Consider the following 144179-nt stretch of genomic DNA (forward strand, 5'->3'; position numbering starts at 1 on the left):
TGTGTAGAACCAACCGTTGCTGCAAACGATGTGCTGCCCTGAGATGTGAGGATCCCAGTGGTCCCTCTGGGTCAACAGCAGCTACCATGGCTGAGCCCAAACTCTGATACATTATCTATCTACAATCTTTATTTTTAACAATTTATATCAATGCTACCCATAAGGCACAGAGAAGCAGAAATGTTTATGTGGCCTCCTGCCAAAAACAATCACTTGCACTTATTTCTAGTACTCCAGAAGACAGTAATAGAAGTTTTTCAATTTAGAAAAACATTTACAGCAAAGAAAAAAATCTCTGTAAACTTCCTGCTTAACCAATCTAGTGAATTGTGATGAGCCATATAAATTCATTTAGCCACCTTATGAAAGACTTAATCCAAAGTCACTTCTAACTTCTAGAAGAGCTAATGTATTATAATCACAGTTGTGAAAGACTCAAAGGCCAGAAATGTCAAGGTGTGGTCTATATCCTAAGTCCAGAAAAAAAAAACAAAAAGCAACATGTACAGGCCAAATGATTGCCAATTTCTTCTGCCTACGTCATCTTTCTTCACTATAGCCTGAAATTACATTTCATGTTTGACAATTCTCAGCAAGGAGACAAAACAAGCTTATGAGTAAAATAATAGAAAGCAGAGCCACAGAGAGGATGACAGGCAGGAGTCATCTCCCAAGTCCAAGTTCCACTTCTATATTATTAGACAGGGCCTCAGTGTTTTTGAACTGCAAGGAATTAATATTGATTGTAGCATGAGTAAAACCTATCTTCTACTCATCATGAAAAGTCACAGTCGTTTTGTTTAAAGACTCCAGAATTATTATAGGCAGAAACAAGAAGGTTACACACCTATTTGGTGAAACGAGGAATCAGGAATGAGCATTCCCAAGAGAATACAATTACAAAAGTAAAATCACCTAGAGTTTTTGGGCTGCTTAAAAAACCCAGAAAGAAGTGCCAAATGAGAAAATAATCAAATTCAGTGGAAAAACTCACTTGAAGGTATCATGGTCAGCTGCGTTTCCACCCCTTTGTTGCACTTCAAATCCTGTGTATTCCACAAAGACTTGCTCCTTTCTAAAGGCTATGGTTCACGTTCAACAGAATAGCAGCAACCACCATGAGCCTGAGGGCTGGCTAGTCTTTAGTGTTCTGCCTTATTCAAAGAAATGATCATTTCCCTCATTCCTAAAGATCTCCCAGGTCCATTACAAAAAAAGGAGCAGCAGCCAGGCCCAGTGGCTCACACCTGTAATCCCAGCACTTTGAGAGGCCAAGGGGGGAGGATCACCTGAGGTCGAGAGTTCAAGACCAGCCTGGCCAACATGATGAAACTAAAAATACAAAAATCAGCCGGGTGTGGTGGTGTGTGCCTGTAATCCCAGCTACTTTGGAGCTGGGTAACTGGCAGAGGTTGAACGATTTGCAGGTCTCAGAAGACAGGAAAATGTGGGAAAGTTTGAAATTCCAAGAGACTTGTTGAATGGCTTTGACCAAAATGCTGATAATGATATGGACAATGAAATCCATGCTGAGGCAGTCTCTGATGGAGATGAGGAACTTGCTGGGAACTGGAGCAAAGGTGACTCTTGTCACCTTTGATAAGATGGTTGTTGAGGAGAGGTCTTGGCAAGCGGTGATGTGTGAATGTAGTGAGGGGCCTGAAAACGGAACTCAGAGAGGACACTGGGTTTTAGAGGCTGAAACTACAGAAAGTCCGCTGCGTTCAAGGCCTGCTTCCACCAAAATCTAGCAGTGTGGCCTCAAGCAAACCATTTCACTTCTCTTGGCCTCAGTTTCTACATCTGCAAAATGGGATTTATAATCCTACCCCAGCCCACAGAATTCAGAGTTATATGAGAAGGCTAGAAGAGCTCACCTACCAAGGGACTCTTTTAATGGCAAGGTGGGGAAACTGAGGCACCGAGAGGGCTAGGGCTCTGCTAGCTGTCACCCAGAGTCTGATGGACCTGCGATGAGAAACCAGAACTCCTGCCCCTAGTTCCCCCGGCTTTCCTCAGGCTGGGGAGTGAGTGCGGTGAATAGAAAGGGCAAGCCCTCCTGCTGTTTCTCTCTGGACAGGGGCGGGATGCTGGGTGAAGGGTGAAAGGAAGAGGCTGGAGAAGGGAGAAAAGCTCCAGCTCACACTAAGTCTGAAATTTTTTAAAATGCGGACTCCGTGGCCCCTCCCTTACCCGCCCCATTCCTCTCTGAAGTCCTGGTTGTGAAGGGCCAAGTCCCAAAGTCTGCTGCTCCGCCTCTCTGTGTGCAGAGCCATGGGGCCTTCACAGGCTGCAGTGGGTCCCGAGCCCCCAGGGCTGTGCCCGCTGGTCCTGACCAAGATCGCGGCTGCCGAGGTCTGTCCAGCGCCAAGGGCACAGGGCCAGGGCAGGCAGGGCAGGGCTACCCGAAGCGCATAGAGGCTGCTGGTGTCAACGGGACGTCTTCTGGGGCGCCTGGCATCCCTAGGAGTGGAAGCCGCTGATGAAGTCAAAGCTGCCTCCTCCTTCAGGAAGACTTTGCTCCCACAGCTGGCGAACAGGAAGTGGAGCAGCGCCAGGAGGATCTGCGGGCGCTGCTGAGGGCTTCTTTGCAGGGACAGTGCAGCAGGCAGCGAGGGACAAGACTGCACGGCAGCCCCCCATGGCCAGGGGAAGTTCAGAACCGGAGTCGCCCGCTGCCCGGCGATTCTCCATCCCTGGATCGGTACAGGGGCATTTGGACGCTGTGGGGAAGTCGCGGTCTGGGGATATTGGGTCCAGCCTTCGGGTAGAAGCAGGTGATAAACGCAGTCAGGCCAGCCCGGAGTGTCAGCCACACTGCGGTGCCCACAATGCCCAGGGTGAGCGCCACGAGGCGCAGGAAATTGGCTAGGGTGGGAGCTCACTGGTAGGCGGCCCTGGAAGTCAAAGATCTGCTGCTCCAGCGCTGCCACCAGTTGCAGGCAGCAGAAGGCGAGGAGCGTGTGGCACCCGCGTACTCGCCCATCGCGGACCTCTTTATCCAACCTTCAATAATTATTCTTTTTATTATATTCAATGATTATCTACTTTTCATAGAGAGCAGCTGTCAGTCCAATAACACACTTAACAAATGATATACCTAGTCCTCAAGGTTAACAAACACATGAAGACCAGCCCAACCCTGAAAATCAGTTTGCAAACCTTCGCTATGTCTGATGCCATTCCTAAAAATTTTTAGGGACAAGTTTTGTTTGTGGTAAACAACATAAGGTGGGGTGTGTGCTGAGCCCAAAGCTGACCGATTGCTCACAATTACTCATAACTACCCATTGACTTGATTTTATCAAACTTCAGACAGTCTTGTCTCCTCTCCTCAGGCCCCTGGACCTTCGCTCACCACCTAAGACTGAACAAGCACTAAAGGACAGACCAGCCCGCTAACAGCTCACTCCAAAAATGAGCGGGACTCCCAGAGAAACTATTTTTATTGGAGCATCCTGGTTTTGCCACCTGCTCACCCCACTGCCTGTCCTTCTCTCCAAGGAGGCTTCTGCCAGCCCTGCTTGTCCTTCCCTAGAAAAGGAAAGCCTTTTCCTGTTTGATCCTGAGACACCTGTAGATTGAGTTTGGAATATTCTCCCTATTGCAATAGTATTTTTGAATAAGTTTTATTTTTCCCTACCTCTGGTTGATTTTTAATTAATACCAGTAAGCTTGGATGAAAGCCTGCACACCTTAGGGGTGTGTGTGTGTGTGTGTGTGTGTGTGTGTGTGTGTGTGTGTGTGTATGTATGTACTTTAGCATTACCATGAATGTAATAACAGTAAAATCAAACAAACACAGATGGATAAGCAATATGTTGGACTAGTATGAAAACGGCATTGGCAGCAGTGATATGATTTTTTTTCAAAATGGTACGCTTTTTGAAGTATAATCTTATTTTAACTTAAAATCTTACTATCAGAAAATGCAGTGTACATTAAAATGTTCTGAACTGCTTTTATTCATATATTAAATGGTTGTACTCAAATATCTACAAATTTGTTTTTCACTTATGTAATTGTCTTATAGAATGTTCAAAAGTCATGCAGAATGTGAGACAATTTTCTATTGAATACGATTGCTTTATCATTGCAAGACATCAAACATCCCTGTTTCCCGCCAAATAAATGTACAATAGCAATAAATGTAAAGATGTGTTTTGTAAAAAAGATATATTTTTGAGTTACAAAACAAGGATTTTAAAACTTGAATTGTTACAGTGAATATGTCTTAATACAGGCCAGAGTCATTTAGGTAAAAAATTACCTCGCATCTATTCTTTGCAGTATCACTTAAAGGTGTTTATTTAGCGGCAAAGATTTTTTTTTGTGCCTAGAGGCAGATATTTTGCCCCATGGCTATTTACGGTATGAAACTGTATTTAAATGAGTGTACATATATAAAAGCTGCCATTCTGGCTGTAAACTATTGCAGGTTATCAAGATTAAAAAGCAAACAAATAAAAATATTTCTGTTTTTCTATGAAATGTCTTTACTCGAGTCCAAATGTAGAGATATAAAATGCTTGAAATTCATAAAACCAAGTGTTTCACATATTTCAGTTGTGATGGCCTTTGTCCTACTTTTGTTAATGAAGCAGGCAGACTGCATTTTTCCCTCTCATACACCTTCAGATGATGGACAGAAAAATTTGGTAAAACTTCTAGGGCATTATCTGATGAAACACATTAAACACTAAAGGAGAAATACAACTTCATTGTTTATAAAAGACGTATAAGAAGGAAACCTACATACATATATCTATCAGTTTTGTATTTTCAAGAAATATTTGCCTTAAAATGAACTTCATTAGAATATGTTTTCTCCCACAGAGCCAAGGAAAGTAAGTTAGACACAGGATCTGGAAGTCTACCTGTGTGATGTAATTACATTGAAAACATTCCACAAATAACGCAGAAATGTATCATTGTGATCCAAAAATATTCTCTAAATTTGCTCAAAGCAATGTGGCCACATCTATTATCTTTTACTATGACTAGTCATCATTCCATGCATTTGAACATTACCTCACCCATTTGCAGCCTCCTATCTCTGCAATTAATTATGGCTAACATTCTCAGCAGTCCAAACATCTTGCAAGTGACAGCTTGAAAAAGCCTACCAGAATGATGTTCACTCTGTCACCTGACTAGCTTGTCTTCCATCTAGACATTGCAGTATGTAGAAGAGTGCTTTTAGTATTATAAATTTGATCCAACACGTGTTCAATTAGATGAAATCTTAAATATTGCACTACATGTGAATTGGGAAAATGTTAATTTGCTTCTGTAGTTTTAAGTGTATTCTCAGAGGCAGATGAAGACATATTACATCACTGAGTTCAAGAAATAAAGTAAATAGAAGAAAAAAGGTGTTATTTTAATTTGGTTATATTTATATTTGAAGTTTTCTTTTCCAGATTTAGGAGAACCTACTAAATACACTGAAAAAAATGTGGTAGCCCTGGCTTAAATATCATACCTTATTTTTTGTTTATTAATTCCAGGGTAGAGTAGAAAAATATGCTCTCTTATATAATATAAAAATGATATGGGGAAAAGAAGTAAAAAATTAACTTAGAGACACCATTAATTAATTTCTTTTATAAATGAAACACTAGATAGTTTCTATTTGTTTTGACAAATAGAGAATATATTTAGAATCAATGCTTTATTTCTTGGAAAGTGGAGTAAAAAATTAAATGTAGTATTCAGATTGTATTATAACTATGCACTACAGATCACATACATTTGTCTTTTCTTTGTATTAGACATTATTTAATGGTAAGCATCCTTTCAAGGGCTATTTTATATAAGTAGTAAGGTATCTGGAATTTCTGAAATAATAAAAGTGACCTAAATCACTGTGTTTGGTAAATTCACAATATCCAAATAGCAGGAGGGGAGTGCTAGAGGTAGGGAGGGGAATGCTCATGTTCTCATTATTCCCAAACAGATTCTTAAAGTCTTCTCACTGGACACATGGATGCACCTCTGTAATACCCAATGTCTTAGCCACAACTGTCTGCACTTTTTAACGAGATACATTTCAACATTATTCCTTGTCACCTCAATATCAGATACTTTCTCATGTAATCTTTTACTTCTGAGGAGTTGAATTATTGATCCATAAACTGAATCCATAGCTATGTATCTGTGAATGTTTTTAAATTATGTGAAAATTTTGTATATGCATTTTTCAGGGGAAAGTATCAGATCACCCACCTGGTGATTGTAACAAAAACAATCACTCCTGTTGATATTTAAGTCTTAATTAATTCAGAAAAATTTGCACACACCTTAAGGTCAGATAGCATTTTGTACCCTACATAAAAAAACTCCTTTTTTTTTTTTTTGAGATGGAGTCTCACTCTGTTGCCCAGGTTGGAGTGCACTGGCATGATCTCTGCTCACTGCAAACTCCGCCTCCCATAACATTAATGATCACTGATCACAGATCACTGTAATGAATATAATAATAAGGAAATATTTTAAAAATTGTGATTACCAAAGTGTGAAACCAAGACACAAAGTGAGCACAGGCTGTTTGTTAAATGGCACCAATAGACTTGCTTCACCAGGGTTGTCACAAACATCTCATTTGTAAATAAAAGAAAAAATGTTCCTATCTGTGAAGCACAATAAAGAGAAGTGCAATAAAATATGTTTGTATTAATTTGGTTAACTTTATTCCAACTTAATGTAAATTAGTTTTAAAACAGTTTATAAAATTCTAAAATGAACCTGGCAAATTTAGAGCAATAATAAAATGATTTAAATTAGAAAAGTCTTTTTTAAAAAGGATAAATAACAGATGTCACATTGGAATTATTAAAGTTGTTTCAAGTTCAGCTCTGAGGTTCTTAGAAACTAAAGTAAAAAAGTATGACCAGTTTCTGAAGTCAAGATAAAATCATACAATCTTTAACTTAGAAAATTATCTTCTGTGTTGTGTCCTAAGCATAAACAAATGTAAGGACTTGCCCTGACACTCTGTAAGTAGTTCCACTCCAATACGCCCTGCAGAAATGTTTCCTGGCAAGAACAGCAAGTCAGAAGCCTTTTCAGCATGGCAACGAGGGAGAGAGACTATGCTATTAAAAAAAAAAAAAAAAGATGAGCAGGAACAATAGCATCTTAGACAAGTGAGAAGTTTCAAAAGAGACATGTATAAGGAGAGCAGTTGCAATTATAAGGAGCAAAATATGGAATGATGAAAAAAGATACTTTAAAGAAAGTTTTCCTCAGTACTTTGCAATGCACTTGCCACCTTCTGAAGAAAGCTGGCTCCTCCTGGAACCTTACGGTATTTGGACCCATGCTTTGGAATGGGGTGACCATCTGCATCAAGCTAACTTAAATTCAAATTTGTGTGCATAGGATAAGAATAATTGGGTTAAATAAAATTCACTTTTAATCTAAAATGTCATTCATTAGTTTGACCAACTTTCCTTACCACTGGCCACTTGGTCCTTGTCTTGTTTGACAGGGTTGTCAAACAAGGTTTGTTGTTTCCTTCTTTGAAGGAAAGAGTCAGTGTTTCTTCCATTCCAATGCATCCACTTGAGGAATTTTTAATAAAGTGGGCAATGAATGGGCAGCAGAAGAATTTACAGGCCTGCTAATCAAATGCTAAGTAATAAACCCTGGAAATTCTAAACTCGTTTGCATGAAGACCTTGCTTATTTTGTAACTATTATGTATTATCAAACGTATACTTAATTCTTTGAATGTGTTAGTATGTGTTCAAAGTACACCTTAATTTTATATATACATATATTTAAATTACATAAAATAAATAAGCCACTAAGAATTTTTAAACATTTTCTTATATTTCCTTTCAGTATTTTTATGTGCATGCATCTGTACTTGGTAATATTGCTGAATGCATGTTTTATTGACAAAGCCTCTCCCCTTGCCCAAACTCTAGTCAGGATCCTCTAAGCCTCCTCTCAGCCTCAGCCTTCAGTGTTCATCCTAGTCTGGCCCACATCTCTCAGGTTTAGGAAGAAACTTGCAAAGAATCCCCCACTCTCAGTACTGATCACCTTTGATATCTGATCAAATTTGTTATCTCCCACCACCCTCCAGATGATTTCTGATCAGTCTGGCCTGCCTTCAGTAAGAATCCTGTTCGATCTGTTTAACCCAAATCCCCTTTGCCCCTGATGTTTCCTCTTAGTATCCCCAGTTGAGCCAATTTTTAACCATTAAAAAAATCTTGGAAAAATTAAGTTCAGATAGGTTCCAGAGTGCTTATGTTCATTTCTTGGCTTTCTGAAGACCTGGCATATCCTCTTTAAATTGCCTCAATACAAGAAAATACAAAATGGAAAGAAGTAGACATTAGAAATTGGAAAAATGGAGAAATACAGGAATGAACATAAGTTTCTTTTTCAAGTAATTAGGTAAATTGTAAGGTGTTTATATTTAACTTTTTCTCATTAGCTTTAGCCCCTTGAACCTTTGAGAACATGTTATTACTATATTTATCGAATGTCATATTTTTTATTTTAACATAGAATGGTATTTTCACTCAAATCTCTTGAAACATATATTTATAGTCAATAGTTAAATTTTATTTAATATCAATTGTTTCTTTTTATTATTACTTTCTTAAAAAATAATATTGGCCCGGCGCAGTGGTTCACACCTGTAATCCCAGCACTTTGGGAGGCTAAGGTGGGCAGATCACTTGAGGTCGGGAGTTGGAGACCAGCCTGAGCAACTTGGAGACAACCTTTCTCTACTAAAAATACAAAAAGTAGCCGGGCGTGGTGGTGCATGCCTGTAATCCCAGCTACTCAGGAGGCTTGAGGCAGGAGAATTGCTTGAACCTGGGAGGTAGAGGTTGCAGTGAGCCGAGATCGCACCACCGCACTCTAGCCTGGGTGACAGTGCGAGACTCCATCTCGAAAAAAAAGAAAGAAAGAAAATGCCAGACATTTATTGAAGGGCTGGAATGGTATAGTGAAGTGTTCTGAGTCAGTTGGGCTCTGACTGATAAAGAGCTTGGCATGTTTGAAGGACAGCAAGGAAGCCAGAATAGCTGGAGCATAGCAGCAGGGAGACAAGTGCCACAAGATGAGTTGGGGAAAGGTTTGTCTTTTAAGTGCTCTGAGAAGCAATTGAAGATTTGAAATAGAATAGTGACTTGCTTCATCACATTTGTACTTTTGAAAAGTTCCTCTGGCTGCTGTGGGGAAAGGCTTGAGTAGATGCAGGGTGGGAGAAGCATAACCAGCAGTAGACTCTTGTGGCAGGTTAGGTGAGAGATCGTGGTGGCCACGACTGGGCTGCTAGTGGTGGAAGTGACAAGAAGTAGAAGGATCGGAGACAAAACTTGAAGATAGAAAGTCTTGAATTTGCTGATGATTTGCATTGACGAAGTGTTGGGGGAGAGGACTGAAGGAGCAGAGGAGAGTGACAAGGGACTGGATGTCATTTATAAGGATGGGGAAGACTGGGATGAAACCGGTTAAGGGAGAAATTTCAAACATGGCAAAATTAAGAGGGGTTTTATGTGAGAAAATGGAAATGCTAAGAAGGAAGTTGAAAATCCTGCTAATTTGGAGATCTTTGATTAAAACTAGAAATAAGAATGTGGGAAGCTTCAACTTCCAAGATGCCCTCATTGTAGATAACACCATTTAGGATCTAGGCTCAAGCCCTGGGAAACTCCAGGGCTTTGGAAGTCAAATAGAGGAAGAACACGTACAGGAGATGAAGAAAGATTAGCGAGGAAGTCAGTGAAATATTCACAGGTGGGCTGCTGCCAAATCCAGCAGAACAGTATGCCAGATGTTAGGAGCATGAGTAAAATGAGAAAAGAGAAATGGCTTTTGACAACACTTCCCTACTAATAGTAGGGAAGAAGACATAGGTACAGATTCAAGTTGATTTCAAATTATGAAAGTGAGGTAATTGACCTGCAGTGGTTGCTGCTCAGTGAAATCAGCATAGTGATTACCTGAGCTAGGTTAGAGATTTGATGGGTAAGAAAGAACACCTGAGGGTAATCCTGGAGGGGGAAAAAAATAAAGTGTTTGCTGGAGAGAATGAGTTGGATTGCTGGACTTCAATGTGTGTGGGTTGAGTTTGTGACTTAAAAATGAAACCAGTCTATTGCTTGTGTGGCTTTTCCAAAATACTGTTATTCCGCTACCTATCTCTTACCCCAAGGGTAGTCACATTCTTATTTCTGGTTATTTTAATTCCTGGTATTTGTATGTGATTAATGAGATAGTACTTGTTAATTTGATGATATTCTAGAAACCTGGTAAGTACTATGTACCTTGTCTTAAGTTTTGGTTACTTGATTGGTAAAATTATGCATGCACCGTTGAATTACCTAATTCAAAATATATTCATTTATTGTTTGACATTTGTCTTGTTTTTCTTTAAAATGTTATCTTTGTGGAGTAAACATTTTTCTTTATGCTGTTTAGCATCTTCAGATTAGTTCAGGGTATTGCTGAATGTGGTTGTTTGGAAGTAAAATGCTTTAGTTTTAGTTATATAGATTTTAATAAGATAATACTTTCTATATAATTTATCAGGTACTTTAGGCATTTTAATTTGCAAATTTAGGACAATTTGCTTTAACGTTTCTTCACTTTTGTCCATTGGATGTAATTTCCATAAAGTATTCATTTCTCTAAGTAAAAACCGAAACCAAACCGACAACTAATGGTCACTGAAGAAAGAGTGATTAAATGCTAAGGTTATAATGGTATTTGCATTTGAATGTTACCAGCTCTCTACAGTGTAAAGTTTATGCATTTATCGATTGCTTATGTTTCTCACTGCATTCTTTGGCCTACTGGTTTTGGTTGTTTATAGCTATAGAATATAGAATTCCTTATGGTTATCCATTTCTCCTTTTAAGTAGAGTGATAGTTGTTAGAAGAAAAATAACCCCCCAATACTTTCTTCTAGTGTTAATTCTTAAAGTGTGATTGACTTTTATTTACTTTTTGGTGCAGTAATTGCAGTTCATGAGTCAATATTGATATCATATAAACCTTAATTTTTAAAGTTTCATTGTAGTGATGTCTCTGTAGCAGCAAACTTTTAAGTTATTTAAGTTATACTTAAATGTTTAAATCACTGTTAGTGATTAGCTTATTTTGCCTTCCTTGAAGCAATTTGTCCTAAATTTCCATACGTTTGCATTTGTTTTTGCTGTTCTAAAATTCCTTAGTTGCTGGCTTTGACCTTTTATGTTGCTGAGTTTTACACATCTATTTTCTCAACTGCCATATCCTAGGAGGCTTGGAGTACCCATAATACAGTGAGCCCACCTTCCTGGTCCCCAGACATTTCAGAAGGTCGGGAAATTTTTAAACCCAGGCAGCTTCCTGGCAGTGCCATTTGGAGCATCAAAGTGGTAAATAAAATTGCATTTACATTCATAAATCATTTCTGTCTGATTTGTTTTGCCCTACTGGGTGTTAAGAATTAAATCTTTCTTTTCTAGATTGAGCTTCCAGAAACACTATTTAAATCTAAAAATTGTAATGTAAAGAAATAATATGCTTGCATTTAAAAATCAAGTATACATTTGTAATACCTCTTTTTATGGTTAATTCCTTTTGTTGTGATTACTACTGGTTTTATGAGGGAGAAGTCCTTGACATGTAGACCAAAAGGTAATTAAGGACCTTTTCATTCATGATATCATAAAACTTTGTTGCTTAGAAAAAAGCAGAAGAAAAAACTCCATTAATTTATTATGTTCTCATGGAGAAGAAATACCAAAATTGTGGCAGATTTCATTGTCTGTTTAATACCTTAAAATGACAAGGCTTTTTCCCCCATGACATTGGTTGATGGTTCTGCCAGTCCTTGAAGTGAGTTAAGTAGTGTGATGCATTTTGAAGAGAAAAAAATTAATTTGAAAAAGTATTAACTCAAAAGTTAAAATACTTCATTGACTGGAGATGACAGTTTTTCTTCATATTCTATATTTAATATTCTGGAATATGGCTGTTTAATTCAGACTAATCAAGGATTTTAAGGAATTCTAGATTATACTTTATTTTCTTTCATGACTGGAAGAACTATTTTTTTTTAACCTCCCTACCTCACCCTGATATCATCCAAGATATTGAGGTATAAATATACCTCATTTGATAGTTTGATAATATAGACCACCAATTTTTACTTACTTTTTTTCTGGGTCAGCATTTCATGTTTGAGAAAATAAATTGAGAGACTACTGTAGTCTTGATTTTTAATCGCTGACTTAATTTTTCAAAAATCTTTTATACCAATTTAATAACAAAACAAACTCGGCCTGGCACAGTGGCTCACGCCTGTAATCCCAGCACTTTGAGAGGCTGAGGGGGCAGATCACTGGAGGTCAGGAGTTCGAGGCCAACCTGGCCAACGTGGTGAAACCCCGTCTCTACTAAAAATACAAAGAGATTTAGCTGTGCGTGGTGGCATGTGCCTGTAATCTCAGCTGCTAGGGAGGATGAGGCAGGAGAATAGCTTGAACCCAGGAGACGGAGGTTGCAGTGAGCCAAGATCACACCATTGCACTCCAGCCTGGGCAAAGAAGCGAGACTCCATCTCAAAAACAAACAAACAAACAAAAAACCCAAAAAACTAACCTGACCCCATCCATCTGTTGTGTAAAGAAGCTGATGCACTTCTCAAAAGGGATCTCAAGGAGAGCAGGGTAAGAGAAGACAGGAGTGGCAGTTTGAAGCTGGGAGCTGGCTGTATTTATTACATCCAAAGGGAAAAAAGCCATTCCTCCCATTCCTTTTGTCCATGTGTTTCTATTTTATGCTTACAGTATCACCATCAATTTTTGACTTGGAAACCATTCTGCTAAATAGGGAATAAGTTCATTTCAAACTATGATAGGGACATCAGTTGAAGATATGACATATTATTTAACTTATGGTGAGGGAAACACCTAAGTATTTTCCTGAGCATCTGGATAATTGTAAATATACATAATTCATCTACTTAGGTAGGTGCCAGGTTTTTTCAAGGAGTAATTAATTAGTACAAACAAGGGTGAGGGGGCAGGGAACACCATACTCTGGTACTTAATGTCTGAAATTATCAGGGAATTTAACACATTTTCCAATAGGTTTATTTCTTGTGTAAGAAGTCAGATAAATTATTTCCATTTCAAGTATTTATTATTCAGATTATTTAAAGCAAAGCTTTCACAAAGCCTTTTGTCAGCTTTCCTGTAATCCTCAAATAATTTTTCCTGGCTGGACGCTTTGGCTTACTCCTGTAATCCTGGCACTTTGGGAGGCAGAAGCAGGAGGATCACTTAAGCCCAAGGGTTCTAGGCTGCAGTGAGCTGTGATCACACCACTGCACTCCAACCTGAGTGACGAAGAAAGTTCTTGTCTCAAAAATAAAAGTAATAACAATAATAATAAATTTTCCTCTAAATACAATGGTGAATGAGGTAGAAATGTTGAGTTCATAAGAGAGCTGTTGAATAGTGAAGGAAACTGACTTAATTTTAATGACAGGAAGAATACTGTTACACACTAGCAAAAATGAACTTTCATGCTGATGTAGCAGTACAGAATATGCTTCCAACCCAGGGACGCTGGAGCCAGACTTGCTAGCTACGCGACCTTGGACAAGTTACTTAACCCTTTTATTCCTCAGCACACTCATCTCAAATGAGGATAATAAAACCTACTATATGGGATTGTTGAGAGTAAAAAATACTTAGATTAGTACATAGTAAGTACTCAACAGATGTTAGCTATTACTGTAATCACCGCGAGACCAGTTAATGAGAGAGTTCTTCCTTATCCTTACTCTATATTGAATACAACTTGTTGCACTTCGAAATATCTGGATAAGGCTATAGTTGTTGTCGTCACCGAGAATGTAGGAGTGGGAAAGAGAAAAATCATGCAAAGGCTTGCTGATAGCGTTCACAGTGACAGCCCGAAAGTATGATTCTAAGGTTGTAAGCATTTTATATTTAGATTTTTAAGTTGTGGAGTATACTTTTAAAGATAAAAATAATAAGCCAGGTCTCTTAATACTTATCTAAAGAAGTGTTTGTATAACATTTAATAAAATGTTTTATCTCAGTGGCATTTGGATTTAAAAATTATTTTGGGCTGTCACAGAATGTTGACTTTTCCTAATCTATTACATAGGGCCGTGGGTCTGGATTTCCAGGAAAGCGGAGACCTCGAGGTGCAGGACTGTCGGGGCGAGGTGGCCGAGGCAGGTCAATGCTGAAAAGTGGAATCGGAGCTGTTGTATTGCCTGGGGTGAGGCTTGCTTCATGTATATTTTCTCTAATCTAAATGTCAGTTAATGATGAAAATCTCATAGCAAGTTATTTTGAACTTAAGAGTCATATAAATAGGTCAAAATGTTTATTTTACTGTCCTACTTTGCTTTTTTTTTTTGAGCCTCTGGTTACGTTTTCTTGTATATTTACTTTCTCATCCTTTCTCTTTTCTTACCTTCCTCTTTGACTCCTTATCTTTCTATGCCAACCCTCTCTAAAAAGTCAGTATGTAATATAGTTGCTCTTTAATTTAAAAATTTTAAGATTGATATTTGCTTACTATCATGTTATGAGGCTTTATTTATATGTGTATTACAAATATATTTGCTAACTACTAGCAAATATTTTATGTAATAACTTTGCTATTTATTAAAATCCTGTTTTTAAAATTCTGAAATGTCATGTTAAGTATAGGAGACAGGTGAAATTGTTCAAGTTTACTACTAAACCATGAATAAGGAAGCTTAGATTCTCGTCCTTTTTTCAAAAAGAAAAATTTTCAAACCAGGCTTATTGAGGTATAGTTGATATAAGCTATATTTGACATGTACAATTCCATAAGCTTTGATATATACATATACACCCTTGAAAACGACACCACAATCATGATAGTGAATATATTCATCTCCCAACGTTTCTTCATGTCCCTCTGTAATTTTCTGCATTCCCCCTGCCATCCGTCCTTGTCCCCAAGATTAGTTTGCATTTTCTAGAGTTGTATATAGGTGGAATCATACAGAACTGTATGCTTTTTGGGCTGATTTATTTCAGCACAATTATTTGGAGATTCATCTATGCTGTTGTACTTGTTAACAGTGTACTCCCCTTTCTTGCTGAGTATTAATAAAACTGTGGATGCACCACAGTTGTAGACCTGTGCACTTTTTTTCTTCTTCTTTTTTTTTTTTTTTTTCGGAGACAGGTTCTCTTTCTAATTCCTGGCTGGAGTGCAGTGGTGCGATCATAGCTAACTCCAGCTTTGACCTCCCACCTCTGTCTCCCAAGTAGCTGGGACCATAGCTGTGTGCCAACACACCCAACTACTTTTTAAAAATTTTTAATAGAGACAGCATCTCACTATGTTGTCCAGGCTGGTCTCGAACTTCTGAGCTCAAGCAATTTTCCCACCTTGGCTTCCCAAAATGCTGGGATTACAGGCGTGAGTCACCATGCACCAGCCTGTAGTCTTACATTCTTGTAATGTCTTCATCTGGTTTTGGTATCAGCATAACTCCAGCTTCATAGAATGAATCAGAAAGTATATTCTCATCTTCAGTTTTCTGGAAAAGTTGTGTAGTAGTGGAAATGTATCTTCTTATATTATACATGAATTTATTAGTGAAAGCATCTTGGCCTGAAATTTTCTTTGTGGGGGGTTTTTGTTGTGTTTTCTTTTTTTTTTTTTTCTTTCTTTTGAGATGGAGTTTCGCTCTTGTTGCCTAGGCTGGAGTGCAATGGCACAATCTCAGCTCATGCAACCACTGCCTCCCAGGTTCAAGTGATTCCCCTGCCTCAGCCCCCTGGTTCACCATGTTGGCCAGGCTGGTCTCGAACTCCTGACCTCAGGTGATCCACCTGCCTTGACCTCCCAAAGTGTTGGGATTACAGGCGTGAGCCACCATGCCCAGGCTGGAGTGCAGTGGCGTGATCTCTGCTCACTACAGACTCCACCTCCCAGGTTCAAGCAATTCTCCTGCCTCAGCCTTCTGAGTAGCTGGGATTACTGGCATGCACCAACATGCCTAGCTAATTTTTGTGTTTTGGGTAGAGATGGGGTTTCACCATGTTGGCCAGGCTGGTCTCGAACTCCTGACCTCAGGTGATCCATCTCCCAAAGTGCTGGGATTACTGGATGAGCCACCGGTGCCCAGCCTGTGGGACAGTTTTTAACAACAAATTGTATTTCTTTAATAGGTACCTATTTAGGTTATCTGTCTCTCCTTGCATAAATTTGCACCTTTCAAGAAATTTGTTGATTTTGTCCATCTTGACAAATTAAAGGAATGGAGTTGATCATAATGTTTCTTATTATTTTAATACCTGTAGAATCTGTAGTGATTTCACCTCCCTCATTCTTGATACTAATAATTTGTATCTTGTCTTATTTTTTTCCTGATCAGTCTGGCTAGAGATTTATCAATCTTATTGATCTTCTTGAGTCAGCCTTTGTTTTCATGGACTTTTCTCTGTTTTCTTTCCTCTTTCTGTTTTATTGATTTATATTCTCATCTTTATTTTTTCCTATCTTCTCACTTTGAGTTTAATTTGATCTTCTTTTTTTGTTTACTCTTACGTGTCCCTGCTTGGAAGGGACATTTGTGGAGTTTAGGTCAGAGCTTTCTATTCTCCTTGGCTTATATCTGTGGTCTAGGAAAATGAAATTTCTATCACCTTCTGGATAAATCACACTATTATCTATGCAGGCAACAATAGCACATATTTTCTCAAAGATTACCTTTTCCCTCAAGTTAGGTTTTATTTTTCTAGCAGTCTAAAGGTCATGAAATAAATTATAAAATAAAAACAGTGGGTCTTCAAGCTAGATGATACTGTTTTCTTTCTTGCGTGGACAATTATTTTAAAATATTTTGGTTTTTCTGCACTTATTATTTAAATATGACTCCCCACCCCCACTTGAATCTAGGGACATTGCAGTTTTCTACTGCAGACTTTGTTTCTGGTTTATACTGGGAATATATTGTTTATCATTTTCAGTGAAAGCATCCACTGGTTAAATTTCCTTTTAAAAATAATAATGGATCTTTACAATTTCTTTGAGCTGCTCAGTGTGTATAATGTGTTGAATTTTCTGTTAGTAGTTGGGAGGTAGAAATAGATACTTTATCTCTATTTTAGCCATTTCCCTAATTATATATCTCAATAGTCTTGTCAATGCATCATTAGTCCTATGACTGAATTAATGATTACTTTTAGTAGTCACTTAATTTCTTACTGATGATGATGATTCTACTTCTGTGAATCATCTTGGATGATTCTCTAAAATCTTAGAAAGCTAATTTTGTTAATACTATGCATATAACACATCAATACATTTTCTCTATTAAAAAAATTAAAGCGCTATAGGTAGATCAGAATTTACCATTACTAACTCCTCAGTCCTCCTTATTTCCCTGTTACCAGTTTGGTATATTTATATATTAGGTTGATCCATATGAAATTGCCAATATTATTTCTGAACTGATGAAAAGCAGCAATTTCTTATGATTCAACCTGTTATATGTGCCCATAGACTACATGTAATGACTTTGCAGGTTTTTATATTATAGTGCTATACCTCAAATACTGTTCTGCAATTTATTTTTTCACTCAACAACGTCTTTTGTAATTTCTTTCATGGCAGTCTATACAAGTTTCTACCTCCCTACTTTTAAAATGTTGCATAATTTTCTAATGTTTGGATTTGTCATGGCTTTACTTACTCCCTAATGATGAATATTGGCATTATTAACACTTGTAGTCATTAGGGTTCATATGACTATAAATTGCTCTTATAAAGCATTAGTACTATCCATTAAAACTGCTTTTAGGCTGGACACGGTGGCTCATGCCTGTAATCCCAGCACTTTGGGAGGCTGAGGTGGGTGGATCATGAGGTCTTGAGATCAAGACCATCCTGGCTAACATGGTGAAACCCCATCTCTACTAAAAATACAAAAAATTAGCCGGGCATGGTGGCAGGCACCTGTAGTCCCAGCTACTCGGGAGGCTGAGGCAGGAGAATGCCATGAACCTGGGAGACAGAGCTTGCAGTGAGCTGAGATTGTGCCACTGCACTCCAGCCTGGGTGACATAGCAAGACTCCATCTCAAAAACAAACAAACAAAAAAACAAAAAAAAAACTGCTTTTAAATGTATTTGTATTGAAAAATACTGAGATGTAGTCCTTCTATTTAGTTAACCAACCAACCTTCCTTCCTTCCTCTTTTTTTTTTTTTTTTTTTGGAGACACGGTCTCACTCTGTCACCCAGGCTGGAGTGCAGTGGCATAATCTTGGCTCACTGTAACTTCTGCCTCCTGGGTTCAAGTGATTCTCCTGCCTCAGCCTCCTGAGTAGCTGAGACTACAGGCATGTGCCACCACGCTCGGCTGTTTTTTGTATTTTTGGTAGAGACAGTATTTCACCATGTTGCCCAGGCTGGTCTCCAACTCCTGAGCTCAAGCAATCCACCCACTTCAGCCTCCCACAGTGCTAAGATTATAGGCATGAGCCACCACACCCAGCTGGTTAATCTTCTTTCAGTTGTTCCTCAAGAAAAGTAATTCAATTGTTTTATGTTTTGACCTTGAACATAACCTGTTGTGTTTCAACTCTGTCTTTCCAGGCTTAGGTTATAAGCTTTTTAAAGAAACAGGATTGTATTTTATGATTTTGGCAGTGCCCTCCTTGTCTTCTTTCTACAACTTCTAGTTCAGAGCTTTATTTTGTTTCATAATCACTCTAGAAATTATTAACAAACCAGTGGGTACTTAGTTGATTTAGTCAAATAGAACTAAGTCCAGACTGAACAATATTGGTTGATAATCATTTGGCTGATACTGAAATTTGGATGTTATTAAAAATAATATTCTAAAGCGGTGCTAATAGAAATATAATGAGAACCACATATGCAATTTAAAACTTCCTAGTAGCCACATTGAAAAGTTACAGTGAGCTGGGTGCAGTGGATCATTTGAGGTCAGGAGTTAAGAGACCAGCCTGACCAATATGGTGAAACCCCGTCTCTACTAAAAATACAGAAATTAGCTGGGCATGGTGGTGGACAACTGTAATCCCAGCTACTTGGGAGGCTGAGGCAGGGAGAACAGCTTGAACCAGGAGGCAGAGGTTGCAATGAGCCGAGATCGCGCCATTACACTCCAGCCTGGGCAACAAGAGTGAAACTCATCTCGAAACAAAATAAAGGTTATAGTGAACAGGCGAAATTAATTTTAATGCCTTCCATTTTGACCGATATATCTAAAATATTACCATTTCAACATGTAATATGTAATTATGTGCTGTATTTTATGTTTGCAGGACATCTCAGTTCAGACTAACTACATTGCAGATCCCAAGTGTGTGTCATTAAAATAGTGATAGATTTGTGTGTGTACATACTTATAATATTATCATTTATAGTTTCTTGATTAGAATTCTGCATAATCAAGTCTTACTAAGACAGGTTTATTATATTTTCTCATTACTTCTTGGTCTAAAGGAATACTACCTCTAAAGAGAGAATGAGTTGAATAATAAAATGTCATGACTCCATTTTACTGTAGTATCTTAGCATTAATATTTGGAATTGTTATTCTAGGCCTTAGCAAAAATATATGTTTTGATTATGAATTTTCTGAAGCTTTCCAGTTAAGTGTAAAACAAGTGAAAAATATAACTTTGTATTTTGTGTATTTTGCTTTTTATAGGTGTCTACTGCAGATATTTCATCAAATAAGGATGATGAAGAAAACTCTATGCACACTACGGTTGTGTTGTTTTCCAGCAGTGACAAATTCACTTTGAATCAGGTTTGAACTTGACAATTTACTGTCTTCCTCATTGAATTCCTCCTTGTATATTTCTGCTTTATCTCATATACACAGAAGTGATCCAATATTTAGCTATAGAGCTGTATTAGTTAAGAAGGTATTTTTAAAGTAAAATTTGTAGGTTTTTAGCTTAGTCTCCATTTAAAATATGTTCTGTTTTCTTAACTTCAGGATATGTGTGTAGTTTGTGGCAGTTTTGGCCAAGGAGCAGAAGGAAGATTACTTGCCTGTTCTCAGTGTGGTCAGTGTTATCATCCATACTGTGTCAGTATTAAGGTAAACATCCTTAAATTGAGTTAACAAATATGTATTAATTTTTATTTGGTTTTAGTAGTAACATGAGCTCCCAGTTCTCACAATTAAGTATTATGATTATTAAACATATGTGACAGTATTTAAGTACTTTAAATACTGCTTTTAAGGGTTTGCTATCTGAAGAAATTTGCTTCTCTATAAATCTTATATTGTACTAATATCCTGCTTTTGCCTTGAAAAAGTAAAACATAAAAATATATGCATTTAATTTAAAAGACAATCTATACTATTCACAAAGGTTTTAGGTTTAGCTGATTCATTTTGTCTGTTGATTTATAAAGCTGAGAACTGGAGTATTTAGTAAAAAATTATTAGCCCATTCTGTTCTTTCCCACATTCTCTCTCCTCTGTGCTCACTCATACACAAAATGACATTTTCTCCTTATAGCCAAAAGAAACAAAACAAGTGTCATATTTAATGCAATTGGTAATAATTGAGAGTCAGCACTGCTCACTTTCAAGCATTTCAGGATAGAGGCTTTCTGGGGAATCTTTTAAGTGGTATCGTGTGCTTGGTTTCAAATATGGACAGGTCTCAATACTTCACTAGTTTTATCTAAGGTTCTTGGTTTTTTCTTTTTAAGAACTCAGTCTTAATAAAACTTACATATTTGAATAAAGTGTCATGGCCACTGGAAGCAAGCATGGAGGTATAGCTGTACAGCAGAGGTCTTAAACTGTATACTCCACAAGGAAATCTTTTCTAGTATTGCCATACCTTGTAATATAAATACTAACCTCAGTTTCAATAATAGGTTGTGAATCATGAGTGATTTTTATACCATTCTCCCTGCCCTTCAGACATCACTGTGTTATATCATTGACGGTAAAATGTCAGTATAGTAAGCCAATCAACATTATCTCCTTCAGAATTCTTTGTTGATAACTACAGTAGTATTTATTTTATAGGGTAATACAGGTTTTTGTGAATTTAGGAATCAAAATGAAAGATTGTAATTAATACTATCCAAAATAGAAGACTAGTACGGTTAATTTATGTAGTTTTTTAAAATTAGTTGCTCATGGTATGTGACTGAAAAACACAGAGTATATAAAGCCAATTAAAAATGAAGTTATATATGCATAAAACATGTTTATTTTCTTCTTTGTGCTTTATATTCTGTATAAAAGTAGCTGCTATCATTAGATTTTGTTTTTTAGAATACTTAATGTTTTGGACCTAAGGAAATTGAATAAGATCCCTTTCAAGATAGTAATATATTTCTTTTAACCCATCCAACAATTACCGAATTCCCATTTTACAGATGAGTACGACTTACATAAGTTAAGTTTGGACAATTAGTGCACTATCAGACACCTAGTTATTCCTGTTTTTAAAAATTATGTGTGGTTCCTTTTACACAACACTGTTTTGGACAGTATAGAATACTGCAGTCTCATTGAGAAATACAGCAGTATCTAGAAATATACTAGGGATATGTGAATTGGCTCAGCTTGCATTTTTATTGCAGGAGGCAATTGTTTGTGGATAAGCTTGATACCTTTGAAGTTTCTTTTTAAGCTTGCTGGGGCAAGTCTAGAAAGCCTTCACTCTAAGGTGGATATTTTCAAACTTTATGGTTTTAGAACCTTAACACTCTTTAAAATTACTGGGGATGCCATAGTTTTTGTTCATGAGGATTTTAACTATGGACTATTCAGCATTTTAGAAATTAAAACTAGGAACATTTTGTAACACAAGACTACAGAAGCACAACCTGTACAATGTCAGTGTAATATTATGATACAACATGTAGCTTCTATAAACACCACTGTATAATTGTGAATAAAGTGAAAAAAGGCAAATTAAATCTTAGTATTATTTAAACTTGTTTTAAGTTTACAGACCCACTGGGGTTCCCTAGTCCACATTTTGGTAGCTGCAGTCCTAGCATTAGTTTAACCCTATACTTAAGACTTGGCCTTTCTGGGATCACTACTGAATTCTATCCCCTGTTCACCAGTGTCTTTGTACTCTGACTGGTTGTGCTTCACTTGTCTTTGAGCCTTTTGCAAGCTCTGGTAATTGTGCAGCTTACAAATTCCCAGTAGGTGTACTTTCCCCTGGTTGTGGGTCTTTGGGCTTCTAGAAGTACGGCTTGGTGTTCCACCAAAGACTTCAGGGGATCCTTTGTAGATTTCTGGAGCTCTTAGTCCTTATTGCTTCTTCATTTTGAGTACTGTGTCCTGCAAATTCCACTGCCTCACCTTCCCTAACCTCAGCGAGGCCATTGATTGTACTCTGCTGAGGTTCTCCCTCCCTGGGCAGCGTTCTGGAAAATGTTTCTAGGCAGAATATCATAGGACTCCCTGAGTGTTTCCTTCCTCTCAGAGACCACTGTCTCCTTTACTATGTGTTGTCCAATATCTGAAAACAGTTGTTTCATACACTTTGTCCAATTTTCTACTATCTTATGGGAGAACAGGCTGGTCCCATCTACTCCATTATCGTTGAAGCATGTATCCGTATTAGATTATAAAACATATCTGTAACAACTTTGGGCATGGTACCATGGATGGAATCCTGGATGACATCTTATTTGAAAAAACTTTTAAAACTAAGGCTAAACTGGTTCAACAGAAGAAAAAAATGATAGTACAACCCCAGTACCTAAGTTAAAAGGAAATTTCAAAGAGGGAGAAATTGTTGAAGTGTTGAAGTACTAGAAGTCAAGAAACACAAACACTAATGTTTCCATTAGATTTGAGAATAAGAAGGTCTTGACAAGCCTGGCTTAAGCAGTTATGAGTGGATGTGGGTGTAGAGACCAGACTGTAGTGTTTTGAAGAGTGAATATAAGCGGAGAAACTTGAGAGTTTGGTTGTAAAAGGGACCACAGGTATCTGTGAAGAAAACTTAATAGGAATGAAGATAAATATTTTAAAAATTCTGCCACTAAACACCTCAGATCTGTCTGCCACTTTGTCTTCAGGTCATTGTTTAAGCCAGGGTCGGGCAGACTGGCCCATAGACTAAATCTGGCCCATTTCCTGTGTTTGCAAATAAACTTTTATTGAAATATGGCCATGTTCTTTTGTTTACATATATTTGTAGCGGTTTTTGCATTACACTGGCAGAGTTTTTATAAAGTTGCAACAGATCATATGGCCCTCAAAACTTTGTGTTTACTCTCTGGCCCTTTATTGGAAATGTTTGCTGGCTACTGCTCTAAGCCACCCTGATCTTACCCCAGGCCATTTCCTTCATTTGGGCAAATAACATACTAACTTGGTAATCTAAGACAAATTCTTAAAAATCAATAAGCTAATCAAAATAATAAATATACATGTTTAAAAATCAAATGACATTAAAAGCCTTGTAACGGGTCGGGTGTGGTGCCTCACACCTGTCATCCCAGCACTTTGGGAGGCCGAGGTGGGTGGATCACTTGAGGGCAGGAGTTCAAGCCAGCCTGGCCAACACAGTAAAACCCCATCTCTACTAAAAATACAAAAATTAGCCGAGTGTGGTGGCTCATTCCTCTAGTCCTAGCTACTCAGGAGGCTGAGCCGGGAGAATTATTTGAACATGGGAGCCGGAGGTTGCAGTGAGCTGAGATCACACCACTGCACTCCAGCCCAGGCAACAGAGCAAGACTCCATCTCAAAAAAAAAAAAAAAAAGGCCTTGTAATGAACAACCAACTCTTGTCTTACTCTACCTCCACATCTGAGGCAATCACTTTTAATCTTTTCAGGTCTTTTTTCTTGTGGTTAATGTTACAGCTCTAAATAATCAACTGGTTTACTGCTTTATCAATGCTAGATTTTGTTGACTTTCTGCTATGAATAAATAAATTCTGATTTAGCTCTTAAAATACACCCCCTTCCTTCTCCCAATATAGTTGTATTACTATGTTTAGTTCAATTAATAAGGTGTTGGTTATGACTCAGTAAATGTTCACTGCAGATCTAAACAGTATACTATGAGTTTCTTTTGTCTTTCATGGAGTTTTTAATAACAAGAAAGTAATAGTGACTCTCCATTCGTTCTTTGTTTTTGCCTACTATAGAACTATCATATAAGATTATTTTTTAAAGCACTGTTTTTTTCTGGGAGAAGTCCTACCCTCCTTCTAGACATTCCCTTCTCCTGCTCTGATATGTGCCAGTGGCTTCTGGGTGTGTTGTTCTCATCCTTAAACTTCCCTGGCCTGATGTTCTTTGTTGGATCTGTTGATTTATAGATCCCAAGTCTTCCTTTTCTTTGTAATACATCCTCATTCTGTTCCGCATATCTCTAAGTAACTTTATTAGAAGGAGAATGAAGGAGCTGAATTTTGAGTCTTCCTGTGTCTACAACGTATTCTCTCTTCACACATAGTTGCTTGTGTAGCTAGGTTGAGAATTGTACTTTGAAAAGTATTTTCCTGTAGAATTGGAAACTTATACTCTTCTAGCATCTGGAGTTGGGAAGTTTTGTGCCATTCTGATGGGTGTTCCTTTGAATTTAACTCTTTTATTTTCTTCTCTGGTAGCTTTTAGGCTTTCATGTACCTCATGATCTGAATTTTTATTCCGTACCCTCATTACTTGCTGTTTCATTATAATGTGGGCACTTGATTGGTTCTGTCTGACGATCCTAGTCTTTTGAGATGTTAAAGAAGTTCCGCAATCTTAATATTACATGGTGTGGTTTCCTTCAGGAGTTTGTTAGGGATTTGGAGATTCCCAAATATTCTGCTAACTTATACCCTTGAGAGAGGGGAGAATAAACAGAGGAATGAATGTGAACTTCAGAATTCCTAGCTTCATAGTCTAAATAGAAATCCTCTAAGATCATAAAATGTCCCTAAGAACTCACGCTTTACATTAATTTTTTTGGTATTTTTTCTATTGATTCTAAGCATGGAAATGTAGATGGAGATTTTGTTGATGTATTTTCAAATTATGTATCAATAACAGTGAAGCTTACTTGATTTCTTTAAAATCTGGTCACTATATCTATAAATATAGTGGACATTAAATGTACAGCATAAGGTAATTATGTGGACTTTAAAAAGGCATTAAAATATGTGCCATTTTCTATTATTCTGCTCAGTAGGCTCCTAAAAGCGTGTATGAACATGCCCAACCCAGTATTGGGCCTCCGTAGGTGCTCAATAAATGTTAGTTGATTGCCCCTTTCTGCTTCTAGGTACATAAGCACCATATTAATTTATATAGTATATTTGATTATGTTAGGTTAATGCATAAATCACATGGATTGGTTGTTTCTTTCACAGATCACTAAAGTGGTTCTTAGCAAAGGTTGGAGGTGTCTTGAGTGCACTGTGTGTGAGGCCTGTGGGAAGGCAACTGACCCAGGAAGACTCCTGCTGTGTGAAGATTGTGACATAAGTTATCATACCTAGTGCCTAGACCCTCCATTGCAGACAGTTCCCAAACGAGGCTGGAAGTGCAAATGGTTCTCTAGGGTTTGTTTGCCTTGTCAGTCTTTCAAGTTCAGAGCTTTCTCATACCACTTTAGTTTTTAAAAATTAGCCATACCTATTTAATTGAATAATACACATATTCTATGATAGATACCACTAATCAGAAAAATTTTCACATACACATTAAATCATTTGCCCCATTATGTTCGTATGTAGCTTCCTGAATTACAGTAACTGAATAACTAAGAAAATAAAATTGAGACTTTTCGGGGGGATTTGGATTTCAGGTGTGTTTGGTGCAGACACTGTGGAGCAACATCTGCAGCTCTAAGATGTGAATGGAAGAACAATTACACACAGTGCGCTCCTTGTGCAAGCTTATCTTCCTGTCCAGTCTGCTATTGAAACTATAGAGAAGAAGATCTTATTCTGCAATGTAGACAACGTGATAGGTATTGTGCTATTTTTTCATCTTTTTAAAGCTTTTCTCTTTGAAATGTAGCAAAAAAAACTGGAAAATAGCTTTTCCTTAATCACAAGTTTTAGGTATGGAACTTTTTGCCTTGTAGATTTTTAGTCACCTAGAAACTTACAGAATTGATTTCCTGTTTTGAATTCTCAACTCCAGACTAAAGTTTTGTTTTGTTTTGTTTTTAAATTTAGAGACAGAGTCTTGCTCTGTCGCCAGGCTGGAGTGCAGGGGCGCTATCTTGGCTCACTGCAAACTCCACCTCCGCCTCCTGGGTTCAAGCGATTCTCCTGCCCCAGCCTCCGGAGTAGCTGGGACTACAGGTGCATGCCACCACGCCCAGCTAATTTTTGTATTTTTAGTAGAGACGGTTTCACCATGTTGGCCAGGATGGTCTCCATCTTTTGACCTTGTGATCCGCCCACCTCAGCCTCCCAAAGTTTTATGATTATAGGCATGAGCCACTGTGTCCACCCAAGACTAAAGATTTTTAATTTAGGCCTTTTTGAGGGTTTAGGAATCCCTTGAAATTCGATGGAGAATTATTGCCTTCATCTATGCCGTTTCTTATGAAGGGTTTCTGAATCTTTTAATAGATTATAAAAAATATCTAACACTTTCTGTTCTCCTTAAACCACTTTCTCTTAAAGCTCTAGATACTAGATATCTAGGTATTAGATAGCACCTTCTGCCCTCCCTACATAATTATGTGGAATTTCAAAATCAAGAATGTTTCTTTGCTTTCATTGGTATATTGTTGTACTCTTCAGAAGTTAAGCAGTGAACATATATTGATAGTATTATTTTATCAGTAGTACAGTATTCTTGGGACTCTGGCTACTAATTATCTGTTCCATTGCAAGACAACTTTTTACTTTATTTCCCAATTACCATTCAACATCGCTTTCCATGAGATATGTCTACTTCAAGTTAGATGCATTGCCTGGAGCCCATATATGCTAGCACTGCCATTTGCAGTTTTCTGAATACCTTTGTGTTTGCCCTAACTAGCTTCCTTGCTGTCTTTGAAATATTTAATATATGATTATAAAATAATTAGCTTCCTTATGTAATGTGCTTTGCTTCCTCTCTAATAGTTGTTCTCATTCCTTTTTATTTCCTCCTTAGCTCTATGAAAGTTTTTCTGTTAATAGGGATAGTTAGGAGAAAAGGGCAAGGTAGGAGGAGCATGTGAGGCTTAGGGCTTTTAAGTTTGAAGACTCAGTGTTACAGGTTTAAAAGGTAGCAGTTCTCAGTATATTCCATTTTTTTAAAAAAATGTACAAATATGGTCTTTTTAGATGGATGCATGCAGTTCGTCAGAACTTAAATACTGAGGAAGAAGTGGAAAATGTAGCAGACATTGGTTTTGATTGTAACATGTGCAGACCCTATATGCCTGCGTCTAATGGTAAGAGAATAATTTAAACTGTGAGTCTGCACTCTTGTACCACTCATTTGCACCTTACTGTCCATAACCAATGAATTAGCTTAGCTCTACTCTATTTTATCTTTGTGAAACTTACTTTGACAAGTATTTTATGAAAAATATTATTGTTGGTTATACATGACTTATCACAACTTGTTATAAAACAATTTACATGAAACAATAAAAAGCACATACTTTAGATGTAAACTATAATTTTGCTTCCAAGGAACATGATCTTGTAGTTATTGACAATATGTCAAAATCCAATGTGTTGATTCTTTCTTAGCCAGGTTTTCCTCCATGACTTGAGTATTTCCTTCATCACTTCTTGTTTTGTTGTTGCTTTAAAAAGTGCTTTTAACTTTAGTGTTCAAACATTTATTTTAATAAAATGAGTATAGAAACAGAAAATTTAATCATATATAAGTATGTAAATACACTTTACCTTTTCTGAAAAGAATTACCTGGATTTTTTTTTTCATTTCAGTGCCTTCCTCAGACTGCTGTGGATCTTCACTTGTAGCACAAATTGTCACAAAAGTAAAAGAGCTAGGTAAAATTTGAACTGCTTTACTTAATTTAATTAATTTACTTTGCTTAATTTTTACATAATTGGCTTACCACTTGTAAAATCTGCTTCAATCATATGGGTGTTCTATCCAAATTCCATAATGTTGGTAATCATTTCCACAATGATATATAAAATGTCATCCAGCTTTACTGGGGCAGTATTCCTATAAATTTCAGCAAGTTGGCAACAAAAATAACAGCTCTTAGAATAACCATTAATGCCATACTTACTTTGGTTTCATTGATATATTACTGTGCTTAATTATCAGTTAGCAGAAAATACGGCCTAGTTAGCAAGCAGATTTCTTTTAGAATTAATTCAATCTGTTAATTTTTAAAATAATTAATAAGCCTAGTATGGTGATTAATATGACATTCTTATTAAACAGTCATTCTTTTGAATACTTGTATTTAATAGTACCTGATACAAAAACATTTGGATAGTACAGGAATTGTTCTAAGGAACAACAGTTTTGTACATTTAAAATTAAATCTGCAGGATTTGTACTTATTTATTACTTCTCCCTATTAGTAATTATGTTGATACTCTGATTTTTCCAGATGAGCTTCTGGAGTATTCTCTCTTTTCTTGTGTAAATAGATCCCTGCCTTTTGATCTTTTCCAGGAAAAAGCTCATAGTGGATTAGCTGAGCATTGCATTTCTTTGCAGTGCTTCTAACTCTTTTTGTTGGGACATGAAAATAGAAATGCCAGGAAGACTTTTTTGAGACGGAGTCTCGCCCTGTCACCCAGGCTGGAGTGCAGTGGCACGATCTCGGCTCACTGCAACCTCCGCCTCCCGGGTTCAAGCGATTCTCCTGCCTCAGCCTCCCGCATAGCTGGGATTACAGGTGCCCGCCACCACGCCCGGCTAATTTTTTGTATTTTTAGAAGAGACAGGGTTTCACTGTGTTAGCCAGGATGGTCTCGATCTCCTGACCTCGTGATCTGCCTGCCGCCTCGGCCTCCCAGAGTGCTGGGATTACAGGCATGAGCCCCCGCACCCGGCCCAGGAAGACCATTTTTTAAAAACATGTAACATTTCTGCCTATAATCCAAGGAAGTTTGACCTATTTTTCCTAGTTTTTATTGGGTTTCATGAAGTTAATTATTCATGCATTTCATAGATACGTAATTGCTTTCTGGAACTACAGTCACATTCCCTTGACATGGGTATCAGTAATCAGTAATCAGTCAAATTTAAAATGAAAGTTTAGATTTGTATTCTTGGGATTTTGTAATTTTAGACCCACCCAAGACTTATACCCAGGATGGTGTGTGTTTGACTGAATCAGGGATGACTCAGTTACAGAGCCTCACAGTTGCAGTTCCAAGAAGAAAACTGTCAAAACCAAAACTGAAATTAAAGATTATAAATCAGAATAGCGTGGCCATCCTTCAGACCCCTCCAGACATCCAATCAGAACATTCAAGGGATGGTGATATGGATGATAGTCGAGGTAATACTAATTTATTTTTCATGAAATATGTGTGCAAGAATTACAGCATATAAAGTAACTTTTGAAATATGTGTATGATTTACCAAAGGGTAAATCACACTGTCTTAGATAACCCGGATGTGACCCTTGCCATCTCCAAATGAGTGATCTTCTTAGACCTTGCCTTTTCAGGTTCTCTTCCTTTCACACGTTTTAGAACAGACCTACCTTACAGAAATCTCAAGGAGCACCATATCTTTGAAGATCACAGGTGGGGAAATACAGAGGGCTTGACTTTAGTTTGCTAGATAACGACACAAACCTTCTCAGATACTGTGAGCTTGGATAATACCATGTTTAAGTGAAGGTAGTTGATGCATACATTCTAGAAATGGAAAAGCTGTCATTTAATATTACTTCAGGTATAACTTAATATTCACCAGTGTGCATCATAAAGTATTGGTTTATAAACATTTTCTTAATCAAAGTAAATATAAGGTTTTTATAGCTGAATTCTTTTTTTTTTTTTTGGTTGGGAGACAGGGTCTTGCTCTGTTGCCCAGGTTAGAGTGCAGTGGCATGATCTTGGCTTACTACAACCTCTGCCTACTGGGTTCATGCGACCCTCCTACCTCAGCCTCCTGAGTAGCTGGGAGCATGGATGCGGGCCACCACGCCTGGCTAATTTTTGTATTTTTTTGTAGAGATGGGGTTTTGCCATTTTGCCAAGACTGGTCTTGAACTCCTGGGCTCAAGCCATCTGCTCTGCTCAGCCTGCTGAATTCTTGAGATAGCAAAATATTTTAATAGTAACCTAAAATCCAATATGAATTAAAGAGGATTACTGTAGGTTTCCTCATTTTTGGGGTGGTTATTTATTTTCAACTGATTCAGAATTGAAGCGATAATTATTTCTGTTCCATTACATTTTATTTCATAGTTTTTTTTTTTTTTTTTTTTTTTTAAGGGGCAGTGTCTTGTTACATTGCCCAGGCTGGTTTCCAACTCCTGGGCTCAAGTGATCCTCCTGCCTCAGCCTCTCAAGTAGCAGGTACTATAGGCATGTGCCACTGCAGCCGGCTTTGAGACAATAGAATTTATTGAATACCTACTGTATGTCAGATGTTGGAAATCATATCAGTGTACAAAACAGGTAGAATTCTCTGCATAGAGTTTATATTTTAATGTTAGGTAACTCAACTCTTAAAAAAAATCAGTTAATTGTAATGTGTTTGGCAAGTCCCATGGTAAAAATTAAGTTTGATAAAGAGGAATTGCCTGGCCAGGCACAGTGGCTTATGCCTGTAATCTCAGCACTTTGGGAGGCCAAGGTAGGTAGATCACTTGAGGTCAGGAGTTCGAGACCAGACTGGCCAACATGGTGAAACCCGTTCTCTGCTAAAAATACAAAAATTAGCCAGACTCAGTGGCATGCACCTGTAATCACAGCTACTTGGGAGGCCAAGGCAGGAGAATTGCTTGAACCTGGGAGGCGGAGGTTACAGTGAGCCGAGATTGCACCACTGCACTCCAGCATGGGTAACAGAGCAAGACTCCGTCTCCAAAAAAAAAAAAAAAAAAAAAAAAAAAAGGAATTGGAAGTACAGACAGGTGTTTAGGGTCCATATGAACAGAAAGCAGTATTTGAGCACAGATTTTAAAGAGGTGAGTGAGTGAGCCACTTGATTACCTGAGAGAAGAGCATCCCAGACAGTGAGGAAGCCAGTGTAAAGGCTCTGGGTGAGAGTGTGCTGAGCATGTTTGAAGAGTGTTGTGGAGACCAACAGAGTGAGCAGAGGGGACAGTCAGAAGGTGAGAAGATTAGAGATGTAAGGACAAGAAGGACGGCTCAGTATATCTCACACAACCATAAGGTGATGTGTCAGTAGTTTGTGCTTAATAGCAATGGAATAGGAGGCCATTGAATGTTCCTGAAAAGAAGAACACCATGATCTTATTTATATTTTAAGAGGAACACTCTCCTATGATATAAGTAGATGATTAGGTGCAAGAGTTATGACAGGTAGATCAGTGAGAAACAATGGTCCAGGTGAGAGGTAATTGTGGCTTTGAAAAGGTATGTCTTTTGTGGCCGGGCTCGGTGGCTCATGCCTGTAATCCCAGCACTTTGGGAGGCCAAGGTGGGTGGATCACCTGAGGTCAGGAGATCAAGACCATCCTGGCCAACATGGTGAAACCTTGTCTTTACTAAAAATACAAAAATTAGCTGGGCGTGGTGGCAGGCACCTGTAATCCCAGCTATTTGGGAGGCAGAGGCAAAGGATTGCTTGAACCCAGGAGGCAGAGGTTGCAGTGAGCCAAGATCGAGCCACTGCACTCCAGCCTGGTGACAGAGTGAGACTCCATCTCAAAAAATAAATAAATACATGAAAAGATATGTCTTTTGTATGTTCTTGATAATTTTTGTTTTTTAGTGTGTTTTGGGTCTATGTTGCTGGGAGAAATACTTTCTGATGCTTGTATGTAACTGATTTTCAGATACAGTTGAACAGGTAATTTGATTTGGGGGCTTGGAGTTTGCAAAGAAGTAGTCCATATACTTGGAGGAATTGATCAGATCAGCATTAACAAGAATTTCCATTTCTGAGGATGTTAAAAAATGTCTGAAAAAGGTTTCCATAGTCTCTTAAATTTGGGAAGTGCTCCATTTCACAAAATATGAAAGGTTTCTTGATAATAGTACACATTGTTTCCCAAATTATGTGATTATAATACCTTTTTAAAACAACACAGAAGACCTTGGAAGGTTTTCCTTGTGACTTACCACTTGTAAACACTGAGAAATGGTGATATGTTTCAATTTCATATTTTCTCATTGACTCGTATCAGGGTAAAAGAAAATCAGTTGAAAAATTGCCCTTGCTTTTTTAAAATTTACGTGATAAAATAGCCCATCTGAGTTTACTGAATTTGTCCTTATTTTTATTGAATATGAAAAAAGATTGTTAGTGTGTTGGATGTTAAATGCTACGACAATTTTAGAATTTAAGGAATTGAATATACAGTATTTTCATGACTAGTCCCTCATGTTCATTTACATGCCAGGATCTCACATCCTTTGCAGAAGGAAAGGTACATTCCTAGGGATAAAATAAATGCATGTTACTTGGACAACATTTTTGCTTTCTGTTTGCTAAATAAAAATCCTTTTTAAAAATTTAGTATTGCCACACTTTGCCATATTAAAAATGTTTTAGATTACTATATTATCCTGAAACTACATGTACACACACACCCCTAAAATAAGTTTTATGGTATTTCATATGCCTGTATGGGAGAAAAAATACGAAAAGAATACAATCATCATAAGTTCTTATTATTACGTTATGCTGAGATTTCTAATAACGCTGCCCTTTTCTGGGTATTTTTTATTAACCTAAAATTTGTGATGTTTTAGACTGTTTCACTAACATGTTTTGATAACATCTCAGTACCCTTGGGAAAGCATTATAAAGTAGTGGGCAACGATGAAACCTACTCTGGATATTTTTAGGCAAATTTTTTAACTTCTCTGATGCTAGTGTTCTCATTTATAAAATAGGTTAACCAGGATGAGCCCATAGGATAGTTGTGCTGATGAGGTGCAAGGATGCATGCCAGGCACCCAGCACTGGCTCTTCCCAGACATGGAGTGCTCAGTAACCATGAGCTATTAGAATACAAGTGCCCAACCAGTGCTTGAGCAATTGTGTTCTCTGTCCAACAGAACTCAACAGAATCCCACGTTTGTCTTTATATGTGAATTCAGTTCATTTTGAGTTAGTAAGAAATTATGCCTGTGTTGGGGTAATTGAACTTTCAGGAGGAGGGAATTGTCTGCCACAATTATTCTCTGAACTTAATGTTTCCATGTCTTTTTCTTCATTTTGGAAGTTGTGGAAAAATTATAATGAAAGAGTATACTCTTCATTTTCCTCTGTATTATAAACGTTTTCCTCTGTATTATAGCGTATCTGACAGTTTCCTTTATTAAAAAGTATGATATATTAGGGAGAGACTTGATGAATTTAAAATTAAAGTTTGAAAAGTGTTACTGACTATAAGTGATCTTCGGCTGTGCAGTTTTCAACTTGAGGTTGTCAGAATGTAATATTACACATTATATTACACACATCTACAGAATCCAAATTGTGATGTTCCTGGAGTATTGGAACAATACCTATGACTTTTTGTTTCTATTGATTTTTAACTCTTCTAATAACCACTTCTTTAAGAAAAGTCATACATCATCACTTTGGTGTATCAGAAACAAATTCCTTATGCAATAAAAGCATACTTCTTTCTCATTCACCTACTGGGATCTAGAAACCCTGTTAATGCAAGAAAAAAATCCCAAACCTCAATAAAATAACACTCTGTTTGTCTCAAGAGTGGAAACACAACACATTTCCTCTCAACTGGTGGTCCCAGATCGACCATCACAGTGTATGGATGTGTTTGGAGGTGTGGGAATAGGACTGCACTGAGGCTCTAGAAGGCCAGCAGGTGGGGCAGACTGAATGGAGGGAGGGGAGTGGCATTCAGTAACTACTGGAGCGTGGGAAGAGTGAGGTATACTGTCCATCTGGTGAAGGTGGCTGCTTCCTTGAGGTTTGTTACTTTCTGTAATGTTAATTCCCTCAACTTTAAAAATTTGATTTTTAGACAAGTTATACATTCAAATGATTTAAAATTGGAAAATAATAAAAAGGTAAACAGTGAAGTCTCTCCCTTTCCCATGCCTTCATGCCCCCAGTTTACATCTCCAGAAACCTCAGAGGTTTCTCGTGTAACCTTCCAGATGTGTTTTATGCATGTACAAGGAAATGTGTGTGTATATATATATATATATATATATATATATATATTTGTGTGTGTGTGTATATATATATTTTATTCCTTTTGTCTTACTACTTTTTACTGTCCTTCATTTTTTTATGGCTGCAAATGTTCCTTTGTATGGAAATATAAGCAATTTAATTTACCTGTTCTTTCCCCTGTTGATAGACCTTTGGGTGTCTTTCAATCTTTTTTTTTTTTTTTTTGAGACAGAGTCTTGCTCTGTCACCCAGGCTGGAGTGCAGTGGCACGATCTTCGCTCACTGCAAGCTCCGCCTCCTGGGTTCACGCCATTCTCCTGCCTCAGCCTCCTGAGTAGCTGGGACTACAGGCGCCCGCCACCATGCCCGCCTAATTTTTTTGTATTTTTAGTAGAGACGGGGTTTCACCATGTTAGTCAGGATGGTCTCAATCTCCTGACCTCGTGATCTGCCTGCTTCGGCCTCCCAAAGTGCTGGGATTACAGGTGTGAGCCACCGTGCCCGGCTTTCTTTCAATCTTTTGCTGTGAATAGTACAATGTATCACCTGGTATATTTATAATGTTGTATGTAAGTGGGCCTGCAAAGGTGAATTCCTTGCTAAATCCAAAGACATAATGCATTTGAAACGGTTTTTGGAAGGTAGGATACAGTTTTTTGGGTTTTTTTTCATTTTTTTATTATACATATCTGAGGCATACAACATGCTTTGTATACATAGTGAAATGATTACTATGGTCAAACAAATGTCTGTATCCTTCACCTTCCATAGTTTCTGTGTGTGTACACCTAAAATCTCTTTCAGCAAATTTTCTGTACACAATATTATTAACTATGGTTCTCATGCTGTGTATTAATTTGATCTCTAGAATTATTCATCTTACCTAACTGCAGATTTGTACCCTCCGACCTACTTCTGCCCATCCCACCCATCTCCTACCTCCAGACCCTTAAAAACCACCATTCTACTCTCTATACGTTCAGCTTCTCACCCCGCTGCCTCCCATTCTGCTTATTAAGTGAGATCATACAGTATTTTTCTGTGTCTGGCTTACATTATTTAGTATACTTTCCTCCCGGTTCATCCATGTTGTCACAAATGGCAGTATCTCCTTTCTTAAAGCTAACTATTCCATTGTATAAAGTCCTCATTGTCATCAGTAAGTTCTTAGAAACTGTGGTTAAGAGGGGAAAAAAAGTATGACAAAACTGATTTTTTTTTTTCATTTTGCATTATGCCAAAATTAGATTGAAGGAAACAGTGTTACTTGAGGATCTGCTGTATGTTCATTTAGCTTAACGTCTCAGTTCCCAAGAACCTATTGATGACATTAAGGGAGGACTTAATATATGTATATACAAACGTCACAATTTCTTTATCCATTCATCTGTCCTTGAATGGGTAAGTAAATTGTCCATCAGGACACTTAGTTTGTTTCCATATCTTGGCTATTGGAAGTAATGCCGCCATGAACGTGGGAGTGCAGATGTCTCTCTCAGATGCTGATTTTATTACCTTTGAATATATGCCCAACAGAGGCATTGTTGGATCTTATGGTAGTTGTATTTTTTTTAAGGAAACTCTATACTGTTTTCAATAATGGCTATACTAATTTACATTCCTATCAACCATGTACAAAGGTTTCGTTTTCTACACATCCTCACCAACACTTATGTCTTTGCCTTTTTGATAATAGTCATTCTAAGAGACATGAGATGATATCTATTGTGGTTTTAATTTTCATTTTCCTCATGATTATGATGTTGAGCATCTTTTCATATACCATTTGACCATTAGTGTGACTTTGGAAAAATGGCTATTCAGGTCCTTGCCTATTTTAAAATCCAGTTATTTGGGGTTTTTTTTTTTTTTTTTGCTACTGAGTTGTGTGAGTTCTTTATATGTTTTGGATTTTAACCCCTTATCAGATGTGTGGTTTGCCAATATTTTCCCCTAATCCCTGTGCTACCTTTTTACCCCTGTTTTTTTTTTTTTTTACTGCTATGCAGAAGCTTATTTGCTTGATGTAGTCCCACTTGCTTATTTTTGCTTTTGCTACCTGAGCTTTTGATGGGATATCCAAAAAATCATTGTCAAGGAGGATATGAAGAAATTTTTCTCCTAAATTTCCTTCAAGGAGGTTTATGGTTTCAGGTGTTAGGTATTTAATCTATTTTGAGTTGCTTTTTATGTATGATGTGTAAGACAGGCATCAGGTCCAGTTTCATTCTTTTGCATATAGATATCTAGTTTTCTTACCACTACTTATTGAAGACACCATCTTTTCCCTATTGTATCTTGTTGGACTTGTCAAAAATTAGCTCATAATATATGCTTGGGTTTATTTTTGGGCTCTGTATTCAGTTCCATTGATCCATGTGTCTGTTTTTATGCCAGTACCATACTGTTTTGATAACTATCACTTTGTAATATAAGTTGAAATCAGGTAGTGTGATACCTCCTACTTTGTTTTTCTTTCTCAAGATTCTTTTGGCTATTCAGCGTCTTTTATGATTTAATACAAATTTTAGAATTGTGTTTTCTATTGTTATGAAAAATGCCTTTGGAAATTTGATAGGGATTGCATTGAATCTGTAGATCACTTTGGATAGTATGGACATTTTAACAATATTCTTCCAATCCACAAACTTGGGGATATCATTATATTTATTTGTGTCTTTAGTTTTTTTCTGTTTTTTTGAGACAGAGTCACACTCTGTTGCCCAGGCAGAAGTGCAGTGGTGTGATCTCAGCTCACTGCAACCTCCGCCTCCTCCTGGGTTCAAGCAATTCTGCTGCCTCAGCCCCCCAAGTAGCTGGGATTACAGGTGCCTGCCACCACGTCCGCCTGGCCAATTTTTGTATTTTTAGTAGAGACAGGGTTTCGCCATGTTGGCCAGGCTGGTCTTGGACTCCTGACTTCAGGTGATCTACCCGCCTTGGCCTCCCAAAGTGCTGGGATTACAGGCGTGAGCCACCATGCCCGGCTGTGTGTCTTCAGTTTACTTTGTCTGTATTTTATAGTGTTTAGTATATAAAGCTTTCACTTCCTTCATTAAATTTGTTCCTCAGTGTTTTATTTTTTTGATGTTATTTTAAGTGGAAATGTTTTCTTGATTTTTTTTCAGATCATTATTTGTATAAAGAAATACATCTGATTTTTGTATATTGATTTTGTATCCTGCTACTTGACTGAATTCATTTATTCTAGTAACTGTGGAATTTTTAGGGGTTTCTACATACAAGATCATGTCATCTGCACACAGGGATAATTTTACCCCCTTTTTTCTGCTGATGCCTTTTATTTCCTTTTCTTATGTGATTGCTCTGGCTAGGACTATGTTGAATATAAGTGTTAAGAGTAGGCATCCTTGCCTTGTAGCAGATATTGAAGAAAAGCTTTCAGTCTTTCCCTGTGGTAGGTTTGTTTTTGAATAGGCAATACCTGTGCATGATACAAGAAATACAAAAGTCTTAAAAAGAGTGAACAATGTTAAGTTAGCCTACCTTTTGGCCATCCCTTCCTTGGAAAGAACCAGTATTTTCTTATAACTTTCCAGAGATTAGTCTTCTAGATACAAGTATGTATATATGGGAGAATTTCTCATATTTGGGTGATAACGGTCTTTTTCTCTTTTCTTTTCTTTTCTTTCTGTCTTTCTTTCTGTCCTCTTCTCGTCTCTTCTCTTCTCTTTTCTTCGTTTCTTTTGACGGAGTCTTGCTTTGTCGCCCAGGCTGGAGTGTAGTGGCGCAATCTCGGCTCACTGCAAGCTCTGCCTCCCAAGTTCATGCCATTCTCTTGCCTCAGCCTCTGGAGTAGCTGGGACTACAGGCACCCGCCACCACGCCTGGCTAATTTTTTGTATTTTTAGTAGAGATGGGTTTTCACCGTGTTAGCCAGGATGGTCTCTATCTCCTGACCTCGTGATCCACCCACCTCAGCCTCCCAAAGTGCTGGGATTACAGGCATGAGCCTCCGTGCCTGGCCGATAACGGTCTTTTTCTTTATTTCAGCCTGTGGGAATCAGAAGGCCCTTGTGAAGATGTTGGTTAGAAGAGACTTTAGCTACAGTGATACCACTTGTGTTAGGGCACTGTATGTGCTACTTTATGCCATTTGTCTCAACATGTATGCTTACTGGTGTCACTATGAACCTCATCAATGAAAGTGCTCTCTTGGTTTTTACTGTCCTTGTGTGCATTGTTTCAGGTGAAAGGTGGTCTTTGTACTAGATCCAGTGCTATCCTTGGCCACAAACCATTGCATATGATTAATTTGGGGATTTCCTCTTTATCATCCTGGAGATCATCTTCTGTTTTCTCCTGTGTTACATGTGTTTTCTGCAATTTCATGAATTTCCCTTTATTTCTTCCCTCAATTTGGGTGGAACGTATCTTCCGTAGCTCCCTGACAGAGAATGTGTGGAAGGTAAGTTTTGAGCATTATATACTTCTGAAAATGTCTTTATTTTACCTTCCTACCTGACTCATCTTTTCCAGGTTGGAAATACATTTTCATTTATCATTTTTAGTCAATTGATCCACCGTCTTTTAGTTTCTAGTATATGAAGAACTCGGTTTTTTCTATGTGACCTGTGTTTTCTTGGAAGCTCTTAAGATTTTAGGAAATTCTTTGTCCTCAGTGTTCTAAAATTTCATGAGGATAACGTCTGCTTTTGTCTACTTTTGACATTTAAAATCTGTTTTGTTAGGCACTGAGTGGTCTCTTTCAGTCTGCTGTCTTATATCCTTCAGTGGTAGGAGATGTTCTTGAACTATATTATTGATAACAATTCCCTCTCTTTTTCCAGAATTCTGCTTTTCAGATGTGAAACATACTCAGTTTTTCTCTGCTTCTTTCCAATCATGTCCTTATTTTATCTTCCTCTACTGAGTTTTGTTTTTATTTCAGTTATTTCAAGAGCTTTCTTTCCTCCCTTTGAATGTTTCTTTTGTAGCATCCTATTCTTGCCTCAAGGGTATCTTATATTATCCCTCAGAGGATTTTAATCTTTTTGAAGATTTTCTTTACTTCCTACTTAGTCTGTTAATTCCAAATTGTCTTTTATGTTCTCAGGTCTCTGTCTTTTATGTTACAGATCAAGGGTGTTGCAGATCTTCTGGCTTCCATGGCCCACATTGGAAGAAGCGTTGTCTTGGGCCACACGTAAAATACACTAATGATAGCTGATGAGCTTTTAAAAAAAAAAAAAACATAAAAAGTCTCATAATGTTTTATGAAAGTTTATGAATTTGTGTTGGGCTGCATTTAAAGCATCTTGGCTGCAGGTTGGACAAGCTTGTTATAGACCATTGTCAGATAATCTTTATGGTACATGCATGATTAAAAGTGAAGAACTAAAAATGGAGACTGGATAGAAAGTATTTTTATTTTTAAAAAAGGAATTAAGTAGTTGATTAGAAAGCTTTGAGTATGTGGTGGTGCTTGTCGATTTGTAAGTTTAGTGGGGTGATTTGTGCTGACCATTTGGTGAACCCTCTGGTTTCAGTATCTTTAGATGTTCTTCTTGAACTGATCAGGTTCCCCACAACAGTCTTTTCAAACCTCATACTTGGAGGCTAGAGATCTGGCTGCTAGCTTTCTGAGAATTCAGTGGGGAAATGTGGGGTCCGGCAGCGGGAGCAGAATGGGGTTGTCCACACTTAGTATGCCCATATTTTCTTGGTCCTATTTTCGATCTTCATCCCGTTGTTCCGTTTAAGGTCACCCAGGAATCCTGCATCCCACAAATGAGAGTAGCAGCTTCTCAGTGTGTAAACCTAGGAAGCAGGTGTAGGGAGTATAACTTCTGCAGATAATTAAATCTCTTGTTGCTTCAGTTTTCTCCCACTTATTTCCAAAGGTGGCCAGTTTTCCTAGTTTCTCAGCCTTCTGAGGATTGTTATAAACTGGATTCTTTTTTTCAGTTCTTTCTGCTCTCAACTGAGAATTTGCCTTTGTTAAGTTGTTTTTCTCCTTTCCTATTGTCTTTTTTTTTTTTTTTTTTTTTTTTTTTTTTTTTTTTTTAAGGAGATTGGGTCTTTCTCTGTTGTCCAGGCTGGAATGCAGTAGTGTGATCATAACTCACTGTAGCCTCAACCTTCTGGGCTCAAGCAATTCTCTTCTCCCACCTCAGCCTCCCAAATAGCTGGGATTACAGGCATGCCACCATGCCACAGCTTGATTTTATCTTTTAAAAATAGATTATTTCAGTGTGTTTTTAGTAGGGTTTCAGGAGAATGTAATTTTAATGTATGAATTTAGTCTGCCACCTTAACCCAAAATTCCCTGTCATTAACTTTTAGGTGGGTTTATTTGAAGGTAAACAATTGGTATTTTCATCTTTGGTGTTTGTTTTTTTCAGTAATTTTCTTTTTTCTTTTCTTTTCTTTTCTTTCTTTCTTTTTTTTTTTTTTTTGAGACAGAGTCTCACTGTCACCCAGGCTGGAGTGCAATGGTGCCAACTCGGCTCACTGTAAGCTCTGCCTCCCGGGTTCACGCCATGCTCCTGCCTCAGCCTCCCACGTGGCTGGGACTACAGGCACCAGCCACCTCACCTGGCTAAATTTTTGTATTTTTAGTAGAGACGGGGTTTCACCGCGTTAGCCAGGATGGTCTCGATCTGACCTCGTGATCCGCCCACCTTGGCCTCCCAAAGTGCTGGGATTACAGGCATGAGCCACCGCGCCCGGCTTTTTTTTTTTTTTTTTTTGAGAGATGAAATTTCACTCTTGTTGCTCAGGCTGGAGTGCAATGGCACGATCTCGGTTCACTGAAACCTCCGCCTCCCGGGTTCAAGCAATTCTCCTGCCTCAGCCTCCTGAATAGCTGGGATTTTAGGCGTGTACCACCACGCCCAGATAATTTTGTATTTTTAGTAGAGACTCACTATGTTGGTCAAGCTGGTACGGAACTTCTGACCTCAAGTGATCCACCTGCTTTGACCTCCCAAAGTGCTGGGATTATGGGCATTAGCCACCGTGCCTGGTCTATAAACTTTTCTTTTCATGGTTTAGTCATAAGTCCATAGCCATTATCAGATTGTTATGGAATTGGCCTCAAATATAGACCAAATATAATAAAAAAGAAAAGACAAATACCCTGTTCATGCCATTACAGAAATACGTTATCTCTAATACTGAGAATATTGAAGGAGTTAACAACTTGATTTTAAAATGTATTTGATAAACATGTCTTTTTCCTGTAATGCAATGTAAAGCATATATAACTTGGAAAAGTTTGATTACCACAGTGTTAAAATAGCATTCTCTAAAATAGCATTCTCTAAGCATTCCATTTACCTCATTCAGTGAAGTATTTATTGAACATGTATTAGGTATCCTACTAACAATACATCTGTTACTAAGAAAATCTGTGTACCTGTTCTCATGGAGAATATAATCTAGCAGGGACACAGATTTTAAAGAACCAATAAAAATGAAGCATGACGTTCATACATGCAAGCATAAAACTGTTTGACATAATCTTATCTAAATATCAGGAATTCTTTAATACAGTGAAGTTTAGAATAAATCCTGAAAGATAAGTTAGGTAGAAGGCAGAAATTGGGGAAGATAGTGGAAGAAAGAGCTTGATACATTCAAAGAACTGAGTATAGTTCACTGGAGGGAGTGAGATGAAGCTGGAAAGTTTACAAGAGACTGTTGTAATGGGCCTTGCAATTTGAAGTTTATTTTGAGGGCATTTGGGAAGACATGAAAGGATTTTAAGCAGAAAATTGATACATATTTATAGAAAGATCATTTATGCAGTAATTTAAAGAATTGATTGGAGAGAGGTAAGCTTTGAGGTGGGGAACTAGATAGGAGCATATTGTATTAATAGTGAGTCATCTGAGGTTGGACTAAGATGGTAGTAGAGAGTGATAAAATGCATTTCAGAGGTATTGAGGAGTCTTGGTTGTAGGAGGAAAGAGATTAGGAATGATTAAGGTGGTCTTCCAGGCCTCTGTCTTCTCCAGGTTACATTTCCATGCCTTTTAATGATGATAGGTAACATGGGAAAAAGGAGAAAGTTTATTTTAAATTAATAGTTCATTTTGGATATACAGTTTTCAGTAACTAGGTAATATTCAATTATAGCTGTGGTTGAAGCTCAGAAGAGAGTTCTAGTCTAGAGACCTGGACCTGAAGACATAATTAAAAGCAAGTGAATTTGTTAAGTGCAAATGGATTGCACTTAACAGAACTCTGAGTTCTGTGTTCCCCTTCTCTGATTATGTTTTATTTCATGGGAACACTGCACTAAGCAGCACAATTTCTACAACCATTTGGGGCTGCTTCTATCTCCTTTCATACTTTCCCTACCAACAGGGATGTACAATTAAAATGGCTCAGCAACAACCCTACTTTTTATTCCCCATTATGTAGGGATTATATATTTGATAGGTTTTTCCAGTTTTGTGTATATATTTACTTTTTTCCAGAAGGAGAACTTATGGATTGTGATGGAAAATCAGAATCTAGTCCTGAGCGGGAAGCTGTGGATGATGAAACTAAGGGAGTGGAAGGGACAGATGGTGTCAAAAAGAGAAAAAGGAAACCATACAGACCAGGTATAGTGCCTGAGGTAGACATTTCAATATCATCAACACTTGGTTAATTAAAGAAAAATGCAATACTGAAGACTTCAATTAAAATTAAATATTCAGGATTAAGAACTGTCTAAACAAAAATATGTGCACATAAATTAAAGAACTAAACTATTTGAATACGACTTTTTAGCTCCAGAGTTCTTTATTTTGAATATGTGAATACTTCACAATGAACCATTATTGAATGCCTTATCCCAAATGTTAACCATTTTATTAAATGCTTTACTAGATTGGCTTTTGTTCATACTTGGACTTTGAAGGCCATTTATATAGTTCCTCTGGATGTGTACTTCTGTAACGCTTTTAATTTTCAGTATTCACTTTCTAATATCTTTTTTTGAAAAAACTTACTTCAGTGTTTATGCAGGAATGCCAGTAAGTATACAGTGTGAAGGGGAATAAGACAGAGTTATTATGGCTCCTAGAATTTATAGTCTAGTTAAAAACCATGACTGATTAAACACTCATTTCTTATCTGCCTCAGGAGTGGAGAGAAAAGCGGTCTTGCTTGTCAGTTTTATTTGCCTTATTGGAAAAAATTATTAAAATTGTCACAATACAGAAGTTGTAGGCTTTTATGTATTTATTTAAGAAAAATTATTTTCCGCTTTTCACACGTGTTGAGTAGGCTTTCCTTAGCCAGTTTATTAATATCTTGTTTACCAATGAGGTTTTAAATTAGATTCATACAATCTTTATGCTTCTTATTGCTTATATTTTATTGGTAAGAGTGATCTAAATCCCTTTGGATATGTAAGGAAGAACTTTCTTACTTCGTTCGTATTCCATGAGACCTTAAAAGATAACCTGTCTTTTAAATAGGTCATATCTATAATAAGGACCTAAGATGAGTTGCTTCTAAATCGTTTTATGAAAATGATTTCATTTCTTCCTAATCATGAGGCTTATAAGTGTACTTTTTTAGACATTGCAGATTTCTTCCAGGAACTTGTATTTACTGTTTTCTTTTCCTCTGCCTCACATGGAAGTCAACCCTCTAATTGAGGGACCCATTAGGTCACAGAGTATATTGCTAGACAGCGATATCATTTCACAAAAGCTTATAGTGTTGACTGTGTACCAGACCTCTATTCTAAGCACTTCACTTATGTTATTTGTCCTTTTAACATATGTATGAGAAGCTGCTTTGCCTTACCCCCATTTTTAACCAGTGAAAGAATTGAGGCATTGAGAAGTATTTAGTGAGTTAGCACAATTACATAATCTGACTCCAGATTCCATGCTCTTAACCACAGGGCTCTATGTGTCCCATGTATAAATGCCCTCATACGTTGGAGTACCAGACACCGTCCCCCTGAAATCATATCAGTCAAAGAATATTTGTGTCATCTAGGTAGTTCGTGTCTTCTGTCCTCCAGCTAATGTACCAGTTAGCCGGTTAATATACAGACACAGTCATCCATCACTTAAGTTCAGAGAAATACATTATTAGGCATTTTCATCCTTGTGTGAACATCATAGAGTGCACTTCCACAAACCTAGATGGTATAGCTTACTACACACTTAGGCTGTATGGTATGCTAAATTCATTTTAAAAAATAAAGTAATTGTGCTACGGTGTTACAACTATGGTGATGTCTGTATGTGGTGGGAATTTTTCAGCTCCATTATAATCTTATGGGACCACTGCCTTAACATGCAGCCCTTTGTTTACCAACATCATTTTGCAGTGCATGACTGTTATGTGATGTATGAGACACTAATATTTGTCAAATAGATAAGCCAGCGTAATTTAGTGTTTGATATTTACACTGATACTGTTTAGAAGAGGAAGTGCACACAGGTCTTTTTGTATTCTGTTTGATAAGTGATAACAGTGGCTTTGCCTTTTTTTTTTTTTTAGTTGCTTTTAACTTCTATTTTACCTAAAACTCAGGTTATTTATTTAGACTAGCACAGATTTAATTTTGGAAAATGACTTACTATTCAAGATAAAGCATTTTTATCCTGTGTACTGTGGAAACGTAGGGAGAAATTATTTATCAGTTTACCCAATTTCTTTTTTGGATAGGTATTGGTGGATTTATGGTGCGGCAAAGAAGTCGAACTGGGCAAGGGAAAACCAAAAGATCTGTGATCAGAAAAGATTCCTCAGGCTCTGTTTCTGAGCAGTTACCTTGCAGAGATGATGGTATAGTACTGACTTAAAAAAAAAAATTTTTTTTTATGTAACCCCTTGATCCTGATATTTCTATTGGAAAGAACTATCCTAAATAATGTTACAGTCAATAAGAACCTTATTGCCTCTTATTGTTACTCAATAAGAGTCTTATTGCCTTTTATTGATGAAAGGATTTGAGTGCATATAGAGTTCATATCTGTAATACAGCAATCAGGTTCTATAAGGAAATGGTTTAAATCCAATAGACTTTATTCTTTTGAGATTTTTTGACAAGCTCTTTTTTCCTGTATCAAGTTATTAAATATATTTTCTATATTTAAATATAAATGGTTTAGGGACTTAATAACTTAGTTACATAAGGTACTTTCTGGTCATCTCCAAAGCCTTTCTTTGACTGCCTTAGATACTTATCACATAATTTGAAATTCTCAAGTGACAGTGCATCTCAGTTTTTATCTATGTATGTATGTATGTATGTATGTATGTATCTATCTATCTATCTGTCTATCTTAGGGTCTCACTATGTCACCCAGGTTGGCCTGCACTGCAGCCTTGCACTCCTGAGCTCAGGCAATTCTGTCCTCAGCCTCTGACGTAGCTGGAGACCACAGGCACACAACCACCATGCCTAGCTAATTTTTAGGCTTTTTGCAAAGACAGGGTCTCACTTTGTTGCCCAGGCTGGCCTAGAACTCCTGTGCTCAAGCGATCCTCCTGCCTCAGCCTCCCAAAGTGCTGGGATTACAAACGGGAGCCACTGCGCCCGGCCGTTAGGGAGTTCTGTTATCCCCATCTGTAAAATGGGGAAAATGGAGTCAAAGAGAGTTCAAAGGAAGCCCCAAGGTGGCACAGCTGGGGAATCGAGTTTTGATTTGAAGCCAGAGAGCCATTTTCAAGAGCTCAGCCCTGACCTGCTGTGGGGGTCACCGCTCCTAGGTGCCACTTTGTATTCTGGGAGACTTGGATTCCAACTCTGTGGGGGGATCTCAAAATGGAGGATGGCGTGCTTGCCCCAGAGTCAATGCCCAATCAGTGATTGTTATTATTCTGTTTTCCTAAGGCCAAGGTCAACCACTTAAGACAGAAAAGAATGGTATGAGTCAGCATGGCTTTTGGCATTGGATCTGGGCTAGAATCCCACTTTCTTCTAGTTGTAGATCTTCAAGTAAGAGAATTAAGTCAGAAAGTTAACATCAGGCCCCAGTTTCCTCATCTGCAAATGGATTTAAGCATGAAGGTTATCAGGAGAACTAAGTAACACCATAATATAAATCAGCTTTGGAGCTGAGAGTGGTACATAGTGGGGGTGCAGTAAATCATTTTGTTTTTCCCCTTTTATTATTATTATTATTTTGAGGCAGAGTCTCTGTTGCCCAGGCTGGAGTGCAGTGGCTCCATCTCTGCTTACTGCAACTTCTGCCTCCGGGGTTCAAGCGATTCTCCTGCCTCAGTCTCCCAAGTAGCTGGGATTACAGACACGTACCACCATGCCCGGCTAATTTTTGTACTTTTAGTAGAGACAGGGTTTCACCATGTTGGCCAGGCTAGTCTGGAATTCCTGACCTCATGTGATCCTCCTGCCTCTGCCTCCCAAAGTGCTGGCTTCCCACCGAGCCTGGCCTGTTTTTCCCCTTCTTATCCCTCCTCTTCTCCTCCCTGTTCTTCTTATTTTATTTATTTTATTTTTTGAGACTGTCAGCCAGGCTGGAGTGCAGTGGCACGAACACTGCTCACTGCAGCCTCGACCCCTTGGGCTCAAATTATCTTCCCATCTCAGCCTCCTGAGTAGCTGGGATTAAAGGCGCGTGCCACCAAGCCCGCCAAATTTTTATTTTATTTTATTTTATTTCATTTCATTTCATTTCATTTCATTTCATTTCATTTCATTTCATTTTATTTAAGACAGTTTCACTCTTTTTGCCCAGGCTGGAGTGCAATGGCATGATCTTGGCTCACTGTAACCTCCGCCTCCTGGGTTCAAGTGATCTCCTGCCTCAGACTCTTGAGTAGCTGGGATTACAGGTGCCTGCCACCACTCCTGGCTAATTTTGTAATAATTTTTGTATTTTGTAGAGACAGGGTTTCGCCATGTTGTCCAGGCTGGTCTCGAACTCTTGGACTCAAGCAATCTGCTGGCCTTGGCCTCCCAAGGTGCTTGGATTACAAGCATGAGCCAGCCTCTGCGCTCAGCCCTCTTCTTACTATTATTATTATTACTGTTATGGTTGTAGAAGTAACCTGAAATAGAGATACATTTAAATATCTGAGTGATTTCAGCAAAGGAGAGAGACCCTGTGTTACTATTTTAGGAGTGCTCTTGATTGTGTGAACCCATTGAATACACCACTTACTAACCGAGCCCGGCCATTTTGCTCAGATTATTCAGAGCTCTCAGGACCATTCAGAATGAAATTCAAAATCTTTACCATGGCCAGAAAGATCCGTGCAATCGAGATGCACCATCCCTATCCTAATTTCCTGGCTTGTCTCCACGCCAGCCACAATGCCATGCTGGCCTCCTTGCTGTTCTTTGAAACACTGGGTGCACTTTGCTTCAAGGACTTCGCTTGCCTGTCCCTGAACCTGGAATGCTCTTCCCCTAGAACTCCTTGTGGCTGCCACTGTCACCCCCTTCAGATCTTTATTTAGATGTGTCTATGATGAAGCCTTTCAGGGCCAATCTGTTTAACATTTCCCTCACCACCCCTCCACTCTGTAGCCCCTTTGCCCCTTGTATTTCTCTCCATAGTACTTATTATAATATCTAACACACTATAATATCAAATGTTAACTCCATGAGGATAGGCATTTTGATCTATTTGGTTCCCTGCGGCATCTCCAGCACATAGAACAATGCCTGGTGTACATAGTGGGTGCTTATTAGGTACATGTCACATGAAAGAGGAAAAAAACGAGTGTATTAAAGAATCCAGGAGCCGGGTGAGGTGTGTCATGCCAGTAATCCTAGCACTTTGGGAGGCTGAGGCGGGTGCATCACCTGAGTTCGAGCCCAGCCTGGCCAACATAGTGAAACCCCATCTCTACTAAAAATACAAAAATTCAGCTGGGTGTGGTGGCAGGTGCCTGTAATCCTAGCTACTAGGGAGGCTGAGGCAGGAGAATCGCTTGAACCGGGGAGGCAGACGTCGCAGTGAGCCAAGATTGCGCCATTGCACTCCAGCCTGGGCAACAAGAGTGAAAAACTGTCTCAAAAAAAAAAAAAAAAGAATCCAGGGAGGCCAGGAGCAGTGGTTCACACCTGTAATCAATCTCAGCACTTTGGGAGGCGGGCAGATCACTTGAGGTCAGGAGTTGGAGACCAAAATGGTGAAACCCCATCTCTACTAAAAATTCAAATATCAGCCAGGTGTGCTGGTGCACGCCTGTAATCCCAGCTACTCAGGAGGCTCAGGCAGGAGAATCACTTGAACCCCAGAGGTTGCAGTGAGCTGAGATCACGCCACTGCACTCCAGCCTGGGCGACAGAGTGAGACATTGTCTCAAACAAACAAACAAACAAACAAACAAAAACCCAAGGAGCACAGAACAGCTACATATTGGAACAGCTAAATATTGGAGCACCTACTGTGTGTTGACCGTTCCACAGCATGGAGGAAACTGGTCTTCCCTTGGAAGAACCTCCCCACTATTCAGGTGGTAAGAGAAATAACGTACCCAGGGCTAGGCATAATGCAGACAGTGTTATAAAGGAGGCATTGAACAAAGGAGAGAGTAACTGAAGGAGGTGGCATTTTGAGTGACCTTGGGGCCAATTAGGGTGGCTACAGGTTGATGCTTATATATATGGCATATACGTTGGGGGATTGGGTGGCGGGGAGGGGTGCAGGCATCCAGAATAGAGCAAAGAGAGGAGTAAGTATAGAATGGTGTATCAAATGTTTATCCAAAAGCAGGATATGGAACTAGTAAACATTTTATTCACAGTGTGTATTTTTTTTTGAGAGGGAGTCTCGCTCTGTTGCCCAGTGGCATGATCTCAGCTCACTGCAACCTCTGCCTGCTGGGTTCAAGTGATTCTCCTGCCTCAGCCTCCCAAGTACCTGGGATTACAGGTGCACGCCACTACGCGCGGCTAATTTTTGTATTTTTAGTAGAGACGGGGTTTCGCCATGTTGGCCAGGCTGGTCTCAAACGCCTGACCTCAGGTGATCAGACCACCTCTGCCTCCCAAAGTACTGAGATTACAGGCATGAGCCACTGCACCTGGCCTGTTGTCTATATTCTATTTTTTTTTTCTGAGATGGAATCTTGCTCTGTCACCCAGGCTAGAGTGCAGTGGCACGATCTTGGCTCACTGCAACCTCTGCCTCCAGGGTTCAAGCGATTCTCCTGCCTCAGTCTCCTCAGTAGCTGGGATTACAGGCACCTGCCACAGCGCCTAGCTGATTTTTTTGTATTTTTAGAGGAGACGGGGTTTCACCATGTTGGCCAGGCTGGTCTTGAACTCCTGACCTCGTGATCCACCTGCCTCGGCTTCCCAAAGTGCTGGGATTACAGGTGTGAGCCACCGCGCCCAACCTGGTGTCTATACTCTAAAATTTGGATAATTTGGATATGGTATAGTTTATGTGGCAATTTTCTTTTGGAGAACATGTAGGTTGTTTCTAGCTTTTCGCTATTGGAAACAGTGCTGCATCCTTGTGTATGCTTTCTGCATGAGTGATATTTCTCTAGGATACATACTGTAATTATATGCTTGTCTATTTTTTTGTGTTTTAATTTATTTAATGTCTGTGCTTCCTGTTAAAATACAAGCTCCATGAGGGGAGGAATCCAATTTGTTTTGTGCCGCACTCTTTAATTACTATCTAGCCAAGTGCTTGGGAGAAAGGAGAGGTCAATAAATATATACTGAGTGAATCAGGCTGAAAGATTGGCTGGGGCCATGGTGTGGTTTTGTATCCTAAGAGAGGGAGCCTGACTTATTTTGGAAAAGTAAAATTTTTTTTGGAGAATTTCACACAAAGCAGTAGCAGGATGGTTATTGGTGGAATTTAGGAAAACGTATTCTGGACTAGAAAGAAGGCAGGTACAGGAGGTGCGATTATGAGATTATTACACAGGCCAGAAGGAAACAAAGAAACATGGGTGGTGAGAATAGAAAGGAACGGGTACATACATTTCAGAGAGATTAGAAGGATAGGATTTGTGAGATTTACTAAGTAGCTATAAGGGGTGAAGTAAAGAAAGCATAGAAGGAAAGTTGATTTCTAGCGTAGAACATTTTAATTTTACAAACATTTATTCTCTCTCCCAGCTCCATGGAAAAAGTACTCACTAATTGCTGTTGGTATATTAATTTGTATTACATTTTCTTCCCCACTTTCCCTTTTTTTTTTTTTGAGACAGGGTCTGTGGCCCAGGCTGGAGTGCGGTGATGCCATCTTGGCTCACTGCAGCCTTGACCTCCTCGGGATCAAGAGATCCTTCCACCTCAGCCTCCTGAGTAGCTGGGACCATGGGTGCCAGCCACCATGCCCAGCTAATTTTTTTTTTTTTTTTGAGACGGAGTCTCACTCTGTCCCCCAGGCTGGAGTGCAGTGGCGTAATCTCGGCTCACTGCAGCCTCCACTCCCTGATTCATGCCATTCTCCTGCCTCAACCTCCCAAGTAGCTAGGACTACAGGCACCTGCCACCACGCTCGGCTAATTTTTTTTGTATTTTTAGTAGAGACAAGGTTTCACTGTGTTAGCCAGGATGGTCTGGAACTCCTGACCTCGTGATCCGCCCGCCTCGGCCTCCAAAGTGCTGGGATTACAGGCGTGAGCCACCGTGCCCAGCCCTATGCCTAGCTAATTTTTATATTTTTCTTAGAGACAGGGTTTCGCCGTATTGCCCAGGCTGGTCTTGAACTCTCGGGTTTAGGTGAGCGCCTTGGCCCCCGAAAGTGCTGGGATTATAAGCATGAGCCACTGTGCCTGGTTTCCCTTTCAAAAGAGATTTTGGGTGTTTCGTGTCACTGTATCCACGCCGCGTGCGGTCTCTTGTGCGTGGCTTCTTTTCCTGAGCAGGCACAGCTGCCTTCTAACCCGTGAGCAATGGCTTTAAGATTTTTGTTTGTAATTCGGGGGTGACCCAGGGGTTCGGGCCGCGGGCCCCTCCCCTCGCCCAGGCACACCTTGCGGAGGAGGGGGCGGCGGGGACAGGACCCGGGTCTGTGCCTGCGCACACCCTCGCGGGCCAACCCCACCCCCCCGCCGGGTACCTGTCACGGCTACTGCCGCGGCGCGCGCCCGCCAGGTTAAGCCGGATGGCGGGAGGAGGGGTGCGGGACACGGGGTGCGGGGAGGGTGGCATGGCGCGCGCGTGCGCAGGAGTCGCCGAGCAAGAACTGGTAGTGCGCGCGCTCGCCGCTCGCTCGCGTCCCGGAGGCGGAGTCTGCGGCGGCGGGCGGAGCGGGGGCGCGCCTATGCTAGTCACGTGGGCGCTGGGGCGGGGCCGGGGCGGGGCCGGGCGGCCGTTCAAGGCAGGGGGCGGGGCCGGCGCGGCCGTTCAAGGCAGGGGGCGGGGCGCCTCCGAGCGGCGGGGCCAAGGGAGGGCGCAACAGCTGCTACCTCAACACTTTCTGACCCAACGGTCACCCAGCGCCGGACTCGCTGCGCCCCGGCGGCTCTAGGGACCCCTGGCGCCTACACTTAGCTCCGCGCCGAGGTGAGCCCAGGCCCTAAATCCTCCGGGCGGGGGTAGGGGTGAGGGACGCTCCTTTTTTGTTAGGGCGGGGGTCTTGGAGGCGCGAAGGCACTAGGCGCCTCGGCGGATGGCTGCACCCCTCGCCCGCTGCTCCCCGTGTCTTTTTGGGGGCCGGGTGCGGGCGCGGAATCCGGGAGGTGTCCGCACAAAAGGCCGAGAAAAACTCCGCGACGCCTACCTCCCTCCCTCCGCCCTCCCCGCCACCTCCTCTCCGCGCCCGCTCCTCCTCATTCAAACCCGGCCCGCCTGAGTGGTGTCAGCTCAGTCCTGGCCGCCGCCGCATGAGGAAATGGCCGAGGAGCCGGAGCCGCAGGTAAAGGGGGCGCGCCCCCCGCCCGCGCCAGCCGGGGCGCCCGCCCGGTCCTGCGGAGGCTCCCGCGCCGCCCCCGAGGCGCCCGGCTCTCGTTGTCTTGTCCCCTCCCCAGGCTGACCTCAGTTCCCCGTGTCAGCTTTCTAGCCGCTCCTCTAGGGCGCGGCCTCCCCAGCCGGCTCCTGCGCTTCCGCCCACGGGAAGGTGCGGGCGATCCCGGGCTGCATCCGCTCTTGGCCGTCACACTCACACTGCACGATTTAGAAGGGCTTGGGGTGCGGGGTTCCCTGAATCTCCGCTGGGAGCGGGGGTCCGGGGGTCTGCGGTGGTGGGCGGTGGGGGTCTGTTCCGAAAAGTTGGGTCGCCCCGCGGGGCGGGTCTCCCAATTTGCCCAGTCGGCCCTTGGGGCGCGGGCGGAGGGGGGCCGTCGGCGTAGGGTCCCCAGCGATACCCCGGGAAGGGCCGGGGCAAGTTGGAAATGGTCAAAACAATGTGTCTGGACTGGCAGCATTGCTTCTTATTGTAGTTTTAATCTGCATTTCTCTAATAGCTAGTGATGATGACCAGTTTTTCATTTGCTTATTTGCCAGTTGCAAATCTCTATTAGTGAAGTATCTGTTCACATATTTTGCCCATTTTTTAAAAGTTGGGTTGTTTTCTTATAATTGAAGTTTATTTTTTCTTATACTCAAAATTTTAATTCACACATAATAAATTGTACATATTTATGAGGTACAATGTGATGTTTCAGTACATTTTACATTGCATAATGATCAAATCATGGTAATTAGCATATCCATTGCCTTAAACATTTACCATGTCTTTGATGTAAGAATATTCAAAATCCTCTCTTCTAGCGAGAATATGAGTGTATTTTAAATGTACATCTATTTGTTTTCTCACAATCCTATAAAATGATAGCTTGAGTCAATGAGTTATCCCCCCAAGTCCTATCAACCTTGTCTATTTTAGTGAAATTTAATATTGTCTAGAAAACACTAAGCAAACATAGTTATTCAGAGAGCATAACTGAGCCCTCTGGTTATTCTCTGTAACCCACAAAGGAAGCTGAACACTTGATGTAAACTTCTTTATCAGAGTAAATAATAAGAATCCTCTCCATTACATACAAAAGAAAAAATAACTGGAGAGATAGTCTCTGCTCTGAGGTTATTATCCTGTGGTGTTTGGTTTCGGTACATTCTCCCCCACCCCATGCCCTTCTCCCTCATCTTTAATGAGTATCTGTATGTATGGCAGAACAGTATTTTTTTTATTATACTTTAAGTTTTAGGGTACATGTGCACAATGTGCAGGTTAGTTACATATGTATACATGTGACATGCTGGTGCGCTGCACCCACTAACTCCTCATCTAGCATTAGGTATATCTCCCAATGCTATCCCTCCCCCCTCCCCCCACCCCACAACAGTCCCCAGAGTGTGATGTTCCCCTTCCTGGGTCCATGTGTTCTCATTGTTCAGTTCCCACCTATGAGTGAGAATATGCAGTGTTTGGTTTTTCATTCTTGCGATAGTTTACTGAGAATGATTTCCAATTTCATCCATGTCCCTACAAAGGACATGAACTCATCATTTTTTATGGCTGCATATTATTCCATGGTGTATATGTGCCACATTTTCTTAATCCAGTCTTTCATTGTTGGACATTTGGGTTGGTTCCAAGTCTTTGCTATTGTGAATAGTGCCGCAGTAAACATACGTGTGCATGTGACTGTATAGCAGCATGATTTATAGTCCTTTGGGTATATACCCAGTAATGGGATGGCTGGGTCAAATGGTATTTCTAGTTCTAGATCTCTGAGGAATCGCCACACTGACTTCCACAATGGTTGAACTAGTTTACAGTCCCACCAACAGTGTAAAAGTGTTCCTATTTCTCCACATCCTCTCCAGCACCTGTTGTTTCCTGACTTTTTAATGATTGCCATTCTCAAAGAACAGTATGTTTTTAAGTGTCTGCAGTCTTGGGCCAAGCTCGTTCTATTCCCCACTCTACAAGAATCACAAGAGCGCTAGGATTCTGTTTGGGGTTGCTGTGGACACAGAGTTCTTATTACAGAACTGACTTATTCTCAATAGGAGGTAAAGACCTAGAGGTGAGGTCTCTGAGCAAGGGAGTCCCATCCCATCCTCTGCCCTCTCTGTTGGCTGTTGTCCTCTCATCTTCATCAGGAGAATTAAAATCATGTAAAGTTTTGGCGGGGGGACTAGATGGTGGTCTCTGCGGCCCATAGACAGGAAAGTTTGCTTATACCCAGCGGGGGGGACCACTAATTGACATTCCTTTCCCCTCCCAGGGACCTTACAGAGTCCCCTTACCCTCACGGTACTGGGGGACAACCCGTGGGTGTAAGGCCAAATAGCAATAACCTTGTTACTTGCCAGGAATTGGGTCAAGATTTGATTTAACAAGCTTGGTTTTGGGAACTAAAAAATGAAAAAAGGAAAAGCCATAATCTTGAAAGGCAACAAGAGAGAAAACTGCTAACAGGATCTTGATTAAATTTCTCCCTCTTAGAGAATGTTGGACCGACGACACAAGACCTCAGACTTGTGTTATTCTAGCAGCTGAACACACCCCAGGCTCTTCTGACCGGCAGTGGCTCTGGAAGCAGTCTGGTCTATAGGTAAGCATGTCCAGGGCTTACAGGGAGAAGCTCCCAGAAATCCAGCTCTGCCTTGGGTTGCCCCGGTTCACGTCCAAAGATGTGCTTGGGCCACATCTCTGGAGCACAAGGTGGTAGACTGAGAGCTTTGATATTTCTACTGCTACGGCAGATGAGCTGGTATAACTCCAAAGGTATGGAATTTGCTGTTGTCTGTGACCCAGCAAATAAAAATAGAAAAATAATTCGATAGAAAAATAATAGAAATAGAAAAAATTTAAAAAACAAACCAAGCCTCATTCTATGACATTTTAGGCAGTGTGATAATATGCATATACTGGTCACTTTAATCTTTCCTACAGGGGCAGCTGGTTGCCCTAATGTTGGATGCTCTGTTCAAGGATGGTGAGCTAGTGTTCAGCTCAGGAAGCCACTCCACAGAGATGGCCACCAAAAGGGCTTCAGTGGTCCCATCTCAATTAACACCTGAAACACTGTTAATAATTACAGTAAAGGTCACAAATGGGTTTTTATTAGTGAAATTCATGGCTTACAAAGCAGCATGATGGATGTTACAATTATATGACATTTTAAGATCTGTTAATCAACTAACGTGTTTTGGAGACAGCCCATCCTTGCATAAACAGGATAAAGGTGTATGAGGGTGGCCTGTAGTGTATATTTAGAGACGATACCCAAGGCTTGATCCTCATATGGTCCTATCTCCAGGAAGGTTTAGGAAGATTTTGGCCTCTGAAACATTAGGAATCTGTTGAGAATGAAGCTTTCATGCTTGGAGCACCTAAAGTGCGGAAAGCTTACAGAAGCTTGTGTACTGTGTCTGCTTGCTACTGAATGTTTTGTTAAATGAATATCTGTATGTGTGGCAGATTTGGTCGGAGACCTACTTTTCATTATAACCTGGTAGCATGATTATAAAGGTGTAGCTAACCTTCAGCTAACTCAAACTTCTGTGGTTGCTCCTATCTACCAAAAAGCATTTAAGAATTCTGCATGACCACTTCAGTTTAGGACAGTTTGCAATTCTCACCTTCCTTAGAGGGCAATTTAGCTAGTTACTTATTCATGTCCCATGAGGGAAGTCATTCTGTGCCCCAAAGCAGCTTATCAAAGTATTATTTCAGACTTCATGCAGTACTCTCCCTGAAAGGAATTCAGGTAACATCTATGGATGTCTCATGCCCTTTTTGGAGATTAGTTTCCCAAGGAACTTGCTTAGCAATCCTGGCTTGTCACCTGAATCTGGAGTAATTTGAGTGTCTTCCAGTTCTCTTGCTCAGTAGAGGATGTCTGAAAAATCCAGTAATCATTTAATAAGGCTGCTTATGTCAGAAACTCAAATTCTTACCTTTTTGGTGTTTTGAACATTTTCCCCTGTTATGATTTATTAGTGTATTCTGCATAGACAATCCAATTATTCTTCCTGCTGAAAAGTAGCGGATGCCTATAGATGCCTTTCTTTTTGTAAAAGGTATTGTTTTTCCTGAGACCTGGATGAATTTCCAGGAGCCATTCAAGGACATGAGAACACCCACTTAGAACTTGAAAGGTTCACCTCATGGCCCTCAGACCAGGCTAATGAGATGCGATAATTTGAACTCTGGCACTCCTTTCCTCACAGGCTGAAAGACTAGCACAATATTAGTGTCTATCTGTGCTTAAAGGCTGGAGCTATTGATCAGAGTCCAAAATTAGTTTGTGTAGGGGAACTTTTCTTAAAGACATAAAAAGATACCATTTAATATATTGTTTCCAAAATGTGTTTCTCACACATTTCCACTGTGAGAAAGAGGTTCTGTGGTCAAATAGGTTAAGAAACCTCAGCACACTCTTAGAGAATCCCAGTTGTTATCAGCAGCAAAAAAATGTATGTGATCAGTTTCTTAAACTTATTTAAATGTTTGAAAAGTTAGAAAATTGTGGCAAAGAGCATTAATTCTTGAGTCTTGGGAGTGTATTACCTTGATGAGAATGTTTGTGTATTTGAAACTAAAAATGTGTATCAGTTTATATTGCCACATACTGATTTTTATGGCATAATATATGGTGTAGAGAGCAGGTTGTCTAAAAACCAATATTGGCAAAATGCTGAATATTCAGCATGGTTTTATGAAGTTGACAGATGTGGAGTGTACTTTGCATGTGTCTTAACTTACAGATGAGGAAATGAAGTAGCAGAGAGATTAAATTAGCCAAGCCAGGGGTTTCAGTGCTAGGAAGTCTTGATATTGTAAAACATAGCCATATAACTTTAAGAAAATGAATCCAGACAAAAAGAAAACAAAATCATTGTAAACACATAGTCCACTTTAAGTTCACAAAATGTTTTAAACATAATTAAGGCTATGCTTGACTTATCTACTTGTTTATTTCCTACCAAGGATGACCGGGAACTAGCCATTGATATAGAAACATTCATTATTCTTACATTTTCTTTCTTTTTTCTGTGTCCTCTCTCTCTCTCACACACACACACACACAGTCTCAGAAGTACTAGTGCTGTATCCTGAAATTGTTTCTTTAGTTCTTGTCAAAATTCCTCCGATTTTATTTTTTGTGTCCTGAAATACTGTTGACATTAACATCCTCATTGCCTTCCAAAATATCTGACTTTATTTTTTGTATGTGCTTTTTACTCTTTGGTAGAGTTATGGATTCACTACCAGATTCTACTGTATGCTCTGACAACTATGACCACAATGGGTGAGTTGACTGATCTAAGTGGTGAAAAACACTGGGAGCATCAATGGCAATAACAGCTTTCTGTCAGAGACTTTAAGCATCTTTGGTAACATTGTTTTTGAACCAGAGTGGAAAAAATAAGATCAGGTCAGAAGAGGGATGCTTGGTACTCAAAGATTGTTTGTGACTCTAAGTAATTAGCAAACAAAACCTTAGGAAACTATCAGAATGCCTGTGTATGAGACTCTCTCAAGAGTGATGCAAGAGAGTAGAGAATCCTACTTGGAGAAAGAGGGTGGTAGCATTGGACAGGCAGCAGAGGAGCCCTCAGCATAAAGAAAGGAGCTAAGAGACCCTGTATCTGTCCCTCACCCTTCAGAGCTGGTGCCCCAAACTCAAAGCCATCATCACATTGGATGGAGCCCCTGCCTCAGGTTTAGTCACTTGATCCTATTTGAGGAGAAGCAAAGATATCTGTGACTCATGAAGAGCATGAAGGTGGTGGAGGGACTTGATAATTAGGAAATCAAAATGGGCAAGAATAATGTGTGACTACAAATGGGACATGAATTTGAAGGAAATTTAAGTTAAATTTGCTGCCACACATGATGATCAGGTTCAGTAATAAAGAATTGTATTTAAATCTTGATTCATTAAACTTTTTTGAGAGTCCTAAACAATTTTTATTACCAACACATAGAGACTTGTTTCTAGAGAAAAATCAAGTACCAGGTGCCAAATAACAGATTTACATGAGAATTTTTAGGGACAACACATTGTAATTTGTAGCGCAATCATAGCCAATTTGAACCAAAAAAAAAAAAAGTCGTGTATGCATTTATGTTGTTTCTTACTATTTACCTTTCAATCCTTTGAACTGACTCCAATGAATTGACATCAGAAATCTGTGCTGGAGTCAACAATGAAAGGTGATGTCATAATACATATTGGAGATGGGAGGAATTCAGGTTTGTGAAATTCAGTCTCAGAATTATTCATGGGAAAATAGTTTTCTGGACACTGATTCTAAAATTCTTTCTAAAAAGTTGGGTCTTAAGTAAGCTAAGTCATATTTATCATATCTTTTAGATTCAAGGAATTTTGCTGTTCAAATAAATTGGTCATATCACCGCTCCATGTGGCAAATCTCTAATAGATTTTTGCATTTGATGTTTGAAGTAAAATGCAGCAACCTTACATAGAGCTTTATAATAAGCTTCATGTGCTCAAATATAATTGGTACTTTTATAACCGAAGCTGTTTGTTATACTCAGAAAGTTATTTCTTATCGTAAGATTACCAATATAGTCACCAAAATATTTTTTTATATTTTGAATTAATTTTCCACATTTAAATAAAACAAGCGCTGCTGCTGTTGTTACTATTCCCTTTTAACGTCTCCCCAAATTAGTGTTTTATTCTGTACACTTTATGAGATGGCAGCTTAACAATACCCTTAATATGGCCCAAGGATTCTACAAAAGGAAATGCTGGTGTGTTTGTCAAAAGTGTTTTCTGGCTGGGCATGGTGGCTCAAGCCTGTAATCCCAGCACTTTGGGAGGCTGAGGCAGGTGGACCACGAGGTCAGGAGTTCAAGACCAGCCTGGCCAATATGATAGAACCGCGTCTCTACTAAAAATACAAAAATTAGCTGGGCATGGTGGTGCATGCCTGTAGTCCCAGCTACTCAGGAGGCTGAGGCAGAAGGATCACTTGAATCCGGGAAGCAGAGGTTGCAGTGAGCTGAGACAGCACCGCTGAACTGCAGCCTCGATGACAGAGCAAAACTCTGTCTCAAAAAAAAAAAGTGTTTCCTGTGCAGATTATCTATTCACCACTTGCAGATTTGAAGTTTACTAAGCATGTGTGATATCTAAAAGTTCATTTGAAGAATAAGTTTCAATGCCAAAAATGTTTAAAAGTGGGATATAGGAAGATGATGCAAAGATCGAATATCCAAACATTTCCATTTTCACCAGGAGGACTTAATAGAATGTCTAACAGCTACTTTTAGATATTTTTGAAATGTGAGAGGGGTGAGTTAACACAAAGTAGACTGTGAGATTAAAATGTCTGTTCACTCTAAAATCTCAGCATTCACTTTCTTATTGTCAAGTTATTCATCAGACTCTTTTCAGAGACAACCTAAATGCAAGCTCTTAGAATATTACAACATCTTTTATATGAGATGACAGGAAATAATTTCATGGCCTTTTAAAGGATAGATGAGGGATTTGAATACCACTTTCAGATTAAGTAACTCCTCTATTGAATATTACACTGTTTTATGGTTCATATCTCTATTGTGGTTGAGAGGTATTGCCAGATTTATTCGCTGACAAGTAAATATTATTCAGTTTATAATTAATATCCACGTTGGGGGGAGATACTTTAGTCTATGTTAAAACTATCTTCAATGTTCAGTATCCTGTTCCACATAAAACTTTCATGCCCTAGTTTTAGCATTCATTGATTTTTATGTGAATCAGTTGTAACTGTGATCATTACAAAATGGTGATTTTTTTGTAAAAAAAGTAGTTTTTCTGTGTTTAATAAGTATCATTCTATTATAAGGAGAGCTATTCCTACCCCTATTTGTTCACTATTACTATGAACTTATAAATTCTTACATTATTTCAATGAATTACAATCCTTTCTGTCATTATTTATTTTGATCTTTAAATGGTCCCATATTTGGCCAGTGGGACTCCCTAAAAGCTAGCCCCTGTGTCCTTTTGACTTGACATGTTCCCATCACTTTTTGAGCATTTCCCCAGCCCTGGAATCAGCCATTTACCCAAAGAACCTCATGCCCTTTAGAAACCAATCAATATTTTGCATTTGGTATGCTGATTGCCATTGGCTCATTGCTACTTGTAGGCCTTTTTAATATATAGATGAGAGTACAGTTATACATATTGACATATACAGATATATGCACATATGCAACAATTTTAATGTTTAATACATAGTATATACATTTATATGTGTTCTGTAAACTACGTATTATTGTTTTGCCTATATGTTTTTAAATTTACTTAAATGGTATTAAGTTGTATCTCATTTTGTTAGTTTTCTGCTTAGTAACATAAGATTATTCTTCTTGTGCATACCTTTTGTTGTTGCTTTTAACTGGTATGAAAAATTGCACAGCATGCATGCATCCCCTAGTGAGGAACACATATATTGCTTCCTACCATTTGCCTTCACAAAGAGTGCCGCTAAATGATTATCCTTATGCCAGACCCCTATAGACCTGTTTGAGTATTTCTGTAGGAATATGAAACAGGACTTGATGGGCCATGGGATTGCATATTTTGAATTTTACTGAATACTGCCTATTGCTCTCACAATGGTTATACCAGTCTGCATCTCATGAACAGTGCATGATGGTTCCTACACATACACATTCACAACAACACTTGACATTATCAAACTTTCTAATTTATATAATCAATCTAATAGGTCATAACATATTGCATTATGTTTTACTTTGAATTTATGCGATAACTTATGAATATGAGCATCATTTTATGTTCTTATAGCATTTGGGATTTCTTCTGTAATGGTCCATTCATGAACTTAGCCCGTTTTTCCACTAGTGTTCCTATCTTTGTCTTGTTAATTTACGTGTGCTGTTTTTGAATATTTTATATTTTAGAATAAGTTAATCAAATTTCTTTTAAAATTATGTTTAATTTTCAAAGTGATTATGTTACATTTGTAAACAATATAGCAATGATTCACTCTTTTTAGTAACATTAAAAACATGGTGCTATTGTTTGGAGGTTTGTACCCCCAAACTGCATGTTGAAATTTGATCCCCAATGTCGGAGGTGGGGCCTAATGGAAGGTGTTTGGAAGATGAATAGATTAATTCCCTCCCTTGGAGTGAGGGTGAGTGAGTACTCACTCTATTAGTTCTTGCAAGAGTTGGTGGTTTAAAAAGAGACCAGCGGCTTCCCGCACCTTGATTCCCATCTTGCCATTTGATCTCTGAACGTGTCAGTTCCCCTTCATCTTCCACCATAAATGGGAGCAGCCTCAGAAGCAGATGTTGGCATCAGGCTTCTTGTGCAGCACACAACTGTGAGCCAAATAAACCTCTTTTCTTTATAAATTACCCAGCCTCAGGTATCCCTTATTAAACAGACTCAGATGCATGGAATCCCATTCAAAAGTTTGGACTATCGCTTTATGTATTCAAATCATCCTTCATGTCAGTTTGAGACATTGAAGTTATGTTCTCTAATCCGTCATCTGCCTGTTAGCTTTGGCATTGTTGTTTTTCATTCTCTTCATGACAGAACTTTTTGCCTTATTATTTTACTTGTGAAGTTTGAAATTTTCCCACTTTCAGTCTACAAAGGTAATTTCTAATCCTCATAGTTTTAATTTACACATTTAATGCTTTAATCTACTTAGAGTCTACCCTTCAATATGGTGTTAGGTAGGGATTTGGTTTCATTTTTCTCCCAATGGTAGGCTGATTTTCCAAATACCATCTATGAAACAATTCATCCTTTTTCCTTGTTTATGTAATCATCGTCAGTGACATATATCTACATAGGTTTATCTCTGAGCTCAATATTTTGCTCCATTGATACTTATGGCATCCCTACACCTTTTTTTATTAGCATGATTAGTTAAGTTATTAATGGAGCCTTTATATGTTGACATAGATTTTGTAGTAAGTATGTCAATATTCTAAAAAATTTTGAAAAATACCTATGTGAGCCCTGTGGTGTTTGGGAGAGGGAAGGGCTTTAAATACTAGGTTGATTTCTTTGTTACTTGAGTATTCTATTTCTATATAAATATATTTTCTTGCACTAATGTTAGTGTTTTATATTCGTCTAGGAATTTTTCCATTCCATCTAAGTTTTCACATTTATTAGCATATAATTGAATAATCTTATTTTAAAAAATTTTAGTTGTGTTCTAGTTATGCTCCCTTCTTGTACATTTTATTTGGATATTCACTCTGTTTGTTCTTGATTATTATTGCCACAGGTCTATTGTAGTAATCTTTTCAAAGAGACACACTTTTGTTTTGTTAATCTTCTCCACGGTTTTTTCTTCTCCAGTTCAGTGACTTATGCTTACCTCCTTATGTTTTGCTTCCTTATTACTCCATAGACTTTGCCTTGTGCTCCTTTTCCAACCTCTCTACTTAAATGTGTACTCTTTGCTTTTAACCATCTTGACTTCTTATTAATGCTTATATATTGGTAAATTTTCTTCTAAATATTGCTTCATTGTATCCTACAAACTTTGTCATGTTATTATCAATCAGTTCTTAGTATTTAAAATATTTCATGATTTCCCTTTTAACATAAGAGGCATTCAGTAATGTGTAATTTAGTTTCAAATGTGGGTTTTTTTAAAAAAGCGAATCATATTACAATATATTCAGAGAACAGCAATATGATATTGATCCTGTGGACTTTATCCTGTGGAAGCTTTCTTTATGGTACAGAGAGCTATGATGTTGGTCTGTCCTTGTGCCCTCATAGGTCTTTTGCTGTTTCTAGAAGGTGTTAGAATTTTCTCTTTGTCTCCATTAGATACTTAAAGCTGATATGTTTCTTCTTTCTTGAATTTTGGGAAATTTATCATCATAAATTTTCACATTTTATTTTGCATTTTTAGTTTTCATTTCTTCTTAGATTTTCATATTCTAGATGTTAGATAGCTGTTTTTATCCTCCATAACGTTCTTCTTTAGTATGTTCTCTTTATTCTTTTCTACTATTTTCTGGGTAAGTTTCTCAATCTAATCTTCTAACTCTAAATTAATTAGCTTTTCACATGTATCCAAACTACTATTTATCCCTCAACAAGTTATATTTTTTTGACAGTCATACTTTTACAGTTAAGGCTTTCTCTTTTATTTCTTCTTATGACTCCGATTCTCATTTCATGTTTCAACATCTTCCTTTGTGTCCTCTTATCCTTGAGAATATTTGTCATGCTTACTTTAAAATCTTGGTCAGTGTGTTCCAGTAGTTTTGCTACAGTCGGTATGCTGTTGTTCAGCTTGTTGTATTTCTTTTTCAGTAGTTGTATTCCTCAGATATCTAATCATGTTGGTTTGTGAACTCAGATTTTTTGTGGCTGTTGGCTACTCTGGTCATTTGTATTGGGGAAGGACTGAAGGACAATCTCAGTCTGCTGCTGTTCTTGAAACATAATTATTAATAGCACCCACTTTTTCCTTTCAAAAGTGTCCTGGTTTGGGCAGGAATTATATAGTCAGTCTCACTGAAATCTAGGACGTAAGCTGTGTCATTGTCAGTAAGTTTAAAATGAAGAGAAGTGATGTGCCCCAGGGTAGAGAGTCTCAGGAACCATGAAACACTGACCAGGCAACTCCTCTGGGTTGTGAAAAGGAAAAACTTTAGACAAGGTAAATTTAAGAGTTTAATAGTGCAAAAATGATTCTTGAGTTGGGAAGCTTTTAGAACGAGAACAAGTTCTGAGAACTGCAAGCTGGCAACGTGGCCAGACAGCATTATGGACAGAAAATGGAAGTGAGGTCCAGAAACAGCTTTGTTGTTTACAACTGGTTACAGCTGGATGTTTTGTCTTATTTGAATCAGTCAGCCACCCGCAATTGACTGAAGCTCAGCTGCTGCAATTGACTGAGACACAGCTATCTGTTACAAGTGTATATTCTATTCATAATTATGCTGTTAGTTTACACACTAGGTTAGCTTGCAGTTTGTTGCATAAGGACTCAAGTACAGAGGCAACCACAGGGAAAATTTTGTTTAATTAAACAACTATATCACCTTGAAGCTCCTGAACAAAGCAGCATTGGAGGAGACAATCTCTCTGGTTTGTAACCTGGGCTTTGGGGATGGAGGCAGGTGGAGGAGTGAAGGCCCAAGGATGGCTCTTCAGCCCTTCCCTGTTTTCATCAGCCAGCCTAATGCTCTCCTAATTTTACTGTAACTACTCCTGGGTAGTTGCTGTTGTTGTCTATGGAGACAGGCAGGGATGGTCATTATTGTTTCCAAATGGCTAAATTGCATGTGTTTTGTTTTGTTTTGTGTTTTTAGAACAGCTAGTTTATTAGTTGTAGGGTTATTGTAGCTAATTTGAATAAAAATTAAGCCTACAAATTCACATGGTATTTGATTATGTACAATTTAGTTTAATTCTTTAGCTCTGACCCAAATGAAGTGATATCACTAACCCATGATGGAGTCCTCAGTGAAAGTGAAATGATATCACTAGCCTATAATGGAGCCATCAGTGAAAGGTGTTATGTGTGTGTACGTTCATAAAGATACACACAAATGTTAACTATAGAGTTTCTTGGACACTGTTTCTAAAGTACTGGTAGTTTCAGCTTCTGTATGTAACATCCTTTTCTTTTTTGGGTCTAGTTGGATACAAGATAAGTAGATCACAAGAAGTCTACTTCTTCTTCCTAGCTGAATTGACTAGTAGCTAAAACTTTTAGAAAACTGTTGGATTCCCTGTGTATGAGATTCTACCAGGTTAGGCTATATTAGTTTCTAGGGCTGCTTTAACAAAGTATCACAAACCAAGTGGCTTAAACAAAAATTAATGATCTCATAGTTCTAGGGACTAGAAATCTGAAATTGAGGTTGTCAGTAGGGTTGGCTTTTTATGAAGGCTATAAGGAAGAATCTGTTTGATACCTCTTTGCTAGCTTTTTCTGGTTGCTGGCAATCTTTGGCATTCCTTGGCAGGTAGACTCTTGTCTAGAGTAACTGCAGCTATTTGACCAAAAGTGTAAGTCCAAATTGTGTTTGTATCTGAGTAATATGCTTTTATAATTCCCCAGCCCACAGCCAATTGAGTTGATGGTAGTAACCTATGATAGAGCCACCCATGAAATGTGAATGAGAAACAAAGATTTATATACAAGTAAGTGTATATATACATATATACACATAACATACACGCATGCATACACATACACACACAGAAACATAAAACAATGAAAGAGAAAGAGAAGTTGATATTTGTAAAATTCACTGTCAGGCATATCCTTGGAAATACAGAGTATCTTTGACACTATGTCTAAATCTTCTCACTGTAGGATCTATAGATAACCTTCTATTTTTTTTTTTCAGACCAAATTGGATAAAAGAGGATGAAGTCATGAAAGGGATGCTTCTTCCTCTTAGTATATTTGTTACTGTAAGTTAGTAGTATCCAATCCCTTAGGAACCTCTGAGGTTTTCCATTTATGAGACTCTCCTACTACTAGAGTGGGCCAAAGGGAGAGAGAATCCTATATGGAGCAATGGGGAGGTAACAGGTGACAGGGAGGAGTGAAGCACTCAGCAAAAAGAACAGAGTTCATGAAACCGTAATGGGTTCCTCACCTTCTAGAGTTCTACCACCATGTGAGGCTGGTGCTCCAAACCCAAACCCACAATCATTTTGTAGGGAGTTCCTGACTCAGGCCTACAGCTACATGGTCATATCTTCTGGGCAGGAAAGACAGCCATGATGGGTGAAAGTAAAGAAGTGACAGAAGGACTTAGGAATCAAGAATTTAGATGGGGTAAGAGGCATGTTTCCTTACAGACTGCAGTTACATTAGAAATAAATGCCACTGGCCAGGCATGGTGGCTCATATCTGTAATCCCAGCACTTTGGGAGGCCAAGACAGCTAGATCACTGGAGGCCAGGAATTTGAGACAAGCCTGACCAACATGGCAAAACCCTGTCTCTACTAAAAATACAAAAATTAGCCAGGTGTGGTGGTGCATGCCTGTAATCCCATCTACTCAGGAGGCTGAGGAAGGAGAATTGCTTGAACCTGGGAGGCGGAGGTTGCAGTGAGCCAAGATGGTACAACTGCACTCCAGCCTCAGTGAGAGTGAGACTCCACCTAAAAAAAAGGATACACCTAGTTTGAATTAGTGATATACATATGAATATTTAAATGTCAACCAGATAGTACATCGTAGAGTAACTGTAGCTGTTTGATTCAAAAAGTAAGTTTAGAATTACATGTGTGTCCAACTATCTACTTTTATATTCCTTTAGCCTGCATGCAGAATTGACATCAATGACCTATGATAGAACCACCAATGAAATGTGAATTATAAAATATATATACACAAATATTTAAAGAAATATATATGCAGATATACATACTTCTGTCTATCTAGACACACAGGGAGAGAGAGAAAGGGAGAGAAAGAGAAAAGAGAGAGAGAATCGACAGAGAGAAAGATGAAGATTATGTGCTTACACTCAGGATCATCTATGGCCATACAGAATGTCTTTTACACTGTTTATAAACCTCCTCACTATAGGCCCTGCAGGCCCCTTATCCAACTTTTTGATTAAATTGGATAAAAAAGGAACAGGGCAAAAAAGGGAAACTTCTTGTTATTGTCTTGTCACCCTTAGTAGCAGGCACATACTTAGGAAAGTCAGATTTTCTGTGTATGAGACATACTAGAGTGGACCAAGGGAAGAAAATCCTATGCAGAGCAACAAGCGAGTAACAGTGGACAGGGAGCAGTGGAGCCCTTAGGGAAAAAAAACAGAGCTAATGGCCCTGGCAGGGTTCCTCACACCCAGAGCTCTACCACCATGTGAGGCTAACACTGCAAGCCCACACCCATCATCACATTGTATGGGGCAGTTTCTTGACCCTGTGTGAGAGCAGAGAAGACACCTATAATGGCAAAAACAAGGCACTCATGAAGGGATTTTAGTGTCAGGAAATGAGATGGGGTCAAGGGGATTTGTATATAGAAACTGCAGCTGAATTTGAAATAAAGTAAACCACCAAATTCTTAGTTTGTGCTGTATTCAATTGTAAAGAACTAAACATCGCTTGTGAGTAATTCAAACCAGAAAGTGAAGTCCAGGATGTCATATTGGTGTTGGACGATACATATATATATTTAAATTCTGTAGCACTGCCAAGTCTAAATTCAAATCAGTACCCTGGAGTGGAGCTGTCAGTGAACTGTGAGACAGAAATAATATAGAGGCTGGGCGCGGTGGCTCACGCCTGTAATCCCAGCACTTTGGGAGGCCGAGGTGGGTGGATCACGAGGTCAGGAGATCGAGACCATCCTGGCTAACACAGTGAAACCCCATCTCTACTAAAAATACAAAAAATTAGCTGGATGTGGTGGCGGGTGCCTGTAGTCCCAGCTACTCAGGAGGCTGAGGCAGGAGAATGGCATGAACCCGGGAGGCGGAGCTTGCAGTGAGCCAAGATCCTGCCACTGCACTCCAGCCTGGGCAACAGAGGGAGACTCCCCCTCAAAAAAAGAAAAAAAAGAAAAAGAAATAAATCAATATAGATATAAGGATGTATGAACAAGGGAGGAAACGATTATATACCATTTATATATACCTATATGCATTCATATTAAATCAAGGCGTGCACCCACAGGTACTGCAGAGAAATATAAAGGTTGAGATTAGGGAAGTTCCCATTCAAGGGCATTAATGGAAAAACAAAAAACTTTTGACACATGTGTCTGCGTGATCTCACTATGGGATATGAACGTGACTTTATGTCTTGAATGAATTTAGATAAAAGATGGCCACATAAAAAGAAGAATGATTTTTCTTACTAGTCTGTTTGATACTCTTGAGTAAAAATAAAAAATAATTTTCAGACTGCCTGTATGTGAGACCTTACTATAATGGCTGAGGACAGCAGAGAATCCTCTTTGGAAACAGGAAAGCACAGCAGGGACGGAGAGTAGTGAAGACCTCAGGAGAAGAGAAAAAAGCTAACAACCCTAGAAATGTTTTCGACCCTGCAGAACTCTGCCACAATACAGGGTGGTACTCAAAACCCCAAATACCATCATATTGGATTGTGTCCTTGACTCAGACCTGCAGTTACTTTACTGTACTTGTGGACCAAGAGAGACAATCAAGTGAAGAAGTAATGGAGGGCTTTCGAGGCAGCACATTTAGTGGAATAAGAGGGCTGACTACCTTCACGCAAAAGTTTAGTTTGAAATAACTGCCACCACAAAGGCTGTCACGCATTGGGACTGAGGTCATAATAAAGAGGTTTATTTAAATCTGAAAGCATTACTATTTTCCCCAGCCTAAGATGTTGGTTGCCATCATATAAATCCTCCTTTTTAATAAAAAAATGACATTTTAGAACCAAATAGTGCTATACACATGAATAGTCAGAACTTAACTGGTTTATGTGCAGAGTAATGAAAGCTAGTTTTACCAGAAAAGTAAATTTTGAATTGTGTCTCCTGTCTGACTGTATTCTTTTGTCATCCTCTAGTCCACCCACAAATGAATTATCAGGAGTGAACCCAGAGGCACGTATGAATGAAAGGTGAGTTATGCATATGTGTGTCTTTATTTATCGAATTATAACTGAGCATAGAAGTATTCACACACACAGGCACATAAACAAATATATCCATCCATCCATCCATGCATCCATCCATACACACTTCTCTCAAACACATCCACTAACAAATCCATGCATACAGTGGAAACATACAACAAGGAGACAGACGGCCGGACATTTGTGGAGTTTATTCTGGGAAGCCTGCGTGGCCATAGAGAGTGGTTTTTAACAGGATTTCCAATTCTTCTCCTCGTAGCCTTTGTAGGTAACATTGCTTCCTTTTCTAACGGAGTGTTATAAAAAGGAGCAGGTCATAGGAGAGCTGCTGCTTCGTATGTTAGTGTATTTGTCACTGTTAGTTCCTAGTAAGCAGCTTCTTAAAGGACTCAGATTTCCTGAGTTTGAGAGCCCACCAGATTGACAGAAAGGAGGAGAAAATCCTGTTTGCAACATGGAGGAGATAGCAGCTGACAAGGAGCAGTGAAGCCCTGGGCAGAAAAGAACAGAGCTAATGGAACATGGACTTGTCCCTCACACTCCAGAGCTCTGTCAACATATGAGGTTGGTGCTAAAACACAAACACAAGCACACCACCTCATTGGATGCAGCCCTTCCTTAGGCCCACGGCTACTTGCCTGTGTCCCATGGACAGGAAAGACTAGCATGATGGGTGAAAGGAAAGACGTGATGGAGAGATCCAGGAAGTGGGCCATAGATGGGATTAGGAGGAGGAATGCCTACACAGTGGAGTTGAATTTAAAAGAAATTCACCCACAAAAGGCTGTCTGTCGTGCATTGGCCAGCTCCAGTGGTACAGAGTTTTGGTGAACTCTTGAGTCAGTGAGTCTTAGATAGATGTGCTGCAATCATATAAAGTATGATGTGTAGGGTAAATGGCATGGTAGATTCCAAAGAACCAAATACACACATGACTTCTGTAAGGGTAAGGCAATTTACAGGTTGAAAAGTAGTTGGAAGGTCGGGTGCGGTGGCTCAGGCCTGTAGTCCTAGCACTTTGGGAGGCCAGGGTGGGTGGATAACGAGATCAGTAGTTCAAGGCCAGCCTGGCCAACATGGTGAAACCCCATCTCTACTAAAAATACAAAATTAGCCGGGTGTGGTGGCGGGCACCTGTAGTCCCTGCTACTCGGGAGGCTGAGGCAGGAGAATTGCTTGAACCCGGGAGGCAGATGTTGCAGTGAGCCGAGATCATGCCACTGCACTCCAGCTTGGGTGACTGAGTGAGACTCTGTCTCAAAAAAACCAAAAACAACAACAACAAACAAAAACAAAAAACCAAAACAAAAGCAGTTGGAATTATTTTGAACTGAAAACCTTAAGTCTAGGAAGTTACATGTTGTCTTAGTATGTACATGTTAACTTCTTTGGCATGGCCCTGTGGGTGAATTGAGAGTACCTTCTAGTAGGCAGGCCAATGCACCATGTGATATCAAGGAATACAGTTATACATGTATCTATGCATATACAAACACATACATACATGCATTCATACACACAAGAGAGACTGAGTAGGGCTATTGAGTGTGACAGGCATCCATGGGAACAAGGAGTTCCCTTGAAACTATTTCTAGAGTCCTCTCAGAATGAGCTTTGTATGCAATATTGTTTTGTTTTTTGGATGGAGGTAGGAAAATGGGGAGGAACTCATAGAGGGAGACTTTTTATGTTAGTGTTTGTCACATTACCTTTCTGTGAGAATGAGACTTTCCTAGTAGCATGAACCAAGGGAGAAGCGAATCCTGCTTGCAGGGAGAAGGAGATAGGAGTGGACAAAGATCAGAGAAATCCCAGCCAAAACAAAGAACAGAGCTAATAACCCTGGAATTATTTCACCCCCTCCAGAGCTCTACCGTTATGTGAGGCTGACTGCCTTTGCCCATACCCACTCTCACATGGGATGGAGCCCTTGCTTGAGGCCTCCAGCTACTTGGCCGCAACTCTTGGGCAGCAAAGAAAACTAGGATGGGTGAAAAGTGAGGAGGTGATTGGAGGTGATAGAGAATGAGGAACTCAAATGGGATTATAAGAAGGGAGACTCAGGAACTAAATTTGAACTAGAATTAAATGCTCTCCAAAAATGCTGTTACACCTTGAGGTGTAGATACCCTTACTTAATCTGCATGCATCGCTATGGTCACAGCCTAAAATGCTCACTGTTGGCATATGAAACCTCATTTCTAATAAAAAGACAAATGCCATCCCAGGTCAATTTAGTGATATACATACATGCGAATAATAAAAGTGTAACTGGGGAATGACACATAGACTAACTGTAGCTATTTGTTGCAAAACATTAGAATTACGCATTGTGTCTGACTCTGACCATATTTGTCCTTTAGTCCCGATCCGACTGACCTGGTGGGAGTCATCATTGGCTCAGCCCCAATGACAGGTGAGTTATAAAAGATGTACACATGACCAGGTGCAATGGTTCACACCTGTAATCTGAGCACTTTGGGAGGCTGAAGCAGGCAGATACCCTGAGGTCGGGTGTTTGAGACCAGGCTGGCAAACATCGTGAAACCCTGTCTCTACTAAAACTACAAGAACTAGCCAGGTGTGGTGGCAGGTGCCTCTAATCCCAGCTACTCAGGAGGCTGAGGCAGGAGAATCGATTGAACCTGGGGAAGTGGAGTTTGCAGTGAGCTGAGAACATGCCGCTGCATTCCACCCTGGGCAGCAGGAGCGAAACTGTTGCAAAAAAGAAAAAAAGAAAAAAAAAGATGTACACACACACACAAAACAGTGACAGAGAAAGAGACCGAGATTAGTGGGATTAACTCTCAGATGTGTTCATGATAATACAGTGTTTCTTTCACACAGGTTCTTTATCATCTCACTGTATCATGTATAGATAACTTCCACATTTTTACATTGTTTAGAAAAAAAGAAACTGACTATAGATAGAGGCTTCCATCTGTTACTGTCTTGTCACCCTTAGTAAGTAGCGGGCAAATGCTTTGGAAAAGCAGATTTTTTGTGTACCAGACATACCAGAGTAGGCCCAGGGAAGAGAGAATCCTGTTTGGAGTGAGGAGGAGGTAGGAGTACTTGGGGAACTGTGAAGCCTTCAGCAGAAAGCAACAGAGGTATGAGCCTTAGAGGTGTTCTCCACCCTCCAGAACCCTGCCACCACAGAGGCTGGTGCTCCAAACCTCAAATCACCATCCTATTGGATTGTGCCCCTGTGTCAGACCTCTAGTTACCTGACCCTTTTTGTGGGACATGAGAAACCACCATGCTGGGTGAACATAAGGAGCTAATGGAGGGCCTTTTAAGCAGGACATTGAATGGAATAAGAGGGCTGACTACCTACAAATTGGAGTTGAGTTTGAAATAACTGCCACCACAAAGCTGTCACACATTGGGACTGAGGTCATAATAAAGAGGTTTACTTAAATCGGGAAGCATTACTATTTTCCCCCGCCTAAGATTTTGGTTGTCGCCATATAAATCCTCATTTCTAATAAAGAGGAAAAGACATTCCAGGTTCCAGTAGTGCTATACACATGAATAGTCAGAAATTAATTGGTTTCTGTCTAGAGTAATGAAAGGTAATTTTTCCAAAATATAAATTCAGAATTATGTCTCCTCTCTGACTGTTTTCTCTTATCATCCACTAGTCCACAGACAAGTGAATTTAAAGGAGCAACCGAGGAGGCACCTGCGAAAGAAAGGTGAGTAATAAATAGTTAAAGTCACCTGTCAGCATAAGTGTGCATAGAACTATACACACACAGGCACATGAGCAAGTATACCCCATCCATCCATCCATCCATCCATCCATCCATCCATTCATCCATCCATCCACATGTCTCTTCAACACACTTACACAAACTAATCCATGCACATGATGGAAACATAGACCAAAGAGAAAGGAGACTGGTGGACATTTGTGGAATTTACTCTCAGGAGCCTGCATGGCCATAGAGATTTTTTTTTTTTTAACAGAGTTTCCAATTCGTCTCATTGTAGCATTTGTTAGTAACTTTGCATCCTTCTTTGGTGGAGTTCTATAAAAAAGAGCAGGTCATAGGAGATTTGCTTCTTCCTGTGGTGTATTTGCCACCCTTAGTTCCTACTAGGCAGTTTTTTTATGGGACTCAGATTTCTGACAGGAATTCATTGGTTTCTGTCTAGAGTAATAAAAGCTAATTTTCCAAAAAAGTAAATTTAGAATTGCATCTCCTATCTGACTGTATTCTTTTATCATCCTCTAGCCCACACACAAGTGAATTTAAAGGAGCAGCCCTGGTGTCACCTATCAGTGAAAGGTGAGTTATAAATACATGAAGACACACGTATGCATAAGAGTGCATAGAGCTATACACACACGAAGCACATACACAAATATATCCATCCATCTTCATCCATACACACTTTTGTCAACACATTTACACAAACAAACCCATGCAAAAAATGGAAACACAAAACACGGAGACAGATGGACATTTGTGGAATTTACTCTCAGGAGCCTGCATGGCCATACAGAGTGTTTTTTAACAGGGTTTCCAATTCTTCTCATTGTAGCATTTGTAGATAACTTTGCACCTTTTTTTGATGGAGTTGTATAAGGAGGTCAGTTCGTAGGAGAGCTGCTTCTTCCTGTTAGTGTCTTTGTCACCCTCAATTTCTGCTAGGCAATTTTTTAAGGGATTCAGGTTTCCTGAGTTTGAGACCCTACCACAGTGTTCCAAGAAAGGAGAGAATCCTATTTGCAACATGGAGGAGATAGCAGCCAATAAGGAGTAGTGAAGCCCTGGGAAAAAAAGAACGGAGCTAATGGAACGTGGACTTGTCCCACACACTCGAGAGCTCTGTCCACATGTGAGGTTGGTGCCTAGACCCAACCCAAACCCACCACCTCATTGGATGCCGCTTTCCTCAAGTGTGCGGGTACTTCATTGTGTCTTATGGGCAGGAGAGACTAGCATGATCAGTGAAAGGAAGGAGGTGGTGGAGGGTTTTCCCAATCATGTGAAAACCTCTCCTGGAAATAAATCATAAAGGTGTAAGTAATATGAAAAACCTGATTCAAGTTAATTATAGTGTAATGCTCAAGAAACCTTGCAAAATGAATGAGATTTTACAGAAGGAATAAAAGGATTGTGTTTAATCAGTGGCTGATTAAGGAAACATCTAGGTGAGAATTCTTAGCTGCTCATTAAGCAATAGCATGTGAGTTTTGTATGTAGTATTGATTTTTAAGCCAATAAATAAATTTTTAAAAGAATTTATTTTATAGGACGTTGGAGGCATGGGCAAATTAAAACGTATTTCTATTATTATTATTATTATTTGAGATGAAGTCTCGCTGTTGCCCAAGCTGGCATGCAGCGGCGTGATCTCGGCTCACTGTAACCTCCTTCTCCTGGGTTCAAGCGATTTTCCTGCCTCAGCCTACTGAGTAGCTGGAACTGCAGTCATGTGCTACCATGCCAGACAAATTTTTTGTATTTTTGGTAGGGGCAGGTTTTCACTATATTGGCCAGGCTGGTCTTGAACTCCTGCCCTCGTGATCTACCCGCCTCAGCCTCCCAAACTGCTGGGTTTACAGTCATGAGCCATCAGATTGTATGGAGGCCCTGCCTTGGGTCTGTAGTTACTTAACCCTATCTGAGGGGCAGGAAAGACATCCATGATTGGTGAAGAGTTACTGGTGGTATTTGAACGTGAGAAGGCAGAAAATTACAAGGGCGAGCAAGGTGGGTGTTTACAAACTAAAGTTGATTTTATGTAAATTTTGCCAGAAACAGTAACTTGGGGATTAGGTTTAGGAGTAAAGAAATGTATATAAACTTGATTCATTAAGTTTTTTTCACAGGCTGAAAAATTTCATTACAAACATCTAAAACCTCATTTCCAGAGAAAAATTAAATACCATGTTTCAAATAAATAACTGATTAATGTCCATTTTTCAGGGGAACTAGATTATAAATTGGAGAATAATTATTACTAATTTGTATCAGAAAATTAAGTCTAGGATAACATGTGGAGTCTTGCTATGTTCATTTTTAATCCTTTAGCTATTACCTCATTGAATTAAAAAGAGTAATGTGTGGTAGAGTCATCAATGATGGGTGAGATTTCAAAATACGGAGAGAAAGAAGAGAGGCATATATTAAGATTGGTAAAATTCACTCACAAATGAAGTAATAAAGAACTGCACTTAAATTGTGATTCATTAGTTTGTTTTTTAAGGCCCAAGAGCACCTTTACATAATATAAGGTTTTCTTCTAGGAAAAAATGATATACGCATTGACATATACATTTTCAGAGTTCGGCCAGTTTATAAATGTAGAGCAATTGTACATAATTTCAGCCAGAAAAGTATGTCTCTGAAGTCACTTGACCTGAAGTGTACATTTTTAATCGTTAGCACTGGCCCGGATAAAATGACATCAGTAGTCTTTCACTAATTTGATATATATTTGATATAACTCACCTTTCAATGGTGGTGTCATTGAAAACTACTGACATTATTAATTTGGGTCAGTGCTAAAGGATCTATCTACACACACACACACATAACACACATGTATGTGTGTGTGTGTATATATACAGATATATCTTTTAGCTATATATGTAATATATATAGATATATAAATATGTATTTGTGTGTATATAGATATACATATATCTATATACATATGTCTACATATGTATATAGATACACATATCTATATACATGTCTACATATGTGCATATTTAAATGTGTGTATATATATCTATATATACATATCTATATATAGATATATTCTTTAGCACTGACCCAAATTAATAACATCAGTAGTCATATATATATCCATTAATATATATATGAGCATGTGTGTGTATATATATGTAAACATATATGTATATATCCTTTAGCATATATATGTATATATACACATATATAGTTTATATATACATATATGTGTGTGTATATGCAGGTATATCTTGTTTTATTGTGCTTTATTTTATTGCCCCTCAGATATTACTTTTTTGTAAACTGAAGGTTTGTAGCAACCCTACATTGAGCAAGTCTCCTGGTTTCATTTTTCCAACAGCGTGTTCTCACTTTGTGTCTCTTGTCACATTTTAATAATTCTTGCAATATTCCAAACTTTTTATTATCATATCTGTTATGATGATCTGTGATCAGTGATCTTTGATGTTACTATTGTAATTGTTTTGGGGCAACACGAACCATGTCCATATTAAGATGACAAGCCTAATCAATGACATGTTTGTTGTGACTGCTCCACTGACTAGCCATTCCCCCATCTCTCTCCTTCTCCTTGGGCCTCCCTATTCCCTGAGACACAACAATATTGAAAGTAGGCCATTTAATAAGCCTATGATGGTCTCTGAGTGTCCTAGTGAAGGGAAGAGTCACATGTCTCTCACTTTAAACCAAAAGCTAGAAATGATTGTGAGGAAGGCTAGACTTCTTGCACCACTTCAGCCAAGTTGTGAATGTAAAACAAAAACAAAAACAAAACAAAACAGAAAAGCCAAAAAACTTCTTGAAGAAAATTAAGACTGCTACTCCAGTGAACATACAAATGTTGAGAAAGCAAAACAGTCTGATTGCTAATATGGAGAATGTTGTAGTGGTCTGGATAAAGGATCAAACCAGCCACAGCATTCCCTTAAGCCAAAGCGTAATCCAGGACAAGGCCCTCACTCTCTTTGATTCAGTGAAGCCTGGGAGAGGTAAGGAAGCTGCAGAAGAAAAGCTTGACGCTAAAAGGTTTGTTCATGAGGTTTAAAGAAAGAAGCCATCTCTATCACATAGAAGTGCAAAGTAAACAGCCAGTGCCGATGCAGAAGCAGCAGCAAGTTATCCAGAAGATCTAGGTGAGATAACTGATGAATGTGGCCAAACTAAACAACACATTTTCAATGTAGACAAGATAGCGTTTTATTGGAAGAAGATGCCATCTAGGACTTTTATATTTAGAGAGGAGAAGTCAATGCATGGTTTCAAATCTTCAAAGCACAGGCCAATTCTCTTGTTAGGGGCTAATGAAGCTGGTGACTTTAAGTTGAAGCCAACAATCATTGACTATTCTGAAAATCCTGGGGCCCTTACGAATTATGCTAAATCAAGCAAGATGGGTGACTAGAGATGTCTGGTGCTCATCTCCCCTACAAGAAAGAACCGAGGCAAGAAATACACATCTAAGATTTGATTAGAGTATCAAAGGGATAGTCCTGGAGTGCAGCAAAGGAGTGGAGACACATCTGTGGTGACTGAAAGTTGCCATAGTACGGAAGCACTCAGCCTGTGCAGCCCCTTCTGTCCCATCTGGATTGAATTGGCCCAGAGACAGGAGGGACTTCTCATTGCAGGGTGAAGGTAGGCAGAAGATCCCCACCAGCCCCACTGCCATCACAAACACAAAGTCTTTACAACAAGAGAATCTCACAGTCTTTGCAAGCCCTCAGGCCAGTTTGGAGTATTGCCAAGGATTCACACAGCTGCATGTCCTGGACTAGGAGTACAAGGTGAAGACTTCCCACCCCCAGAGACTTAAGCTGCAGCAACACAGCACCATCTTGAGAACAGAGTCATCTCTTGAGTGTGCCCTCCTCTGGGGGCCAGTAGTCACTGTGCCTCTCCAGCACTGGAGCTTTATCTTCAGTACACCAAGCCCACATGGGTGGGTTAAAGCCACAATCCCAGCTGTGTGGAGGTTGGTCCCAGGACTGGCTGTAACTCAAGTAATGCAGAGTAGGGAAATCAACCCCCACCACCACACTTCCAGACAGAGGAATAATCTGCAGTCCCATCCAGGGTAAATTCACTCTTAAGACAGCCAAACCACTACATGCCCTCTCCCAAGTGGGAGAGGCCCCTAAGCCTCTGAGCAGCTGATACACCCGCAGGTCAACAAAGTGACTATGAGCCCATGCTCAGGACCTGAGAAACAGCCTTGCGGGCCCCATCAACCACAGACATGCTCCTGGCGTGCCCAGTAGCCCTCTGCTTTTAATAAGGGCCTGAGAAACAGTCCTACAGGCTGCCCCCAGCAGGCACACCACCAAGTGGGCCTTGCACCTGTGTCTCATACCTGAGAGACAAGCAACTGTGTATGCCCAAGTCTCAGGGCTGAGAAGCAACCCTGGGAGCTTACTCAGGCCAACTAAGCAGCCACATACCTATGTCCCAGCTTGAGGAACAGCCCTTTAGGCCACCGCCCACAGAAACACTCCCAGGCCAACTAAGCAGCTGTGCAACCTTGGATGAGCCTGAGAAATACTCCTGTATCCATTCCCAGCAGATGCACCTCCAGACCAGCCAATCAGCCATGAATGCCCATGTCCTGGACCTAAGAAAGAGCTCCATGGGCTACTCCCAGAAGACATGCCCTTACGCCAGCTGAGCAGCCTCGTGTCCACATCCTGGCTCATAGAAGCAGTCCCCAGGGCTTCCCCTGGCAGGCACCACCCAGGCCAGCTGAGCAGCAGTGTGCCCACATCCTGAGCTAGAATAGCTCTATGGACTACCCCCAGCAGACACACATCTAGGACAGCTGAGAAGTCATTTGACTGTATCCCAGGCCTGAGAAACACCCCTCTTGGCCAGCCCTGGCAAAGATACCTTCAGTCCAGCTTAGCAGCTATGCACCTATATATTTGGCCCATGAGTTTCCCCCAGCATACTGCCCCCAGGCCAGATGAGCAGCTGTGTACCCACATACCAGTTATGGGAAACAGCCCTTCAGGCCACTCCTGGAGTGCATGCTTCCAGGCCAGGCAAACAGCTGTGTGCCTGCATCCTGGGCCTGAGACACTGTCCTGCAAAGCACATCTGGAAGTCATGCCCTGGTTGAGCAACTGCATCCCCATGCTCCTGGCTAGAGTGATGGCACCATGGCCAGCGGCATAAAGCCATACTCCAAGTTTTCTGACCCACTGTATGCCTGCACACACCCTTACCCTGAGAAACAGCCCAGTGAGCCCACCCCTGGCAAGGCTGCACCACCATCACTACAAACTTCCTTAACCTAGGCCACTGAGTAACTTGCAAATGTTACTAGTGTGGATCACAGCTGAATAAACTACATGGAGACTACACTTACTGCATCCATGTAGAACCAAGGCCGGTATACCCCAATGAACTGACATCCAAGACCCGTTCATACAAATTAATTCATACAAGTAAACCTACTCCATAAAATTGGAAAAGGTGACTTTTTCACCAGATGCATAGAAATCAATTTAGAAACACAGCAACCATGAAAATGCAAGAAAACATGTCACCTACAAAGGGAAATAATAATTATCCAGTAATAGAACCCGATCATAAACATATGATGTGACAGAAAAAAGAATAATCTTAAGGAAACTCAGTGAGATGTAAGGTAATACAGATAGGCAAGTCAATGAAATCAGGTGAAAGAGAAATTCAGTAAAGATACAGATATCATAAAAATAACCAAACAGAAGCCCTAAAAGCTAAACAGTTCAATGGATGAAATGAAAAAATACAATCAATGGCTTTACAGACAAGAACAAGCAGAAGAAATAATTTCTGAACTTGAACACAAGTCTTTTGAAATAACACAGACAGGCAAAAAAGGATAAAAAAGAATGAAAAAAGCCTACAGGATTTATGGGACACCATTAATTTGATCAAATATTCATATTATGGGCATTCCAGAAGGAAAAGTGTAGAGAAAATATGAGGAAAACATATTTAATAAAATAGCATAAAACTTCCTAACTCTTGAGAGAGAGCTAGACATCTATTTCCAGGAAGATCAAAGAACCCCAAATACATTCAACCCAGACATTATAGGCAAATTGTGAAAAATCAAAAGACAAAGATTTTTTAAAATAGCAAAAGAAAAGTAACACACTTATAATGGAATCCCCATTAGACTAACAGCTGATTTCCCAGTGGAAAACCTTAGGCTAGAAGAGAATGGGATGATACATTCAAAGTTCTGAAAGAAAAAAATCTTTCAGCCAAGAATATTATAGCCAGCACAGCTATCCTTTACAAATGAAGAAGACATAAAATCTGTCATAGATAAACAAAAACCAAGATAATTCATCACCACTAGACCAACATTACAAGAAATGCCCAAGGGAGTCTTACATCTGGAAGTAAAAAGATGATAACCACCATCATGAAAACATGCAAAACTTTAAAAGTCACTGTTAGAGTCAATACATAAAGGAGAAAGAGAAAGGAATGAAACCTTATCACTACAGAAAACTACCCAACTTCAAAAGTAAACAGGAAGAAAGGAATAAAACATATACAAAACAACCAGAAAACAATAAAACGTTGGAAGTAACTCCTCACCTACCAATAATAACTTTGAATGTTAATAGATTAAATACCCCATGAAGGATATAGACTTACTGAGTGGATTAAAAAATAAGACCCAACTATATTTTATCTAAAAGAAACTCACTTTACCGGTATAGAAACACATAGACTGATAATAAAGGGATGGAAAAAGATATCCTATGCAAATGGAAGCCCAAAGTGAGCAGGGATAGCTATACTTGTATCAGACAAAACAGAGTTCAAGTTAAAAACCATAAAAATTGACAAACAAGAGTATTATGTAATAATAAAGGGTTCAATTCAGCAAGAAATATAATTGTAATATGTGTATAATTGTAAATATGTATGCACTCAAACACCAGAGCACCTAGATATATAAAGCGAATATTACTAGATCTAAAGAGGGAGATAGACCCCATTACAATAAGAGTTGGGCACTTCCGTATCCCACTCTCAGCATTGGACAAATCATCTAGACAGAAAATCAACAAAGAAACATCAGACTTAAACTCCGCCATAGACCAAATGGACATAAATAACAAACATATACAGAACATCTCACCTAACAGCTCCAGAATACACATTCTTTTCATCAGCACATGAAACATTATCCAAGATAGACCGTATGTTAGGCTACAAAACAAGTCTCAAGAAATTTTTAAAAATTGAAATTCTATCAGGTATCTTATCTTACCACAATGGAATAAAACTAGACATTCATAACAAGAGGAACATTCAAAACTATACAGACATATGGAAATTAAACAACATGCCCTTGAGTTACAGTGAGTGAAGAAAGAAATTAAGAATGAAATTTAAGAATTCCTTGAAACAAATGTAACTAGAAACACAGTATACCAAAACAGGGGACGCAGCAAAAGCAGTTATTAAGAAATATGTTTTTAGCTTCATCCGTGTCCCTACAAAGGACATGAACTCATCATTTTTTCAGCAAACTGTCGCAAGGACAAAACACCAAACATCGCATGTTCTCACTCATAGGTGGGAATTGAACAATGAGAACACTCGGACACAGGAAGGGGGACATCACACACTGGGGCCTGTTGTTGGGTAGGGGGAGGGGGGAGGGATAGCATTAGGAGATATACCTAATGTAAATGACGAGTTAATGGGCGCAGCACACCAACATGGCACATGTATACATGTGTAACAAACCTGCACATTGTGCACATGTACCCTAGAACTTAAAGTATAAAAAAAAAAGTATATTTTTAGCAATAAATGCCTGGATCAAAAAAACTAGAAAACTTTCAAATAAACCACTGAAAAATTCTACCTCAAGAAACTAGAATAGTAAGAACAAACCAAACCCCAAATTATTAAAAGGAAATAAATAATGAAGACCAAACAGAAATAAACAAATTTGAGGCAAAAATTACAAAAGGTTAACAACGAAAAGGTTTAAAAAATATCAACAAACCATTATCTAGACTAATTAAGAAAAAGGGAAGACCCAAATAAGTAAAATCAGAAACAAAAAAAGAGACCGCATAACAGATAATGACAGAAATAAAAATAATTATTAGAGACTATTATGAGCAACTCTACAATAAATTTGAAAACCTAGAGGAGGTGGACAAAATCCTTGACCCATACGACCTACCAAGACTAAACCAAGAAGAAATAGAAAACCTGAACAGACCAAAAACAAGTAATGAGATTAAATCAGTAATAAAAAGGCTTTCAACAAAGTCCAGGACCTGATGGCTTCACCACTTAATCCTCACTTGTGAAAGGAAGAGCCATTTGCTACAGCTAACTTCATTGTTGTCCTATTTTAAGAAATTGTCTCAGCCACTCCGACCATTGGCAACCACCACTCTGATCAGTCAGCAGCCATGAACATGGAGGCAACGCCCTCCACCAGCAAAAGGTGATCATTAGCATTTTTAAACCAATAAAGTAGTTTTTAATTAAGATATACACATAAGTTTTTTGAACATAATGCCATTGTAAACTTAACAGGCTACAGTGTAGGGTAAACAACTTTTATATGCACAGGGAACCCAAAACATTTGTGTGAGTTGCTTAATGCAGTTTTTGCTTCATTGCAGTGGTCTGGAATGAAACCCACAATGTCTTTGAGATATGTCTATACACATATTATTTATATATTATATATCCATATACATATTCTTTTATATATCTTTATATACATATATATAGAAAGAGACAGAAAGAGAAAAGAAGATAAAAATATGCAAAATTCAGTGTTGGGAGTATCCATGAGGAAAGAGTTTCTGGTTAATGATTGTAATTTTCTTTCTTAAATATTAGGTCTTCCAGTGAGCTAAGTCATGTTTACTATATCCTTTAGATTCATGGGATTCTTGTTATTCAAATATATTTTTCATCACTATTTTGTGTAGCAAATATCTAATGATATATTTTTGCTTTTTTTTTTTTTTTGGTGGCTAAAGTGTGTTAGCACGACTTTCCAAGTTTGAAGTTGAAGATGCTGAAAATGTTGCTTCATATGAGTAAGTCAGTTTGAAGTTTGAAAGGAGGGAGCCATTGATGGATCTCTTACCTTTAGTTAAACAGGGCTTCCGCTGAGGCAAGAAGGAAAAAGGGAAACTATGGAAAGATATCAAAATGTATGGGTGGGAGGGTACACCGTATTTACTCCAGTTGAATTCTTAGACAAGTATTATTTTGAAAAAAAAATTCCATCCATTCAGAAATAAATGTTCTTCTAGCTTGAAAATGTAAAAAGTATTCTTAGAGGAAATTAATTCCATTAAAAGTTTTTTTAAAAAAAACAGGAATGCAGAATGCTACTTAACTCATCAATAGTGAACGTTTCTCATTTTTACTGGATATGGTGTGATTCCCAATTTTGTACATTTTGCCTATGAGCAAATAGTATTGATAGCAAAAGCAAACATATTTTGCTGACTAAGACCTCTTTATGCTCATTGGGATTTTATTCTTATTTGTTTCTAATCTCACTAGAGTACTTCCTGTTGCACTGACCTGAAGGCATTTTATCATGTACTCACTGTAATGAAACAATACATTCTTAAACTGGCTTGTGTCTGAACTGCAGACATATTCAGGAGATTTTTCTTCTGCTTCTTTCTTGCCCAGTTGTATAACCATTCACCAGCTTGTGTCAATGCTGGAGAGGAAGTACTGCCATAGAGGAAGTTAACTCACCATGGTTGTAAGCTGTTGGTGACTAAACAAAGATTGGAAACAAAGAGGGCAAATAAAAATAGTTCTTCAAATTACCCTGAATTTGCCACTGAATTAAACTGTGTGTCTGCAGATTAGCTATACGTTTTCTGTAATGGAGCTGCCCAGGGCTGAAACAAAATTAGACCGATTAAGCAAGGCAAGCATTTCCTTCTTTCCCCACTCCAAACAAAATAAAGCAGGTTTTCATTTTATTTTATTTTTAAATTACAAAGTCTCATTACATAGATATAGGAGGAATTTGCAGTAGTCCCTGTGAGAAATGCTGGTGTTTCATAACAGGGGAATGATATTGGATTTATAGTAAAAGCTGGAATCAGTGCTTGGCTTTGCCATCATATATTCATTCACCTGATACTCAGCAAGTCACTAACCCTCTTTAACTTTCAGATTATTCAAATGTAAACTGGCTATTATGCAATCCATGTATTGGATATTGTATTTAAAAAATTAGTAATAAAATGAAAATAACATGCAAAAATACTTTGAAAACTCTGTAGTTCTGTAAATAGGTTTTATTCTAAAAGCTAAAAATAACGTAAGAGTTCATTAAGGAAAATCTGAAAATACAATCAACAAATCTACCCACATTTAGTCATTCTTAAACTTTGATGCATGCACTTCTAAGTTCTTTAAGCATACACTTTTTTTGTTTACAGATATGAGACCATACTTATTCTTTTGCAAATAACCTTATTAATGACATCATAGCTATATTTTTTGTTAATATATATTCATGTGCACTTACAACATTATTTGTAACAGTTGTGTGATATTTCATGGTGTAGATGTGCTATAATTCATTTAATAGTCAGATATTGCTGAACAATTCAGTTTTTTACAAGTTTTTAACTTACAAAAATGAATATATTTGAGGCTAAATCTCCGTATATTGTTGGTTATTTGCTTGTCATAAATTCTCAGAAGTGGAAATTCTGTGTCAAAGGGAATGATTGTGACGCTATTGATATTGATATATGCTTTAACATCAAGATGCAAAGTGTACATTTCTCCCCTCCCACACTTAACACTAGCCATCATTGATTTCTCTGATATTAGTAAATATATTTGTTCTAATGCACGTTCTTTGACACACCTTCATTTATCCTTTTCTGTCTTTGGACTGAAAAGTTAAATCTATTGATCCTTTTTCTATTTTATGTAATATAAGCAATTTCTCCCAGGTTGTCTTGCTTTTCACTACATAAAAGCATTTAATCCTCATGTAATCAAATGTATCTGTACTTTTCTTTGTGATTTTGCCTTTAATGTTATTCTCAGAAAGTCCTTCTCACCCCAAGATTTTAAATATATCCACCAAAATTTCTGTTTTGAATTTATTTTCTTCATTTAAATAAAATATCTGCCCTGAATTTACTTTGTCTTAAGGTATAAAGTGTAGAAATTTACTTTTCTCCTAAGTGACTCATAATTTTTTCAGCATGAACATGTCATCCCTCTGTATTGTCCTTACCCTGTTTTAGTGATCTAGAGTGAGCAGGAAGACCAGAGTCACTACAGTGTTTTTCGTGCTTTGCATCATGGCCACCTCCCTACCCCCAGAGTCTGCACAAGAGAAAAATGTGTCCAGTGGGGGAGATAGCACCTGCCTTCAATACAAATCCCATTTCATTAAACACGGTCTTGTTAGTGTCATGTAGCTTCCACCTTCTATTGATAAAAAATGAGTCATGTTCATAGTTAATATTTGTGCTTTTAATTCAACTTTGATATTATTGGAACTTTCAGTGTATTAAGGTTTAGTATCTCATATCTTTTTTTCTCTCTTTTTTTTTTTTGAGCCGGAGTCTTGCTCTGTCACCAGGCTGGAGTGCAGTGGCTCCACTCAGCTCACTGCAACCTCCGCTTCCCAGGTTCAAGCGATTCTCCTGCCTCAGCCTCCTGAGTAGCTGGGAATACAGGCATGCACCACCACGCCCAGCTAATTTTTTGTATTTTTAGTAGAGATGGAGTTTCACCATGGTGGCCAGGATGGTCTCGATCTCTTGACCTCATGATCCACCCACCTTGGCCACCCAAAGTGCTGGGATTACAGGCGTGAGCCACCGCGCCTGGCCTCTATCTCTTTATTTTTGAATTGCCATTTAAATTTAGTTTTTGTCTCTCGTGTATAGCATGTAATGCCTTTAATTTCAAAGTTATCTGAGAGTATTTCTCAATATGCAATATGAGAGTAATATGTTTGTATTTATGATTTCTGGTACGTTTGGTTTTATTTATCATCTTTTTCTTTATTAAAAATACTTTGATATTTTCTTTGTAAATTTGTCTATGTTTTGCTATTAATTGATTTGTTTTTATCCCTTGCATTTTTTGTTGATATGCAAGTCAGAAGCCCATTTCTAGTCTATCAATGTTTATATTTAAATGTTTAGAAAACATAATTATACCATTTTTCCATCAATATCGAGAATAAAACTGGACTTGTACCTGTGAAAGATAAGAAATGCAACCTGCCTTTACTTCTATCTTCTTCCACACCTTGAATCCTAGTGTAAGAATGCCTAAAAATTCAAATCGATACTATTATTCATGATTTTATATCATTTATCTTTATTTTTAGGATCATTTATTTACATTTTCACCTGCTACTTTTTTTTTATTATTATACTGTAAGTTCTAGGGTACATGTGCACAATGTGCAGGTTTGTTACGTATTCATGCATGTGCCATGTTGGTGTGCTGTACCCATTAATTCATCATTTACATTAGGTGTATCTCCTAATGCTATCCCTCCCCCATCCCCCCACCCCATGACAGGCCCTGGTGTGTGATGTTCCCCTTCCTGTGTCCAAGGGTTCTCATTGTTCAATTCCCACCTATGAGTGATAACATGCAGTGTTTGGTTTTCTGACCTTGCGATAGTTTGCTGAGAATGATGGTTTCCAGCTTCATCCATGTCCCTACAAGGGACATGAACTCATCCTTTTTTATGGCTGCTTAATATTCCATGGTGTATATGTGCCACATTTTCTTAATCCAGTCTATCATTGTTGGACATTTGGGTTGGTTCCAAGTCTTTGCTATTGTGAATAGTGTCGCAATAAACATACGTGTGCATGTGTCTTTATAGCAGCATGATTTATAATCCTTTGGGTATATACCCAGTAATGGGATGGCTGGGTCAAATGGTATTTCTAGTTTTAGATTCTTGAGGAATCGCCACACTGTCTTCCACAATGGTTGAACTAGTTTACAGTCCCACCAACAGTGTAAAAGTGTTCAGTTTCTCCACATCCTCTCCAGCACCTGTTGTTTCTTGACTTTTTAATAATCACCATTCTAACTGGTGTGAGATGGTATGTCATTGTGGTTTTGATTTGCATTTCTCTGATGGCCAGTGATGATGAGCATTTTTTCATGTGTCTGTTGGCCGCATAAATGTCTTCTTTTGAGAAGTGTCTGTTCATATCCTTTGCCCACTTTTTGATGGGGTTGTTTGATTTTTTTCTTGTAAATTTGTTTGAGTTCTTTGTAGATTCTGGATATTAGCCCTTTCTCAGATGAGTAGATTCCAAAAATTTTCTCCCATTCCGTAGGTTGCCTGTTCACTCTGATGGTAGTTTCTTTTGCTGTGCAGAAGCTCTTTAGTTTAATTAGATCCTGTTTGTCAATTTTGGCTTTTGTCGCCATTGCTTTTGGTCACCTGCTACATTTTTGTTCTTCATTTTGATTCATTGCTCAGCTGACTCAAGCACTTTGAGTAATTGTTTTTAGGAAAGGTACATGGAGGCTATGCTTCGTGTTGCTTCATGTTGGAGTGTCTGTCTGTTGCTCCCGAGTGTGAACAGTACTTTTCCTGGATATGGATTTACTGAGTCATAGTTATTTCCCTGCAAACTCTGCACATAACTGCTTGAAGCTTCATTTACATAGTACTCTTTTTTTAAGCAAAAAAGTCTCAATTGTGTATTTACTTGGTATAGTTTCAGGATACACTGAAACAGATTAAGGGGCTAAAGCCACCCAAGCCACTTCTTCATGCCTTCGTAATCTGTCAGACTTGGTTCTGTATGGTGACATTGTCAAGTGAGTTCAGATTTATGACATTTCCTTGATACCCAGAGATCTAGTAGACTGTGTGGGATCAGAGGTTCTTGTAGTAAGGGAATGGCAACTTGAGGAGAGAGTTCACCTCTTTTGGCCAATTGATCCTCCATCTACATCAGCCTTAACTCTCCAAGCCTGGGTGGAGGTGGTGGGTCCAGGTGGAGAGGGGAAGATTAGAAGGATTGGGGATTTCCTTTATCTCAGGTTAACCTAACATCATTCATCAAAGACCAATGTTTTTTTTTTTTTTTTAACTTTTATTTTAGGTTTGGAGGTACACGTGAGATTTGCTACATAGGTAAACTTGTGTCAGGGAGGATTTTTTTTATTTTTTACATATTATTTCATCATCCAGGTATTAAGCTCAGTACCCAAATAGTTATCTTTTCTGCTCCTCTCTCTCCTCCTGCCCTCCCCAGTTAAGTAGACCCCAGTGTCTATTTCCTTCTTTGTGTTCATAAGTCCTTATGATTTAGCTACCACTGATAGGTGAGAACATTCAGTATTTGGTTGTCTGTTTCTGCACTAGTTTGCTAAGGATAAGAGCCTCCAGCTCCATCGATGTTCCCACAAAATACATGATCTCATTCTTTTTTATGGCTGCATAGTATTCCATGGTATATATGTACCACATTTTCTTTATCCAATCTGTCATTGATGGGTACCTAGGTTGATTCCATGTCTTTGCTATTGTAAATAGTGCTGCAGTGAACATTCATATGCATGTATCTTTATAGTAGAATGATTTATATTCCTCTGGGTATCTACTCAGTATTGGGATTGCTCAGTCAAATAGTTCTGCTTTTAGCTCTTCAAGGTATTGCCATAGTGCTTTTTACAGTGATTGAACTAATTTACACTCCCACCAACAATGTATATGTGTTCCTTTTTCTCTGCAACCTTGCCCGCATCTGTTATTTTTTGACTCTTTAGTAATAGCCATTCTGACTGGTGTGAAATGGTATTTCATTGTGGTTTTGATTTGCATTTCTCTAATCTGTGATATTGAGCTTTTCTTCATATGTTTGTTGGCCACAAGCATGTCTTCTTTTGAGAAATGTCTGTTCATGTCAAAGGCCAATTGTCAGTGCCCCAGTTCTGCTCAGTATCTGCCCTCTTTGTTCTCCCATCTTAGGCACAGGCTGTGAGCATTGTCTTAGGATTCATGGCTCTTGGGGTGGAATTTGAGTCCTGTGTTGGAGGCTTCAGTATGACAGAAACTTCCTGAAGTCTTCTACTGAAGCTTCCTGTGTTGGAGGCTTCTCCTCCTGAAGAGCCTCCAACACAGGAGGCTTCAGTAGGACAAAAAAAAATTGTTCCTCATGAGCTACCTTGTCTCCAGCCATAAGGTAAAATGAGGCATTATTGGAGGCTCCATCAAACAGGTTCTCCTTCCTTTGATTAATGGAAGGAGCCCAGTCTTTCAGGTGTTTCTCCTTTGAAGTATATCTTACTAAAACGTCTTACCTCTGAAGTTCGTTTGCAACCTCATATGCGACTCTTGCTAATGTGTATCTGTTCACTAGGTGTCTAGTTTGAGGAGATGACAAGAGCACCATTTACTCCCTATGCTCATTCCTGAAACACCTTATTTTATTGCAGTGGAAACTGAGATCCGGCCAAAGTTTGATGATTTGCCCAGGCTGGCATTAAAATACAGTTCTCTTCTACCACCCTTTTCTGTCTTCATGCTATACTCCTTGAGATGATGACCACAAGTTTAAGTTTAGTATTGCCATAAAGTTGGGGTTGGAGCTTTGCATGCAATGGAAATGTTACTAAACATCCAAAGTTTACTGTCTTATTTGCATATATTCTGGATAGCATAGTAAACAAGTAAAATACTCATGGAGCAGGAAGAATAAAATTTTAGCTATTAGTAAAAAGCATTTTGTTATACAACTTCTGAATAATTTTCTTTTGAAATTATATTTATAAGGCCCTTTGTTTTTTGGTTAAATTTACAATATATGTTAGAAGAAACCTGATTAATTTTATTTTTACTTCTTTTTGCAGCAGCAAGATTAAGAAAATTGTGCATTCAATTGTATCATCCTTTGCATTTGGGTATGTGAGACATAGAAAACACCATGTATTAAATATATCTGAGACTTGGCTGGGCACGGTGGCTCACGCCTGTAATCCCAGCACTCTGGGAGGCCGAGGCGGGTGGATCACATGAAGTCAGGAGTTCAAGACCAGCCTGGCTAACATGGTGAAACCCCATCTCTACTAAAAATACAAAAGTTAGCCAAGCATAATGGTGGGTGCCTATAATCCCAGCTACTCAGGAGGCTGAGGCAGAAGAATCGCTTGAACCGAGGAGGCATAGGTTGCAATGAGCTGAAATTGCACCATTGCACCACAGCCTTGGTGACACAGCAAGACTCCATGTAAAAAAAAAAAAAAAAAGAAAAGAAAAGAAAATATATGAGTCTCATATATATCTATACATACATATATATATATATGAGACTTAATACTTCAATGAGAAACACTGAAATAAAATAACAAAAAAGCATTTCCACTGTCCATCAGTTGCTAAGTAGCCATGTGCCCCATCTAATGTAATCTAATTTATCATGGAATTTTGGTTTAAGCTGGACATTAAGAATTGCAAATAAATGGCTTTTGCCTAAGATTAATAGTAATATATTAATATTGTATTTCTTCCATCTGCAAAAGTAACATTAATGAAAATCAAATGTTAAAATTCTATAATTATTAGTAAAGTGTTTTATTAGTACCTTATACATCAGGAATTACTCTTTAATTCTGGAAACAATTTACTTAGACTCTTCTCTACATAAGAGTAAGATTTCATACTATGATATAGATTTATGCAATATAATTGTTTCCTTTTGAATTCATAATATTTGAATTTGAGCTGCAAGTTTTTAAAAAAGTACTTCAAAGATGAATTCACCTTCATAGACTAGGCAAATAGTCTAATCAATTTATGGAGAATGTATTTAGAATATGTAACAGCAAGTGGCAGGAGGTACTTTAGAGTTCAAGACTCATGTGCCCATCACTCTGCTAGAAGCACCCATAAATATGAAATCATGTGCTTGTTGAAAATGTCACTGATGAAAAATCTTGGTCTTTTAAGAGCTTATGTTACTCATGCTTTCATTTGGTTTTTATTAATAAATTCTTTAGAATTATCCAGATTAATGAGGGTTTATTTTTTATGAGAAATTGGTATAAACTTCTTATGAAATTCGCAAATTTTAAGAAGAGTTTGTAAACACACAGGTGATTTTAATTCAGTTTTACTTTTCTCTCTTGAGGTGTTGGCCTGGTGCGTTTACTGTAAAAGGCCACAATAATATCTTGTGAAGTGGTTTGGTGAGAATTTTGTTTATTAAGAACTGCTTCTATTGGGTGAAAACAGTGATTTTTCTGAGATTCTAAGGCATTACAGTTTTTCCTGCCACTGGGCAGCTTAGTACTAAATAATAACATTTTGGTACCTGATCAGTGGCTTAAATATAGTATAGCTACAGGGACAAATGCCCCTTTATCTTTGCATTTATTTATTTATTTGTTTATTTTAGACTATTTGGAGTTTTCCTGGTCTTACTGGATGTCACTCTCGTCCTTGCTGACCTAATTTTCACTGACAGCAAACTTTATATTCCTTTGGAGTATCGTTCTATTTCTCTAGCTATTGCCTTATTTTTTCTCATGGATGTTCTTCTTCGAGTACTTGTAGAAGGGTAAGTTTGATTATTTTTATAATGCATTAAGCTACTTTGTAGTTTTATAAGAAGCACTTTCGGAGGCTGAGGTGGGAGGATCCCAAGGTCAGGAGTTCGAGACAATCCTGGCCAACATGGTGAAACCCCATCTCTACTAAAAGTACAAAAATTAGCTGGATGTGGTGGTGGTTGCCTGTAATCCCAGCTGCTTGGGAGGCTGAGGCAGGAGAATCGTTTGAACCTGGGAGGCAGAAGTTGCACTGAGCTGAGATCATGCCATTGCACTCTAGCCTGGGTGACAGGGTGACTCCATCTCAAAAAAAAAAAAAATTTTAAAATAATTAACAGGAGCATTCACTACAAACTGACTTAAGAGCCTTTGGGCCTTATGAGAACATTGGTGGTAGTCTGGCAGTACCCCCCCATGTCCTGTGTTTGAGGTGGCCATGGATTGATGTTCCTCTGCCTTTGGACAGGGGTGGAAAGAGTGGGAGGGACTGCATCTTGTGGTTTGAGTGACAGCTCAGCCATAGCACAATAAAACACTAGGTAGACTTTTACAGTTTTTGATCTAGGCCCTGATTCCCAGACAGCACCTGTGGATCCACCTGGAGGCTAGGAGAACTTGCCATCCTGAAGGCAAGGACACAGGCCTGGCTGTTTTTACCATGTGATGACTGTAGAGCCCCAGGGCCTTCAGTAAACTCCTGCAATAGCTAAGGAGTGGTTACAGCAGGTCTTGGGCAAGACCCCGTGCTGTGCTGGCCTCAGGTCTGACCCAATGCTGTCACAGTAGTGGTGGCCACAGATATGCTTATGTCACTCAACCCCAAGCTTTAGGTGCCTCAGAACAGAAAGAGAGACTCTGTTTGTTTGGGAGAAAGTAAGGGAAGAAAACAAGAGTCTCTTTTTGGTAATGCAGAGAATTATCCTGGATCTTGTCCAAGACCATTAAGGCAGTACCACTATGAATCTGCAAGAACCAGAGTTTAGGAGGCTTGGGGTGCCCCCTAAAGCAGATAGAGATTAGATCACAGTATCCAAGTTCTTTCAAATATCTGGAAAGCCTTCCCAAGAAAGATGGGTACAAACAAGCCCTGACAGTGAAAACTACAATAAATACAGTGAAAACTACAATCAATACCTAACTCTTCAATGCCCAGACACCAAAGAATATCTGCTAGCATCAACACTATCCAGGAAAACATGACCTCACCAAATGAACTAAATAAGACACCAGGGGCCAATCCTGTAGAAACAGAGATATGTGACCTTTCAGACAAAGAAATCAAAATAGCTGTGTTGAGGAAGGAAACTCAAAGAAATTCAAGATAACACAGGGAAGGAATTCATAATTCTATTAGATAAGTTTAACAAAGAGATTGAAATAATTTAAAAGAATCAAGCAGAAATTCTGAAGCCAAAAAATGTAATTGGCATGCCGAAGAATGCATTAGTCTTTTAATAGCAGAATTGATAAACCAGAAGAAAGAATTAATGAGCTTGAAGACAGGCTATTCCAAAATACATAGAGGAGACAAAGGAAAGAATAAAAAACAATGACGCCTGCCTACAGGATCTAGAAAATAGCCTCAAAAGGACAAATATAAGTGGTATTGGCCTTAAAGAGGAGGTGGGGAGTGTAGAAAGTTTATTCAAAGGGATGGTAACAGAACGTCCCAAACCTACAGAAAGATATCAATATCCAAGTACAAGAAAGTTATAAAACACCAAGCAGATGTAACTCAAAGAAGACTACCTCAAGGCATTTAATAATCACAGTCCCAAAGATCAAGGATAAAAAGAGGATCTTAAAAGCAGCAAGAGAAAAGAAACCAATAATATAAAATGGCGCTACAATATATCTGGCAGCAGACTCTTTAGTAGAAACGTTTCAGGCCAGGAGAGAGTGGCATGACATATTGAAAGTGCTGAAGGAAAAAAACATTTACCCTAGAACAGTGTATCCAGTGAAAATATCCTTCAAAGTGAAGGGGAAATAAAGACTTTTCCACACAAAAGCTGAGGGATTTTGTCAACACCAGACCTGTCCTAGAAGAAATGCTAAAGGGAATATTTCAATCAGAAAGATAAGGACATTAGTGAGCAATAAGTAATAACCTGAAGGTGTAAAACTCACTGGTAATAGTAGGTATACAGAAAAATGCAGAATGTTATAACACTGTAACTATGATGTATAAACTACTCTTACTCTAAGTAGAGAGACTAAACTATGAGCCAATCAAAAATATTAACTACAACTTTTCAAGACATAGATGGTATAATAAGATATAAATAGAAATAACAAAAAGTTAAAAAATAGGGAGACTAAGTTGTAGAGTTTTTATTAGTTTTCTTTTTACTTGTTTATGAAAACTTATAAGATTAAAATAATGGATTATAAGATAGTATTTACAAGCCTCATGGTAACCTCAAACCAAAAAATATAACAATGGATCCACGAAAAATAAAAAACAAGAAACTAAATCATATCACCAGAGAAAATTACCTTCACTAATGAAAGACAGGAAGGAAAGAAGGAAGAGAAGACCCCAAAACAACCAGAAAACAAATAACAAAATGGCAGGAGTAAGTCCTTACTTATCAATAATAACATTGAATGTCAGTGGACTAAACTTTTCAATCAAAAGATAGAGTGGATGAATGGATGAAAGAACAAGACCCATCCAGGTGTGGTGGCTCACGCCTGTAATCCCAGCAGTTTGGGAGCCCAAGGCAGGCAGATCATGAGGTCAAGAGCTACAGACCATCCTGGCAAACATGGTGAAACCCTGTCTCTACTAAAAATACAAAAATTAGCAGGGTGTGGTGGTGCGCACCTGTAGTCCCAGCTACTCAGGAGGCTGAGGCAGGAGAATCACTTGAACCCGGGAGGCAGAGGTTGCAGTGAGCCGAGATGGTGCCACTGCACTCCAGTCTGGTGACAGAGCAAGACTCCAGCTCAAAAATAAAATAAAAAAACCCATTGCTCTGTTGCCTACAGGAAACACTCTTCTCCCATAAAGACACATGTAGGCTGGAAGTGGTGGCTCGCTCCCATAATCCCAGCACTTTGGGAGGCAGAGGCGGGTGGTTTACTGGAGGTCAGGAGTTCGAGACCAGCCTGGCTAATATGGTGAAACCCCGTCTCTACTAAAAATACAAAAATTAGCTGGGTGTGGTGCCAGGCACCTGTAATTTCAGCTACTCATGAGGCCGAGGCCAGAGAATCACTTGAACCTGGGAGGCAGAGGTTGCAATGAGCTGAGATCACACCACTGCACTCTAGCCTGGGTGACAGAGTGAGATTCAGTCTCAAAAAGAATAAAAATAAGAACAAAAAACCCAAAAACCAAAACCAAAACCAAAAACATGCTAATATATCTGATAAATATTGATGCGAAAATACTCAACAAGATACTAGAAAACTGAATTCAACAATATATGGGAAAGATCATTCATCATGACAAGTGGGATGTGTCTCTGGGATGCAAGGATGGTTCAACATTTGTAAATCAATCAATGCGATACATTATATCCACATAGTAAAGGATAAAAACCATAAGATCATTTCAGTTGATGCTGAAAAAGCATTTGATAAAATTCAACATCCCTTCATGGTAAACACCCTAAAAAAACTGGGTATAGAAGTAACATACCTCAACTTAATAAAAACCGTATATGACAGACCCACAGTCATTACCGTACTGAATGGGGAAAAAATGAAAAGCTTTTCTCTGCGATCTAGAACACAGTGAGGATGCCCACTTTTACCACCGTTGTTCAACATAGTACCGGAAGTCCTAGCTAGAGCCATTATAGAAGAGAAAGAAAGGGAATAAAAAAAGAAATCCAAATTGGGATGGAAGAAGTAAAATTATCCTTGTGTTTGCAGATGATACATTTTATTTGGAAAATACTAAAGACTCCACCAAAAAAACTATTAGAATTGATAAATTCAGTAAAGTTGCAGGATACAAAATCAATATACAAAAATCAGTAGCATTTCTATATGTCAACAGTGAACCATTTGGAAAGGACATTTAAAAAGTGGTCCTATATACAATAGCCACAAATAAAATTAAATACCTAGAAATTAACCTAACCAAAGAAGTGTAAGATCTTTATAATGAAAATGATAAAACACTGATGAAAGAAATTGAAGAGGACACCAAAAAATGGAAAGAGATTCCATGTTCATGGATTGGAAGAATCAATATTGTTAAAATGTCCATACTATCCAAAGCAATTTACAGATTCAATGCACTCCCTGTCAAAATATGAATGACATTCTTCACAGAAATAGAAGAAACAATCTTAAAATTTATATGGAGCCACAAAAGACCCAGAATAGCCAAAGCTATTCTAAGCAAAAAGAACAAAGCTGGAGGAATCACATTACCTGACTTCAAATTATACTACAGAACTATATAACGAAAACACCATGGCACTGGCATAAAAACAGACACACAGACCACTGGAATAGAATAGAGAACCCAGAAACAAATCCACACACACTTACAGTGAACTCATTTTTCATAAATGTGCCAAGAACATACATTGAACAAAAGACATCTCTTCAACAAATGGTTCTGGGAAAACTGGATATACACATACAGAAGAATGCACCTAGACCCCTACCTCTCACCATATACAAAAATCAAATCAACATGAATTAAAGACTTAAATCTAAGACCTCAATGAAACTACTATACTACAAGAGAACATTGGGAAGAATCTCCAGGACATTGGTCTGAGCAAAAATTACTTGGGCTATACCTGACAAGCACAGGCAACCAAAGCAAAAATGGGCAAATGGGATCACATCAAGTTAAAAAACTGCTTCATAGCAGAGGAAACAATTAGCAAAGTGAAGAGACAGCCCACAGAATGGGAGAAAATAATTGCAAACTACCCACCTGAAAAGGGATTAATAACCAGAATATGTAAGGAGCTCAAACAACTCTCTAGGAAAAAATGTAATAATCTAATTTTTTAAATGAGGATAAGATTTGAATAGGCATTTCTCAAAACATACAGATGGTAAACAGGCATATCAAGAGATGCTTGACATGATTGATCATTAGAGAAATTCTCAGTGTAGAAAACTACCATGAGATATCATCTCACCCCAGCTAAAATGGTTTATATCCAAAAGTCAGGCAATAACAAATCCTGACAAAGATGTGAAGATAAGAGAACCCTCATACACTGTTCATGGAAATGTAAATTAGTGGAACCAATTGGAGAACAGTTTGGGGGTTACTCAAAAAACTAAAAATAGAACTACCATATGATCCAGCAATCCCACTGCTGGGTAGATACCCACAAAAAAGGAAATCAGTATATAGAAGAGATATCTGCATTCCCTGTTTGTTGCAGCACTGTTCATAATGGCTAAGATTTGGAAGCAACCTAAGTGCCCATCAACAGATGAATGGGTAAAGAAAATATAGTACATATACACAGGAGAGTATTATTTAGCCATAAAAAACAATAAGATCCTGGCCAAGTGCACTGGCTCATGCCTCTAATCCCAGCACTTTGGGAGGCTGAGATGGGCAGATCACCTGAAGTCGGGAGATCGAGACCAGCCTGACCAACATGGAGAAACCCCATCTCTACTAAAAATACAAAAATTAGCTGGGTGTGGTGCCGGGCGCCTGTAATCCCAGCTACTCGTGAGGCTGAGGCAGGAGAATCGCTTGAACCCAGGAGGTGGAGGTTGCAGTGAGCCGAAATCACGCCATTGCACTCCAGCCTGGGCAACAAGAGTGAAACTCCATCTCAAAAAAAAAAAAAAAAAAGAGATCCTGTCATTTGGAACAACATGGATGGAACTGGAGATCACTATGTTCGTTAAGTGAAATAAGCCAGGCACAGAAGGATAAACATCACATGTTCTCACTTATTATGGGGCTCTAAAAAAAAAAAAAAAAAAAAAATTGAACTCATAGACCTAGAGAGTAGACGGCTGGTCATCAGAGGCTGGGAATGGTAGTAGGGGCTTGGGGGTGGGGAGGTGGGGATGGTTAATGGGTACAAAAAAATAGAATGAGTAACGCCTACTATTTGATAGCACAACAGATTGACCATAGTCAACAATAACTTGATTGTATATTTTTAAATGACTGAAAGAGTGTAATTGGATTGTTTGTAACATGAATGATAAATGCTTGAGGGGATAGATACCCCATTGTCCACAATGAGTGTGATTATTACGCATTTAGTTATATCTCTTATTATGTTTGAATTGCCATGTTGGTGTTTTAGTCACATATAAGTGTCAAATGATGAATATAATTTTATTGTTTGAAAACTTCCCATGAATGTTATATTTTTCCCTTAGTCTACTCTAGAAAATACATTTTAAATAATTCTTGATAGTAGAATTCTTAATGGGGATGAGTCAATAGTTTGTGGTCTTTAAATATTCCTATCTCTTCTTGCAGTGGGGAATGAACTTATTTTTTTGTTTTATATTACAGGAGACAGCAGTATTTTTCTGACTTATTTAACATTTTAGATACTGCCATTATTGTGATTCTTCTGCTGGTTGATGTCGTTTACATTTTTTTTGACATTAAGTTGCTTAGGAATATTCCCAGGTATGAAACATAAGACTTACCTCTCTTAAAGTTTTTCATTAATTTTAGCATTTTCTGTGCCTTTTATTCTATATAATCTTTTCAACTTCAAATGTTCTCATTCTATACCAAATACATTGCTTTAAAATGAAATGTTTAGGTAAATTCCCACATACTTTGAAACTAAAAGATTGTGATATTTAGGGACCGGTGAAGAGTATACAGGCTAAGTACCATTAATGGAATAAAGAAGATGCAGTACCCCAAAGAAGGACTTTTACTCTTGTACTAACTTTAACTTCTCTACATTTTGAAGTTCTCGTCAAATTCCCATTTGTATCATTTTTTGGCCTTTTGGCTAAGATCAAGCATAATATTATTATCAGTTTAATATCTGCTATATCAAAAAAATTTATATTGAAAACAATTCCCCTCTGTGCTTCAACTACAAATCCCTTACACATAATGTTCTGTCTGGATTTTTCCTACAGCCAAGAGGGAATTTATTTGAGCATACGCAAGATTAGAGTGACTTCAATCATGAGTTTCTAAAAAATAGCAAACAGAACAGAAACTAGGAGATGACACGTGGCAACACAATAGTAGAGTTTTGCAGTATAGTTGTGGTAGAAACAAAGAAAGCTTAGGCAAAGTTAGAAGTGTTAGGGATTGGGAAACTAAAGAGTATATGAAGCCCTGGTGACTCTTTTTTTTACTGTGACAATGAGGAAAATGAAAGAGCAAATGTATACTGGGATGTAGATGGTGGCTTCCTAAGCTTGTTCATGGGTCAAATAGCTGGTTTCTTTTTGTACCCTAGCTTCCCTGGACTACAGCTCAGGCCCTAACTAAAAGCATGTTAAGTGATAGGCTTTTGGAGTTATTTGAAAATAACCTCAGCCAATGTGGTCCTCTGACTAGAAACGTCAGCATCACTTGACAGCTTGCTAGAAATATAAGAAGAAAAATACCTTAGGCCCCACCCTGGACCCACTGAATCAGTATCTCTGGGACCCAGCAATCTGCAGCTTAACAAGCTTTTCCAGGTGGCTCTTATTGATGTGTGCCCAAATCAGAGAAGCACCAGTCCAGACCATCAGTTCTCTGCTTTGGTGGTTCTGATGGTAGGGGAGATTCCAGCTAGCACACTTCAGAAGTATCTCAATCTGTTGCCTCCCTGATGTGTAGTAGCAGCTGTAGTGAACATCTGTTACTCATGGGAATAACAAAGATGAACAAGAATAATCGATTTGTTTTGATGTGGAAAAATTGAAAATGCTAGTCTTAAATCCCAAAATTAAATTTACAGATGCTAAGAGTCTATTGTATCACTATTTCTCTAGACCAGAATTTCTCAGCCTCAGCATTACTGACATTTTGGGCCAGATCATTGTCATAAGAGGGTGGTGAGCAGTTATATTAATTGTAGGGTGTTTAGCAAAATTCCTGGCCTCTATTCACTAGATGTAAGTAACACACAGACACACACACGCACGCACGCCAGTGGTGAAAACCTAAATGCCTCCAGACATTGCCAAATATCCCCCAGGTAGGTAATTGGGGAGAGGAGGGAAAATTGCCTCTGGTTAACAACTGCTGCTCTAGACATAGTTTATATTGATAAAATTCTGTTTCTGAAGCAAAAATGGATCTTTTAAATTTATTCTTAGATGGACACATTTACTTCGACTTCTACGACTTATTATTCTGTTAAGAATTTTTCATCTGTTTCATCAAAAAAGACAACTTGAAAAGCTGTTAAGAAGGCGGGTAAGTGGGCAAAACATGCTTATGATTCGCAAAAATATTTTGTGTTTTGGGACCCATTGACAAGGGTTGATATCTATACTATATAATGTTTTTTATTTTTATGTTGATGAGTGTTTCACAAACTAATGATGATTTTAAACTGTCAGGTTTCAGAAAACAAAAGGCGATACACAAGGGATGGATTTGACCTAGACCTCACTTACGTTACAGGTTTGTGACACTTAACCGTTGATTTACTTGTATTACTTCACTTTTTCTTGTAATTGTATTTTTTTGCCTCATCTAAGACACATTCATTCAAAATATTCTTTATTCATGAGGATATATGCTACTGTGATAGTGTGACATATTTGTGGTTTAGCCCTGGCAATGGAAGATCTGCATGTCTTCTCAATTCAGGACTACTCAATTGCAGCATAGGAACTCGAATGGATTTTCAGCTGACTCCATTTGAGTTTCAATTTATTAACCTCTAGTAGTTATTTCTGAGTCCCAAGGATCCCACAGAGACCTCTTCTTATCCTAGAATCCCAGAGAATGAGGTCAGTGCTTTGTAGATCTCAGGTTTTCTGAGTCAGAGGGCTGCAAAGCACCTTGGGAGTTCCCACCATCACTGGTGCCCAGAAATCTTGGATTTTCTGTGGTATTTAAGATAAGAAATAAATTCGAAGAACAGGGGGAACTTCAGACTGAGGCCATCATAAATACATGGCATACAGTTAGAACTAGTGGAGACTTAAGAACTCCATGGCAGTTTAATGGTCATTGTGTTGTATAATTTGTTATTTGATTATCCTGAGTATTAGCTCTTTTCTGTCAACCTCAATCTTAAAAGGTTTTTTTCTGTGAAAATGGAGTCTGATCATGTATAAGTTAATTTTTTTGTATGTTATATGAAATCTATAATAATGTTTGTAATAGTGATGATTTTGACTTTTAGAACGTATTATTGCTATGTCATTTCCATCTTCTGGAAGGCAGTCTTTCTATAGAAATCCAATCGAGTAAGGGTCTTTATCTGACAAATACTCATTTCTTGGTGAATGTAGACTGTGTAGTCATAAGTTTAATACTGACCCAGATATGGCAGTATTCTTTTAAAAATGTACTCTTTCAAGGAAAAAAATCATAATGGATTGATAGCAGTTACAATTGTGCCAGTGGTTACAAACCACCCCAAAACTTACTGGCTTATAACAGCAGCTATTTATTTGGCTCATGATACTGTGGTTTGTGAATTTGGTATGGGCTTAACTGTCCAATTTAGGTGCTTGCAGAAAGGATTTCCTGTCTCAACTAAGCTCATTCATGTATCTGTGGGCAGCTACTGGGTCATCTGAGGACTGGCTAGTCTAAAATGACTTGGCTACCCTCGACTGACAGAGCCACTGCATGCTAAATGCACCCCCCAAGGCCCAAGGCCCATCCCATCTGGCACCCACTGCTGCCAACAGCCCCACCCCCTTCACCAGCAGAGCCACCATTTGCCGCATGCACTTCTAAGGCACTGAGGACTGGCCTGCCTGGTGCCTGCCCTGCTGTTGGCAGTACCCCACAACTAGCAAAGCCACTGCAGCTAGCATGCATATGCCTAAGGCCTGAGAACTAATCTGAATGATGGCTCTCACACCAAGAAAAGCCATACCACTGTCTCCACAAACACTCACCATCAGGCCACTGAGGCACTCACAGACACCACTGAATGCTGATTACAGCCAAAAAAGTCACCTGAAGACTATATTACTGCACCCACCCAGATCCAAAGTCAAAGCACCCTACCCAATGAACACTATAGGAGACAACTATTGGAAAAAGTATTTCTCTGTGAAAACTCCCTAACATTGGAAGAGGCAACTGTTCCCCCAGATGTGCAAAAATCAGTTTAGGGCCACAAGAAATGTGAAAAGCAAGGAAACATTACACCTCCAAAGAAACACCATAATTCCCCATTAACAGACCCTAAATTTAAAGAGTATATCAAATGGCTAAGAAGGAATTCAAAATAATGATCTTAACGAAACTATGAGATACAGAGAATACAGATAGACAAATCAATGAAATTAGAAAAACAATTTATGATCTTATGAGAAATTCAACAAGGATATATATATCATTAAAAACCAGACACAGATTGTGGAGCTGAAGAATTTAAGGAATAAAATAAAAATACAATCAAGAGTCCAGGTGAAGTGGTTCACACCTGTTATCCCAGCACTTTGGGAGGCCAAGGCAGTGGATCACTTGAGGCCAGCAGTTCAAGACAAGCCTGATTAACATGGCGAAATCCTGTCTCTAAAAAATACAAAAATTAGTTGGGTTTGGTGGTGCATGCCTGCCATCCAAGCTACTTGGGAGGCTGAGACACAAGAATTGCTTGAATCCAGGAGGTGGAGGTTGCAGTGAGCCAAGATTGTGCCACTGCACTCCAGCCTGGGTGGCACAGTGATACCCTGTCTCAAAATAAAATAAAATAAAATAAAATAAAGAGCTTTAAAAACAGACGTGGGAGAGATATGGCCAAAATCTAGGAAGCTCAAAGGTTCTCAAATAGATTCAACCCAAAAAGGTCTTCTCTGAGGTGCATAGTAGTCAAAAGTCAAAAAGAGGGAATATTCATCAGGTGCGGTGTCTCACACCTGTAATCCCAGCACTTTGGGAGGCTGAGGCCGGTGGATCACTTGAGGCCAGGAGTTCAAGGTGAGCATGGCCAACATGAAGAAACCGCATTTCTACTAATAATACAAAAAAATTACCTGGGTGTGGTGGTGTGAACCTGTAGTTCCAGTTACTTGGGAGGCTGAATCACGAGAATTGCTTAAACCCAAGAGGTGGAGGTTGCAGTGGGCCAAGATCACACCACTGCACTACTGCCTGGGTGACAGAGCAAGACTGTATCCAAAAAAAAAAAAAAAAGGAAATGTTAAAAACAGCAAGAAAAAAGCATCAAGTCACATATAAGGGAAACTCCATTTGATTAGCAGTGGATTTCCCAGTGGAAACTTTACAGGTCAGTAGACAATAAGATGGGATGATATATTCAAAGTACTGAAGGAAAAAAAGAAAAAAACAACTGTCAACCAAGAATACTATACCTAGTAGAGCTATCCCCTAGAAATGAGGGAGAAATAAAGTATTTCCTATACAAGCAAAAACTGAAGGAATTCATTCCCACTAGACTGACCTTACAAGGACTGCTTAAGGTGGTTCTACATCTGGAAGCAAGAGGATGATTACCATTGTCAAAACACACAAACGTGTAAAACTCACCTGTAGTGCAGATATACACATGAGAAAGAGAAAAGAATCAAACTTTGTCACTACAGAAAGTGACCAAATCACAAAGATTTAAAAAAAAAAAGGTGAAGAAAAGAACAAAGGATATACAAAACAACCAGAAAAAAATGAACAAAATGACAGGATAAAACCTAATCTATTAATAGTAACCTTGAATGTAATGTAAACAGATCAAATTCCCAATTAAAAGATGCAGAGTTGCCTGCCAAGATTTAAAAAAAAAAAAAAAAAGACCAAACTGTATGCTGCCTACAAGAAACTAACTTCACCTGTAAAGGATCATACAGACTGGAAGTGAAGGGATAGAAGAAGATATTCCAGGCAAACAGAAAACAAAAGCGAGCAGAGGTAGCCATACTTATCAGATAAAAACAGACTTTAAGTCCAACTGTATGAAGAGACAAAGAAGGTCATTGTATAATAATAAAGAGATCAACTTAGCAATAAGATAGAATAATTGTAAATATGTATGTACCCTACACTAGAGCACTCAGATAAACAAGGCAAATATTTTTAGGTCTAAAGGGAAAGATAGACTCCAATGCAGTAACAGTTGGGGCCTTTAGCACCCCACTCTTAACCACTGGACAGATCATCTAGACAGAAAATCAACAAAGAAATATCAGATTTAAGCTTACAGATAGGAATAAGTTCTGGTGTTCTGTAGTGCTGTAGGGTGACTACAGTTAACAATAATTTATTGTATATTTTTAAATAGAGAGGATGTTAAGTGTTCCCAACACAAAGAATGATAAATATTTGAGGTGATAGATATGCTGATTATCCTGATTTGATCATTACACATTGTATACAAGTATTGAGATATCCGTCTCTACCTTATAAATATGAACAAGTATTATGTGTCAATTAAAAATATTTTTAAAGAATGACGGAAACAGATTTTTTAAATGAAAGGAAAGAATATTACCTGACTTGGCTGAATGGCCCCATGTGGTCTCTCGTTCTCCAGTAGGCTACTTCAGGCCTGTTCACATGATGGCACAGGCAAGAGTCTGAGGAGCGGCAACAAAACAATGCAAATCCTCTTCAGGCCCAGGCTCAAAATTATATATTAATTCTACCCCATTTTATTGGACAATGCAAATTACACTACCAGTCTGGATTCAAGGAGTAGAAAATAAACTCCAACTCTTGATGGAAGGCATTATAAAGAATTGTGGCCGTTTTTGATAGTCTACCATAGGGAAGAAAGATGGGGATGCCATAACCCAAAACGTGTTTTCTTAGGTTGAGATCCTAAATTATAGTCGGGGCATATTGCTTTAGGCTCTGTGGATGACTAAATTAATTTCAAACATATAATGCTGTTTACTGTGAAATGCCAGCTTGAAAGGATCATTGTTTAATTTTATGTAATTTACAATACTTATTATACCTCAATAAAAGTATAACTATCTAGGGCTGGTATCAGTTGCCGAGAGGTGGAAGGAGTACCTCTCTGCAGTGTGTTAGCTCAGTTCTGAACAGGACAGGGCTGCAAGTTTAGCTACTTCCCAGAAAATGTCCTGGATACCTGGCCTGAGTCATCATCCCATGACTAGAGAACGTGGACGGATTGTTTTATCAAGAAACTAGTGATAAACCAAGGGCTATAGGAATTAAGAACTAGGGCTAAAAAAGAAATGTTTAGAGTGATGCAAGATGGCCAATTAGAAGCAGCTGCAGTCTGCAGTGCTCACGAAGAATGAAAAGGGGCGAGGGAATTCAGCACCTTCAACTGAGATAACCAGGTTCTCACATTGGGACTGACTGGATGAACAGGTTGACCAATGGAGAATGAAGACAAGCAGGCAGGGAGTGCGATGGCCCAGCCGGGGGCGGCACGGAGCCAAAGGAACCCCCACTCCCAGCCAAGGGAAGCTGTGAGTGAGTGTGCAGTCCTGCCCGGGAAACCGTGTTTCTCTCATGGATCTTTGCAAGCCGTGGATCAAGAGATCCCCTTGTGAGCCCATGCCACCAGGGCTGTGGGTCTGATACACAGACCTGTATGGAGTCTGGGCACATCAGCTGCTCAGGCACACACAGAAACCCAGGAGTTTTACACACTCTAGCCCCGGGGATCTTCAGCACAGTGGGAAATCTGTCCATACGTATCTCTGGGAAGGGGGCTGAATCCAGGGAGCCAGGCAGCATCATTCTGCAGGCCCCATTTCCTTGACACCTCACAAGTTAAGACCCACTGGCTTGGAATCCTAGCCTGCCAACAGCAGCAGGTTGGAATCCACCTCAGATGGGTCTGAGTTCCCGGGGAGGTGGGGAGAGGCAGCCAGCATCACTGTGGTTCATAGACTCATCCACTCCAGCCTGCCAGCTATGGAGAATACAGACAGTCTGGACAAGGAAGAGTTCCCCACGACACAGCACAGCTGGCTTGCCAGATCATGACCAGACTACCTCTTTAAGCAGGACCCCAATCCATTCCTCTTCACTGGGCAGGAATCCCTGTAGGGGCTTTAACCACTCCAGCAACGGTTCTATGGACAGAGCTTTGATCTCTCCCTGAAATGGAGCTCCTGGTGGGAGGGGCAGCTGCCACCTCTGCAGTTTGGTCAACTCAGCCACTCCAACCTGCTGGCTTTGGAGAATACAGGTGGTCCGGAGGAGGAAGGATCCCTCACAGTGCAGCACACCTGCTCTACCCCAAAGCAGCCAGACTGTTTTTTTGGATGGGTCCCTGATCCCATGCCTCCTGACTGGGTGAGAATGCCCAACAGGGGTCTCCAGCCACCTCTTGCAGGTATGTGCGGGCTAGCTACAGGTCAGTATCCCCCTGGGATGGAGCTTCCAAAGGAAGGAGCTGGCTGCCATCTTTGCTGTTTCTCAGGCTTCACTGGTAATATCTCCTTCAGAGTCTATGAGGAACCTAAATTTACAAGAAAAACACAACCCCATTAAAAAGTGGGCAGAGGATCTGAACAGACACTTCCCAAAAGAGACATGCATGCAGTCAACAAAAATATGAAAAAAAACTCAACATCACTGATCATTAAAGAAATGCAAACAAAACCACAATGAGATACCATCTCATGCCAGTCAGAATGGCTACTATTAAAAAGCCAAAAAATAACAGATGCTGGGAAGGTTGCAGAGAAAAAGAAATGCTGTTGGTGGGTGTGTAAATTAGTTCAAGCCATGTGGAAGACAGTGTGGCAATTCCTCAAAGACCTAGAGGCAGAAATACCATCAGACCCAGCAATCCCATTATGGGGTATATACCCAAAGGAATATAAATCATTGTCTTATAAAAATACATGCATGCACACATATGTTCATTGCAGCAGTATTCACAAGAGCAAAGACATGGAATCAACCTAAATGCCAGTCGATGATAGATTAGATAAAGAAAATATGGTACATAGAGCGGGACATCTGGCTTCTGAGCGGGAACCTTTGTAGTGCCAGTGATGAAAGAGAGAATTAAATATGGGTGATGCTGAGAAAGGCAAGAAAATTTTTGTTCAGAAGTGTGACCAGTGCCACACCGTGGAAAAGGGAAGCAAGCACAAGACTGAGCCTAATCTCCATGGTCTCTTCAGGTGGAAGACAGGTCAGGCCATTGGATTATCTTAACATAGAGATTGATAAGAACAAAGCCATCACCTGGGGGGAGGATACACCTGAAGTATATAAAACTATTTATCCTTGCCTCCCCCACTATGCAGATTCAGAGTGTTCATCTTTTTGACTTATTATTTCCTCTTAACAGAGATAGCCAGTTTAATAAATGGATGACTTTGATACCTTCATTTTATTTTTCTCAATATTAAGCCAGTAAACATTGCTCTGAGGGTACCATACTAATCAGTTTTAAAATTTTGTGTCATTTTTGTTGTTGCACAGAGATATATACGTATGTGTGTGTATGTTTCAGAAAGATGTATTTACTGAAAGTTGGATTCATATAGTGGTATTGATTGTATTTTAAGTTATAACTACTATTTGTTTTTCATTTTAAAGGTTATACATATATACATATATATATATACACACACACTTATAGGTACACATATATCTTCATTTAAAAAAATAAAGAGAACAAATGAGCCAAAAAAGTCTCCATATTGTTACCAGTTATTTAAAATTTGATATGTTTATCTTTTTCTATCACACATACACACAATTATACTATATACTTTTTGCATTTATTTGTTTACATGGTGCTTAGATAGACTGTAATATGCAGATCACTCTCTAAAGATGTATCTATTCAGAATTAAATTTAAATAAGAACGAATATGAATTAGATTTAAACAAGAACCATATTAACTGTGAATTAATGATTTAGAACAAATTACTTAAAGTTAGTTAACCAGCTAATTTACTTATCTGATAGCTTTAAACAGTGTGTATTTACAATAGAGACTCATCTGAGTAGGCAAACATACTTGTGGACTATTTGAAAAATCACAGTGGATTAGAACTTGAAATTTGCATACCCTCTTATTCCCTGAATCTCCCCTAGAAGATGCTAGTGAGAGACAAACTAATAAATGTAATAACCATTTTAGGTTCCCCCTAGGAAATAGCTTATGTTGGTGCCATGTAAATATGTAAGATATGTGTTTGTCTTTTTTAGGAAGTTGTGCGGTTTCTAGATAAGAAACACCGAAACCACTATCGAGTCTACAATCTATGCAGTATGTACATTACTCTATATTTTGCTACTGTAGATAGAAAACAGATTACTGCACGTAAGAAGATGATTTTGTTTTTTAGATTGCATTTAATCATAAGTATTTGGTAGTGGCAAGGAATGAATTTAAAAATCCCCATCTTGGACTGGCCCCATTTAGTAGAAGGAGTTAGCCCAGCAGCACAAAGTACCATATGAAGGATGTGGCTTTGGCAGGACCAATGAGGCTGCAGTGGAAGCAAACCATTTTAGGGAAGATCTGTTCTAGCGATATTAGGTTTAGGAAAATCTTTCTGTTTTTCTTGCCAGATTGCATTATGAGGACATAGACAATTTAACAAATGAGTCTTCTGACCCATCAGCAGTGGCATGTGATGAGAGCAAGGGTCTAGATGGGAAAAAAGCAAAAAACTGTAGAAAATAGGTTGTAACCCAGTTTAATACCCTGTCTCTCTTGATTTTTTCCTCTACCTGTATACTCAATAGACATTTTCAGGGGGCAAACATTCTGGTCAGCTACATTTGCCTCGTGTGGTTTCTAACTACCCTGAAATAATATAATGAATAGTCTGCTAGAAAGTTAAAAATTATACCTATTAAACAAAAATAAGTTGAGTTTGGGTTATATGAGATGGATAAACCACTACCATCCTTACATTTTTGAAACGCTTGCGTTTATTTTAGAGTGACAGGAGCAACTTGGAAAGCTCTTTTTGAAGATAGATAAGGAATTCTAATAAGATATGTTAACTTATTCATAACTTCCTCATTTATCATGTTATTCCCCATAGAGATATGACATACATGTTATTTATTTTAGGTGAAAGAGTTTATGATCCTAAGCACTTCCATAATAGGGTCGTTAGAATCATGATTGATGATCATAATGTCCCCACTCTACAGTAAGTTTTATGCTAAATTGACTATCAGAAGAGGGCTAAATATATTGGGCTTGATTTTTTGAAAATATTTTAACTAAAAATCTTAAACTTGAAATCAGTCAGATGGTGGTTTTCACCAAGGAAGTAAATGAGTGGATGGCTCAAGATCTTGAAAACATCGTAGCGATTCACTGTAAAGGAGGCACAGGTAATAACATTTTCCTTTTTATTTCTCCATTTCTAAAGATATGTAAATATACATAAAGTACAAGAACAAGATACGTATTGCTATTAATGTGTATTAATAATTGTTAGCATTTTTAAATATTAGCTCCAAGACTGAAAGAAGGGAAGGAGAAAGGAAAGAGGAGAGGAGGAAGGGTAGGAGATAGGGAGAGGATAAGGAAGGGAAGAAAGTAGGAAAAAAGAACTAAGGAAGGTTGAGCATATTTTCCCTTGTTTTACTAGTATTTGGATTTCTTTATTTTTGGTTTGCCAGTTTATATCTCTCAAAATACAAACAGTCTTTAATTTTAGAATATCAGAGTACTTTTATTTAAGGCTGATCTTTTTTATTTTTAAATTAACAAATAAAAAACCAATATATTTATGGTGTACAACATGATGTTTTGATATACGTAAACATTGTGAAATGGCTAAATCAAGCTAATTAACATATGCATTACTCCACATATTTTTGTGTGAGAACATTTAAAATCTACTGTCTCAGCAATTTTCAAGTATACATGATTATTAACTGTGGTCACTATGTTGTACAATAAATTTCCTGAACTTATTCTTCCTGTCTAACTGAAATCTTGCATCCTTTAATCAACAACTCAGGCTGGGCACAGTGGCTCACACCTGTAATCCCAGCACTTTGGGAGGTTGAGGCGGGTGGATCACATGGTGAAGCCCCATCTCTACTAAAAATTACAAAACATTAGCCAGGTGTGGTGGCATGCACCTGTAATCCCAGCTACTCGGGAGGCTGAGGCAGAAGAATCGCTTGAACCTGGGAGGCAGAGGTTGCAGTGAGCTGAGATCGCACCATTGCACTCCAGCCCGAGCAACAAGAACAAAACTCCATCTAAAAAAATAACAATAATCATAAAGTAAAAACCAACATCTTCACAATCCCCCAAGTTTTGTCTCCCCAGCCCCTGGTAACCACCATTCTACTCTCTGCTTCTATGAATTTGACTTTTTTAGATTCCACAAATAAGTGAGACATGCAGTATTTGTCTTTCTACGCCTGGCTTATTTCACTTAGCATAATGTTCTCCAGGTTCGTCCATATTATCTCGAGTGACAGGATCTCCCCTAAGGCTGAATAGTGTGCCTTTAATTATATGTACCATATATTATTTATCCATTTATCCACTGATGACATTTAGATCGACTCCATAGCTTGGGTATTATGAATAATGCTGCAGTGAACATGGGAGTGCAGATTTCATTTCCTTTGGATATATACCCAGAAGTGGAATCTCCAAATCATATGGTAGTTCTATTTTTGGTTTTTTGAGGAATCTCAGTGCTGTTTTCCACAATAACTACTAATTTACATTGACACCAACAGTGTACAAGGGGGTTCCCTTTTCTCTTCATCCTCACCAACTCTTCTTTTGTCTTTTTGTTAATGACCATCCTAACAGGTGTGAGGATATCTCTTTGTGGTTTTAATTTGCTTTTCCCTGATGATTAATGATGTTTAGCATTTTCTCATTATACCTCTTGGCCATTTGTGTGTCTTCTGTTGAGAAATATCTTTTCAGGTTCTTTGCCCATTTTCTAGAGAAGTAACTTATTCTCTTGCTATTGTGTTGTCTGAATTCCTTTTTTAAAAAATCTGTTAACCTATTATCGAATGTATGCTTTGTAGATATTTCTCCCATTCTGTAGGTTGTCTCTTTACTCTACAAATATTTCCTTTGCTGTGCAAAAGCGTTTTAGTTTGATACAGTATCATTTGTCTACTTTTTCTTTCGTTGCCTATGCTTTTCAGTCATATCCAAAAACATCTTGGCCCAGACCAATGTCAAGAAGATTTTCACCTATCTTTTCTTCTAGTAGTTTTCCAATTTCATGTTTCACAGTTAAGCATTTACTTTGAGATGATTTTTGTATATTGGGTGAGATAGGTTGCAATTTCATTTTTCTGCAAGTGGATATTCAGTTTCCCCAGTATTGTTCATTGAAGAGACTGTCCTTTCCCCATCTTGGATTCTTGGCACCTTTGTTGAATATCAGCTGAGTATAAATGCATGGATTTTTTCTCGGCTTTGTATTCTGTTCCATTGGTCTATATGTCTGTTTTTGTTCCAGTAATATTTAAGGTTGTTCTTAAACTTTGTGAGAACATTTTAGATTAAGGGAGCCAACAGAGATGCTATATCAAAAATTATACTGGAATTTTTATAGTGTAATGATACGAAGAAGTTGACATTGGTGGGGTGAAAATGGGGAAAAAAAGCCATTTGTAAATCCAACCAATTTAAGTTTAGTTAGATTTTCTCTCATTCAAGTTTAGGCTTTAAATAATCATCTAAGCATATTTCACAAATTTTGACAAACATAAATAATTACATTTTTAGTGGGCTGTAAATCAATTTTTATATCAAATTCCAGGAAAACATAGCACCATCAACTGACTTATATAATTCAGTAAAATCAAGTTTTAGTCTTATTGACTAGTTTCAAGCCCATCAGTTAAAATACAGGTTCTGTGTTTAGCTGTATATTAGTTAATATACAGGTTCTGGGTTTAGCTCTACAGGTTGGAATATTGTATATAAACTGGCAATTTACAGTACCATAGTTAAGAATATAGAGGTTGAATCATTTGAAATTGCCAGTTTTTAACCATCTTTTGCTTTAAAAATGGCCATTTCACATTGTCCAACCTAAAATGTTATTATTAAAGAAGTCAGCATCAGTTTTCTATTAACTAATGCTAATTCCTTGCTTGAAGGAAAACAATCATTTCAAATTTGACTTTTTTTCTTTTTTGCTGAGAGGGGGTTTACATTATTCTGTGTTCACATAATATTTTGTTGATTTTGTTAGAGGTTGTTTAGAGGGCTAATATTCAGCTGGTATGTACGAGAGCAGCCTCTTTTTTATGTGTTCATTCATATTAGTCTTGCTATCTTCTGGTTGGTTGCTGCCTGCTGGTTACCAGTAGTATCATGATAGTAAAAATATTTTATATTGATTTGTAGGAGTTCTTTAAAGAATCTGAATGCCAATTTTTCTTAGTATTATAATTATATTCTCCCCACATGTTGCCTTTTAAATTTGATTGTGATTTATTTTGTTGTACAAAAGTTTGTAAATTTTTGTTTTGTTTTGAGACATGATCTCACTGTGTCACTCAGGCTGGAGTGCAGTGGCACGATCTCGGCTCATTGCAGCCTGAACCTCCCGGGGTTCAAGCGATCCTCCCATCTCAGCCGCTCTGAGTAAGTGAGACTACAGGTGAGCGTCACCATGCCTGGCTAATTTTTGTATTTTTTATAGAGACAGGGTCTCACTGTGTTGTCCAAACTGGTCTCGAACTCCTAGACTCAAGTGATCCACCCACCTCAACTTCCCAAAGTGCCGGGATTACAGGCATGAGCCATCATGCCTGGAGAGAAGTTTGTAATTTTGAATATAGTAAAATTTGTTTTTCTATGTGTGTGTATATATTTCACGCTTTTCTGTCATGTTTATGAAATTCACCCCCCTATACTGATGTAGTAAAGATATTCCACATTTCTTCAAAAATATTCAAGTTCCATTTTCAATATTTGGGTCTTTAATCTAATTGGAAGTTGGGGGAAGTGTTTTTTTCATATAGATAGCCAATTGTCCTAACACCATCAATTGCGTGCTGTTTTGTTCTCCATTAATTTGTAATCCCTCTCAGTAATATACCAAGTTTCTATAAATATTCAAAACTGCTCCTAAGTTCTCTCTACCACACTTTTGTAATTATTGTAGCTTTATAATGTGGTTTGATAAAGGCATAGTTGTCTTGCTCTTCTTGGAACTTTATTGTTACATTCAATTTTAAAATCATTTTGTGAAGCGCCATAATAAAACATTTTTAGGATTTTTATTGGAACTACATTGAATTTATAGATTAACTTGAGAGAAGTGACAACTTTGCGATATTGAGTTGTACATGTGAGTCATCTTGTTCATTCTTTAATAATATTTTATACTTTTTTAATCATGTCTTTGCACATCTTTTCAAATATTCATTCTTGCACAAATTGTGACTGAAAATGGAATCTCTTTCTTTCTATTACATTTGGGTTGTTTCCAATTTTTATTGTGATAAATTATGTTTTTTGTTTTTTTGTTTTGAGATTAAGTCTCACTCTGTCACCCAGGCTGGAGTGCAGTGACATGATCTCAGTTCATTGCAACCTCCGCCTCCTGGGTTCAAGCAATTCTCATGCCTGAGCCTCCAGAGTAGCTGGGATTACAGGCGTCCACCACCACACCCAGCTAATTTTGTATTTTTAGTAGAGATGGGGTTTTGCCATGTTGTCCAGGCTGGTCTCAAATTCCTGACCTCAAGTGATGTGCCTGCCTCTGCCTCCCAAATTGCTGGGATTACAGGCATGAGCCACCATGCCTAGCCCAATAATACTGCTTTTAAAAATACACGTTTCTTGTTGCACATGTGGCCACATTTTTGTTGAATGTATACCTCAGACTAAAATTGTTCTGTCTTAGGGTAATGAATCTTGAACTTTATTTGATAATGTCACCTGTTTTCTAAAACAGTTGTACCAATTTTTACTCCACTGGTGTTGTAGACTTCAAGCATTCCATATCTTCCCCAATACTTGCAATTCTGAGTATTTTTATCTTTAGCCTTTGGGTGTTTGTGTGATGGCATCTTGTGGTGGTGATCATTTGCATTTCTGTAATTAATAAGATTGAGGAAGTTTTTTTAAGATTAAGTATCTGGATATCCTTTTTTGTAAAGTAACTTTTTAATTTTCTTAACCACTTTTCTCCTGGATTATTCATCTTTTTTCTCCTGATTGTAGTTCTTTGTGTATTCTGATTTCAATTCTGTTATTGGTCATAAATGTATTTCAAGAAAGCTTTTCTGCTCTGTGATTTGCCTTTTCTGTCTCTCAGGAGTAGCTTTTGGTTAACAGAAGTTCCTAGTTGTATTACCATCATATGTATCATGCTTTCCCTTTATAAAGTTTGTGTTTTTGTGTCCTGATTAAGAAAATTTTCCTTGAGTTTAAAGGACATTTTACTACTGTATTTTCTTCGGGAAGGTTCATTCCTTTTAAAATTGATCTATGTGTGTGGTGTGAGGAAGGCGTCAGGTTTCATCTTTTTTCGTGTATGGCTATCCAGTTATTCCAGCACACTGGTTCAGAAGATTTTCATTTGTTTACTACCCTGAGGAACATGAATCTGTTTCTGACCTTTCTCTTCTGTTCATTGATTTTTCATCTGTGTGCCAATAGCACAACTATCTTACTGTAGCTTTCTAATATATCCTCATCATCTTCTTCTTATTCTTCACAATTGTTTGGGTATTTTAGGTCATCTATATTTCCATATAAATTTGGGAATCAACTAGTCAAGTTACACACACTGGGTAGAAATTTGTTTGGAATTGCATTGAATTTATAGACTGGGGAGAATTGAATCTTTACAATATTGACTCATCCAACCCATGAACAGAGGTATTCTCTCATTTAATTAGGTCCTCTTCAATTTCTCTTTACAATGCTTTCTCATTTTCTGTATAGAAAGCTTGCATATTTTTGGTGAGATTTATTCTTAGATCTTTTTTGTGGTTATTTAAATGATATCCCTTTAAAATGTTTATTTTCTAAATGTTTTTTGTTGTTTTAAATGCACTTCATTTTATTTATTAATCTTGCAGTTAGCAACTTTCCTAAACTCACTTTTTTTTTTTTTGAAGCAGTCTCATTCTGTCACCCAGGCTGGAATGCAGTGGCATGATCATGGCTCACTACAGCCTCAACCTCCCTGGGCTCAGGTGATCCTCCTATATCAGCCTCTTGAGTAGCTAGCACTGCAGGCAGGTGCCACCATGCCCAGCTAATTTTTTCATTTTTTTGTAGAGATGGGGTTTCGCTATGTTGCCCAGGTTGGTCTCAAACTTCTGTGCTCAAGTGATCTGCCAGCCTCAGCCTCCCAAAGTGCTAGGACTGCAGGCCTGAGCCACCGTGCCCAGCCTAAACTCACTTATTAGTTCTACTAATTTATCTATAGGTTCTTTTGGATTTTATGGTACATGATTACATCATATGAAAATAATAAATTATACTTTTTCCATTTCCGTCATTCATCTCCCCTATCACTGGCTAGAACATTCAGTACAGTGTAGAATTAGAAGTGGCAATAGCAGCCATCAACATACAGTTCCATTATCAAAGGAAAAGCTTTCAACATCTCTCCAAATGCTTTGCGAGTGTGTGTGTGTGTGTGTGTGTGTGTGTGTGTGTGTGTGTGTGTGTATTAGTGACCATTTATCGATTAAGAAATTCCTTGGCTGGGCGCCTTGGCTTACACCTGTAATCCCAGCACTTTGGGAGGCCCAGTGGGGGCAGATCACTTGAGGCCAGGAGTTTAAGACCAGCCTAGGCAACATGGTGAAACCCTGTCTCTACTAAAAAATACAAAAATTTGCCAGGTGTGGTGGCACATGCCTGTAATGCCAGCTACTCCGGCTGAGGCACGAGAATCACTTGAAACCAGGAGGCAGAGGTTCCAGTGAGCCAAGATCGCACCACTGCTCTCCAGCCTGGATGACAGAGTAAGACTCTGTCTCAAAAAATGAAACAAAAAAAAAAAAAAGAAAGAAGGAAAAAAGAAATTCGTTTAGCTTGCTAAGAGTTTTTTTAAATCATGAATGGATGTTGAATTCTTAAAGATTTTTCTGAATCTTTGAGATGATAATTTTTCTACTTTATCCTATAAATAAATGTGGTTAATTACATTGATTAAATGGTAAACCAACATGTTTCTGGAATAAATGTAATTTAGTTGTGCTGTATTATTTTGTTAAATACTTATTAAATTATTTTATTATTAAATTGCTGGATTCTGTCCGTTAATATTTTGTTTAGGATTTTCAAATTCATGTCGTCTGAGCGATTGGTTATACTTTTCCTTTCTCATAGTTTTTTCAAATCTTGGCTTCGTAAAGTGAGTTAAATTTCATTTTCTCTGTTTTTATTCTCTGGGTAAATTTATGTATGCTGATTTTTTTCCTTCCTAAGTGTAAAGTGAAATTCACCAGTGAACGCACATTGGCCTAGAGTTTTCTCTGGAGAGGTCTTTAAATTATGGCTCAATTCCCTATATAGAATGTTTTTATAATTTTATTTCTTTTGCCCATTTTGGTAGATTATAGTTTTCCCAGCATTTGTCCATTTAATCTAACTTTGCAAATTGTCTTGACATCAAATTGTTCACAATATCATTTTACCATTTTAGTGTCTGCAGAGATGTTCCCTTTTTTATTCCTGACTTTGCTTTCTTGGTGCCTTCTCCCCTTTTTTCTTCTGAGTAGTCGCACCAGGGATTTATCAATTTTACTAGTCTTTTAAACGAACCAAGTTTTTGGCCTATTTGTGGTCTCTATTTTTTACTTATTTTTTATTTCATCAATTACTATTATATTTAGTACTTTCTTCTGTACTCCTTGGATTAATTTGTTCTTTTCCTGACTTCTTGACATGGATAATTCTTAGAGTGTCAACCACTATCTTTTCTATTTACCATTTAAGGCTACAAGTTTTCCTCTAAGAATTGCTTTAGTTTCGTCCCATAAATTTTTATTTTTAGTGTTTTTATTTTACTTAGTTCAAACTATGTTCCAACTTTGTGCTTGTTTTTTTTTTGACCCATGAGTTATGTAGAAGTATACTTCCTTATTTCCAAACATATGAGAATTTTGTATTTATCTTTAAATTTTTGATATCTGATTATATTGTGTGGTGGACACAGAGCATACTATGTATTTTTTTTTTTTTTAGTTCTTTGAAATTTGTTTAGACTTGCTTAATGGCCCAGAATTTGGTCGATATTGTCAAATGTTTTCTGTACATTTGAAAAGAACATGTATTATGCATTGTTGAGAACAGTGTTCTATGTACATCTATTTTATTTAACTCTTCTGTTTTCCTACTGACATTCTGTTTCCATTCGATTGAATTTTAATAATATAATTCTTTCCTTCTCACCGTCTGTCATTACCTTGAAAGTCATATACTCTTTTTCTATGTTTTTAGTAATTACTGTAAAGATTTCAACCTGCATCCTTGATTTAGCTATTAATTTTTATGTTGAGCCTGCATCTAGAAATCTTCCTGAATTCTCTCATTAGATTACGGAGTTATTCTAAAGATTTACTTACTACACTGACTTTCTACACTGGTTAGGCTCTGTAGTATACTGTTAAATGGAAGCAGTGAAGAGAGGGCATTTTTGTTTAATTCCAGGCTTTAAAGAAAATGCTGTCAATATTATGTCATTAATGTGATGTTCCTGGTAGGTATTTTGGTAGATTCTCTTTGCTGAGTTAAGGAAGTTTCCTAGTTGTTAATTTTTAAAGTCACAGGTGCAGGCTGAATTTTAGTGAATGCTTTTTTCCTGCATTAATTGAGATAATTGTAAGGTGTGTCTTCTTTAATTAATGAATATGATAAATTGCATTAATATAGATTTCTGATGTAGGATGATTCTTGTATTTGTTATTATTTGTTTTTTAATGGGCAAAAGACTTTGTTTTTCTTTTTGAGCTTAGATTTTTGGTATAAATTAACTTTTAGATTTGGAAGTGCATATACAGGTTTATTGGTAATATTGTGTGATGCTGAGGTTTGGGGTATGATTGATTGCATCACCCAGGTACTGAGCACAGGACCCAATAGTTAGTTTTTCAACCTGTGCCCTTTTCTGCTGTGCCCCTTCTAGAACTCCCCAGGGTCCATTATTGCCACCTTGATGTCCATGAGCACCCATTGTTTAGCTTTCACTTATGAGTGAGAACATATGGTATTTGGTTTTTTGTTCCTGCATTAATTTGCTCAGGATAATGACTTCCAGCTGCGTCCATGATGCTGCAAAGGAAATGATTTCTTTTCTTTTTTTTTTTTTTTTTTGAGAGGGAGTTTCACTCTTGTTGCCCATGCTGGAGTGCAATGGTGCAGTCTTGGCTCACTGCAACATCCACCTCCCAGGTTCAAGCGATTCTCCTGGCTCAGCCTCCCAAGTAGCTGGGATTATAAGCGCCTGCCACCACACCCAGCTAATTTTTGTATTTTTAGTAGAGATAGGGTTTCACCAAGTTGGCCAGGCTGCTCTCGAACTCCTGACCTCAGGTGATACACCCACCTCAGCCTCCCAAAATGCTGGGATTATAGGCATGAGCCACCGCGCCCAGCCTATTTTTTGTTTGTTTGTTTTTGAGATGGAGTCTTGCTCTGTCACCCAGGCTGGAATGCAGTGGTGTAATCTCGGTCACTGCAACCTCCGCCTCCTGGGTTCAAGCGATTCTCCTGCCTCAGCCTTCTGAGTCACTGGGATTACAGGTGTGCACCACCATGCCCGGCTAATTTTTGTATTTTTAGTAAAGACGGAGTTTCACTGTGTTGGCCAGGCTGGTCTTGAACTGCTGACCTCAAGTGATCTGCCTGCCTTGGCCTCCCAAAGTGCTGGGATTACAGATGTGAGCCACAGGGACATGACATGGGAGATTGTGGGATACTGGTGATGACAGAGTTGAGTGTGGTGGAGCCCTAGGGGATGGTGAATGGTAGGTCCGGATCCCTGGTGAGGAGCTTCCTCTTAAGTCTGAGTTTCTGAGAGGGGAGAGGGAGAAGCTGGGTGAGGCTAGCATGGATCTTGGGGAGTCCGGGCTGGGGGACCGTTCATAAGAAGAGCCAGACAAGACCCTAGTGTTCTTAGGTGCAGACATGATTAGGAAACCTGCAGCTCCCAGAGACCCCTACTAATTTCCAAACCCGCAGAATGAAGGAGTGTGTGTGTGTGTGTGTGTGTGTGTGTGTGTGTGTGCGTGCGTGTGTGTGTGTGTTTGTGTGTGTGGGGTGTGAGGTATGTGCTCCTTAAGAAAATGGAAATAAACCAACCAATGAGACAGACAGACAGACAGACAGAGATTCACTTGCCCAAGTGTTCTGTCCTGTCCTCTGAATCCGCTTCCAAGTCACCAGACGCTGTGAGCTCCAAGTCCACGCAGAGTCCGCCAAACGCTCCGGCCGCTGCTCCGCTCTGCGAAGATCTGAGTACAGGCCAGCCAGGGTGGGTTTAAATAGCCTCGGGCACAACCTCGCAGCGGAAAGGGCGGAGCTTCACTCCTCCTTTCCATCAGTCACCCCCAACTTTCCCAGGCTACACCTCGTAGGAAACTGTTCTCCTGATTTGATTTCATGCGCCACCTTTGGGACAATCTGAGAGCTTACAAGTTTTCTTGACCAAAGGTATGATGAATTAAATGCACGGAAACACTGAAAACCAACTAGGGGTTCTGTGGTTCCCACGTTGTGGTTTTGACACCAGCAGCATCCTTGTCACCCTCAAACCCCGGAGATCCACAGATCTGTGTGGTAACAAGCCCTCCCCCTGACCCTGATGCATGGCAGTTGAAGAATTACCCGTGTAAGCGAAAAGACTTTGAAGAAGAGGTGGAGATAGGCGTTGTAGAAACATCCTTTTGCTCTGGAACCCCGTAGAGGCTTGGGAGCCAGTTGGGTGGAGCATTCGTTGGATGAGGGTGCTCGGGTTAGGAATATCAAGGTGTGGCTCCAGATAATTCCATCATCTAGTTAAGTTTCCAGTTATGCTAATCTGTTTTAAAATTCCGTTTGTGTAAATTCTTTTACTCAGACTGAGAATGGCAAAGCCTCAACCCCAATTTCCAGGGAGGGTTGAGAGCCTCAGGTGGGGTTGATGACCAATAGCCTATGGTTTAACCCATCATGCCTATAGAATGAGCTCTCCATAAAAACCTAAAAGGACTGGGTTTAGAGAGCTTCTGGATAACACTTCCTGGAAGGCAGTGCGCCCCTCCCCACATGCCGGGCCCAAAAGTTTTTCTGAAGTTTTTGCAATATCCGCTAAAATACAGAAAATGGGAAATGTCAGTGTTTCCCTGCGTGCTGTGAGCTCTTCCAGCAAATGAATGCAACTAAAACTGGGAGTGGTGGAAACCTGATTTACAGCCAGTTGCTGAGAAGCACAGGTAAAACAACGTAGGGCTTCCCATTGTTATTAGTGTGGGAGGCCAGTCTTGCGGGACTCGGCCCTTTGGAATCTAATGCTATGTCCCGGTAGATAGCGTCACCGTTGAACTCGAAGCCACACATATGTTGAGAACAATTTTTCTGGTCATCCGCTGCATGTCTTCTTTACAATACGTAATCAAATTCTTTATCCTGACCTTAAGGCACCTGGGTCGAGAACCATGATTTGAATCAAAAATTGGTCTGTCACTTTCTGAGTTTGAAACTTTGTTTTGCCGTTAGCGTTTTGCTATTGCTTTCTCGTTTTCTTTGCTTTCGTTTTGTTTCTAAGTTCTGAGATATATGGGCAGGGTGTGCAGATTTGTTACTAAGGTAAACAAACGTGTGCCATGGTGGTTTGCTGCACCTGGCAACCCATCACCTAGGTATTAAGGCCAGCATGCAGTAGCTGTTTTTCTTAACTCTCTGCCTCCCAAAAGGCCCCAGTGTGTGTTGTTCCCCTTCCTGTGTCCATGTGATCCCATTTTTCGGCTCCAATTATAAGTGAGAATGTGGCGTTTGGTTTTCTGTTCCTGGATTAGTTTGCTGAGGATAATGACTTCACATCACCAGTGTCTCTGTTTTTTATTATAAAGAGTAGTATTTTATTGAATAAGATTTACTTCCAGAAAAATAAGCTTTAATCTACCGTGAATGCCAGACTCTACAGCAGAAAGCAATTTTCTCAGTTTTCCACACACAAAGGTTCCTACTAAGTGAAAAAAGCCACAGAATTTCATACACAAATGTACTACTCTGTCTCAAAACATCTCACATAAGCATGCACTGTACTAATACCATTAGATCAGCTCTTTAGTCAGGTTAAAGTATCCCTCTAATAACTGATTTTTATAATGTTATCCACATCCACGCCCAATCAGTCTGCCATTGTTAATGGTGTACAGCATTATTGAAGACAATGGAATTGATGGAGCCCATATCCACTGACAAACCGTGACTTATGTTGGTTTGATTTATGATTTTTCAACGTTATGATGGGTTTATTGGAATATTAGATGCGTTTCTGAGATACACTGGGTTTATGAGTATGCGACCCTATACTCCAGAAACAGGTGTATAAAGAAAAACAGGTGTACCTAATTAAAATATACTTAGTGACCTGGGATAAACCAATAGATTCTTACAACTGATGGAGAACCATGAAAGAGAGATAGCGGTAAATAATCACAATAACACAATTTTCCAGCACCTGTTGAGGATTCCCCAAAAGGACGCAGGACGTAGGATGCACCTAAGGCATATGAAAGAGAGAGGGCAGAGGGAATAAGAGAGAAATAGGAGGAAGGAAAGGAAGGAAGGAAGGAAGGAAGGAAGGAAAGACGGAAGGAAAGACGGAAGGAAGGAGAAAACACCCGGTGTTACTGAAACCACAAAATGCGGTTTCCCCCTGTGGGTAGGGCTGCAATGTGGATGAATCTTGAAAATATTGTGCTAAAAGTGTTATGTCAGTCATAAAAGCTCACGTATTGTGCAATTCCGTTTATAGGAAATGTCCACAATGTGGAAATCTATGCATATGGGGTTGATCGCTCTATGCAGTTGTTACCTAGGGCTGAGGGTCAGAAAGAGGGTTTGAGACAGAATGAGGAGTGACTAATGTCCACAGGGTTTTTCTCTGGTCGGGGGTGATAAAACCTTCTAAAATGGATTGCGAATTAAAATTGAATGTGCACAAGCACAAATATACTAAAATCCACTCAATTCATGACTTTTAATGGGGCAATTTTATGTGGCACACTCTTCTGGAGACCACGGCAGACATAGTGAGAGAGAAAAAGGTGAGTAAATCTCTGAAACGGAGGCAGAAACAGAGAGAATGAGAAGCCCTGTGAATGGAAGGGAGAGAGAAAAGGGAAAATGGTCCTATTTACAAATGACAGCTGTGAAACTGGGGTTCACATCAGCAGTGTCACTGCCAGGAAGGAGGGTCATGCGAGCCATGTCACCGGTAGCGTGGCCCGCAGGGACTCCGACATGCTGGAGTGTCGTGCCAGCATGGGCTCTGGCAGCCACATGGTGCAGCAGGAGGGTCCCGCTGCACAGCTGTGGGGTGAGGATAGACTGTGCGGTGATATCGGCCATTACAGGGGCCTCTTCTTCTGGCAACAGTGTGACAGTAGCAAGTGGATGGAAAGGCCTGTGTGTGAGGACGGAATGCAGGAGGGGCTCTTCTGCGGCTGGGTGTGGGTCCCTCCCCAGAAATGTGGAGACATGGCCAGGTAGCTGCATCATGTTGGCTAGTAGATTGGCCAGGGCTTCGAACTGAAGGACAATAACGGGGAGTAGCTGTCAGGCCCTGGGAGTGTCTGAGTGTAAGTGGAGATGGGTTTGGGGTCCCTGAGGGAAGCGTGGGAGCCATCCCTGTATAGATACAGGTCATTGGGAGGTAGCCTGGTGAGGCCTGTGAGTGTCCAGGGTTCCCCTGTGTGCCTGGGGCTGACTGTGGCAGAAATCTGGGGAAGGCTGGAGAGAATCTGGGAGACACAGGAGAGTCCCTGAAGGCAGGGGGTGAAGAGGTGAAAGAAATGGGGGAGGGTTGCAGCAAGGTCCGTGAGTTTGTAGGTGATACCTGGGTGTGGGAAGCTGACCCCAGGTGTAATGTGGAGATGGTTGAAGAGTAGCTGAGAGAGACAGAAGAGTCCCTGAGGGCTGGGGGTGAGAACATGAGAGAGACGGGGGAGTAAGTCAGTGAAATTCGTGAGTTCGGTGGTGTGTCGTGGGTGCCTGGAACTGAGTCCAGCTGGAAAGCTGGAATCTAGAGAAGTTTTGAGAGTAGCTGAAAGAGACACAAGAGTCCCTGTGGGCTGAGGGCAAAGACCTGAGAGAGACCAGGGAGGACCTCAGTGAAGTCCGTGAGTCTGTAGGTGATTCCGGAGTGTGGGATGCTGACTCCCTCTGAAATCTGGGAGTGGTGGTAGAGTAGCTGGGACAGACAGGAGAGTCCCAGGGGGCTGGGGATGAAGACATGAGAGAGACTGGGGAGTAACACAGTGAAACTGCTGAGTTTGTATGTAATTCCTGGGTGCCTGGAACGGACTCCTGCTGAACTGTGGGCGTGGTTGGAGAGTAGCTGGGACACACACTAGAGTCCCTGAGGGCTGGAGGTGAAGACATGAGACAGACCGGGGAGTAACTCAGTGAAACTGGTGAGTTTGGTGGTGACTCCGGGGTGCCAGGAACTGACTCCAGCTGAAATGTGGGGGTGGTTGGAGAGTAGCTGGGACAGACAGGAGAGTCCCTGAGGGCTGGTGAAGACATGAGAGAGACTGGAGAGTAATTGAGTGAAATTGGTGAGTTTGGTGTTGATTCCGGGGTGCAAGGAACTGCTTCCAGCTGAAATCTGGGCGTTGTTGGAGAGTAGCTGGGACAGACAGGAGAGTCCCTGAGGGCTGGTGAAGACATGAGAGAGACTGGGGAGTAACGCAGTGAAATTGGTGAGTTTGGTGGTGATTTCTGGGTGCCTGCAACGGACTCCCGCTGAAATGTGGGCGTGGTTGGAGAGTAGCTGGGACAGACAGGAGAATCCCTGAGGGTTGGAAGTGAAGACATGAGACAGACCGGGGAGTAACTCAGTGAAACTGGTGAGTTTGGTGGTGACTCCGGGGTGCCAGGAACTGACTCCAGCTGAAATGTGGGGGTGGTTGGAGAGTAGCTGGTAGAGACTGGAGGGTCCGTAAGGGCTGGGGGTGAAGACGTGAGAGAGACTGGCGAGGATCTCACTGAGGTCTGTGAGTTTGTAGGTGTTTCTTGGGTGTGGGATACCGATGCCCGCTGAAATCTTGGCGTAGTTGGAGAGTAGCTGGGACAGACAGAAGAGTCATTGGTGGCTGGGGTGAGCTGCTGGATGATGGCAGTAAGAACATATGGTATATTATTAATGAATGGGGTGACTGTGAGGAATCTCCCGAGGAGGACACGGGAGAACACAATGACATGAGTGATTGTCCTGCTTGGTTAGGAAAGGGAAATGTAAAGTTGTGGAATTCTGTCGATGACGGATGTGAGAGTGGTGAAGCCCTGCGGGATGATGTAGAGTACTTCCACATCCCTTGTGAGGAGCTGCCCCTTGGGTCTGAGATCCTGGGAGGGGAGAGGTAGATGCTGGGTGAGGCAGGCATGAATCTTGAGGAGTCAGGGCTGGGGGACCGCTCATATGCTCCCGAAACCTGTGAGTCTCTGGGGGACTCCTGGGTGCATGTTGCTGATTCCCGCAGGAACCTGGGGATGGCTTGAGAGTAACTGGGAGCCACAGGAGAGTCCCTGAGGCCTGGGGGTGAAGAGATGAAAGACACAGGGGAGGAGCACCGTGAGGCTCGTGAGTTTGTAGGTGACTCCTGGGTGTGGGGGGCTGACTCCAGCTGAAATCTGGGGTTGTTTGGAGAGTAGCTGGGAGACCCAGGAGACTTCCCGAGAGCTGGGGGTGAGCTGCTGGGTGATGGCAGTAGGAACATATGGTATATTACTGATGAACGTGGTGACTCTGAAGAATCCTCAGAGGAGGACACGGGAGAGACCAATGGCTTCATTGATTGCCCATCACGGAGAGGACAGGGAAATGGGAGATTGTGGGATACGGGCGATGACAGAGGTGAGTGTGGTGGAGCCCTAGGGGATGGTGAATGGTAGCTCCGGATCCCTGGTGAGGAGCTTCCACTTAAGTCTGAGTTTCTGAGAGGGAAGATGGGAGAAGCTGGGTGAGGCTAGCATGGATCTTACGGAGTCCGGGCTGGGGGACCGTTCATAAGAAGAGCCAGACAAGACCTTATGTTCTTAGGTGCAGACATGATTAGGAAACCTGCAGCTCCCAGAGACCCCTACTAAGTTCCTAACCAGCAGAATGAAGGAGTGAGTGTGTGTGTGTGTGTACACCAAATATATCTTATATAGTGTACAGAAAATATCAAAATACAAAATAATATATATTTTATACTGCATAGAAGATATCAAAGTAGACCAAATATATATTATATACTGTACATAAAATATCAAAGTATACATAATATATATTATATACTGTACATAAAATATCAAAGTACAACAAATCTATAATATATAGTGTACTTAAAGTATCAAAGTACACCAAATATATATTATGCACTGTACATAAAATATCAAAGTACAGCAAACATATATACTGTACATAAAATATCAAAGTACACCATATATAATATATATTGTACATAAAATATCAAAGTATAGCAAATATATTATATACTGTACATAAAATTTCAAAGTACAACAAATATATATTATACACTGTATGTAAAATGTCAAAGTACACCAAATATATATTATATACTGTACATAAAATATCAAAGTACACCAAATGTATATTATATACTGTACATAAAATATCAAAGTACACCAAATATATACTATATACTGTACATGAAATATCAAAGTACACCAAATTTATAGGCTGTATATAAAATATCAAACTACACCAAATATGTATCTTATACTATACATAAAATATCAAAATACACCAGATATGTATTTTATATTGTACATAAAATATCAAATTATGCCAAATTTGTATCATATGCTGTACATAAAATATTAAAATACACCAAAAATATATACTGTACATAAAATAATAAATTACACCAAATATGTATCATATACTATACATAAAATAACAAAGTACACCAAATATGTATCATATACTGTACATAAATTATAAAAGTACACCAAATACGTATCATACACTGAAAATAAAATATCAAAATATACCAAATATGTATCATATACTGTACATAAAATATCAAAGTACACCAAATATGTGTCATATAGTATATATAACATATCAAAGTACACCAAACATGTACCATATACTGTACATAAATTATCAAAGTACACCAAATATGTATCATATACTTTACGTAAAATATCAAATTACACCAAATACATATTATATTCTATACATAAAATATCAAAGCACACCAAATATATATGATATACTGTACATAAAATATCAAAGTACACCAAATATATATTATATGATGTACATAAAATATCTAAGTACACAAAATATGTACTGTACATAAAATATCAAATTACACAGAATATGTATCACACACTGTACATAAAATATCAAATTACACCAGATATTAATCATATAATGTACATAAAATATCAAAGTACACCAGATATGTATTCTATAATGTATATAAAATATCAAAATTCACCCCATATATATAATATATGGTACATAAAATATCAAAGTATACCAAATATGTATTATATACTGTACATAAAATAACAAAGTAAACCCAACATATATTCTACAGTGTACATAAAATCTCAAAGTACTCCAAATATGTATTATATACTGTACATAAAATATCAAAGTAACCAAAGATATATACTGTACACAGACTATCAAAGTACATTAAATATGTATCATACACTGTATATAAAATATCAAATTACACAAAATATGTATCACATACTGTACATAAAATATCAAAGTACACCAAATATGCATCATAAACTGTACAAAACACATCAGAGTACACCGAATATGTATCATATACTATACATAAAATATCAAAGTGTAACAAACATGTATCCTATACTGTACATAAAATATCAAATAACACCAAATATGTATCATATACTGTATAAAAATATCAAAGTACACCAAATGTATATGATATACTGTACATAAAATATCAAAGTACACCAAATGTATATTATACACTGTACATAAAAGGTCAAAGTACACCAAACATATATTATATACTGTACATAAAATATCAAAGTACACCAAATATAAATTGTATACTGTACACATATCACAGTACATAAAATATATATTATATAATGTACATAAAATATCAAAGTACACAAAATATGTATCATATACTGTACATAAAATAAAAAAGTACACAAAATATATATTATACACTGTACATAAAATATCAAAGTACACCAAATATATATCATATATTTTACTGGTAATATCAACCTACACCAAATATGTATCATGTACTGTACATAAAATATCAAAGTATACAAAATATTATAAACTGCATATGAAATATCAAATTACACCAAATATGTATCATATACTGTATGTAAAATATAAAAGTACACCAAATGTGTATCATACTCTGTACATAAAATATCAATGCACAGCATATATGAATCATTTACTGTATGTAAAATACCAAAGCACACCAAATGTTTATCATATACTGTTCCTAAAATATCAAGGAACACCAAATATATATAATATACTGTACATAAAATATCAAAGCACACCAAACATATAAACTGTAAAAAAAATCAAAGCACACCAAATATATATTATATACTGAATATAAAATATCAAAGCACACCAAAAATAGATTATATACTGTATATAAAATATCAAATCACACCAAATATATATAATATACCATACATAAAATATCAAAGCACAACAAACATGTATTATATACTTTACATGAAACATCAAAGAACACCAAATATATATTATATAATGTACATAAAATATCAAAGTAAACGAAATATATATTGTATACTGTACATAAAATATCAAAATACACCAAATACATTTTATATACTGTACATAAAATATCACAGTACACCAAATATGTATCATAGACTGTACATAAAATATCAAAGTACACCAAACATGTATTGTATACTATACATAAAATATCAAAGTACAACAAACATATATGCTATACGTAAAATATCAAATAACACCAAACATATATTTTATACTCAACATAAAATATCAAAGTGCAACAAATATATTTCATATACTGTACATAAAATATCAAAGTACACGAAATATGTATCATATATTATACATAAAATATCAGACTACACCAAACATGAATCATATATTGTACATAAAATATCAAAGTACACCAAATATGTATCACATTCTCTACATAAAATATCAAAGCACACCAAATATGTATTATACACTGTACCTAAACTCTGAAAGTACACCACATATGTGTCATACTGTACATAAAATATCAAAGTGCACCAAATATGTATCATATACCGTACATAAAATATCAAATTTCACCAAATATGTATCATGTACTGTACATAAAATATCAAAGTACAGCAAATATGTATCATATACTGTAGAAAAAATATCAAAGTACACCAAAAAGGAATCATGTAGTGTACATAAAATACAAAGGTACACCAAATATGTATCATATACTGGATATAAAATATCAAAGTACAACAAATATGTATCATATACTGTACATAAAATATCAAAGTACACAAAATATGTATTATATACTGTACATAAAATATCAAAGTACACCACATATATATTATACTCTGTACATAAAATATCAATGTACACCAAATATATATCATATACTGTACAGAAAATATCAAAGTACTCCTAATATATACAGTACATAAAATATCAAACTACACAATATTTATATTATACTCTGTACATAAAATATCAAAGTACATCAAATATCGTAGAGTGCGCATAAAATGACAAAGTACACCAAATATGTATCATATACTGTACATAAACTATCAAAGTACCCAAAATATGTATCATATACTGTACATAAAATAACAAAGTATGCCAAATATGTATCATATACTGTACAAAAAATATCAAAGTACAGCAAATATGTATCATATACTGTACATAAAATATCAAAGTACAACAAATATGTATCATATACTGTACATAAAATATCAAAATACACCAAATATGTATCACATACTGTAGATGAAATATCAAAATACACCACATATGTATCATATACTGTACATAAAATATCAAAGTACAGCAAACATGTATCATATACTGTACATAAAATATCAAACTACACCAAATGTGTATCCAATACTGCACATAAAATATCAAAGTACACCAAATATATATTCTATACTGTACATAATATATCAAACTACATCAAATACATAGTCTATGCTGTACATAAAATATCAAAGTACACATGTATACTATATACTGTACATATAATATCAAATTATGCAAAGTATATATTCTATACTGTACATAAAATGTCAAAGTACCCAAAATATACATACTATACTGTACATAAAATATCAAAGTACACAAAATATATATACTATACTGCACATAAAATATCAAAGTACCCATCCTATATATTATCTACTGTACATAAAAAATCAAAGTTCCCAAACTATATATTATGTACTGTACATAAATATCAAAGCACCCAAAATATATATTATGTACTGTACATAAAATTTCAAAGTACACAATGTATATATTTTGTACTGTATATAAAATATCAAAGTACCCAAACTATATGTTATGAACTGTACATAAAACATCAAATTACCCAAACTATATATTCAATACTGTACATAAAATATCAAACTATACCTAATATATATTCTATACTGTACATAAAGTATCAGAGTACATCAAATACATATTTTATACTGTACATAAAATATCAAAGTACACCAAATATGTATTCTATACTGTACGTAAAATGTCAAAGTACAACAAATATATATTCTATACTGTACATAATATATCAATATACACCACATATATATTCTATACTGTGCATAAAATATCAATGTACTCCAAATATATATTCTATACTGTACATAAATTATCAAATTACACCAAATATATATTCTATACTATACATAAAATATAAAAGCACACAAAATATATATTCTATCCTGTACATAAAATATCACAGTACCACAAATATGTATTTTATACTGTACAATAAATATTAAAATACCCCAAATATATATTCTATACTGTACATAAAATATCAAAGTACAACAAATATATTCTGTATGCTGTACATAAAATATCAAATTACACCAAATATATATCCTATACTGTACAGAAAATATCAAAGTCCACCAAATATATATTCTATACTGTACATAAAATACAAGTGTACACCAAATATATGTTCTATAATGTACATAAAATATCCAAGTACACGAAATATATATTCTACACTGTACATAAAATATCAATATAGAGAAAATATATATTCTATACTGTACATAAAATATTATATATGTTATATGACATATTACATATGTTATATATTATATATAATTATATAATCTATTATATATGATTATACTGTATATTATATATAATATGTCTTAATATACAATATATATTATATCATAATATATAATATATAATATATAATATAATATAAAATATAATATATCACGATATATTATATATAACATATCATAATATATTATATATTTTATTATATTACTGTACATAATGTAATATATTATATAATATTTTATGTAATATGTGTCATGTATATAATATAGTATATAATATATTCCTATATAATATATGATATGTTATATAACACATAATATATAATGTACAATATACTGTATAATTTATATCTAATATAGTATCTATTATGAATATTATATATTACATGTAATATATAATACATTATATATTATATGTAATACATAATACATTATATATTATATGTAATATATAATACATTATATATTATATCATATCATAAATATATACTTTGTTATACATATGATATGCTATATTATATAACCTGATATATTAGATATATATTATATATACTGTATATTATTATATTCTATATAATTATATATAACTGTATATGTATCTAATTATATATTTTGTTATATGTAAAAATTAGATATTATTACATGTATTATATTGTATATAATAATAACACATCATTATATTTTATATTATACATAAGACATCGTATATAATATAGGGATGCAGGATGTAAAAGAAAATTATATATATGTTATACATATTACATAAGTTATATATATTACATTATATAAATTATATATATATACAGACATATATATATATATGTTTTTGGGGTGCCCTATTTCCCATCTCATAACTTATTTTAAGAAGTACGGCATAGTAAAATGTGGGCTTGGGATTCAGTTTTTGAAACAAAACACTGAGCCTTCAATGACCTTCCTGTACATGTGAAAGCACTCCTGACTGCCTGGCAGCAGTTGGACCTCACAATGTGGATTGTGCCTTCACCCTGGAATGTTTATGCCCTATCGCCGTGGTGATGGGATTAGGGATCTCCCGCCCTTGGTCCTAAGTGCCACTGTCTGTGCTGAGTTTTTCAAAGCTCAGAGCAGATTGAACCTTTGTGGTTTCATTTTCCCTGATTTTGATTTTTCTCATGTGGAATCTGTGTTGCTGCATTCAAGGTACGTTCATACTGGCCTGTCAAATGCAAACTCTTCAAATTATTAGTTAGTGCTTTCCAAATATGTTTTTTAAAACATTATCCTCTGTATTTTCCATATGCAGTTATCAATATGTTTCATGGTTATGTTTTATTCCTCAATTTATATATTTGATTATTGTACCAAGCAGAGTACCTTTGAAATTTTTCTTCATTTAAAAAATATGTATCTTGGCTCAGGACTCTAATCCAAGCACTTTGGAAGGCCAAGGCAAGAGGATCACAACGTGAGGAGATCAAGACCATCCTGGCCAATACAGTGAAATCCTGTCTCTACTAACACTAAAAAAATTAGCCAGGCATGGTGGCAGCTGGAGTAGTCCCAGTATGTCCCAGTTGTCCTAATAGTCCCAGCCTGGGATGCTGAGGCAGGGCAATCGCTTGAACCCGTGAGGCAGAGATTGCAGTGAGTCAAGACGGTGCCATTGCACAACAGTCTGTGCAACAGAACAAGACCCTGTCTAAAAACAATTATATATATAATAATAAAATATCAAAGTACCCAAAATATATATTCAATACTGTACATAAAATAACAAACCACCCAAAATATATATTCCATACTGTACATAAAATATCAAAGTACCCAAACTATATATTATGTACTGTACATAAAATATCAAAGTACACAATCTATATTCTATACTCTACAGAAAATATCAAAATACCCAAAATATGTATTCTATACTGGACATAAAATTTCAAAGTACCCAAATTATGTTATCTATACTGTGCATAAAATATCAAAGTACCCAAAATATATATTCTTTACTGTGCATACAATATCAAAGCGCACCAAATATATATTATATACTATACATAAAATATCATAGTATAACAAATATACATTCCACAGTGTACATAAAATATCAAACTACACAAAATATATATTCTATACTGTACATAAAATATCAAAGAACACCATATATATAATATACTGTACATAAAATATCAAAGTACACCAAATATATATTCAATACTGTACATAAAATATCAAACTACACCAAATATATATTGTATACTGTACATAAAATATCAAAGTACACCACATATATATTCTATACTGTACATAAAATATCAAAGTATTCCAAATATATATTCCATACTCTACATAATATACCAAAATACACCAAATATATATTGTATACTGTACATAAAATATGAAAGTACACCAAATATATATTTTGTACTGGACATAAAATATAAAAGTTCACAAAATATGTATTCTGTCCTGTACCTAAAATGTCACAGTACCCCAAATATATATTTTATTCTGTACATTAAATATCAAAGTACCCCAAATATATATTCTACACTGTACTTAAAATATCAATGTATGTCAAATATATATTCTACACTGTACATAAAATATCAAAGTACACCAAATATATATTCTATACTGCACAGAAAATATCAAAGTACCCAAAATATATGTTCTATACTATACATAAAATATCAAAGTACAGGAAATACATATTCTATACTGTACTTAAAATGTCAATGTACAGAAAATATATATTCTATACTGTAAATAAAATATGTATTATATATGATATATATTACATATGTTATATATTATATATAATTATATAATATTCTATCATAAATGATTTTATTGTATATTATATGTAATATAACTTAATATGTAATATGTAATATATCATAATATATTATATATATCATAATATATTATATATTTTATATTATTACTGTACATAATGTAATATATTATATAATATTTAATCCAATATGTCACGTATATAATATATATTATATTATTATATAATATGATATGTTATACCATTCATAATATATAATATGTAATACATTGAATAATTTATAATATCTAATATATTAAATATTATGTATAATATATTACATATTATATGTAATATATAATACATCTTATATTATATTATATATTAAATATATAATTTATCATATGTTATACATATGATATTCTACATTATAAAATATGTTATATAATAGATATTATATATTATATATATTACATATAATTATAATATTTATAATATACATAATTATGTTAAATATATTTATGCATATAATTATATAATATATATAATTATATATTATATTATGTATAAAAATTACATATTTTTATGTTTTATAATGAGAATAATAAATATGTATCATTATATATTATATTATACATAATATATTATAAATAATATAAGTGTGCAGGATGTAAAAGGAAATTATATATATGTTATACATATTGTATATTTTATATATATTACATAATATATAATTATATATATATACACACATATACATATATTTGGTTGTGCCCCATTTCCCATCTCATAACTTACTTTAAGAAGTACAGCATGGTAATGTGTGGGGTTGGGATTCAGTTTTTGAAACAAAACACTGAGCCTTCAATGACCGTCCTGTACATGTGAAAGCACTCCTGACTGCCTGGCAGCAGTTGGACCTCACAATGTGGATTGTGCCTTCACCCTGGAATGTTTATGCCCTATCGCCGTTGTGATGGGATTAGGGATCTCCCGCCCTTGGTCCTAAGTGCCACTGTCTGTGCTGAGTTTTTCAAAGCTCAGAGCAGATTGAACCTTTATGGTTTCATTTTCCCTGATTTCGATTTTTCTCATGTGGAACCTGTGTTGCTGCATTCAAGGTATGTTCATACTGGCCTGTCAAATGCAAACTCTTCAAATTATTAGTTAGTGCTTTCCAAATATGTTATTTAAAACATTATCCTCTGTATTTTCCATATGCAGTTATCGATATGTTTCATGGTTATGTTTTATCCCTCAATTTATATGTTTGATTATCGTACCAAGCAGAGTAGCTTTGAAATTTTTCTTCATTTAAAAAATATGTATCTTGGCTCAGGCCTCTAATCCCAGCACTTTGGGAGGCCAAGGCAAGAGGATCACAAGGTGAGGAGATCAAGACCTTCCTGGCCAGTACAGTGAAATCCTGTCTCTAGTAAAACTCAAAAAATTCAGCCAGGCATGGTGACAGCTGGAGAAGTCCCAGTATGGTGTAGTCCCCGCTACCTGGAGGCTGAGGCAGGACAATCGCTTGAACCCGTGGGGCAGAGGTTGCAGTGAGTCAACATGGTGCCATTGCACCCCAGTCTGTACAACAGAAGAAGACTCTGTCTAAAAACAATTACATATATAATATGTATTATATATATGCATTATATATTATATAATATAAGTGTAATATATAGTATATAATATATAATATCACATAATATACATAAAAAATATGTCATATTATTTATAATACATATTATATACATTATATATTACATATAATATATAATATATATGACTTGTATATAACACATAACATATATTATTTACATTATAATATATAATTTATGTTTTATATATAAGATATATATTATATGTATTATATATAATCTAATATATAATAGGTGAATTATATAATGATCTATAATATATATTATATTTTATGACATGTATATGTTATATATAGTATATTATATATAATATATAATAGATTATATATATTATATTAAATTTATCATATATAAAATATATAGTATATACATAGTATATATTATATGTTAAAATATGTGATATGTCATATAATATTTAAATTATAAAATATATGATATGTAAATAATGTATTAGAGGTAATATATACCATATTTAATAAATATAATATATGACATATATTATATAACATATTATATATATAATATAATGCATGATGTATATTGTATGATACAAGGTATATAATATATATGATATACATTATATAGTATATGCAATATATTATATGATATACTATATATATTTTATAACATATGCTATATACTATATAATGTGTGATATATATTACATTGAACATATGATATATATTATTGATAACAAATGATATGTAAAATATAATATATGATATATAACATAATATATGATATATATTACATGAAATGTAAGATATATGTAATATATGATACTTTTTATATATAATATATGATACATAATACATGATATATATTATATATGATTTATGAAATATATATGTTATATATTATATATAATATTCTATTATATAAGATTATATTATATGTTATATATAAAATAACTTAATAAATGATATATATTATAATATATTACATATAACATAGAATGTATTATATATTATATTATATTATTAAACATAATGTATTATATTATATATTTTATCTAATATATGTCATATATATTATAATATATAATACTGTGATATATAATATATAATATGTTATAAAATGTATAAAATCTAATATATAGTATATTATATAGTATATAATATATAATATATTATATATTATGTATAATATATTACTTATTATATGTAATATATAATACATTATATATATTATAAAGATTTTATATTATATAATATGTTATACATATGATATTCTTCATTATATAATATATTATATATTATATATTATTATGGTATATATAATTATATATATAATTGTAAAATTATATATAATTATGTATTATGTTATATGTAATAATTATGTATTATTACGTGCATTATATAGTATATAATAGTAACATGTCATTATATATTATATTACACATATTATATATAAGGATGCAGGATGTAAAATATAATTATATATATGTTATACATATTATATAAGTTATATATATTACATTATGTAAATAATGTATATATATACACACACATATATATATACATTTGGGGGTGCCCTATTTCCCACCTCATAACTTATTTGAAGAAGTACAGCCTAGTAATGTGTGGGCTTGGGATTCAGTTTTTAAACGAAACACTGAGCCTTCAATGACCTTCCTGTACATGTAAAAGCACTCCTGACTGCCTGGCAGCAGTTGGACCTCATAATGTGGACTGTGCCTTCACCCTGGAATGTTTGTGCCCTATCACCATGGTAATGGGATTAGGGATCTCCTGCCCTTAGTCCTAAGTGCCTCTGTCTGTGCTGAGTTTTTCAAAGCTCAGAGCAGATAGAACCATTTTTGGTTTCATTTTCCCTGATTTTGATTTTTCTCATGTGGAACCTGTGTTGCTGAATTCAAGGTATGTTCAAGCTGGCCTGTCAAATGCAAACTCTACAAATTATTAGAGCTTTCCAAATATGTTATTAAAACATTATCTTCTGTATTTTCCATATGCAGTTATCAATATGTTTCAAGGTTAACTTTTTATTCCTCTATTTATATGTTTGATTGTTGTACCAAACAGAGTACCGTTGAAATTTTTCTTCATTTAAAAAATATGTATCTTGGCTCAGGCCTCTAATCCCAGCACTTTGGGGGGCCAAGGCAAGAGGATCACAAAGTGAGGAGATTAAGACCATCCTGGCCAATACAGTGAAATCCTGTCTCTACTAAAACTAAAAAAAATCAGCCAGGCATGGTGGCAGCTGGAGTAGTCCCAGTATGGTGTAGTCCCAGCTACCTGGGAGGCTGAGGCAGGACAATCACTTGAACCCATGAGGCAGAGGTTGCAGTCAGCCAAGATGGTGCCAATGCACCCCAGTCTGTGCAACAGAACAAGACTCTGTATAAAAACAGTTATATATATAATATATATAATATATATGCATTATATATTATATAATATATTATATCTGTAATATATAATATATAATATGTCACAATATACATAAAAAATATCATGTCATATTACCCATATTATATATTATATATATTATATATAACATATAATGTATAATATATATTGTATGACATTATATATCACATATAATATATATTATTTTTATTATATATAATATATAGAATATATGTTATATATTTTAACTAATATATAATGTGTATAATATAATGATCTATAAAATATATTTTATGACATGTATATTTTTATATATATTATATTATATATGATATAATATATATTATTTATATAAGATATATATTATATATATTTTACATATATATCATATATTGTATATATGATATATTAATATATCATATAAAAAAATAAAATATACTCTTTATATATTATATGTTAAAAAAATATATAATATATAATATTTAAATTATACATTGTATGATAAGTAAATAATATATTATAGGTAATATATACTAGCTATAATATAATATATGACATATATTATATTACATAAGATATATATAATTTAATATATGATGTCTATTATATGATATGTGGTATATAATATGATATATAATATATATTATGTAATATATGCTATATAATATATAATATATTTTATAACATAATCTATATATTATATAATGTATGATATATATTACCTTGAACATATAATATATATTATTGATAATATATGATATATAACATATAGTATATCATAGATATTACAAAAAATGTAAGATATATGTAATATATGATACATATTACATATAACATGATATTTATATATCATAAATAAAATATCAATGTACACAAAACATATATTATATATTGTACATAACTTATCAAATTACACAAAATATATGTTATATAGTGTACATAAAATATCAAAGTACACAAAATAGGTATTATATTGTACATAAAATATCAAATAAAAAATATATATTATATGTTGTGCATAAAATATGAAAGTACACAAACTATAGGTTACATATTTTACATAAAATATCAAAGTACACAAACTATACCTTATATATTTTACATAAAATATCAAAGTACACAAACTATATCTTATATATAGTACATAAAATACGGAAGTACACACAATATTTCTTATATATTGTACGTAAAATATGAAAGTACACAAACCATATCTCATATATTGTAAATAAAATATCAAAGTACACAAATTATATCGTCTATATTGTACATAAAATATCAAAGTAAAGAAACTATATCTTATATAGTGTACATAAAATATGACAGTACACAAACTATATCTAGTTGTACATAAAATATCAAAGTACACAAGCTATAACTTATATATTGTACATAAAATATCAAAGTACACAAACTATATCTACTATATTGTACATAAAACGTCAAAGTACACAAACTGTATTTTATATACTGTACATAAAATATAAAAGTACACAAAATATATCTTATATATTGTCCATAAAATAAAAAAGTACACAAAATACATCTTATATATTGTCCATAAAATAAAAAAGTACACAAAATACATCTTATATATTGTACATAAAATATCAAAGTACACAATATATATCTTATATATTCTACCTAAAATACCAAAGTACACAAATTATATCTTACACATTGTACATAAAATATCAAACTACACAAAATGTATCTTATATATTGTACATAAAATATCAAAGTACACTATATATGATATATATGATATATAACATATAATATATATTTATGATATATAACCCATAATATATGATATGTATAACATAAAATGTATGATATATGTAATATATGATACATATTATTATGTAATATATGATAGCATATCATACATAAAATATCAAGATACACAATATTTTTATATATTGTACATAATATATAAAAGTACAGAAAACATATATATTGTACATAAAATATCAAAGTACACTAAATATATATTATATATTGTACACAAAATATCAGACTACTCAATATGTATATTTTATATTGTACATAAAATATGAATGTACACAAAAAATATATATTGTTCATAAAATATCAAAGTACACAAAATATATATTATATATTGTACACAAAATATCAAAGTACACAAAATATGTTTTATATACTGTACACAAAATATCAAAGTACACTAAATATAGATTATATATGGTACATAAAATATCAAAGTAGACAAAATATATATTTTATATTTTACATAAAATATCAAAGTACACAAAAGAGATATTGTATATTGTATATAAAATATCAAAGCACACGAAATACTTGTTAAATATTGTACATAAAATATCAAAGTACACAAAATATATATTATGTATTCTACATAAAATATCAAAGAACAAAAAATATATGTTATATATTGTACATAAAATATCAAATACACAAAATGTATATTATATATTGTACATAAAATATGAAAGCACACAAAATGTATATTATATATTGTACATAAAATATCAAAGTACACAAAATATATATTATATATTGTACATAAAATATTAAAGAACACAAATTATGTTATATATTGTAGATAAAATATGAAAGTACACAAAATATATATTATATATTGAACATAAAATATGAAAATACACAAAGTATTATATAGTTTACATAAATAATCAAAAATTACCCAAAATATATATTATATATTGTACATCAACTATCAAAGTACACAAAATATATATTATGTATTTTACATAAAATATCAAAAAGTTCACAAAATATGTATTATATATTGTACATAAAATATCAAAATACACACAATATATATTATATATTTTACATAAAATATGAAATTTCACAAAATATATATTACATATAGTATTTAAAATTTAAAAATACACAAATTATATTTTATGTACTGTTCATAAAATATCAAAGTACACAAATATATATTATATACTTTGCATAAAATATAAAAATACACGATATATATTAAATATTCCACATAAAATATCAAACATCACCAAATATATATTGTATACTGTACATAAAATGTCATAGTACACCAAATGAATATTAAATACTCTACATAAAATATCAAAACACACGAAATATATATTAAATACTGTACATAAAATATGAAAGTACAACAAATATATGTTATATACTGAACTTATAATAACAAAATACACCAAATATGTATTATATACTGTACATAAAATATCAAAGAATACAAAATATATATTATATACTGTTCATAAAATATGAAAGTACAAAAAACATGTATTATACACTGTACTTAAAATAACAAAGTACACCAAATATATATTATATACTGCACATAAAATATCACAGTACACCAAATATATATTAAACACTGTAGATAAAATATCAAAGTACACCAAATGAATATTATATACTGACATAAAATATCAAAGTACTCCAAATATATATTTAAGACTGTACATGAAATATCAAAGCACACCAAATGAATAATATATACTATTTCTAAAATATCAAAGTACAACTAATATATATTATATACTGTACATAAAATATCAACACCAAATATATATTATACACTGTATATAAAATATCAAATTACACCAAATGTATATTTTATACTGTACATAAAATATCTAAGTATACCAAATATATATTATATAGAGTACCTAAAAAAAAAGTACCCCAAATGTATATTATATTACTGTACATGAAATATCAAGGTACAACAAATATATATTATGTAATGTACTTAAAATATAACAGTACACCAAATATATATAATATACGGTACATAAAATATCAAAGTACACCAAATATATATTATGTAATGTACTTAAAATATAACAGTACACCAAATATATATAATATACGGTACATAAAATATCAAAGTACACCAAATTTATATACTGTACATAAAATATCAAAGTACACCAAATATATATTATATACTTACATAAATTATCAAATTACACCAAATGTATACAATATACTGCACATAAAATATCAGACTACACCAAAGATATATACTGTACATATAATATCACAGTACACCAAATATATAATATACACTGCACATCATATATCAAAGTACACCAAATATATATTATATACTGTACATAAAATATCAAACTACACCAAATGTATATACTTACATAAAATATCAAAGTACTAAAAATATATATTAAAGACTGTACATAAAATCTCAAAGTACACCAAATATATATTACATACTCTATATAAAATATCAAAGGACACCAAATATGTATTATATACTGTACACATATCACAGAACTGCAAATATACAGTATGTACTGAAAATAAAATATCAAAGTACACCAAATATATATTACTTAATGTACATAAAATGTCTAAGTACACCAAACATGCATTTTATACTGTACAAAAAACAAAGTACACCAAATATATTATATACTGTACATAAAATATCAAAATACACTAAATATATATTATATACTGCACGTAAAATATCAAAATTCACCAAATATATGTTATATACTTTACATAAAATATCAAAATACAGCAAATACATATTATATATTGTACATAAAATATCAAAGAACATGAAATATATATTATATACTGCACATAAAATATCAAATTACACCAAATGAATATTTTATACAGTACATAAAATATCAACATACTCCAAATATATATTAAAGACTGTACATACAATATCAAAGTACAAAAAATAAATATTATATACTGAACATAAAATATCAAATTTCACCAAATATATTTTCTACACTGTACATAAAATATCAAAGTACACCAAATATATATTATACACTGTAGATAAAATATCAAAGTACACCAAATATATATTATATACTGTACATAAAATATCAACGTATACCAAATATATATTATACACAGTACATAAAATATAAAAGTAGCACAAATGTATATTATGTACCGGACATAAAATATCAAAGTACACCAAATACATATAATATACTGTACGTAAAATATCAAAGTACACCAAACATATATTGTATACAGTACATAAAATATCAAATTACAATTAATATTTCATACTGAACATAAAATATCAAATTAGACCAAATGTGTATTATATGTTGCAAATAATATATCAAATTACACCAAGGAAATATTATATAGTGTACATAAAATATCACAGTACACAAAATATATATTATATACTGCACATAAAGTATCAAAGTACACCAAATATATATTATATACTGTACATAAAATATCAAAGTACACCAAATATATACTCTACATAATGTATCAAATTACACCAAATATATATTATATACTGCACATAAAATATCAAAGTACACCAAATATATATTATATACTGTAGATAAAATATGAAAGTACAATAAATGTATATTATGTACTTACATAAAATATGAAAATACTACAAATATATATTAAAGACTGTACATAAAATATCAAAGTACACCAAATGAATACTATATGCTGTTCATAAAATATCACAGTACACCAAATATATATTATGTAATGTACATAAAATACCAAAGTACACCAAATATGTATTTTATTCTGTAAATAAAATATCAATGTACGTGAAATATTTATTATATACGGTACATAAAATATAAAAGTACAGCAATTATATATTATATAAATTATATAAAAAATAAAAGCACACCAAACATATATAATATACTATACATAAAATATCAAATTCCACCAAATATATTATATACTGTACATAAAATATCAAAGTACAGCAAGTATATACTATATACTCTGCATAAAATATCAAAATATACCAATATATATACTGTACATAAAGTATCAAAGTACACCAAATATATATTATACACTCTATATAAAATTTCAAAGTACACCAAATGTATATTGTATACTGTACATAAAATATCAAAGTACACCAAATATATATTATATACTGTACATAAAATATCAAAGTACAACTAATATATATTATATACTGTTCATACACCAAATATATATTATATACTGTACATAAAATATCAATGAACACCAAATATATATTATATACTGTACATAAAATATCAAAGTACACCAAATATATTATGCACTGTAAATAAAATATGAATGTACACCAAATATATATTATTTACTGTATATAAAATATCAAAGTACACCAAATGTATATTAGGGTACATAAAATATCAAAATACACAAAATATCTATTATATACTGCACATAATATATAAAAGTACACCATATATATAATATACTGTATATAAAATATCAAAGTACACCAAATATATATTATATTCTGAACATAAAATATCAAGGTACAACAAATATATGTCATATGCTGTACATAAAAAATCACACTACACCAAATATATATTATATACTGTACATAAAATATCAAAAGACACAAAATGTATATTATATACTGTAAGTAAATTATCAAAGTTCACAAAATGTATATTATATACTGTACATAAAATATCAAATTACACTAAAGATATATTACATACTGTACATAAAATATAAAAGGACACCTAATATATATTATATACGGTACATAAAATGTGAAAATACACAAAATATATATTATATACTGTACATAATACATCAAAGTACACAAAATATATATTATATACTGTACATGAAAAGTAAAAGCACACCAAATATATATTATATACTGTTCATAAAATATCAGATTACACTAAATACATATTATGTTCAGAACATAAAATATATAAGTACTCCAAGTATTTATTATATACTGTACATAAAATATGAAAATACACAAAATATAAACTATATACTGTACATAAAATATCAAAGTATACCAAGTATATATTATATATTGTACATAAAATATAAAATCACACCAAATATATATTATATACTGTACAAAAAATTCGAAAGTACACCAAATATACATGATATACTGTACATAAAATATCACAGTACACCAAATATATGTTATATACTGTACATAAAATATCAAAGTACAGCAAATATATATTATCTACTGTATTTAAAATATCAAAGTACACCAAATGAATATTATATAGTGTACATAATATATGAAAGTACAGAAAATATATATTATATACCGTGCATAAAATATCAAACTACACCAAATATAATATACTGCACATAAAATATCAAATTACACCAAACGTATATTATGTACTGTACATTGTCTAAGTACAGCAAATATATATTATGTTTTGTACCTAAAATATCATATTACACCAAATATATATTATAAACTGTACATAAATTATCAAGGTACAACTAATATATACTGTACATAAAATATTACAGCAAACCAAATATATAGTGTACATAAAATATCACAGTACAAAAAATGTTTTTTATATATTGTATACAAAATATCACAGTACACCTAATATGTATTATATACTGTACATGATATATCAAAGTACACCAAATATATTTTATATACTGTACATAAAATGTGAAAATACACAAAATATATATTTTATACTGTACATAAAATCTGAAAGTACACCAAATGTATATTATATAATAAACAAAAAATATCAAACTTCACCAAATATATATTATATACCGTATATAAAATATCAAAATACCCCAAATATATATTATATCCTGTACATAAAATATCAAAGGGCACCAAATGTATATTATATACTGTACATAAGATATCAAATTTCACCAAATATATATTATATACTGCACATAAAATATGAAAATACAAAATACAGATCACATACTGTAAATAAAATATCAAAATACACCAAATATATATTATATACTGTACATAAAATATC

The 144179-nt window shown here is 36.9% G+C and overlaps 2 protein-coding genes and 1 long non-coding RNA gene across 3 annotated transcripts; all 3 read left to right on the forward strand.

The window, feature by feature from the left end:
* The first annotated feature begins 14239 nt into the window (after positions 1-14239).
* LOC129528199 (uncharacterized) lies at positions 14240-20099 on the forward strand. Its single transcript, XR_008673416.2, has 3 exons — positions 14240-14276; positions 19728-19829; positions 20022-20099. It is a non-coding gene; the product is annotated as an uncharacterized lncRNA (long non-coding RNA).
* A 7213-nt stretch (positions 20100-27312) lies between these two features.
* On the forward strand, positions 27313-68711 carry LOC129528196 (histone-lysine N-methyltransferase 2C-like). Its single transcript, XM_055368013.2, has 8 exons — positions 27313-27419; positions 27925-27990; positions 29256-29468; positions 42715-42843; positions 44915-45034; positions 54589-54697; positions 57344-57400; positions 68655-68711. The coding sequence occupies exons 1-6, from the start codon at positions 27314-27316 to the stop codon at positions 54633-54635; spliced, it is 681 nt and encodes a 226-aa protein (XP_055223988.1). The 5' UTR covers position 27313; the 3' UTR covers positions 54636-54697; positions 57344-57400; positions 68655-68711.
* Positions 68390-108600, forward strand: LOC129528194 (putative tyrosine-protein phosphatase TPTE). Its single transcript, XM_055368011.2, has 15 exons — positions 68390-68708; positions 71087-71143; positions 72371-72424; positions 72968-73021; positions 82480-82539; positions 89345-89395; positions 90889-91050; positions 97521-97640; positions 99290-99389; positions 99536-99599; positions 100330-100393; position 101361; positions 107281-107341; positions 108158-108239; positions 108338-108600. Exons 1-15 carry the CDS (start codon positions 68566-68568, stop codon positions 108480-108482), a joined length of 1218 nt encoding a protein of 405 aa, XP_055223986.1. The 5' UTR covers positions 68390-68565; the 3' UTR covers positions 108483-108600.
* The last annotated feature ends 35579 nt before the right edge of the window (positions 108601-144179 follow it).

This window comes from Gorilla gorilla, chromosome 17, assembly GCF_029281585.2.
Source record: "Gorilla gorilla gorilla isolate KB3781 chromosome 17, NHGRI_mGorGor1-v2.1_pri, whole genome shotgun sequence".
Lineage (NCBI taxonomy): Eukaryota > Metazoa > Chordata > Mammalia > Primates > Hominidae > Gorilla > Gorilla gorilla.

What these genes read in the sequence shown, in the direction of transcription:
- LOC129528196 (XM_055368013.2), top strand. Translation starts at nt 27,314, where the DNA reads ATGCATGCAGTTCGTCAGAACTTAAATACTGAGGAAGAAGTGGAAAAT. An exon ending in CACAAAAGTAAAAGAGCTAG is followed by an intron (nt 27,991 to 29,255) that starts GTAAAATTTGAA and finishes TTGTAATTTTAG; the next exon opens with ACCCACCCAAGACTTATACC. An exon ending in GTTACCTTGCAGAGATGATG is followed by an intron (nt 45,035 to 54,588) that starts GTATAGTACTGA and finishes TCTCCCTCTTAG; the next exon opens with AGAATGTTGGACCGACGACA.
- LOC129528194 (XM_055368011.2), top strand. Translation starts at nt 68,566, where the DNA reads ATGTGCAGAGTAATGAAAGCTAGTTTTACCAGAAAAGTAAATTTTGAA. An exon ending in TCAGCCCCAATGACAGGTGA is followed by an intron (nt 71,144 to 72,370) that starts GTTATAAAAGAT and finishes ATCATCCACTAG; the next exon opens with TCCACAGACAAGTGAATTTA. An exon ending in GTATCATCCTTTGCATTTGG is followed by an intron (nt 89,396 to 90,888) that starts GTATGTGAGACA and finishes TGTTTATTTTAG; the next exon opens with ACTATTTGGAGTTTTCCTGG.